Source organism: Oreochromis niloticus, linkage group LG12 (assembly GCF_001858045.2).
Source record: "Oreochromis niloticus isolate F11D_XX linkage group LG12, O_niloticus_UMD_NMBU, whole genome shotgun sequence".
In the NCBI taxonomy this organism is placed as follows: domain Eukaryota; kingdom Metazoa; phylum Chordata; class Actinopteri; order Cichliformes; family Cichlidae; genus Oreochromis; species Oreochromis niloticus.
This window is the reverse complement of record NC_031977.2, coordinates 37,905,137-38,024,307: the sequence shown is the minus strand read 5'-3', so window position 1 is coordinate 38,024,307 and position 119,171 is coordinate 37,905,137. Positions and strand designations below refer to the sequence as shown.

The window sequence follows — 119,171 nt, the reverse complement described above, 5'->3', positions numbered from 1 at the left end:
GCTGTGCCTGAGTGACCGAGCTCCGGGCCGAGAGGCCGAGGGCACCCCACCCCCGAAGTGGCCCGAGCGAGCCCCAGGCTCCAGGCCCCGATAAGCAGCCGCCAAGGAGTGAGCCGGTGGGTACCTGGGCGCCCATCCCCGGACACAAAGAACCACCAACGCACCGATGTCTGAGGGCGTCCGCCACCGGCAGGGGAAGTGGTGGGGGGAGATAGACCTCCAAACCTTGGATGGCCTGAGATGTCCCCAGAGAGGTGGCGTCTGATACCCAACCTGACATATAGACACAGACATACAGGCACACACAGATACAAACATCCATTCCCACCCTCATGCTCTCATAAGCAATTACTCAGCACTCACCCAGCGTGGAGACAGACATAAACAGACACTGTACACACAATCACACTCCCCAAGCGTACTCTAAGAACCGGGTCTAGGTACCCTTGCCCCTGGAGGGGGAAACAGCACCCAGACCCAGGTGGTGTTACCCTTTTCCCTGTGGTGGGGAGAAGCAGACCGCCCCGACTCCGCAGCAGCAGGGAGGCCCCACATTCCAGACCCCAGTCGGACGGCCAACTCCTCCTCCCAGCCCCCCCGCTCCAGCAGGCCGCAGAGAACGGGGGTGTGTGAAGACTCCAAACCTCCCTCCACCCGCTCATATGTAGTGTTGATGTATGTGTGTTCTAAGGTGCATTTAAAACCCAGGAGGGCATGGAGCTACCTGCCAGAGCAGCAGGTAAGCGTATAGCCCCTCCTGATAGCCCTCAATGTCTACGTGTATTTAAAATTGAGAGGTGGGCAACGACGCCAGGGGTGAGGTGTACCTGATGGTAATTTGGATTCTGTGTAGCGTGCCCACCCCCAAGATCCTATATGTATGTGTAATGAGAGTGTGAGTAATGTGAATGTCTAAGTTGTGGGATAAAATTGAGGCACAGGCAGCCAGAAGGGGACAGAGGGGGGGGGGGGGGGGGGGGGAATGCCTCCCCTGCACCCTGGTGACACACCCCTACCCCAAGGCCCTGCATGTGTGGGTGATTGTGGTGGAGCGGGAAGAGGGAGGCAGCTGGAGATGGGGAGGGAAGGAAGGGAGGGGCAAGTGACCCCTCCCTGGGGCCAGCTCCCCCGCTGACCCCAGTAGGCACCCCCATACTCTGCAACCCGCCAGGGAAAGGGGGGCCCAGGCCCATCTGGACCGGGGCCCAGTGCGGCAGCGCCGCCTGGCCCCACAGAGCCCGGGACAGTCCACCCGACCCCACCACAGAAAAAACTGCACCCATCCCATCATCCACTCATCTTCCAGACTACACAAGACAATAGACGCCCAGGCTGAGATCTTCCTCCACCTCTCCTGTATCTCCCCCTCCTGCAGAGAGAGTTCCTGAAGAGAGGAAAGCTCCTGCAAGATATGACAACCTCCCCCACCAGTTGAAGAGCCCCCCAGGTGACTGGATGCCCAGGCGGCACCCTGCGCCAGGACTGGGCCCCCATACACCCACCCGCCCACAACCCCGGCAACACACCAACCAGGACCCAAGCCCCTGAGGCCCCGCCAGGGCCCCAGCCCAGAGACGGAGCGGCCCTAGAACCTCACGCCCATCCCGGACCCACCCAGGGGCAGCCAGGCTACCAGGTCAGTAACCCACGTCCGTCAGCACAGACCCTCCCCTAGCCCCGCTGCACGCAGCCACGAGGAAACTAAGAGCCAACAGAGCCCCTAATTGGCCATGACCGCTACCCCGGGTTGAGCCCCCCAAGGACGATGCTCCTGGGGAACCCCCCGATGCCCTAAGCCTGTCCCTACCCCCACACCCATCACAACAGTGAAGGTGGGACCAAAGTATGACCCCCCACCCCCACTAGGTGATGGAGCTGATCAAAGGAGTCCAGAGCAATTGATCTGATGTGGTGGCAGAGGCTGTATCAAGACTAATGTAATCTAATAGATAATTTCTATATTGGTTAGAATTAAGATTATTTTTATTTTTCCAGTTCATGAGGACTGTTTTCTTGGCTATGCATAGGGCAGTGAAAACCATATGGGCTATATTCTTTTCCGGAGTGACATTATCTAAGCTGCCCAACAAACACACTAAAGGGGAAGTTGGAATGTTACATTTCAGACACTTTGATAAGTCTTCACATATCTCGCGCCAAAACTTCTGAACTGGTGGACAGAACCAAAGAGCGTGGATATAATTGTCCGGTGAATTGGTTTGGCAGTGTGAGCAGTTGTCGGTAGACGTAAAGCCCATCTTGAACATCCGATGACCTGTATAGTGCACTCTATGTAGTATTTTGTATTGAATTAATTGAAGACTGGGATTTCTAATTAGATGAAAGGTTTTTAAGCAAATCTGAGACCAGAAGTTTTGGTCTAAGTTAACTGATAAATCCGCTTCCCATTTTGCAATAGGAAGTGATATTGATTCATCTGTTTTAGAAAGCATTCTGTAAATTTTGGACAGTAATTTGGGGGTTTTAAGAGTAAGAAATTGAACCACACTTGGTGGTGTTTGTAGTTCAACCTGACCCGGTTTAAATCTCTTTTTTACTATGGATTTAATTTGTTGATATTCTAAAAATCTTTTCTTGTTGATCCCATATTGTGTAACTAGTCTGTCAAATGGAATAAATTCTGTTCCTTCTAGTATATGTTCTAAATATTTGATTCCTTTACTACTCCAATCTGAAAAGTTTATCATATTATTGTTTTGTAATATGTCAGGGTTGTTCCAGATAGGTGTACGTTTGCATGGGATTAATGAAGACTCTGTCAACTTCAGAAACTCCCACCATGCTGTCAGAGAAGAGCTGATGTTGATGCTTTTGAAGCATTCATATCGTTTGATGTTTGAGCTGATAAATGGTAGATCTGAAATCTCTAGATTATTGCAAAGTGCTTGTTCTACATCTAGCCAAGGTTCATCTAAGAGGGTATGTTTTTGCCATCCTGAGATAAACTGAAGCCTGTTGGCTAAGAAGTAGTGCTGAAAGTTAGGTAGTTCTAATCCTCCTTTATCCTTGGTCTTTTGTAGTGTTTTTAAGCTGATACGTGGGGGTTTATTTTTCCAAAGGAATTTGGACATACATGAATCTAGAGATCTGAACCAATCTTGCGGCGGTTTAGTTGGGATCATTGAGAATAAAGAATTTATTTTTGGTAAGACCATCATTTTTATAGCGGCAACCCTTCCCATGAGTGATATGGGTAGACATTTCCATCTAGCCAGATCACCTTCTACTTTCTTTAAAAGTGGGATATGGTTTAATTTAGTTAGACCTGCAAGCTTGGGAGAAACATTAATACCTAAATATTTTATATTTCCTGATTGCAGTGGAGTAGAAGAGGAATTATGGAAGGAGCAATTAATCAGAAGAACTGTAGATTTTGACCAGTTAATTGAGTAATCTGATATTCTTGCAAAAGAGTTTATCAGTTCAATCACCCCAGAGATATTGGTTTGTGAATTTTGGAGAAAGAGTAACACATCATCCGCATAAAGGCTGATTTTATGTTCCACGATCTTGCATTTTATGCCCTTAATTACTGTATTCTGTCTAATTGCTGCTGCTAGTGGTTCGATAAAAATTGCAAACAGTGAAGGGGAGAGTGGGCATCCCTGCCTGGTGCCCCTCAGGAGACAGAAGCTGGAGGATGTCTGGTCATTTGTTCTGACACAAGCTGTTGGGGAATTATATAGTATTTTTAACCAGTTGATGAAAGAAGATCCAAAACCAAATCTGTGTAAAGTTGCAAATAGAAATTTCCAGTTAACTCTGTCAAATGCTTTTTCTGCATCTAAAGAAAATATTGTAGTTTCAAGGTTTTTACTGTATGAGTAGTCTATCAAATTAAGTAATCTACGTGTATTTGTTGATGAGTGCCTACCTTTTATGAAACCAGTTTGGTCAGGATGAATTAAGAGGGGGGTTATTTTCTCTAATCTCTCTGAGAGAGCTTTGCAGATTATTTTAAGGTCTACATTTATAAGGGATATTGGACGATAGCTTGAGGGATATACAGGGTCTTTGCCTGGTTTTAGCAGGAGATTAATGTTTGCAGAGTTCATATTTGATGGAAGTCTGCCATTTTCTTTGATTTCCAACAACGTTCTGTAAAAAACTGGTGCTAGAATCGTCCAGAATTCTTTGTAGAATTCTGCAGGAAAGCCGTCTGGACCTGGAGCCTTATTATTGGGCACACTTATCAGGGCTTCCTGGAGTTCACCTGGTGTCAGTGGTGAATCCAGTGCCGTTGCTTGAGAGTCTAATAATTTTGGGAGAGTTATGTTGTCTAAAAACTGATCAGTTTCCTTTTTAGATGGGTTTATTTGTGGTGAATACAACATTTTATAGAAATCCCTGAAAATGTTGTTTATTTGTTTCGGTTCATATATTGTGTTCCCAGATGAATCTTGAACAGCACATATAGTTGTTTTTTATTTATTTATTTTTAGCTGGTTTGCTAGAAATTGACCGGATTTATTACTATGTTCATAATGTTCATCACGCTTGTATTCCTTATGTAACTATTTGATAGTGGGTGTGGGGAGCCATAGCCCCGCCCACCAGGACATGAAGGCAGGCATGGAGGAGATTCAGGCCGCAGACATCTACAGGCTCCCCAGAGCACGAGAGCCTAATGAGGACCACCGGAAGGACAGCCAGCTACGCCAGAGCGGACCGAACCCTGGGCCCAGAGACCCGAGGGCACTTTGGCTGTAATTAAATTTGCTATATAAATAAATAAACATGAACACCTTTACTGTGAAGGAGACAGGAAGCTTTTACTGTGAAGAGGTGTCTCCATATAAACAATAACTTCAGCTGTGTGTGTCAGTAACAGGCAGTTTGTTGGGTGGTGGAGGCCAGGAGAGAGGAGCCAGGTGGTGTCATCTGCTGGTTAAGAACTTGCTGTTCCACTAATTATCCAATCCAACCACTCAGCAGGAACTGGTCTGGGCTCTGATCTGAGCTGCTGTTAACTTGTGATTTCTGAGGCTGGTGACTCGGATGATTGTATCCTCAGCAGCAGAGGGGACTCTTGGTCTTCCTTTCCTGGGGCGTCCTCATGTGAGACAGTTTCCTCGTAGTGCTTGATGGTTTTTGCGACTGCACTTGGGGACACATTCAAAGTTTTAGCGGTTTTCCAGACTGACTGACCTTCAGTTCTTAAAGTAATGATGGGCTGTTGTTTCTCTTTACTTAGCTGATTGGTTCTTGTCATAATATGAATTCTAACAGTTGTCAAACACGGCTGTCAGCTGTGCACCAACCTGACTGCTGCAGAACACACCTGATGGACCCATTAAGAAAGTAAGAAACTCCACCAATGAACCCTGACAGACACACTGTGAGCTCACTGAGAGAGGCCGAGGGTTTGCAGCACTGTCAAAGTAAAGTGATCAGGCAGAGACTGAAGGACATCTTGGATTATTCAACCATGACAAACCTAAGTGGGCTGTACCAAGTGTGCCACGTCACGGGGGAGTTTGGCTTCTTGTTTTTTAGACCTTAGATGTTTAGCTCAGTTCTTTTACGTTCCACAGAACAAAAGAATCAATCGTGTCATCACCGTGAGCCTCTGCATGCAGCTTTTTAACACGTTGTACAGAAAGCTTTGTTTATGTCCTCCTGAAACTACAGCAGATAATACAGATGTTAAAGTTCGTCGTCTCTGTGATGAGCTCCTACAGTGATGATGGTTAGGCAGACCTCACGCTCATGCACTGTTTGGTTTGTGACAGATAAAAGTCTCCTGCAGAGACAAAGAGGACGAGCACACACAGGTGTAACGCAGCTGTTGCCATATTATTCACATCCATCGATCCAACAGGTGGACGTCTCCAACCGTGCGACGGACTTTCAGATTAAATGCTGATCAGAATAAATCTCAAGTTTTCAAAGTAAACCTTGCTGCTGACGAGAGCAGACGTTTTGCTAGCGCCTGGCTCCAGTACGGCTTTTTTTAAGGAAGTGATATCAGATCTTGGGCTGGACCAATCAAACGTAGTGTACTGTTCTTCAGCGACCTGTCTCATCATCACTCACAGAACTTCAGTATGAAGGTGGAGGAGTGGACAGTGTGCTGTAGCCTCCACGTGACCACGGCTGTTTGACCCGCAGAGCCACAGGACGTGCTGGACCTACCTGTGAAACACTGAGCCGGCTTTTTTAGGTCCCTTTCAGTTTGTGTCAGAAAGTCTCTGGTTATGAAAGTACATGCTGAACAGTGTCTGACATGACAGTGTCGTACTTCCTGTACAGACCTGCTGTACAGGAAGTACCAGTCAGGACTGCGAACGAGCAGCCGTGGATCACAGGTCACCTGACAGATGTGACGAGAGGAAAGACTTCAGAGAGCAGCACGACCTGCAGCAGGACAGCACACAGAAATGTGGTCGTGGTAATCAGACCTTCGCTTCAGGTCAGCAGGTTAACTTATTTTGTTGATTGTATTCATGTGAAACGTCCACAGACACAGAGACTAAAGGTGCAGAGACTTTGTTTGTCTGCTGAGGTCTGAGTGCAGACGAGCGCTGCGAGCCCTTCAAACCAGAAACCGCCCCCAGTCTGAAGTCTCCCTCCAATCACAACACGAGACGCGCCGATGAAAACGTTTATTCAGAGACATTAACAGCAGTGCTAGCTCACTGCTAATGCTAAAGTGTTCATGTGAACTCACCTCTGATATAAACTTTATATAAACTGTAGACACGAGTCATTGCAGAACAGAAGGTGTTACTGCGGCCACCTGCAGTGCTGCGTCATCACTTCCTGTCCAGCACAGAGCCACAGTGCTGTTCTCGAGGCTCAGACAGGAAGTGGGAGACGTCTACGGCCGCAGCAGGAGACCTTTGAGGTTCTTCTTCTTCTTCTCTGTGTTTATTCACCTGTCTGCATGTAATCACTGGTTATTATTCATCTGTGGCTCTGTCCCACAGCGGGTCTTTGTCCTGTCACCCCCCCTTCTCTGAGCCTGGCTCTGCTGCAGGTTTCTTCCTGTTTAAAGGGAGTTTTTCCTTCCCACTGTCACTAAGTGCTTGTTCCTTGGGGGTCGTCTGATTTTTGGGTTTTCTCTGTATTATTCTGGGGTCTGTACCTGACTGTATAAAGAGCCTGTTGTTGTGATTTGGTGCTGTCACTGAACTGGGGTGCTGCTGCTACAATCATGTGACCTAGAAACAAGAACTACTTCACTGTGATGAGACACACACTGCTGTGTTGTCAGTCTACACAAATGTACAAACGTACAGTTGTGTCTGTAATTTAAGTGTCACCGGCTAATAATTTCTAATCCTCTGAGGTTAACAGGAGGCCCTGCTGACCTTATTTAGAGTCAGGACATTAACTGCAGTCAGTATTGTGCACATAGCAGAGTTTTGGCAATGGGTGCTAACGTGCTAATGTCACTGGGTGCAGCTCGGTGCATGGCCACCTGTCTGACTGACGTGTACTGTCATCCCTGCTGGTGACTTTGAAACACTGAGGCCATGGATGACCTCTGTGACCCCGAGGTGCTTACATCAGGGCTGAAGGACGAAGAGACCCGCAGCCCGAGTCATCAGAGTAAAACCAGCTGCAGTGCACCATGGGTAGTTTGCTGGTTCAGGGTTTATGAGGAGCCATCACACTACACCCGTCCATGTGTGACGACTCCTAATCTATGAGCTTTTCCCTTCAATGTCACAGGCACTGATTAGCCCGGGTCAAAGGTGAGCTGTTTTAATGAAAGCCTGCAGTAGGGGTGGGTCCAGAGATTTTGACTATATCGCTCTACCGCGATAGCGCATGTTGATGGTGTCATTAAGCTGCGCCTGTTTCGGTCGAAAGCATTGCAGTGGCTGCAGCAACATCATCTGCAAATTATGCCGGCGACAGTACCAGCAAAGAGACGAAGCACTTTTGAAATATGGGAAAAGCCAAAAACTGCGCTTCCTCCACTTCTGTACCATTGATTCATTAATGCTGAATTCTCTCACAGCTGCTCTATTCCCATGTTGTTGCAGTATATTAATGTCTAACCTCGTGTTGTGGATGGATTATCTCAGTTGTTCTCCTGACTGAAGTTTGGTCCGTTTACAGCATCCTGCCATGCGATTGCATTTGTCCCTAACCATCGGGAACCCTCACGTTAACTTTTATCGAGTGGAAAAAAGTTAGCGTTCATCCTCCAGCTTCACTGTGCTAATGTGTTTATATTATGCTAACCGTAGCACATCATTATATACCAGCTAGCCCAACTTCAGTAACCCTACAAACGTCACTGCTGTTTAGTTTTCTGTCTTCATTTATGTTGGAAGTGATAGCAGAGCTGTACGTTTGAATGTTTCAGGAATCTCTCAGTCAGAACATGCTATATCATGTTTAGGTGGAAGCTAGCGAGCTAACTTCCTGCTAACTTCTAACTCCGTTAAATGTAATAAATCCTGTTTTCATGGATGCCTGGATGTTAAACTTGATAGTTACACCTGGTAAAGCAGCAACACTGATCATTTTATTACAGATGAAAGGATTTAGACAGATTTTAACTCTCAGTGATGCTGCAGTGATCATTTGACTTTGGGACCTGAAGAGGACGGAGTTTAGGACCCAGATTACTCCGCGAGGCTCCTGACTACGGTAGCCGCAATGCTCCAACAATCCATCAAGCAGTGCGGCTTCATAGCTTAGCAAAGTGCCATGTACCACATAAAATCAGTTCGAGGTCAGTAAGCACAACCAGAATTTATACATAAGGCGCGCTGTTGATTTTTGAGAAAATTAAAGGATTTCAAGTGCACCTTATAGTGTGTAAAATACGTTATACAGAAGAAAAGAATATATCACGATATATATCGTTACCGCACATGCTTCAAATTATACCGTGATATGGATTTTAGGCCATATCGTCCAGCCCTAGCCTGCAGCAGGTCGTGTGCCGTCGCGCCATGATCAGAGTGATGCGATATCGGTGCTCCGATCACGTTTCTCTTTCTAACATCATCACAGATCTGTGTCCATCTACAGAGACGAGGATGTAAACAGTCGGCCATGTTTGGTTTTCTCCGCGGAGCCGTTCACGCCCCACGATGACATTTATTAATCACACAGTTATGAAACAATAACCTGAAGCTACAGAGCGCCGTGTCACAGTCACACACACGTGAGAGTTCCCAGAGTTCAGTTCTGCGCCGTCAAACCTGTCAGCACACGGCTCTTTAAACTTCCTGTATCCAGATTACTTCCCATGCCGTAAGCTTCGCCAACGTGCTGCCGTTTGTCTTTAAACGTCTGCTGAGTGTCAGGAGGCCGCAGCTGCTCGCCGTGGCTCTTAAAGCTCCGCCTCCAGGCTCGCAGCTTCACCTGTCAGTCGCCGTGGCTGCTGTAGCTAGGCAACCAAGCACCTCCAGGCTGCAGCAGCTGCTGTCGACCTCCTGGAGGAGGCGCTGAGAGAGAAACGGATCAGATCAGATTTCTGAGTTTGTGGCGTCGGTACGATCAATAATCAATAATTTACACTGATCGATTATCTATCGCTACAACCAGCATGCAAACTCCGCCCCCTCCACATTAAACAGCAGCTTTTCAAGTTCATCTGAGAGACTCAGAGGGGAAACAGGAAGGGGCGTGGCCAGATGTTAAGCAAGAATAACACTTTCAAATTAAGAGCATGAAGGTTCAGTGTAAACACACCTGAGTGTGTGCGACACGTTTCTGCAAAATGTCCTCATAATTTTATCAAATCAGCTTCACAGGACAGCAAAAAGAGCACAGAACACGCTGACACTACTCCAGTACTCTGATTACTCTGAGGCCTTTAATGTAATCTAATAATAAATATGAATATGAATATGAATAAGAAAACATTACATATTACAATACTCATTCATGACAAATAAACAGAGGAGGCTACGACTCAGATTACAATCCTGAACTCACGAGGTCAAACTGGAGGATGATGACATCATGAAGCCTCATGCAACAGGTGACTCACCTGCATGTGTCCGTGTGAGGCGGCGTCCAGCAGCCGGAGGCAGGCGGCGCTTTCATCCATCAGCTGCCGTCTGAGCGAATCACAGAGCTCCGAGTCCGAGGAGACGTCAACCATCAGCCGCAGCAAGCAACGCAGCAACGCGTCGACACGACACGCCATCCTGACGAGGGGAAACGTGAGCACGTCAAACGGGACGGTCCAACGCCATCAGGACAGGAAGTAAGTAAAAGCTTCAAACTCGCAGCCGTGTGTGTGTGTGTGTCTGTGTGTGTGAGCGTGTCCGTTACCGTGGCCACGCTGCTCTGGTCGTCTTCTGCAGTGCCTCCAGCATCCTCAGCCGGGTCGCCTCCTCAGGTGGGTCTCTGACCTCCAGGTACCCGAGCACCACCCGCTCTAGCCGCCACAGGTGTCTGCACACAGCCACGCCCACCCTGCATACCCACGCACACACACGTGTGTATTCATATCCTTGTGGGGACATCTCATTGACATATGCTTTTCTTCGCCGCTTACAGTAACCATCAAACATGCCCAACCATAACCCGACTGTAACACTAAAACCACACTTTGCCTTCAGACTCGGGGGGATTCATGCTGCTGGAAAACATTCAAACTGTTCTGAGATCAGACTGTAGCAGCGGCGCCCCCTGCTGTGCAGGCAGAACAACAACGAGCTCTGAACCCAAAGTCTGATTATCTACAAATTCATAAAAGACTTTTCTGTTTTAATCACAGCTGAGTCATCAAAGCACGACTGAAAACATTTAATTAAAACTGAAAAAATTAATCATTATAGACGCTAAAAATTAAATACACGCATTTATCATTTCTCCATTATTTAACAAATAATTAAATGTATTATAAGTGGGTTTACTATTTATATGCAATTCTAAATGTATTTCTATAGTAACAGGTAAAAATACATTATCAATAAAATATACCACTTCACAGTAATTAATGTAACATGTAGCATCTTATATTAAATATGAAATTATAATTAAATATATTTAAAGTAAAATGAAACAAATTATTCATAATTTAATGTGATGAGCCATAAATAGTATAGATAAAAAATATACAAATAATTAAAAATTAAAATGTTTATAATTTGTCATTCATAATTAAATGTACAAAAATACAAATGATAATTTATTAAAAACATTTTAGACACAATCAATATAAACTTTAACACTTTAGTACAATATCGTAAACTATGATTTGTACTTATAATAAATAACAATAAATGTGATCATAATAATGAACAGATAATTAATATCAATAAAGATGTTGTTTTATGTGTCACATTTTCATCCAGATAAATTAAATCACTGATGCTTCCATAGTAACCAAAGGTCAAAGGTCAAACCCACCTGTCGATGTACGCCGGCAGAGCGGCAGCGTAGACGCGCCGTAGCACCACCTTGTTCTCCGCCTCCATGTGGGTCAGCATGAGACGCAGCACGTCGTCATGGCGACACGGCTTCCTGCGGGAGGACGTGGAAGCGGAGGGGGGCTTCTCCAGAACCACCAGCAGGTCCAAAAGGCAGGACAGGACCAGCTGGGTGGGAGGGGGCAGGGTCAATGACGTGTCCTCAGACAGAGACAGAGTGTGTGTGTGCGTGTGTGCGTGTGTGCGTGTGTGCGCGTGTGCTACCTGGATGATGGCGGCCTCCGTCCTGTACAGGTGTTTGAATAACGCCTCATAAAGAACCTCGGCTCTGTTGAACTGACGCAGCTCTGCAGGCGGCTAAAGACACACACACACACACGCGCGCGCGCACACACACACATCATCATCCAATGCCAGACACTACGCTGAGTGTGTGTGTGCGTGTTTTTACCGTGTTGAGCACAATATGGTGCAGACAGCGAACTCCCAGCATGCAGTTCTCCAGTCTGTGGTGGTCACTGAAGAGGAGGGAGGGGGGAAGGAGGCGAGACAGGTGAGGTGAGAGTCCTGGGCGGGTCACCTGCACCAAAACACCAACACACAGGTGAAGACAGAGCACCTGATGGGTCCATCAGCTCCAACCTCTGTCACAGAGGAACTACTTTCTGTCCACTGTCTCCATCCACCAGCCAAAAGACACACAGCGAGATGGGAGGGCCGTTTGCCTCCCGTCAGGTTTTATCCTGCTCAGCGATGCGGCTGGCGGATGGAGACAGTAGAAAGGAAATAGTTCCTACATGGAGGCTGGAGAAGGAGCAGGTGTGTACGAGAATGAAGCTCACTTCATAAAAGACACCGGCCTCACCGCAGTCCTACACTTCTGCCTTCACAGTCTCACCTGTTCGGACCATACCACCCTCACAGGTAAGCGGGGGACGATCAAAGCATAAACAACCAAAAATATCTTTAAACATGGGTTGAAGGGGGAGCCTGGCTCCTGCTGACCTCAGACAAACTTATCTCATTAAACATCTTCAAGTGGCATCGAGAACGTTCCCGAAAAGAGCAGAAAGGGGTCAAAGGTCAAACTGACCTGCAGAAGACTCCAGACAAACACCAGCTTCACGGCTTCACAGCACTGCCACGAGTCCCTGCTCACACACACACACACACACACTTAAATATTCAACAAACTTGTTTTTTTCTTATAATCACAGAAAAAAATAACACGCTAACCAATCACACAAACACAGTTTGAACCAGGTGGAGCTCAGAGCGCTGAACACGCATGTTTTAGAATTTCATGTGTCTGTGAGGACGTTTGTACAGAGCAGACATCCCTGCACTCTCTGTGGGGAGAAGGCCAAGGTCCTCACAATGTGGCTGTTCCATCAGGGACTGGTCCTCCTAAGTGATGGAAGGCAAGTGTACACACACACACACACACACACACACACACACACACACACACTCCCTCACTTGGTGAGCTGTGGCTGCAGGATGTCCAGGACTCCTCCCAGAATCCCTCTGCTCCCCTCCGTGTCCCCAGTCAGCAGGTGGGCGGAGTTTCTCCACCCTCCTGCACTCAGCAGCGCCTCCAGCAGGCCCCGTGCTGCTGCTCTGGAGGCGGAGCTAGTCCACACCTGATCCTGATGAACAAAAGCACACCGGAAATCAAACAGCTGTCAGTGAATGCATCACGGGGTCAGACAGGAAGTACCTGTGCTGCAAAGGTGCATGTTTGATGTTTGCAGACTCACCTGGAAATGTGTGACAGCAAACACGCAGGTGGGTGGAGCAACAGCAAGTAGCAGACTGGTTGTCTGTTCTCTGGCCTCGCCCCCTTTCCGCCAGTCACCAGAGCTGTTAGCAGAGCCGTGAGAGCGGCACACACCGCCGCCGCCTGTGTGGGGATGCTCTGATAGGCCGCAGCGCTCAGAGGGCTGCAGTCATCCTCCCAGAGCGGCAGAGCAGCACAGCCAATCAGAGCACTGATCAGAGAGACGTATGCTGCTTCAGGCTCCACCCACCCACTGTCCTGGCTGGCTGGAGAGAACAGCCAGTCAGATCCAGCGTACTGGAAAAGCTGCTTTATTTGAGCAATCAGAGAGTGGGATTTAGGACGGGAACCAATCAGCTTCTCCCGCAGCTGAGAAAGGAGTTCTGTGATTGGAGGAGGAGAGGAAGGGGACTGCTCCTCTGAGGAGGAGGAGGAGAGATGAAGGTCATGAAGTAAAGCGGAGAGCTCCATCCTGGACGAGAGAGAAAAGGAAAACGTCTCAATCTGTGACTCACCTCCAACATTCTTCACAAGCTTTTATTTTGAAGGGCTTCCCACATATTGACTATGTGCACGTTAGCATATGCTTCTTCCGGTGCGGAAACTCCTGTGGGGAGCTTTGTTTCAGGTGTCCTATTCGCGCCTTGTTTACGGTCCACAACAAGTTAAGCAAATGAATGAATCAAGCGGTGATTTACATTTCTATAGATGTCTTGGGCATTTACCCAATATACCTGTAAATGATGTTCATCGACTTGTTGATATTTTCCCCCGCACCTCAGAGCAAAAGAGAAAAGGGATTCAAATGTTATATTTCTCAGCTGTCCCTCGTTTATCGCAGGTGTTATGTTCTAAAAATAACCAGCGATGGGTGAAGTCAAATAGCCAATTTTATTTTTTGATGCGTGGACATCGTGAACATACAGTACTGCACTTCAGAGTCACACTGCTAGCGATCGATGCAGCGATTCTGTACTGTACAGGAGAGACGTCACGGAGGAGATCGTCTGCAGCGATCAGGACGCAGGACATAATGTGATGTAAAAAAAAAAAAAGCATGCAAACTTGCACTAAAAAATCTGCGAAACAGCGAGGTGAAAGGTGAACCGCGTTATAGCGAGGGACCACTGTAATTTTGAAGGTAAGTCACAACACACCCTTCGTAAATACTAATCTATAGAAACCCTTACCAGCAATCGTTCATTTTTTGTGTGGCTTTTTTTCACGGTTTGTTAACATGCTGTGTAGGTGTGTACTTGACTAGCTGATATCGACATAACGGGGGAAACATCTGGTTTGACTATTGTTCACCTGTAGTTTGAATGCTGAACATTTGCCTGTTTAAATCATAAGACCAGTCACTATACAGAGATGTGCTTCTGAATGTGGACGATGTGTCTTCTGATTCTGTAATGCAGTTCTGCTTGTGTTGAGTGATGTAAACAACTGATCGATCTAAACTCTTTAAACGTCAGAATTGATCATTAGATTTTTTGTGACACAACAGTGGTGAGTGTTCCCACCTTCTGCTCTTTGCAACTTAACGCGATCCTCCCGTTTTCGAGTTTTGGACATGATTTTGGAGTATATCTTTGCAGTAGCGATTGACTGCAAAGTAAAGCTACCGGAAATGTACAACCCCACATCCGGTCTCAAACCAGGAAGTTAGCATTTTCTCGTGCACAGGGTCAATTCTGATATCCTGTACTTCACTCCAATACCGCGTGCTTCCACCAGGGGCACTGTGACCTCTAAGCTGGGGTCAGGTGATCTGCAGCTGCTGTGAGGCCAGAGGTGACCAGATGGGATGAAGGTGGAGCTGGGGTGAACCCAAGCAGACACCTGTCAGTCAAAGAGGCCACGCCCCTAATTATGTTACCTTTAACCTAATCGATACCTCAGTCTTTAACACACTAGCCTCCGATCCTGTCTAATACCTGGGTTTGGTACGTCCAAAAGCAGGATCAAGATCTAACAGTAAACAACAACCTCACCTTACTACACCTGAGACAGGTGACCTGTAGGGCCGAGGCATTGTCTTTTACAGGTGTAGCATACCTGAGCTCCATCGCAGCTTTCAGACTGTTTTTTTTTTGTGTGTGTTTGTTTGTTTTGAAATCTGCCACGCTTTACGAGGAGGATGAAGCTCGTCTTTGAGCTCCTTGTTGGAGTCTTTCTGGCTCCTCTGTGTTTGCATTTCTTCTTCTGCTGTTTTATTGTGGCTCTGTGGCTCAGCAGCAGCAGCCATGTTTCTGTCCGTGATCAGCTGATGGAGACTAAAACTCTTCCTCAGATTTAATCACAAACATTAAAGACTGCTTCACTTGGCTCTATTTTTCTATTTTATTATCATATGCAGCGTTCGGCTGGAGTGCCTGTAGCTATGGTTACTGTACAGGTGAGGACACACCTGTCTCTGCTGGCTTTAACATCAGTCACGGGCAGAGCTTGCACCTGCACACGTCAGTAGAGCGGGAAACCCTGACCTGTGCGCGCGCTCACTGTAATCTGTACTCGTGCAGTAGAAGCACACCTGCTGCACCCCAGAAACCTGAGCGCGAGGCTCACCTGTACCAACACTCCCACTGAATAAGATCCCCGCGCGGACAGCCGTGACGTCTGTTAGCTGTGTAGTCTGAGCCAGCCTGATTAACAGATAATCTATTAATCGATGGTTTTTCGTTAAATGAGTGAAACTGACCTGAGAGCGGCTTCAGTCCTGCGCACAAGCTCATTCAAATTTACGTTAATTTTACAGGAAAGCAGCAGCGCGTGCACTGACACCCGCGGACTGTTTACGGGTACGGACGGTGTGCCTGCAATAGGCTTCCGGCTGGGAACAAGCTCCGCGTGAAAGGTTCCTGGCCCTGCTCTGTGCTTTAGTGCTGCAGGGGAGTTCGGTCCAACGGTGGAGCCGCATTCTCCGTGACCTTACAAACACGTCCACGTGTGTCACGTTAAATCTGACACCGACAACATGAACTCCGTGGGCTCTGCCTCCGTTTTCCCACAGGGGAAATCTCTGCATCAGCTGATCGACTGAAACGCTCTTCTTCAGAACAGGTTTCACTCCTGCGGACGTCCGAGTGGATCTGAGATTAAAGGTGAGGCGGGTGGAGGCGGGGTTTCCAGTGATGGCCAAATGAAGCTTTGTGAAGCTTGTGTTGAAAAACGGTTCATTACTCAAAGCTTTTCAACACAGTCCTCTCTGGTGACATCTGCTGGCCAAAAATACGAAGATCAGCTTGAATCTACAAAATAAAATGTACTGCTTCATTATGACTGAACACTACAGAGTGGGGTTCTGTCTGATATTGGGCTGCCGCTGTGTCCTGGGATCAGCAGCTTTCTGTTAAATGTGGTTTGCTGTGTGCTTTATTACAGTTTGGTGTTTGGTCTGCTGACGGAGCTGCACCTCAACCCCACCTGTGAGGAAGCCTGAGGATGAAGAGCTCAGAAGCACGAAGCAGCCAATCTGCACCTTTCTCTGATTTTTTTAAATAGATTTTTTCTGATTACTGTTTATTCCAGTACAGTTGGTGTGAAGCGCCCACGATTTCGTTGTACATGTACGATGACAATAAAGGGCTCTTCTATTCTATTCTATTGCTCAACTGGAGAGATGACAGCACCTACATCCACCACCACTGATTAAATACTTTGTTACTGTACTTAAGGAGCATCTTCACCTGAACACCAACAAGGGCGGGATGAGTGTGTGTGTGTGCTCGTGTGCCATGTTTACATATCTTTGTGGGGACCATCAGCCCTTATGGGGACAAAGTGCCGTCCCCATAAGTTTGAAAGCATCTTTGAGACTCAAAATGTGGTTTTAGTGTCAGGATTACAGTCAGGTTATGGTTAGGCATTCAGTTTTGATGGTTAGGGTACACGACTAGGGAAAGCATTATGTCAATTAGATGTCCTCAGTGAAACATGAAAACAAGTATAAGTGTTTGTTTGTTTGTTTATCAGACCCCAGAGGGCTTCTTTGACCTTTATTGACCTTGATTATTTATTACAATCTGAAGTGACAGAAACATTCAAACTCTGAACGAAGAAAGACTCCACCCCTCAGTGTGACATCACAGTGACATTCAGCTGCAGGCCCATAACTGCAGGTTCAGGGCGAAGTCCTCCAGGTGGTTAATGTAGTCCGTACACTCAGGAGAACTACAGTCTGTCGGCCACAGCTCCAACACGGCCTCCGAGTCCAGAGGGAGGCGATACCTGCAACACGAGCACACGAGCTCAGCCTCGGCCAATCGCGAAGAGCGACAGGTGACACAGAGAGACAGGGATACTGACTTGTAGTTGTTGTCGAGCGTGACCTCTGTCCCGCTGGCTCCCATCAGCAGGTACTGTCTGTTGTTCTGGATGTCCATGCCGCTGCAGGTCGCCTTCTTCACCAGATCCACCACGGTCCCAGACCTCACGCCCTCGAAATCTGCAGCAGGCGAGGAAAAACCACAGAAGAAGAAGATTTCACTTCACAGTGCAAAAGTGTTAAGATGTGCTTAACTATCCAAATGCTGCTCCATCACTCCCACCACGGTCAGCACAGTTTCATCAAAACCAGCCAGGCGCAGAGCCAATCGTGACGTTCGGGCTCTAACGCAGCCGTCTGACAGCTTTCAGAATCCCGTCAGCTCACCTTTATCTGTGTTCTTAATGACTTCATCTACGGTGGCTGTGTAGGTCATAAAGTCTCCTTCTGCTGCTGACTTCGTCACAGTCACCTTGTACGCTGCGGCAGAAACACAGACACAGTGTGAGCAGCTTCAAACAATCAGGCATGAACCCACCGCAGTGAGCTCAGGTCACTGAGCTCACTGCACTCAGACGGGAACATCGAATACAAACACGTGACTAAACTCAGAATTAAATCAAGAATTCAAAATCCTGCTCCTCACATACAAGGTCTTAAATAATCAGGCCCCATCTTATCTTAATGACCTTGTAGTACCATATCACCCTATTAGAGCACTTCGCTCTCGCACTGCAGGCTTACTTGCTGTCCCTAGAGTATTTAAAAGTAGAATGGGAGGCAGAGCCTTCAGTTTTCAGGCCCCTCTTCTGTGGAACCAGCTTCCAGTTTGGATTCAGGAGACAGACACTATCTCTACTTTTAAGATTAGGCTTCAAACTTTCCTTTTTGCTAAAGCATATAGTTAGGGCTGGACCAGGTGACCCTGAATCCTCCCTTAGTTATGCTGCAATAGACGTAGGCTGCCGGGGATTCCCATGATGCACTGGGTGTTTCTTCTTCACTCACTATGTGTTAATAGACCTCTCTGCATTGAATCATATCTGTTATTAATCTCTGTCTCTCTTCCACAGCATGTCTTTATCCTGTCTTCCTTCTCTCACCCCAACCAATCACAGCAGATGGCCCCGCCCCTCCCTGAGCCTGGTTCTGCCGGAGGTTTCTTCCTGTTAAAAGGGAGTTTTTCCTTCCCACTGTCGCCAAAGTGCTTGCTCATACCCACATAGCAGACAGGTCTGGCCCAAATCTGGTGTCAAGCCGGCACTGCTGGCTGACTGGTGTCATGGCAGAGTGTATGTCAACCAGATGTGGGCCAGGTCTGGCAATGAGGCACTATTTATGTTCCTATTTTCCTATTTTAGTCAGAAGACCCAAATGCCATGTTGCAATACTATACTGCTACGGTATCCAACGTTTCAAATGCACGTTTGACAGGTTTGTGAGTGTACACTTTATCCAAAACCTAGTGAGGATTTATTCAGGTTTACCACTGAGTGGCTGTAGGTCAGGAGTTAGGGCAGGTCACCTACTGATCAGAAGGTTAGTGGTTCGAGCCCTGGTTTCTCCAGTTTGCATGTCAAGTGTATAAATGTAGTGAGGAAGCACTCAGTTTAGAGAAAGTGTGTGAATGTGACATGTTGTGTAGAGCAGCGGTCCCCAACCTTTTTTGCGCCACGCACCGGTTTATGCCCGACAATATTTTCACGGACCGGCCTTTAAGGTGTCGCGGATAAATACAACAAAATAAAACCAGTACCGGTACCGAAAAAAAGAAGATTTATTCATAACACACGTGAAAAGACCCAGGAAAACCGAGTTAAGGATAAAAACGATAACAAAATAACGCTGAAAACCGATAAAAACCCTGAAAACCATACATTTCACACCTGAGCCTCAACTCTCGCGGCCCGGTACCAAACGACTCACGGACCGGTACCGGTCCGAGGCCCGGGGGTTGGGGACCGCTGGTGTAGAGCACTTTGAGTAATCTGGGAGAGTAAAAAAATGTAATATAAGAATCACTGTCTGAACAGAGCTTCATCATGTTACTTTTGCGCTATTATGTTCCAGCACATGTTGTTATTACATGACTTGATTAAGGTACACATTAGGCTGACATCTGGGTCCAGAGCTGAAACTGTTCTGGGCCAGCACAGGGCCAGCAGTGTGCCTGCAACTGGCCTTGTGCTGGCCCATGTGTGGGCCTCCTCTGGCAAACCAGATCTAGGCCACCAAAGGGCCGTCATTCTTTGCGGTATGTGGTCCATGTGTAAGCACATTGTGTCGGCCAGATCCGGGCCATACCAATTTTGCTATGTGGGCAGGGGGTCATATGATTGTTGGGTTTTCTCTGTATGTATTGTTGTAGGGTCTACCTTACAATATAAATCGCCTTGAGACGACTGTTGCTGTGATTTGGTGTTGTATAAATAAAGTTGAATTGAACTCTGAAGCTCCACCTACATGAGGCTCAGAGGCGGAGCTGGGGTGTAAACGTTGCATTTTGGTGCGGACGTCGCTCAGCTCACCGTATTTGATGTGGGGCTGACACGTCTCGTTGGTTCGTTTGTCCGCTGTGAGCGTCACGTCCACGTCTCCTCTGTAGGTGGCGCACGCCGCTGCACGACGACATGTGAACAAACACGTTACCAAAACCTCGCACAAGTGACAGAAACCTCAGCCAATCAGACAGCCAACTACCTGTCATGCACTGACACTGTTCGCCCAGACAGAGGCGCTGCAGCTTCTGCTGCTCGTAGGAGAACTGCTTTGTGCACAAACTGCCTGAAAGAGATTAGAAATAAGACTTTATTGTTATTATTCTTCATAGCAGGAAACAAACAGGGACATGATGAATCCAATAGTTCAGGAAAAACGAGAAGCTTTTCCTCACAGCGTCCCGTGTTTCCTTCTCAAGCTGTAAATAAGCGATGGGAACTTGAATGAACGTGTTTAGAGCTTAAATGGATGGAGCACTGAAATAACGACACGAAGCTCTGCTGCCTCAAGAGTTTAACTGAACACGAGACTCGAGCAGCTTTGCATGATTCTCAGTTCAAAATAATCCCTGTTTGTCTCATACTGTGACCTCAGTTCATCCTGTCTGAAACAAGCTCTTTTAACACCTCTCTTTAAGCCCCTCCCTCACTAAAAGCACACTTCCTTCTGATTGGCCAGCTTCTGGATGCCAACTGAGGGGCAGCACTCAGTGTCTAAATTTGACTTTTGTAGCAGACTAGTTATTTTTAGAGGTGTTTCTTATGAAGGGCTGTAACTGGCAGGAGGCAATAAAAACAGAACAGATACTTTTAATTTGAAAGGACTGAACTTCCATGTTTCCAAACGAGTGACGGGTTTCGGACTCTCACCTCTGTCCTGGGGCTCGCTGACACTGAGCAGGGACTTGGTGGCTCCGGTCACCTTAAACGTGGTCCTAATCCGAAAGCCCACGCACAGAAATATGTCTGAGGGAACCTGGGAGCCAGACAGGAAGTGACAACAACACGTGGAAGATTCAATTCAATTTTATTTATATAGCGCCAAATCACAACAACAATCGCCTCAAGGCCAGATTGTGTGTGTGTGTGTGTCTGTGTGTGTGTGTGTGTGTTTGTGTGTGTCTGTGTCTATGTGTGTGTCTGTGTGTGTCTGTGTCTATGTGTGTGTGTGTGTGTGTGTGTGTGTCTGTGTGTGTGTCTGTGTGTGTGTGTGTGTGTGTCTGTGTGTGTGTGTGTGTGTGTGTGTCTGTGTGTGTGTGTGTGGTTCCTCACAGAGTCCATCTGGATGACGATGGTGTGCCCCTGGAGCTCGTAGTGGGAGATGATTGGCTGACTCGGGTCCATCAGCTGTGGAACAGCAGTCACTGTGAACACGTTCAGACTCTCTGAGCATCATCAGGCTGATCATCAGAGCTCAGCTCACCTGCTTCAGGTCCTCCAGGTACGCGTCCACACCTGTGGGCAGCTGGATCTTCATCACGGTCAGACTGGACTCGGTGAACACCTCGTTAGGAGGAGGTTTATACCTGAAACACAGGTACATGTCCTCTATGCAACATTCAGTTACTAAACATTTTCCTGCCATCGTGCTTTGATGATGACGACGTGGAAAATTGGAGCGTCTGATTCGTCAGCCTGTCCTCATTAATGAAGCGTCTACATCACAGCTAACATTCTGCTGTTTCAGAGCAGCTAGCCAACCTGTGACAGCGTCAGACACACAGAGTGGACACTTGATCTTTAACATAAACTTACTGTTGCAGCACCAAAGTGACCTCAGACTGATTTTTAGTTTGAGTGTCCTTATTTTCCTCTGAGCTATTGATTCTGTCACTAGTTAGCTAACATAAACTACTCAAAGTCTGTTAACCACAACCAACCCGGCGACGTCACCCTCTGTAGTTACATGTCTGAGAGTCTTTAGAGCAGGGATCCATGCTGTGAGTTAGCCTTCATGCATGCAGCATTTCAGTGAGTGAGAAAGACGATCATACAGAGACTCAGTGCTCTTACTTTACACAGGCCACCAGGGTAGGAGTTCGTAATCTTGGATCTGAGGAGGAGAAAGAAGACATTTAATCTGGTGACAGGCAGCTGCTGCTGCAGGTAAACAGCTGGAGCACTGTCTCTATTCTTCTCTATTCAAACAGAAGAATAGAAAATAAATGAATAAACCTCTGCAGTGAGACAGGAAGTGTAAGATCAATGAACAGAATCAACTTTTTGGGATTTACTTACCTGGATGATTGAGCATGAAGACAAAGGAGGACGCGTGAAAGAGTTTAATGTTCAAAGTTTGGTTTAAAAGAGGAAAAGAGGAAAAACTCTTGGCTGTTGAGGGAGTCGCACTTTCTCCCTCTCCTTCTCCCTCATCTTTCCTCCTTGGCTTCTCATGTCTTTTATATAGTCTCACTTATTCTCTAACCCTAAGAGAATCTCACAGACTTGTTCTCTAAAAATATAAAGAAGAATTATGGATTTGATCAACTGGTCCCTTAATGGAATTGACACCCTCCTGGGCTGGGGAGAGCCTGATTGTCCTGCAGAGACGTTTGCTGCCGGATACTCGATGGTCGGTTGCGTCGTGTGTCTGGCGACACTCTTGATGGAGGACACTGAACAACATCTACCAATTCGGAACCACGATAACAGAGTTCTGGCTGACTTGAGTTGGCTCGGACCTGGCCTATCGAAGAACGAGAAGCGGCTACAGCTGTTCAAAATCCCACAAGGCTGGCCGACATGATAGACGATGGGCAAAGCTGTGAGTACTCAGACTGTGTTTTGAACGATATATGGATAAGATCTTGGAGAAGAACAACGGGAACTGAGAGACCTGGTGACCAGTGATGGACATTAGACCAACTGTAAAATTGGAAGCAGTTTGTTCGCACTAACCGAAACAACTACCATCTTCATCTCATGCGGCCCCCCCGGCACCAGCTGGATGCTCAAGGCAAAAGCTGACGGGAATAACAAAACTGTTTGTTGTCACTCTCTCCCTCCTCGTTCAAGGTCACCCACGTCGACCGAAGACTGTTGACTTTTGCTTAACTGGGTGAAAATAAATGGTAAATGGCCTGTATTTGTATAGCACTTTTCTAGTCCCTAAGGACCCCAAAGCGCTTTACATATCCAGTCATCCACCCATTCACACACACATTCACACACTGGTGATGGCAGCTACATTGTAGCCACAGCCACCCTGGGGCGCACTGACAGAGGCGAGGCTGCCGGACACTGGCGCCACCGGGCCCTCTGACCACCACCAGTAGGCAACGGGTGAAGTGTCTTGCCCAAGGACACAACGACCGAGACTGTCCAAGGACACTGTAGGAGCCATTTTTGGGTTAATACCTTATGTGGCCGCTAGAGGTCACCTTTTTCTGTTTTGTTCATGTAAAGGTATTTAAGGTAGACGCAAGTAATTGGCGTCAGGTGTGTCGTTAATTGTAAGAAGGCAAACAGTTTGTGACTGCTGCGCTGTTATGTTAAGTTGATATTGGAATAAAGACCAAAAAAGGACAAGATAAGCACTGCTGGAGTTATTGGACTGTTTAACTAATTCATACATACCAGTGACATCACGTCACCCCCGTTAACAACCACCTCAGTGGCTTCAAGCGTAGGCTTAGCCTCTACAGACACTTTCTCTCAGCTGAACACGGAGCACACACACACACGCACACACGCACACACACACACACACGCACACACACATACGCATGTACACTGACACAGACCTACACTCACCACCCCCACCCCCCCCCTCCAAACGCCTTTGAAGCTTATGTCTTCATGTAGTGAGATGTGCTGATTCCTGTGCTGAGGTGTTTTTTCTGTTCTCAAACTGATCTCCCTGTTGGAGCTCAGTCTGGGGGGAGGTCTTTTTTTCTCCTCGTCTTTCCTCGTGTTGTGCATTTTCCATTGTTGTTTGGATTCCGGGTCGCTGCTCGTGTGGGCGACTGGCAAGCTACCTAGCCTGACCTGTCTCCCCAATGTGATGTTTGTGTATTGTATGTACGGTCGGCAAGGTCAGTCTCTTAATTGCCCCTTGGGGATAAATAAAGTCTTCTGAATCTGAATCTGAAAACTGTTTGGTGTGAAATCTGTTTTTGGAGTTTGAAAGTATAAAACCAGTAAAAACAGCAGTTTTCTGAGTGGAGTCTGCTGTGGCTGTGATCTTTCACATACACCTGTACATCCAGGTGAGATACTCACTGGTTTCAGGCATGACCACCTCGATCGTGAGGTCAAAGTTACACGTGGCCTGTGCGGACTCCACGGTCTGATAGTACACCGTCTTCATCTGCAGACAGATCGGGGAACGTTAGAGTCGATTCTGCCCACATGGCTTCAGGTGAATTAAACCACACCCACCTTCACATTGGACACGCCGCGACCATAACCTGTGGACACGGTGATGTCATCATTCTTTGTTACCTGGGAAGGAAAACAAAAAGGTTACTGTTAACCAGGAGCTGCACCTGACCTCGCTGCACTGAACCGTTCTCACCTGGAAGGGCGAGGCCACGGGTCGACTCTGGCTCAGGTGGATTTGTCCCAGAATTCCTTTTGTTCTGTAGCGGATGCTGATGTCCTGACTGAGGGCGGCTCGAGAGACAACTCTGGTGTACTCCGTTAATGCCTCCAGAGTCAAGAAGGTGTCCTGAGGGAGGTCAAAGGTCAACAAGAAGTGCAAAAGAGGTTAACAGAGAGTGGTTTTAGGTGGCAGGCCGAGTTTGGGGCGTATTTACCTGCACAGAGTAGAAGCCTTCACCATAGTGCTGATCCTGGGTCAGCCAGGACAGGATGGGTTTCACATACGAGATCCTCCCCTTAAAAAACAACAACATTATTTTAAAATGAGAGTGGAACTACAGAAACACGCCCTCTACGGGCTGAGAGTAGAACTACAGAAACACGCCCTCTACAACCAGAGAGAACTACAGAAACACGCCCTCTACAACCAGAGAGGAGAACTACAGAAACATGCCCCCTACAGGCAGACAGGAGAGAACTACAGAAACACGCCCTCTACAGGCAGACAGGAGAGAACTACAGAAACACGCCCTCTACAGGCAGACAGGAGACCTACAGAAACACGCCCTCTACAGGCAGACAGGAGAACTACAGAAACACGCCCTCTACAGGCAGACAGGAGAGAACTACAGAAACACGCCCTCTACAGGCAGACAGGAGAGACCTACAGAATCACGCCCTCTACAGGCAGACAGGAGAACTACAGAAACACGCCCTCTACAGGCAGACAGGAGAGAACTACAGAAACACGCCCTCTACAGGCAGACAGGAGAGAACTACAGAAACACGCCCTCTACAGGCAGACAGGAGAGAACTACAGAAACACGCCCTCTACAACCAGAGAGGAGAAGTACAGAAACACGCCCTCTACAGGCAGACAGGAGAACTACAGAAACACGCCCTCTACAGGCAGACAGGAGACCTACAGAAACACGCCCTCTACAGGCAGACAGGAGAACTACAGAAACACGCCCTCTACAGGCAGACAGGAGAGAACTACAGAAACACGCCCTCTACAGGCAGACAGGAGAGAACTACAGAAACACGCCCTCTACAGGCAGACAGGAGAACTACAGAAACACGCCCTCTACAGGCAGACAGGAGAGAACTACACAAACACGCCCTCTACAGGCAGACAGGAGAGAACTACAGAAACACGCCCTCTACAACCAGAGAGGAGAAGTACAGAAACACGCCCTCTACAGGCAGACAGGAGAACTACAGAAACACGCCCTCTACAGGCAGACAGGAGAGAACTACAGAAACACGCCCTCTACAACCAGAGAGGAGAACTACAGAAACACGCCCCCTACAGGCAGACAGGAGAACTACAGAAACATGCCCTCTACAGGCAGACAGGAGAAGTACAGAAACACGCCCCCTACAGGCAGAGAGGGGAAGTACAGAAACACGCCCCCTACAGGGAGACAGGAGAACTACAGAAACATGCCCCCTACAGGCAGAGAAGGGAAGTACAGAAACACGCCCCCTACAGGCAGAGAGGCGATGTACAGAAACACGCCCCATACAGGGAGACAGAAGAACTACAGAAACACGCCCCCTACGGGCTGAGAGCAGAACTGCGGAAAAAGAGGAAAAACTAAAATATCAGCAGGACGTCACAGCACCTTAACCAGCATAGTCAGCAGGACGTACGCCGTCATCTCCACCGTCACACCGCTAGATTGGTCGGGCTTCGTCCAGTCAGATGTCACACTGGCCTCCTGCCAGTACCTGAGTACAGCAGGATTACCTGAACAAAAACACAAAAACACTTCCAAGTTTAATTTCCTGAATCTTAAGCCTCTATTCTACTGACACCTACTCAGCGCGACATTTTTAGGGGTTTTCATAAACTAGTAGTACCTGGTACTTTTTAGTACCTACTCGATCTGAAAATGTGATGTCAGCAGGCTCCATGCCACTGATTGGCCAGGCAGTGATGTCACTTGATGAGTCATGAGACCGAGAATACAACCCGAACTGTTTGAAACCCAGCAGAGTGAGAACCCTACTTACTGGACTCCACCCACACTGAGGTGGTACTCAACTTTAATGCAAAACAACCAAAACCCAGTAGAGTTGAGCTGGTGTTGGAAACGAGGCATTAGTGATGGATGGAGCATGAGCAGTGGATGTGATACACTTCAGTGACTGTTTTCTGCCTTTCTTCTTACTGATGTATTAATGCCATAAACTTTAAAATCCTGAAATTAATGTAAAGGAAAAGAAGCACACTGATTTTTGAATATTATCAGGCATCCTTTGAGTGGTTTATAACAAATCCATCAAACAGTCTAAGAAACAATCAAACAGTAACTCAAAAAACTGCCATTCAACTAACAGAGAGTCAATCACAAAGAAGGAAAAAAACACACAAACACCTTTTTGCCGTGCCAGCTTCTCCAGGCTGCTGATGAGCTGGAAGGATATCATGCTGTTGGGGTCATGAAGGGTCAGCGCATAGGTCGCCACTGCACGTACGTAAACACTCTTCACACTCAGGGCATGCTGGGAAATGTAGGCTACAGCAGAACTAATACTGTCCTCGTGGATCTGAAAGCAAGATGGTTTATGAGCAGCTTTTTCATTATTCATTTGTTTAGCGCTCAAGTTAGCTGATGTGTTGAGTGATGAGACGAGGAGGTGTGGTCTCACCTGAAGCTGCAGGATCGGGTCTCTAATCTTTGTTGCTTTGTGTAGAGCAATCAGTGTAAAGGATGTCAGATACACTGATTGGTCCACTGGATCTGTCCCCTCAGCCTGCAGCCAATCACAATACACAAAATTACACAAAGCTCTGTCTCACCACCTTTACCTTTATTAGTCCCACAAGGGGAAATTTCATGTTAAGGCTGCCGACCTATTGCACGCAATGGCGGCGCCATCTTACCCTCCGACCATACATACATTACACAGAAACATCACATGGGGAAGACAGAGAGGTATAACATGGAAAATGCACCACATGAGGAAAGATAAGGAGAAAAAAATAACTCCCCCCAGACTGAGCTCCAACAGGGAGATCAGTTTGAGAACAGAAAAAACAAAACACCTCTACACATAGCACATGAAAAAAATCTTAAGAAGCATTCAAGTGAGAACAGAAGAAGAAATGGAATAAGCGGAGGCAGAGACCAAGATTCTGTTGGATTTGTAGGGCGACTCCTCAGTGAAGGATCCATCCGGCTGCTGAGCCTTGAACATCAGCCAGGTCACAGACTCTGAGAGAGTCTGATGGTTCACGGACACCACGGGGTCCGCCGCAGCCAGAGCCCTCACCACCAGGGCCGTGATCCTGACAGACAGCACAGAGGGACAGAAGTACCATGGTGTCATTCTCAGTAGAGATGGACCGATCCGATATTACGTATCGGTATCGCTCCGATACTGACCTAAATTACTGGATCGGATATCGGAGGGAAATAAAAAATGTAATCCGATCCGAAGTATCACAAAGTCACCTCACAAAACGCGCAACTTGGCGCAACCCAGCTCGGCGCATCGGAGCACTATGTGTCACGTGATAGAGCGGCTGTTGTCTGCGAGACCTGTCGGCGGTCTGTTGCAGCATTTGGAGCCTCGCTACATGCTTCCTAACCGCAGCATTTCATCTCGGCAAAAACTATCCCAGAGAAGTAAAGCAAGTGTGTAAGTTCATCCCTGAATGTTTGCATAGTATTTCCACGTTAAGCTTAACAACTGATATATTGAGCCACAGCTGGACTGGCCATCGGAGTTCCATATTGAGGTGAAAAGGAAGCGATTTGTCCAGTACTTCAGCTAGAATGAAAAAATAGACACAAAGCTGGAGTGATTCTGTCTTTGCTGCGCAGTTGCGTCTACTTCTCTCATTCACTCCCCCTCCCTCTCCTGTTATTACTTCAAACATGAAACTGATTAATGATCAGCTGATCGGCTTTTCTGCCGCAAGTCCAGTCTTTCTTGTTTGTTTATCGCCCACTTTGCGCTAGAAAGAGCAGACCAGCGGATAAACAACAGCAGCACGTTTAAGTGTGAGCAGCTGTTGATAGAATTTATTTAATATTAATTTCTAGTATCAGCTGATGTTTGCTGGAGCCAAAGCTGTAAAGCTGCTGGTCATGATATCAGTTTGGTTATCTGGTGAGAGGGAAACATGAAGATGAAACCAGGAGATGTCCTTACTGAATCATCAGAGCTGAACAGGTGATGGAGAAACAGGTTTACCTTTTAGGTGACATGAATGAGTTGAAGGGAAGTTATGAACTGTTTCTGAGAGACAAATAACACCAGGATCCTTTTCTACGTAGCTGACAGCTGGTAACTGTGCAGGGGCGGGTCTAGCAAAGTTTTGCCAGGGGGGGCAGGTAGGGCATTAACAGGGAAAGGGGGGCACAAAGAAATATTTTTCTTTGTTATGTAATTTAGAAACTTTGAATAAATATCTGAATCTTACAATAAAAGTGCCCATCTGATTAAATGTATAGAAGTCCATTACTGTATATAGTAACTAATAAGTCTAATATACCCTAGTAAGCTATAGTACTTTTTCCGTTGGGAAGGTACCATCTGAGCAGTCTGCAATTCTGTTGAAGAAAGATGTTGAATCTATTTAATTATTGTAGAAAAATAATTGATTTCTGTGCATTTGTCTTACACTTGCATTAAATTAAAGTTGATTACATCGATTAAGGGCGGGGGGTGGTTCCCTAATATTTTTGCTGGGAGTTTGCAACCCTATTAGTTAGGTTGCTTAGTATTTCCACTAAGTACTCTTTAAAATACCAGAATAGGGAGGATGGAGCAGGTTTAAATTTATTAGATTGATCAGTGTTGCTGAACTATAAAATGTTTTGGGTGCAGTGTATTTTTTGCATACAGGTATAACAGAGTAGCTTCAGTCTCTTGTTTTTTAAAACTTGAGTATGAACTTATACAAAATGCAGCAAGATATTTATAAAAAACAGTTTTATTGACAAAATACGCTATATCGGATTCATATCGGTATCGGCAGATATCCAAATTTATGATATCGGTATCGGACATTAAAAAGTGGTATCGTGCCATCTCTAATTCTCAGGACCAACCAGCAGATGGCGCCAAAAGCACAAGGAGGAACCCGTGCAGATCCACACGCTCACGTTTGATAAAAGCCAGTCTGGGCTTTACTACAGCAAAACATCTCACCTGAATGTGTTCATGTGTTTCTTTTACTTTAGACGGAAGCTATGCTGTTAAATTCAAATACTCCATTACAAGTGTGATCCTGTCAGATGGCTGACCACCGTCTCATAAAACTACAGGTCCATTCTGTCTCACCTGCAGACAGGTGAGGAGGACACTGCTGCCGAGGCTTTGATGTTGACCTACCAGGTGCTGGGCTCTCTATTCCTCCACATGCTGTAGCTTGAGTCTCCAAGTCTGAATGAACTGATGCTGACGAGGCCTACACACACACACACACACACACACACACACACACACACACAAACACAAACACACACAGTAAATGAACTGTTAACCCTCTGTGCTACCATCGGGGCCTCTTCAGTGCCTCCTCACCCTCCCTGATCTTCCTCTTCATGTTAGCTGCGCTCTTCTGGATGTCTTCTCCCAGCACGTTCCAGCTGCCCGATGTTTCCAGGTACTGAAACAGCTGGATGAGGGGGAGGAGGCCACCAAGCTCCACCTCCGCTGATCCAACCGGCAGGTTGATGAGCTGCCGGAAGCCTTCGGGGTTGTGCGCCACTGACAGGACTTCCCCCAGCACCTCGCCTGGTACACAGAACAAACATGATTTTGTTTGACATGCAGCTCTGCAGCGAGAAATGCGTTCCACTTGTTACCATTGATCGTCAGCATCCTCTCCACATCCGTGTTGGGAACCATGTTGATCGGCACTTGGTTCTTCAGCTCCACTGTCCTCTTCTCTGAGCCTGCAGGGCCACAAACAGCCCGAGACAGACTGACATCAGCAAACACTTTAGGTGGAGCAGAGCTTCACAGAGCAGAGCCTACGCACCATACACTCCCTGTGGGTCGAGTCTTCCTCCAGAGCTCACCTCCCGCCTCACTCCTTCAGGCTGGAAACACACCCGAGGTTAGCATCATTTTACAGGCAGCGGTCTGGTTTCAGTCTTTAGGCTGGAAACGCTGTTAGCAGCAGGTTGGCGAGAGCGTGGCTCTGCTAATGTGATTATTAGCATCTGTGTTTCTGTTCACTTTCATACTCCTGAGACAGTCCAGTGTTACATTCATTTTAAATATCTGACCAATAATATGTCTTTAGCAGGTTATCCTGATCTTTGTGCAGGTACGTACCACCACTCGCAGCTTCTTCTCCACGATGTCTGCCCGTCTGTAGGGTGTTTTCAGGGTGAAGGTCAGGGTGTGCTCTCCAGGCTCCAGACCCAGTAGGGTGAAGGTCACTGGTTCCACCCCTTTTCCTGGTATGTTGTTCCATCTGCATGCTGTAGAGCGAAGCCCTTCCTGCCCAATCACAGGCTGAGACTTGAGCAGGCAGATCGCTGGGCCGACTGTCAGCGTTACGCAGAACTGAGGGTGAGTACGGACAGAACCAAGATTCTTCATCAGTGAAGCCACAGCTTACATGGATGCATGGCAGAGGATCATGGGATATGTGGTTGGGTGATGTGTGTTGTGTACCCTAACGCGGTCGAGCTGCTGGTTGTACACGGAGCCCTTCAGCTCCAGCTGCTCTCCTCTGACCACCTGATAGGGCAGCGGGATGTCCACGCTGAGTGGCAGACTGACCGACACCTGGACGGGATCTGCCACGCACATACCTGTCGGACAAACGGGAACCATCCGACTTTATTTATCCCTGCATACTGAGGGGCAGAAAACTGAAGAGCAAGGCAAAAAAGCTGTTACAGACGAGTAAATGAAAGAAACTCGCCGTTCTTGAACATGCCGACGGCCTTTATCTGCCACGTGGTGAGAGAGTCCGGCAGAGTCCTGCTGACCACCAGCCGCCCTGAACTAAAGACAGGAAATACAAGGACAGTCACAACAGTCCCTAAAGACAGGGAGGCGGATCTCTAACCAGCTGTGGCGCCTAGAGCATTAAGGCTGCCATCATTGTTGGGACCATGTAGAGACCATCGTTCACCTTTTCTGCCCAAAGACACAGCAGGTGGAACCAAAGATCTCAGATGTGGACTCATCAGACCAAAGCACAGATGGTCTGATGTCCACTCCTTGTGTTTCTTGGCCCAAACAAATCTCTTCTACTTGTTGCTTTTCCTTAGTCGTGGTTTCTCAGCAGCTGTTTGACCATAAAGGCCTGATTCACACAGTCTGCTCTGAACATGCACAGATGTGTCTGCTACTGGAGCTCTGTGTGGCATCTATCTGGGCTCTAATCTGAGCTGCTGCTACATAATCCCAGATGTCTTCAGTTTGTATCTACTATTTGGAAAGTAGTACAAATAAAGAAAGCCCATTAAATGAGAAGGTGTGTCCAAACTACTGACTGGCAGTGCAGATTCAATGCATTCAGTGCTGTCACCTGTAAGACGTCCTGGTTTGAATCCACTCTCTGTGTGGAGTCTGCATGTTCTCCTCATGCCTGCTTCCTCCCACACACATTAGATTTACTGGTAATTTAAAACTGACTGAAGGTGTGAGTGGTTGTTTCCCTCTCTATGTTAGCCATGAAACAGACCGCTGACCTGTCCAGGGTTTACCCTGCCTCTTGCTCTATAACAGCTGGGATAGGCTCCACCCCCTCTGTGACCCCGAGTTGGATAAGTGGAAAAAAAGGAATGGAGTTGTCTTAGAAGAATGTTTCCTGCTGAGCTGCATCACTTTGAAAGCTCAGATGGTCATCTCGGAAGCCCCACCTTTTAGTAGTACAGCCGTGTTTATGAGGCAGCCAATCAGAAGAGCATTAGTTTGAAGGGGGGTGGAGCTAAAACAGCTTGTTTCAGACAGGATGGACTGAGGGTTGCACTGAGGCCTAGTATCAGATAAATAAGCATTATTTCTAACTGTGAATCATGCAAAGCTGCTCTGGTAGAGAACAGAACTACGGAGCTGGGACTGAGCAGAGTAGGTCCACTTTAATCGATTTTCTTCCTGAGGTGTGTTTGATTTGTGTCACCTGATGCGCTGCACCTCCCACATCCAGCTCTCTGGAAAGTAGCTCCGCACCAGAGAAGGAGCGAGGTCAAAGTCTGCACCCATTTCTGTACACAAACAAGAGTGCAACACAGACTGACTTACACCTGCTCTGACATCATAATAAACTCTATAAACCAGTCAGAGAACAGCTGTCTGTATCAGCATACAGGAGCTGCTAACAGGTAATTCAGCTATGAAATAAATATGTGCTGAACAGGTGGAGCAGCAGTGGATTGTAATAGCACAGAAATGAGCTCCTGTTGTTACGTCGGTATCATCAGAGTGTGATGCTGTAAACAGAAAAGTCCACACTGACCATTACGTGCAATGACGCTGCCTTGGCCGAGGCTCCTCAGGAGATGCTCACAGCATTCTTGGTAGGCCTTTACGCAGGCTTCTCTTCCTCTCTCATGTTTGAAGACATTCCTGTTCTTGTGGACAAATACCTTAGCTTCTTCAAGGCAGGTTCTATACGTTGGAGCACGCTTCATCCCATTTTCACAGCACCAGTTGAAGTTACCATATCTTGCCGCTGGACAGACAGAAGGACACACTTTACTTTACATCGACCACTGATTTATCCCCCATCATTACAAACATGTCAGCAAAACACACAGGTGAAGGTGTGTGTGTGTTAAACTCATATCTATCTAATAGACTCCAATTTGTACATGTAAATGGAGAGTCCTCATCACACACTGAAGTTAATTATGGTGTTCCACAGGGTTCAGTGCTAGGACCAATTCTGTTTACTTAATACATGCTTCCCTTAGGCAGCATCATTAGATTAGCATAAATTTTCACTGCTATGCAGATGACACGCAGCTCTATCTATCCATGAAGCCAGGTAACACACACCAATTAGTTAAACTGCAGGAATGTCTTAAAGACATAAAGACCTGGATGGCCGCTAACTTTCTGCTTCTTAATTCAGATCAAACTGAGGTTATTGTACTCGGCCCTGAAAATCTTAGACTCTTAAATTCAATTCAGCTAAATTACACACACATATATGTAAATGGTGGTCACTGGGTGCTGCACAGTGGCTTTGTCTACTGATCAGGATAGGATGGGTTACATGAGCTACAGTGGCTTGCAAAAGTATTCGGCCCCCTTGAACTTTTCCACATTTTGTCACATTACAGCCACAAACATGAATCAATTTTATTGGAATTCCAGGTGAAAGACCAATACAAAGTGGTGTACACGTGAGAAGTGGAATGAAAATCATACATGATTCCAAACATTTTTTACAAATAAATAACTGCAAAGTGGGGTGTGCGTAATTATTCAGCCCCCTGAGTCAATACTTTGTAGAACCACCTTTTGCTGCAGTTACAGCTGCCAGTCTTTTAGGGTCTGTCTCTACCAGCTTTGCACATCTACAGACTGATTCTTGCCCATTCTTCTTTGCAAAACAGCTCCAGCTCAGTCAGATTAGATGGACAGCGTTTGTGAACAGCAGTTTTCAGATCTTGCCACAGATTCTGGATTGGATTTAGATCTGGACTTTGACTGGGCCATTCTAACACATGGATATGTTTTGTTTTAAACCGTTCCATTGTTGCCCTGGCTTTATGTTTAGGGTGGTTGTCCTGCTGGAAGGTGAACCTCCGCCCCAGTCTCAAGTCTTTTGCAGACTCCAAGAGGTTTTCTTCCAAGATTGCCCTGTATTTGGCTCCATCCATCTTCCCATCAACTCTGACCAGCTTCCCTGTCCCTGCTGAAGAGAAGCACCCCCAGAGCATGATGCTGCCACCACCATATCTGACAGTGGGGATGGTGTGTTCAGAGTGATGTGCAGTGTTAGTTTTCTGCCACACATAGCGTTTTGCATTTTGGTCTCATCTGACCAGAGCACCTTCTTCCACATGTTTGCTGTGTCCCCCACATGGCTTGTGGCAAACTGCAAACGGGACTTCTTATGGTTTTCTGTTAACAACGGCTTTCTTCTTGCCACTCTTCCATAAAGGCCAACTTTGTGCAGTGCACGACTAATAGTTGTCCTATGGACAGATTCCCCCACCTGAGCTGTAGATCTCTGCAGCTCGTCCAGAGTCACCATGGGCCTCTTGGCTGCATTTCTGATCAGCGCTCTCCTTGTTCAGCCTGTGAGTTTAGGTGGACGGCCTTGTCTTGGTAGGTTTACAGTTGTGCCATACTCCTTCCATTTCTGAATGATGGCTTGAACAGTGCTCCGTGGGATGTTCAAGGCTTGGGAAATCTTTTTGTAGCCTAAGCCTGCTTTAAATTTCTCAATAACTTTATCCCTGACCTGTCTGGTGTGTTCTTTGGACTTCATGGTGTTGTTGCTCCCAATATTCTCTTAGACAACCTCTGAGGCCGTCACAGGGCAGCTGTATTTGTACTGACATTAGATTACACACAGGTGCACTCTATTTAGTCATTAGCACTCATCAGGCAACGTCTATGGGCAACTGACTGCACTCAGACCAAAGGGGCTGAATAATTACGCCCACCCCACTTTGCAGTTATTTATTTGTAAAAAATGTTTGGAATCATGTATGATTTTCTTTCCACTTCTCACGTGTACACCACTTTGTATTGGTCTTTCACCTGGAATTCCAATAACATTGATTCATGTTTGTGGCTGTAATGTGACAAAATGTGGGAAAGTTCAAGGGGGCCAAATACTTTTGCAAGCCACTGTAAATGACAACATGGACACTTTAACCTCTTGAGAGCTACATGTAGGGTTCAGGATGTAGTTTAGGTTCATATATTTTGGGGGGGTGGGGGTGGGGGGTTGTTGACTTTTTGCCATTACAGTTCATCTGCTCTTTTGGTGCTGCAAAAGGTTGGTGCTGTGGCTGCAATGATGTGGATGCTGTACTGGTCCGTCGTGGTGAAGAGGGAGCTGAGTGTGAAAACAAGGCTCTCAATTTACTGGTCGATCTACGTCCCTACCCTCACCTATGGTCACGAGCTGTGGGTAGTGACAGAAAGAACAAGATCGCGGATACAAGCGGCGGAAATGAGCTTCCTCAGAACGGTTGCTCTCCCTTAGAGATAGGGTGAGAAGTTCAGCCATCCGGGAGGGGCTCAAAGTAGAGCCAGCTGAGGTGGTTCGGGCATCTGACAAGGATGCCCCCTGGGTGAGGTCCCGGGGCAGACCCAGGACACGCTGGAGAGATTATATCTCTCGGCAGGCCTGGGAACGCCTTGGTGTTCCCCCAGACAAGCTGGAGTTTGTGGCTGGGGAGAGGGAGGTCTGGGCTTCTTTCCTTAGGTTGCTGCCCCCACGACCCGGCCCCGGATAAGCGGAAGAAAATGGATGGATGGTTGGATGGATACGTCTGGACTAATCCTAGACGGGTCACTGGTCAGTTGTTGGATGTGAAGAAGTGAAATGTCAGAGATTTCTGCTTATCCTTGTCAGTGGGTGGAGCCTATCACAGCTAACGCACTGTGAGAGGCGGGGTCCACCCTGGACAGGTCGCCAGGCTGACGCAGGGCAGTCAAACTTTAATCAGACACAATGTTTGTCATGCATTCTCTGAGGAGTGTGATTATGCTTTGTGTTTGAGTCACACCAACCAACGTGATGCTCAAATGAGCAGACTGACGGGACAACATGGAACCGAAAGGAAACATGCTGCTGCAGTCTCACCTTTCTCTTTTTTCTCCTCTTCGGTCAGAGCTCGCTTTGCACGCACGACAGCTGTACACGCCTCATCTGAAACAACATAACCAAAGCACGAGTGAGCCGTGCAGCACTTTAACCACAGCGTCTCCCTTCACTCATTTACTGACTGACGTACTGCTGGTCGAGGGGGCCGTGTTGGCGTTGGTGATGAAGGTGAGGCCGGCCAGACGGAAAACATCTGCGCTGTCTTTACCGCCGCCTCCACCGCAGCCCAGGTCGCTCTGCTCGATGTGACGAAGAACCTGCGGGTCAAAGTTCATCCTGTCAGCTGTCAACACGTGGAAACTGAAATATCGTCCTTTAAAGTCAGGGCCATCAGTTTGTTGTTGTGTACGTTTTTAATAACAAACAAAAGCAAACTGCCTCGGATAAAACGGGATGATTTTGGCGTTACCATGGAAACGGGGTCTTGGTAGTTGGGTCGTAGGGTAAAGATGGCGGCGTCGACAGCAGACAGAGCCACCAGGCCATCCTGATTGGCCCTCACATCCAGCTGGAGTTGTTCCTTGGGCTTGTAGTACTGCTTACCCAGAGACATGTCAGTCTACCACACACACACACACACACACACGCACGCACGCACACAAAGGATATCAGTCACAGCGATATTCGATGTTCTGACCAGAAGCTTACAGGAAGTGCACAAACATACCCGACAACACTGACACAGAACCTTTTCTGGTGTTTAAGAAGTCCTAACTATCCATCAGTTTTCTCACGCTTATCCAAAGACAGCCATGATGACTTTGGATAAGCGGGTACTCCAGGCATCCTCCACTTTCCAGCTTCTCCTCTGGGATCACGATGTGCTCCAAGGCCAGATGAGATATACAAATTACCTCTCCAGACACCCTCCCTCCTGACCAGCGAGGTCACATTCCACATCCCAATAACCACATCTGTAATGCTGAGGGTCAACACACCTTCCACCCAACCTGTCCCTGTGGGTGGCGGTCCACAGAGACGGGGACATGGCAGCGCATTCCTGTTATTTCTTCCGGCTGTGCTCGGCCCTCTGAATTCAGCCCTGTCCACCAACCTCTACTCTGGGGTCCAGATTCAGGAGGGGGCCCTGGTTTTTCACTTCCAGTACGGTTATCCAGCACAGAGACTTCTGTTTCTCTCAGGTATTTTGAAGTATTAACTTCTCTAGTGATGAGAGGCTGTTCTGTCCTGGGCTCAGACACACAGAAGATGAAGGTGCGGGCAGGGTTTGAGCCACCGGACATCAACCATCAGCTAACAGCTAACACCACACTGATGTCCATGCTGTGTGGTCTCACAGCATGCAAACTGGTCTCAGGATTGCACCCAGGATTAGGCTTGCACTGGTCTATTAGCTTTAGGTCATCCTGAGGTTCGACTCTTGGATTACAGGTCCAGTTATGCTGAGCTTCGGCTCTTCTTGGGTTTTTGGTTCCTGTTAGATACAAAGATGGTAAAAGCCCTACCCCCATTTCACACCTGCAGCACCTCCCTGCCCACCTGAAACCTTGTGTCTCTCATGTTTCTGATGTTGTTTGTCATTGTTTCGTGGGTCGGTCTGATTCCAGGCGTGTTTACCTTCCTCGACGTCCGTTTGAACACATCATTACACCCGACTCTGGAGCAACAAACCATAGGCTGTTGTGTGTTGTTGTACCTGGAGCCCGCTGATGCATCTGTCTTCGACGTCCAGCCACACGGAGTCGGCCACCAGCTCGGACGTCCCCTCTCCGAACAGGATGTAGTAGACCAGCAGCCTGATGGACGGCACCATGGCGGGCGTCACCTGAAAGCTCAGGCTCTGTTTGCTGTCAGCGTTGGAGAGAAATTTCTGGCTGCCGAAATCCACCACCTTCCCTTTAGAGATCACCTGAGGGACCGCGGCACGATGTTGTGAGAAATAATACAAACAGGAAACGCAGAATCGTGTGGCAGCTTCTCCTCACCAGGTAGCTGATGGTTGTGATGGGAATGTAGGAGGGCGTGGCTGAGTACACGCTGAGACGTGCTGGTCGTCCCACCTGGAGGCCGGGGCCCATCAGCGGGGCGTCGATGTAGAGATAACGTTGGTTTGGCGAGTAATAAGCGACCGCTGTCAGAGTCAGACTGCTCTGACTGGCTGCTGGGAGGGTGGAGTCATCCGTCTGAAACTGTCAACAACAACAAGGGGAGATGTTAGCAACAAGTACACAACTAAACAATAAGTCCACACCATCATGACACGAAGTTAAAATTTAAAAGACAAATAAAGAACAACGAGTAAAGAAGCAGTCAGGCAGACAAGATGGAAAAAAGTAAACAACGAAATACAAACAAAATAAATAAACAGTAAACAAAAATAAGAAAACAAGGAAACAACACGTAAAAAACAAACTAAAGAAGCACACAGGAGACAGATCTGAGTAACACTTCCTGTCTTCTTTCTTTGGTCGTTGTCACACAGTCACATGATCACATGCTCACAAATCCAGCACGGCGAGTTTTACCTGTCCCTGAGACACACACATCTAAAGCACCTGCACCGCCCACCTTGAGAACAGCCCTGACTCCATCACCAGGTGTGTTGCAGATGAAGAAAGCGAGGCCGTTTGATTCGCTGGTGGAGCTGTCGCTGCAGGACATGGCCTCGGGGTCCCTCCCCTGTCTGAACAGCTGATTCTCCACCAGACTGACCTGAACACCTCTCACTGGCTTGTCCAGGTGATCCTTCACCTGCACCTGTAGAGACACAGTGAAACAGCAAAAATGGACAAACTGCTTTAAACTTGAGGAGTGTTTGCGAGATGTATTTGTGTTAGTTGCAGCTGTCTCAGAGAAGATTCATGGATGTAGGACATGTGCAGAGAAGGATGCTGGGATGGGAGGAGGTGGATGATCCTCTGTGGCCACTTCTAAAAGAAGAAGAAGCTGCAGCAACGTCTCTTCTTGAGTGCTAGTTATTCGAGTGTATAGACATTTCTGTTGCTGGTATCTTCAACATAATGAAAGATGTCATATGATCCTTCTGTGAAGTAGGTGCCATCGCAGCAATGTGTCTTTGCTATCATCTGTTTGTTAAATCTGATATAATTCACCATCTCCAGGTCAATATGCTTCCCAAAGACAACCAAGCGCAAAAGGTTAAAAATGTAACGTCCAGCAGAATCCAGGGGAAAAAGGGGACTGGAATTACAGGTTAGGACCAAAGTTCCCAGTGAAAGATGTGTTTGAAACTCATGTAAGGCTCATGTCTTGTGACAGAAAGAACGAGATCGCGAATACAAGCAGCGGAAATGAGCTTCCTCTGAAGGGTGGCTGGCCTCTCCCTTAGAGATAGGGTGAGGATTTCAGCCATCTGGGAGGGGCTCAGAGTACAGCTGCTGCTCCTCCATATCAAAAGGAGCCAGTTGAGGTGGTTTGGGCATCTGACAAGGATGCCTTCTGGGTGCCTCCTGGGTGAGGTGTTCTGAGCATGTCCCACCAGGAGAAGGCCCCGAGGACACACTGGAAAGATTATATCTCTTGGCTGGCCTGGGAACGCCTTGGTGTTCCCCCGGACAAGCTGGAGCAGGTGACTGGGGAGAGGGAGGCTTCTCTCCTTGGGCTGCTGCCCCTGTGACCCGGCCAGAAGAAGATGGATGGATGGATGGATGGATGGATGGATGGATGGATGGATGGATGGACGGACGGACGGATGGATGGATGGTTGGACGGATGGATGGATGGACGGTTGGACGGACGGACTGATGGATGGACAGACGGACGGACGGATGGATGGATGGATGGACGGACGGTTAGACTGATGGATGGATGGATGGATGGATGGATGGATGGATGGACGGTTGGACGGACAGACTGATGGATGGATGGATGGATGGATGGATGGATAATGGTAAGGCTCATGACTGTTCTTCAGTAAAGCTGCTTTCAGCTGCTCCTTTGCCACAGGAATCACTACAGCAGGTAGCTCCACCTGTTTGGTTCAGCAGAGGTTTCACAGTGGATGTCCTTCCTGACAGGGATCTGCATCTCTGGGAGGAATCACACCTAAGAAAATGTGTTCTTCCTGTTAAAAGGGAGTTTTTCCTTCCCACTGTCACCAAGCATTTACTCAAAGGGTCTCATCTGATTGTTGGGTTTTCTCTGTATTATTGTTGAGTCTTTACCTTACAGTATGAAGCACTGTTGTTACCATTTGGCACTATATGAATAAAACTGAATTAACCGTTTCACACATAGTGGTCACTACAGTGGACAGTTATTGAAAGGCCGTGTTCTTGTATTTGTGTCAGTGTTGATGGTATACTTGCACATAAACCACTACACTGGACACTAATGATGTCACTCCATACCTGCCACCCACTGACATGTATGTTGTCCACCTAAGTGGACATGTAAAAAACTCTGAAAAGTACATGTTTAAAAAAAATGAAGTTCAAAGATGAATAAAAATACTTAGGAAAAAAAATCCTGATTAAGGCTGTCATAATTCATGCATGAAAGGGTTAAACTGAAATGGATGAACAGGCGTGGGCAGCATCTGGGCAGCCAGACTGATGTGGTCATCGGTGCCCAGTGTTGGGAAGGTTACTTTTAAAATGTATTCCACTACAGAATACTGAATACATGCCCCAAAATGTATTCTGTAACGTATTCCGTTACGTTACTCAATGAGAGTAACGTATTCTGAATACTTTGGATTACTTAATATATTATCATGCTGTTTACAACTACGTGAATGTACTATTGCTGTGATTTATTACTGATACTGAAGGTCCGCGGCTCCGAACCGTAGTAAAGGGACCTCTGGCTAATACGTCGGTTCCGTGTCGGGCTGGTAGCTGAAAACTAGCTTTACTTTGTTGTCTGGGTCAACTTTGCTAGCGAGAGACAGAGAGAGGCGTTGAAAGGCTGCTCCAACGGAACTTATTTTTTCCGGAGGAAAACACGAACACAGTGTACAGTTGAGTCTTAATAGCGTACTTACAGCTGGGCTCGTCAGGCACTCTTCTTGGCTGCAGTGGTTATTATTATATTTACATGCTTCCAGCTCCCGTTTTTGCTCCGTGACAGCTCGGACTTTTCCTTTCTCTCCCTCCCTCGCTCACAGACACATAACGTGTATGGCAGTCCATTCTCCCTGCAGCACGGACTACACTGCCCATGATGCTACATTCTTTAGAGCCATGCCTGTAGCATTCTGCCTTTTAGCTTAGCACAACAACAACAACAAAAAAGCGCTCTCTCACCCAGGAAACACGCAGAGAGAGAGAGCGTCACCCTGTAACCATGGCAACCGCAACGCTGCCGCCTGGAACAACAGAACGTAGCTGTCAAACAAACCCAAACAGTCCTGACCCGCGAAAATTTGAAACAGGGAAGTACCGCCGTGTAATCCATTTATTTCAACAAAGTAACTGTATTCTGAATACCACCTTTTTAAACGGTAACTGTAACGGAATACAGTTACTCATATTTTGTATTCTAAATACGTAACGGCGGTACATGTATTCCGTTACTCCCCAACACTGTCGGTCTCTGACCCACAGTTTGGAATTATTGGATTCTTGTGTTTTTCTTCATTATTAGACGGCCCTCTGTGTCCTTTCATATATTGTTTAGTCTGTTCTGTGAGTTTCGTATCAATATTTTTAGTTGGGTCATTTTCTAACTAGTATTTTCAGAAACTGTTTGAGCTTTGGTGAAAAATGACTTTGACGCTGTGGTGCTGATGCCTGTCCACAGCCTGGGACACTATGGATGCTCACAAATGGAAGATAACCTCAGCATAGCAAAGAAGAAGAGGATTCAGAAAAAAGTAAGCGTAGTCAAAGACTTCCTGGTTCTGAAAACCCTGTGAAACGACTGCAGCTATCACTAATACTGCTCCCGCTCCCATTGGCTATAATGGGAAAGTATTTGTGGGATGTGAAGTGCTTCAAAAACACAGCGACTGTATTCGTGCGAGGACCACGACATGAAACTTGGTCTGAACACGGCATTGCACAATCCCTCAAAAAGGCTTCAAACTGAGCGACGGTCACCTGAACCACACGTTAAACATAAAGAGCTTCTATGACACACACCTGGATGTTATAAGGAAGTCCAGGTTTGAGGAAGGGGGGCGTGGACACCAGGCTCAGGCTGTAAGGTGATTTGACAAACTTCACAGCAGCAAACTCGGTCTCCTGAGTAATACCACCTGAGAGACAAAATCCGCCCCACAAAGTAAATATTTAAGTATTTTAAAGACTCGGGCTAAGAGCAGTGATCCATGCTCACCTGTGCTCTCTTCCACCAGTACAGCTATGTACAGGTACTTCCCCAGCAGGCTGTTGAGGTCTTTTGGTCCATTGTATTCAGACAGAACCTTCTGCATATTAACATTCACATCCACGTCACCCGCTGAGGACAACTGAAAGAGACACACACAGACACCGCTGTCAAAGAAACACAACAGATATCAGTTACATGATGAGAATCACCTGGAGGAGGATTGTCAATAACCTAACACCACTAGAATGACGTCGGCTTCTCTTTATGCAGGTAGCATCCTAGAAAAGGCCCAAAGTTAGAAGCACTGACCTCATCGACTGTCGGTGGGATTAAGTGGTTCAGGTGCAGATGCAGCAAACACAGAGTTTCTGTAGTCTTGGCCCCAAAACGCCAAAGTTCAAATCAACATTCTGAAATGTAAGATGATTCTTAAAAAACACCAGCACAGTGAAGCAGCTGGACAAAGAACCTGACTCTACGATCACGCCTTTTTAAGAGACCACATCGAGCATTTCCACCTCCACATGGAGATGAAGTTCGTTTGTTGTTTTTGCTTCAGTACCTGTTTGGAGACCTGTAAGATTTGTGACATCCTCCAGCATTCAGATCAAGTGAGTAGTGTGCGAGGTGAATACCACGGCAGGTCTCGCACACATCACACAGTTCTGAGTTAAAATGGACCGTCTGCAACTTCAAAACATCTGTTTTGGTTTTGGTTATTGGAAAACTTGCCTGATAAAAGAAATCCATAACAGTCTAAATATTGAAAAAACAACTATAAAAGTTACAAAAAGTCAAAGTAATACGTCAGTCATCCTGAAAAAGCTGAACATTCGGATATCTGGATGGTTTCTGTAGCATAAAACAGCTGGAGCACGAGTGAAATGGTTCGAATAACAATAATGTCAACATTAATCAGCATTAATAATAATAATAACAACTGTCCTTGTGTTTGTTCATGTCTCTTACACTTTCTCTGATGATAGAGTTTGGGATGATAACTGGAGGACTTTTCCCACTAACATAGCCGTAGCGCAGAAACACGTCACCATCAGCCACCGGAGGGCCGTGGAGATACCTGGGACAGGTAAAAATACCACTCGTGTGTAACTGGCAGCTTTAAATTATTTGAAAGTTTATAAATGGTGCTGAAATGTTTATTCACCTGGCTGAAACCTTGAAGTTGAAATTGGTGAATAAATTGTGACTGATGTAATTTGCTTCTGGTTCCACTTGGATGGAGAAACTGGGAAGAACTGATGCAGGGTGAAAGCTGTTAATGATGTGTGTTTTACCCTCGATCAGCACCAGCAGTTTGCCTCATGATATTATAATGTACCGTATTCTCTAACTTCAAAGTCGGTGGTTGCTGTTGTGGTGAAATCATTGGAGTAAGAAGCTTCAATGGACCAAATGCCCAACCTGGAATCACAGACATGACCTTAGATACACGACCATGCAGCTGTGCGTCGTTTGCTTTACACTCTTATTTCTTACTTTGGGTTGACGGGGATCTTAAAGGGGTTTTGCAGAGATGGGATTCCATTGTTCACATCGACCATCTCCACAATGTCCACTGTTGTATGGTCCGGGTCCTGGCGGGAGGGAGGGGGTAAGATATTATGGAACCCATCAGAACATATCACTGCCCCCTTCTGCTACTACACGGGACGACTTCCTGCTTACCTTAAATGTCAGGTAGACGCTGCGATTAGCCGGCCTCAGCTCCTGGTTCAAGGAGAACGCCCTCACTTTGACTGGGAACAGAAACACAGCTGTATGAGTGACGAGGGTGATGGTGTAACGGAGACCCTGAAAGAGGATCAGCTGAATTTTAAGGTTAATGAGAACTATCCGACTACAGAAACCATGACAAAGACAGCCTGAAAGATGAAATCCAGCTCTGAGCTGATGGAGACCTTAACAGGAACCCTTGGCAAGGACTGGCTGAGGAGATCTACCAAACTCTATGAATGCATATGAAGCTGTTGATCAATGACACCACACACCAATGCTTCTCATGGAAACTGAGCGGAGACAGAACTGGCTGACTCAGAGAGTGAGGGGGCGGAGTCTCCAGTGGACCTCCAGGTGTACGAACCCTCTCCCACATGCAGGTAGCTGTACTGTTACCTTCTTTGACTATGTCCACTAGTCCCAAAAGGATGATTCTGTTCATCTGGATGTTTTTAGTGGGAGAAACGTTTCATCATCATCAGGTGACCTCTTCAGTCTCAGCTGACTGCAGGTTTCAACCTTATAAACAGGACATTTGCATAATGACTGACACTAGTTCAGGGGTCAGCAACCTTTAACACCCAAAGAGCCACTTGGACCCGGTTTCCACGCAAAAGAAAACACTGGGAGCCGCAAATACTTTTTGAAATCTAAAATGAAGATAACACTGTATATATTGTTTTTTATGCTTTGTGCGAACATCTAAAGTAAGTAAAGTTTATTTATTAAGTGCTTTTCACAGACAGGCAGCCACAAAGCGCTGTACACAAATATTAAAATAAACAATACAATCAATAGACATTATACACAATGTAAAAGATCAAATGAAAATAATGTAAAGAATATAAAATACGTAGATCAACAAAAGGCTTGTTTGAACAGAAAAGTTTTTAACTGCTTTTTAGAATCAATCAATCAATCTTTATTTATAAAGCACTTTTCATACAAACTGTATCACAAAGTGCTTTACATGGTTAAAAGCAGCCCACCCCACCCTCCCACTCATTCCCCGCACTGTCATTAACAGAAGCGGTCATGATACACACATCCCCCCCCCCCCCCCACACACACACACACATACACACACACACACCTAAAGAGTAAAATTGGGCTGGGTACGCATTAGCCAAGTGAGGAAACACTATCACAGGGAGCCGTCTGCACCGGGAGCCGATCACAGACCGCAGCCTCCAGGCTGGGCACGCAGCAGGAGGGAGGCAAAGAAGCCCCCAGCCAGGCTGAGAGGACCCACAGAGCCCCAGCAGCCACGGTCGATCACAGCCCCGGTGCAGAGAGCCCCCTCCGAGGAAACACTGGAGATATGACCTAATAAGAATATAAACAGGATAAAAAGATAAAATAAATAAGAGTGGGATACAATATAAATATAAGTATAAACAGAGTAAGAAGATAAAAAATGAATAAGAATACAATCAATAGGTATTAGGTAAAACTAAATTAATAATATAAATAGAATAACAGGATAGAACTAGAAAGCGAAAATTTCAGAAGAAATTTTATGTGTGCCTATGCCGCTGCTAATCACTGTAGTTGCCATTCATACGGCTACAGACAGCAAAACTCAGAAGAGCAGCCATTCTCCACCATGAACTATGGTAAAAACAAACACCGCTCACGCTTCACAGATGACAGCTTACAGTTTTGTGTAAAGATGAAGTTACTTCGTACAGCGCCGATTTGCAGACGCTGTGCACACAGGTTCATGAGCAGAAGTCCCATTGTACCACGGCAGACCCGACAATGTTTGCATGAACACGCTTTGAAGCATTACATTATAGACCACTTTTCACACATGCATTCACTTTTTGTTTTTTGTTATTTCTACACAGTGTTCTGAATTATGAACAATGGTCTACAGCCAATCCTGTGTATTATTATACAAACTTTGGTTGTGAGATTCAGATAACTATTTAATAAAAGCTAAATATTTTATATGAGAGTAAGAAAGAAAAGTATATCTTTATGTCCACCTTTCTCTGTTAATGCCCTACCTGGCCCCCTGGCAAAAGCTTTGCTAGATCCGCTCCTGCACAGTTACCAGCTGTCAGCTACACAAAAAAAGGAGCTTGGTGTTTACAGGGAGTGCAGAATTATTAGGCAAATCAGTATTTTGTCCACATCATCCTCTTCATGCATGTTGTCTTACTCCAAGCTGTATAGGCTCGAAAGCCTACTACCAATTAAGCATATTAGGTGATGTGCATCTCTGTAATGAGAAGGGGTGTGGTCTAATGACATCAACACCCTATATCAGGTGTGCATAATTATTAGGCAACCTCCTTTCCTTTGGCAAAATGGGTCAAAAGAAGGACTTGACAGGCTCAGAAAAGTCAAAAATAGTGAGATATCTTGCAGAGGGATGCAGCAGTCTTAAAATTGCAAAGCTTCTGAAGCGTGATCATCGAACAATCAAGCGTTTCATTCAAAATAGTCAACAGGGTCGCAAGAAGCGTGTGGAAAAACCAAGGCGCAAAATAACTGCCCATGAACTGAGAAAAGTCAAGCGTGCAGCTGCCAAGATGCCACTTGCCACCAGTTTGGCCATATTTCAGAGCTGCAACATCACTGGAGTGCCCAAAAGCACAAGGTGTGCAATACTCAGAGACACGGCCAAGGTAAGAAAGGCTGAAAGACGACCACCACTGAACAAGACACACAAGCTGAAACGTCAAGACTGGGCCAAGAAATATCTCAAGACTGATTTTTCTAAGGTTTTATGGACTGATGAAATGAGAGTGAGTCTTGATGGGCCAGATGGATGGGCCCGTGGCTGGATTGGTAAAGGGCAGAGAGCTCCAGTCCCACTCAGACGCCAGCAAGGTGGAGGTGGAGTACTGGTTTGGGCTGGTATCATCAAAGATGAGCTTGTGGGGCCTTTTCGGGTTGAGGATGGAGTCAAGCTCAACTCCCAGTCCTACTGCCAGTTTCTGGAAGACACCTTCTTCAAGCAGTGGTACAGGAAGAAGTCTGCATCCTTCAAGAAAAACATGATTTTCATGCAGGACAATGCTCCATCACACGCGTCCAAGTACTCCACAGCGTGGCTGGCAAGAAAGGGTATAAAAGAAGAAAAACTAATGACATGGCCTCCTTGTTCACCTGATCTGAACCCCATTGAGAACCTGTGGTCCATCATCAAATGTGAGATTTACAAGGAGGGAAAACAGTACACCTCTCTGAACAGTGTCTGGGAGGCTGTGGTTGCTGCTGCACGCAATGTTGATGGTGAACAGATCAAAACACTGACAGAATCCATGGATGGCAGGCTTTTGAGCGTCCTTGCAAAGAAAGGTGGCTATATTGGTCGCTGATTTGTTTTTGTTTTGTTTTTGAATGTCAGAAATGTATATTTGTGAATGTGGAGATGTTATATTGGTTTCACTGGTAAAAATAATCATTGAAATGGGTATATATTTGTTTTTTGTTAAGTTGCCTAATAATTATGCACAGTAATAGTCACCTGCACACACAGATATCCCCCTAAAATAGCTAAAACTAAAAACTACTTCCAAAAACATTCAGCTTTGATATTAATGTGTTTTTTGGGTTCATTGAGAACATGGTTGTTGTTCAATAATAAAATTATTCCTCAAAAATACAACTTGCCTAATAATTCTGCACTCCCTGTATGAGAGTAAGAAAGAAAAGTATATCTTTGTGTCCACCTTTCTCTGTTAATGCCCTACCTGGCCCCCTGGCAAAAGCTTTGCTAGATCCGCCCCTGCACAGTTACCAGCTGTCAGCTACACAAAAAAATGAGCTTGGTGTTTGTCTCTCAGAAACAGTTCATAACTTCCCTTCAACTCATTCATGTCACCTAAGGGTAAACCTGTTTCTCCATCACCTGTTCAGCTCTGATGATTCAGTAAGGATATCTGGTTTGGAACAGCCGTTTTTACAGCTGTGGCTGCAGCAAACATCAGCTGATACTAGAAATTAAAAGCAAATGAATTCTAACAACAGCTGATCAAGCTTAAACGTGCTGCTGTTGTTTAGCGCGATAAACAAACAAGAGAGAAAAGCCGATCATTGATCAGTTTCATGACTGAAGTTTCAACAGGCGAGAGAATGACAGGGGAGGCTTCGTAGACAGAATAAATCGTAATATTTTCTCTGAATGTGTCACGATTCCGTTTGTACGGCAACTCTACGAACTAACCATTATGAATAAAATAAAGTCCAACGTCAGTAACTTAGCGCGCACACAGCTGTACATAAACTCCCGTCGTGCTAGCTAGCACGCAGTACGATTGTAAAAAGTCAGCACAACGAAAATAAACTACACCTAAACTCTGTTTATATCTGACCCAAATAGAGTGCAGTTCATAACTTCTTACCTGAAATTCAGTTCACCTCACGCTCCTGCCTTCGCTTTCCCTGATCCATGATTGACCACCGCGTTAGCAATCGCCTGCCCGGCCTCATATGTCTCGTTGGCGGCATGTCCTTTCTGTCACACACCGGTGGGTAGCTGCCCTCTGTTGTAGCTCCACCACCAAACAACTCAGTTATTTTTTCCACATCCAGCTGTAACTCCGATTCTATGCGAGCATTTGCGAGAGACCGGGGAGGTGAAAGGAGAGAGAGAGAGTCCCCTCGCTATCCATTTGCAGCCAAGTGCGGCAGCTAGCTAGGTAGCCGGCTAGCTGTCAGGCAGGACTGACGTAGTCAGAGCACTGTCGCTAAATATGGGATGTCTTGATAAAACTAGAAAGCGAAAATTTCAGAAGAAATTTTATGTGTGCCTATGCCGCTGCTAATCACTGTAGTTTGCCATTCATACAGCTACAGAGAGCAAAACTCAGAAGAGCAGCCATTCTCCACCATGAACTATGGTAAAAACAAACACCGCTCACGCTTCACAGATGACAGCTTACAGTTTTGTGTAAAGATGAAGTTACTTCGTACAGCGCCGATTTGCAGACGCTGTGCACACAGGTTCATGAGCAGAAGTCCCATTGTACCACGGCAGACCCGACAATTTTTGCATGAACACGCTTTGAAGCATTACATTATGGACCACTTTTCACACATGGTTGGTTTACCCACACAGCCGGCTGTGCATTCACTTTTTGTTTTTTGTTATTTTTACACAGTGTTCTGAATGATTAACAATGGTCTACAGCCAATCTTGTGTATTATTATACAAACTGTGGTTGTAAGATGCAGATAACTATTTAATAAAAGCTAAATATTTTATATGAGAGTAAGAAAGAAAAGTATATCTTTGTGTCCCCCTTTCCCTGTTAATGCCCTACCTGGCCCCCTGGCAAAAGCTTTGCTAGATCCGCCCCTGCACAGTTACCAGCTGTCAGCTACACAAAAACAGGAGCTTGGTGTATATTTGTCTGTCAGAAACAGTTCATAACTTCCCTTCAACTCATTCATGTCACCTAAAGGGTAAACCTGTTTCTCCATCACCAGTTCAGCTCTGATGATTCAGTAAGGACATCTCCTGGTTTGGACCAGCCGCTTCTACAGCTGTGCCCCAGCAAACATCAGCTGATACTAAGATAAGATAAGATAACCTTTATTAGTCCCACATGTGGGAAATTTGTTTTGTCACAGCAGGAAGTGGACAGTGCAAAAGTTATGAAGCAAAAATTAGAATAAAATAAAATAAGAATAAATACAGTACACAACTGTACAGAATAGAATAAAATAAATACTATATACAGTAGAATAAAATAGAATAAAATATACAATAAGATAAAAATAGAATACAAATGCTATATACAACTGAGTAAAAAATACAACGATGCCAGGAAGATTATTGCACTTAGTGTTATTGCACATGTGTGTGTTTGATCAGTTAAAGTCTTTGTTGTGGAGTCTGACAGCAGTGGGGAGGAAAGACCTGCGAAATCTCTCCATCCCACACCGTGGGTGCCGCAGTCTCCCACTGAAGGAGCTGCTAGAAATTAAAATCAAATGAATTCTAACAACAGCTGATCAAGCTTAAACGTGCTGCTGTTCTTTAGCGCGATAAACAAGAGCGAAAAGCCGATCGTTGATCAGTTTCATGAGTGAAGTTGCAACTGGCGAGAGAATGACAGGGGAGGCTTCGTAACGACAGAATAAATCGTAATGTTTTCTCTGAATGTGGGACGATTCCGTTTGTACGGCAACTCTGACGAACCAACCCTTATGAATATAATAAAGTTCAACATCAGTAACTTACTGCGCACACAGCTGTCGTGCTAGCTAGCATGCAGTACGATTGTAAAAGGTCAGCACAACGAAAATAAACTACACCTAAACTCTGTTTATATCTGACCCAAATAGAGTGCAGTTCATAACTTCTTACCTGAAATTCAGTTCACCCCTCAGCTCCTGCCTTCGCTTTCCCTGATCCACGATTGACCTCCAGGTTAGCAACCACCTTCGCTTTCCCTGATCCACGATTGACCTCCAGGTTAGCAACCACCGGTCGATCGGCGGTGGCCTGCCCACCTCCTATGTGTGGTTCGCGGCATGTCCTTTCTGTCACACACCGGTGGATAGCTGCCCTCTGTTGTAGCTCCGGCTAGCTCCACCACCAAACAACTCAGTTATTTTTTCCACATCGACCACCATCATCGGCCCATATAAGCGAAAAATGAGTCCAGCTAAAACACAGACTTGGCGAGCGATCGGGTGTTGCAACAAATTTAGCCGCGTCACTATAAGCCCAGCCTGGGTGCTTTGAGGGTCGCTAGCAGCGCTAGCTAGCTATGCTAGCGGCGCTATGCTAGCGGCGCTATGCTAGCCGGCTGGCTATCAGCAACACATAAGACAACTCTTGCTAATATGGGATGTCTTGATAAAACGAGCAGATATTTGAAGTTTACACACCTATATTCTCGCCTGAAAATGTCTTAAAAGTTTAGTTTGTGACCTAGAAACACGAATAAAAGACATAGAAAACGAAGTGGTGGCCGCCATTGTTTGACTCGGTAGAGGCCTCTGTAGAGGCGTGCTATGAATTGTGGGATATGGAGTTTTGGGCCAAGGATAGATCTTTTCGCCTGTACTACTCCGGGTATACCACTAGAGAGAGCCAAGACACCACAAATGAAGTCTGTTTCTATGGCGCCAAAAGTAGAATCTTTCTAAATTTGCACTAAAATATTAATATTTAAAAAACTATAAAAGTCATGAACACCAAAAGTCGTACCATAGTAGTCCAGCTCCAGCCGCACAAAATGATCTAACATATGTAACCCTATTGTCAAAACTGTTTGGCAGAGGAGCGCGGGAAAATTTTCACTAAAATATTAATATTTCAAAAACTATAATAGTCATAAACACCAAAAGTCATAGCACACCATTCCAGATCCAGCCGCACAAAATGAGGTAACATATATGAAGCTTGTCTGAAAACTGCGGGGCGAGATTCGCTGCAAAATTTCAGGCGGAAACTGAAGAATAATAATAATAAATCCGAGGAATAGTAATATGTGTGCCTCTTGGCATAGGCACACATAACAAGCAGATATTTGAAGTTTACACACCTACATTCTCGCCTGAAAATATCTTAAAAGCTTATTTTGTGACCTAGAAACACGAATAAAAGACATATAAAACGAAGTGGTGGCCGCCATTGTTCACTCTGTAGAGGCGTGCTATGAATTGTGGGATATGGAGTTTTCAACACAAGGATAAATCTTTTCGGCTGTACTACTCCCGGTATACCACTAGAGAGAGCCAAGACACCACAAATGAAGTCTGTTTCTATGGTGCCAAAAGCAGAATCTTTCTCAGGAGCCTAGAAATTGGCCTAAATTTGCACTAAAATCTAAATATTTCAAAAACTATAAAAGTTATAAACACCAAAAGTCACACCATACTAGCCCAGCTCCAGCCGCACAAAATGATGTAACATATGTACCCCTATTCTCAAAACTGTTTGGCAGAGGAGCGCGGGAAAATTTTCACTAAAATATTAATATTTAAAAAACTATAATATTCATAAACACCAAAAGTCATAGCACACCATTCCAGATCCAGCCGCACAAAATGAGGTAACATATATGAAGCTTGTCTAAAAACTGCGGGTCGAGATACACTGCAAAATTTCAGGCGGAAAAAGGAAAATAATAATAATAATAACTAGAAAGCGAAAATTTCAGAAGAAATTTTATGTGTGCCTATGCCGCTGCTAATCACTGTAGTTGCCATTCATACGGCTACAGAGAGCAAAACTCAGAAGAGCAGCCATTCTCCACCATGAACTATGGTAAAAACAAACACCGCTCACGCTTCACAGATGACAGCTTACAGTTTTGTGTAAAGATGAAGTTACTTCGTACAGTGCCGATTTGCAGACGCTGTGCACACAGGTTCATGAGCAGAAGTCCCATTGTACCACGGCAGACCCGACAATGTTTGCATGAACACGCTTTGAAGCATTACATTATGGACCACTTTTCACACATGCATTCACTTTTTGTTTTTTGTTATTTCTACACAGTGTTCTGAATGATGAACAATGGTCTACAGCCAATCTTGTGTATTATTATACAAACTTTGGTTGTAAGATTCAGATAACTATTTAATAAAAGCTAAATATTTTATATGAGAGTAAGAAAGAAAAGTATATCTTTATGTCCACCTTTCTCTGTTAATGCCCTACCTGGCCCCCTGGCAAAAGCTTTGCTAGATCCGCCCCTGCACAGTTACCAGCTGTCAGCTACACAAAAACAGGAGCTTGGTGTTTACAGGGAGTGCAGAATTATTAGGCAAATGAGTATTTTGTCCACATCATCCTCTTCATGCATGTTGTCTTACTCCAAGCTGTATAGGCTCGAAAGCCTACTACCAATTAAGCATATTAGGTGATGTGCATCTCTGTAATGAGAAGGGGTGTGGTCTAATGACATCAACACCCTATATCAGGTGTGCATAATTATTAGGCAACCTCCTTTCCTTTGGCAAAATGGGTCAAAAGAAGGACTTGACAGGCTCAGAAAAGTCAAAATAGTGAGATATCTTGCAGAGGGATGCAGCAGTCTTAAAATTGCAAAGCTTCTGAAGCGTGATCATCGAACAATCAAGCGTTTCATTCAAAATAGTCAACAGGGTCGCAAGAAGCGTGTGGAAAAACCAAGGCGCAAAATAACTGCCCATGAACTGAGAAAAGTCAAGCGTGCAGCTGCCAAGATGCCACTTGCCACCAGTTTGGCCATATTTCAGAGCTGCAACATCACTGGAGTGCCCAAAGCACAAGGTGTGCAATACTCAGAGACACGGCCAAGGTAAGAAAGGCTGAAAGACGACCACCACTGAACAAGACACACAAGCTGAAACGTCAAGACTGGGCCAAGAAATATCTCAAGACTGATTTTTCTAAGGTTTTATGGACTGATGAAATGAGAGTGAGTCTTGATGGGCCAGATGGATGGGCCCGTGGCTGGATTGGTAAAGGGCAGAGAGCTCCAGTCCCACTCAGATGCCAGCAAGGTGGAGGTGGAGTACTGGTTTGGGCTGGTATCATCAAAGATGAGCTTGTGGGGCCTTTTCGGGTTGAGGATGGAGTCAAGCTCAACTCACAGTGCTACTGCCAGTTTCTGGAAGACACCTTCTTCAAGCAGTGGTACAGGAAGAAGTCTGCATCCTTCAAGAAAAACATGATTTTCATGCAGGACAATGCTCCATCACACGCGTCCAAGTACTCCACAGCGTGGCTGGCAAGAAAGGGTATAAAAGAAGAAAAACTAATGACATGGCCTCCTTGTTCACCTGATCTGAACCCATTGAGAACCTGTGGTCCATCATCAAATGTGAGATTTACAAGGAGGGAAAACAATACACCTCTCTGAACAGTGTCTGGGAGGCTGTGGTTGCTGCTGCACGCAATGTTGATGGTGAACAGATCAAAACACTGACAGAATCCATGGATGGCAGGCTTTTGAGTGTCCTTGCAAAGAAAGGTGGCTATATTGGTCGCTGATTTGCTTTGGTTTTGTTTTGAATGTCAGAAATGTATATTTGTGAATGTGGAGATGTTATATTGGTTTCACTGGTAAAAATAAATAATTGAAATGGGTATATATTTGTTTTTTGTTAAGTTGCCTAATAATTATGCACAGTAATAGTCACCTGCACACACAGATATCCCCCTGTAAAATAGCTAAAACTAAAAACTACTTCCAAAAACTTTCAGCTTTGATATTAATGAGTTTTTTGGGTTCATTTAGAACATGGTTGTTGTTCAATAATAAAATTATTCCTCAAAAATACAACTTGCCTAATAATTCTGCACTCCCTGTATTTGTCTGTCAAAAATAGTTCATAACTTCCCTTCAACTTATTCATGTCACCTAAAGAGTAAACCTGTTTCTCCATCACCAGTTCAGCTCTGATGATTCAGTAAGGACATCTGCCGTTTTTACAGCTGTAGCTCCAGCAAACATCAGCTGATACCAGAAATTAAAAGCAAATGAATTCTAACAACAGCTGATCAAGCTTAAACGTGCTGCTGTTGTTTTGCGCGATAAACAAACAAGAGAGAAACGCCGATCATTGATCAGTTTCATGACTGAAGTTTCAACAGGCGAGAGAATGACAGGGGAGGCTGTCATAAAGTTCAACATGCGCACACAGCTGTATAGAAACTCCGTCGTGCTAGCTAGAACGCAGTACGAGTTATTGTAAGTGACTGAAAAAGTCAGCACAATGAAAATAAACTACACCTAAACTCGGTTTATATCTGACCGAAATAGAGTGCAGTTCATAACTTCTTACCTGAAATTCAGTTCACCTCACGCTCCTGCCTTCGCTTTCCCTGATCCATGATTGACCACCGCGTTAGCAATCGCCTGCCCGGCCTCGTATGTCTCGTTGGCGGCATGTCCTTTCTGTCACACACCGGTGGATAGCTGCCCTCTGTTGTAGCTCCACCACCAAACAACTCAGTTATTTTTTCCACATCGACCAGCATCATCGGCCCATATAAACGAAAAATAAGTCCAGCTAAGACACAGACCCTTGCCGAGCGATCGGGCGATTAAACAAATTTTAGCCACCTCACTATCAGCCAAGCCTGGGTGGTTTTTCACGAAGGGTCGCTAGCCGCGCTAGCTAGCTAAGCTAGCGGCGCTAGCTAGCTAGCCAGCCGGCTATCAGCAACACGTAAGAGAACTGTTGCTAAATAAACTACACCTAAACTCGGTTTATATCTGACCCAAATAGAGTGCAGGTCATAACTTCTTACCTGAAATTCAGTTCACCTCACGCTCCTGCCTTCGCTTTCCCTGATCCACGATTGACCTCCGCGTTAGCAAACACCGGTCGCCTGCCTCGTATGTCTCATTCGCGGCATATCCTTTCTGTCATACACCGGTGGATAGCTGCCCACTGTTGTAGCTCCGCGTTATAGCACCACCAAACAACTCAGTTATTTTTCCACATCCAGCTGTAACTCCGATTCTATGCGAGCATTTGCGAGAGACCGGGGAGGTGAAACGACAGAGAGAGTCCCTCGCTATCCATTTGCAGCCAAGTGCGGCAGCTAGCTAGGTAGCCGGCTAGCTGTCAGGCAGGACCGATGTAGTCAGAGCACTGTCGCTAAATATGGGATGTCTTGATAAAACAAGCAGATATTTGAAGTTTACACACCTACATTCTCGCCTGAAAATATCTTAAAAGCTTATTTTGTGACCTAGAAACACGAATAAAAGACATATAAAACGAAGTGGTGGCCGCCATTGTTCACTCTGTAGAGGCGTGCTATGAATTGTGGGATATGGAGTTTTCAACACAAGGATAAATCTTTTCGGCTGTACTACTCCCGGTATACCACTAGAGAGAGCCAAGACACCACAAATGAAGTCTGTTTATTTGGCGCCAAAAGATGAATTGGCCTAAATTTGCACTAAAATATTAATATTTAAAAAACTATAAAAGTTATAAACACCAAAAGTCATAACATAATAGTCCAGCTCCAGCCGCACAAAATGATCTAACATATGTAACCCTAATGTCAAAACTGTTTGGCAGAGGAGCGCGGGAAAATTTCACTAAAATATTAATATTTAAAAAACTATAAAATTCATAAACACCAAAAGTCATAGCACACCATTCCAGATCCGGCCGCACAAAATGAGGTAACATATATGAAGCTTGTCTCAAAACTGCGAGGCGAGATTCGCTGCAAAATTTCAGGCGGAAACTGGAGAATAATAATAATAATAAATCCGACGAATAGTAATATGTGTGCCTCTTTCCATAGGCACACATAATAACTAGAAAGCGAAAATTTCTGAAGAAATTTTATGTGTGCCTATGCCGCTGCTAATCTGTGTAGTTTGCCATTCTTACGGCTGCTTAGGGCAAAACTCAGAAGAGCAGCCATTCTCCACCATGAACTATGGTAAAAACAAACACCGCTCACACTTCACAGATGACAGCTTACAGTTTTGTGTAAAGATGAAGTTGCTTTGTACAGCCCGATTTGCAGTCGCTGTGCACACAGGTTCATGAGCAGAAGTCCCCATTGTAGCACGGCAGACCCGACAATGTTTGCATGAACACGCTTTGAAGCATTACGTTATGGACCACTTTTCACACATGGTTGGTGTACCCACACAACCGGCTGTAGCTTTTCAACTTACACACACCCAAAAAACAGCCGAGAGAGCACAGACAACGCCCGAGAGGCGTGATTGCAGATGCCGCTCAGGTGGGTCCACCTCCCCTGCAGCGGCACTGCAGACCAAGCCCCGCCACACACATCAAACACGTAAAATAAATATTTATGCACTTTCGCATTCACTTTTTGTCTTTTGTTATTTTTACACAGTGTTCTGAATGATGAGCAATGGTCTACAGCCAATCTTGTGTATTATTATACAAACTTTGGTTGTAAGATTCAGATAACTATTTAATAAAAGCTAAATATTTTATATGAGAGTAAGAAAGAAAAGTATATCTTTGTGTCCACCTTTCTCTGTTAATGGCCTACCTGGCCCCCTGGCAAAAGCTTTGCTAGATCCGGCCCTGCACAGTTACCAGCTGTCAGCTACACAAAAAAAGGAGCTTGCTGTTTACAGGGAGTGCAGAATTATTAGGCAAATGAGTATTTTGTCCACATCATCCTCTTCATGCATGTTGTCTTACTCCAAGCTGTATAGGCTCGAAAGCCTACTACCAATTAAGCATATTAGGTGATGTGCATCTCTGTAATGAGAAGGGGTGTGGTCTAATGACATCAACACCCTATATCAGGTGTGCATAATTATTAGGCAACTTCCTTTCCTTTGGCAAAATGGGTCAAAAGAAGGACTTGACAGGCTCAGAAAAGTCAAAAATAGTGAGATATCTTGCAGAGGGATGCAGCAGTCTTAAAATTGCAAAGCTTCTGAAGCGTGATCATCGAACAATCAAGCGTTTCATTCAAATAGTCAACAGGGTCGCAAGAAGCGTGTGGAAAAACCAAGGCGCAAAATAACTGCCCATGAACTGAGAAAAGTCAAGCGTGCAGCTGCCAAGATGCCACTTGCCACCAGTTTGGCCATATTTCAGAGCTGCAACATCATTGGAGTCCCCAAAAGCACAAGGTGTGCAATACTCAGAGACATGGCCAAGGTAAGAAAGGCTGAAAGACGACCACCACTGAACAAGACACACAAGCTGAAACGTCAAGACTGGGCCAAGAAATATCTCAAGACTGATTTTTCTAAGGTTTTATGGACTGATGAAATGAGAGTGAGTCTTGATGGGCCAGATGGATGGGCCCGTGGCTGGATTGGTAAAGGGCAGAGAGCTCCAGTCCCACTCAGACGCCAGCAAGGTGGAGGTGGAGTACTGGTTTGGGCTGGTATCATCAAAGATGAGCTTGTGGGCCTTTTCGGGTTGAGGATGGAGTCAAGCTCAACTCCCAGTCCTACTGCCAGTTTCTGGAAGACACCTTCTTCAAGCAGTGGTACAGGAAGAAGTCTGCATCCTTCAAGAAAAACATGATTTTCATGCAGGACAATGCTCCATCACACACGTCCAAGTACTCCACAGCGTGGCTGGCAAGAAAGGGTATAAAAGAAGAAAAACTAATGACATGGCCTCCTTGTTCACCTGATCTGAACCCCATTGAGAACCTGTGGTCCATCATCAAATGTGAGATTTACAAGGAGGGAAAACAGTACACCTCTCTGAACAGTGTCTGGGAGGCTGTGGTTGCTGCTGCACGCAATGTTGATGGTGAACAGATCAAAACACTGACAGGATCCATGGATGGCAGGCTTTTGAGTGTCCTTGCAAAGAAAGGTGGCTATATTGGTCGCTGATTTGTTTTGTTTTTGTTTTTGAATGTCAGAAATGTATATTTGTGAATGTGGAGATGTTATATTGGTTTCACTGGTGAAAATAAATAATTGAAATGGGTATATATTTGTTTTTTGTTAAGTTGCCTAATAATTATGCACAGTAATAGTCACCTGCACACACAGATATCCCCCTAAAATAGCTAAAACTAAAAACTACTTCCAAAAACTTTCAGCTTTGATATTAATGAGTTTTTTGGGTTCATTGAGAACATGGTTGTTGTTCAATAATAAAATTATTCCTCAAAAATACAACTTGCCTAATAATTCTGCACTCCCTGTATGAGAGTAAGAAAGAAAGGTATATCTTTGTGTCCACCTTTCTCTGTTAATGCCCTACCTGGCCCCCTGGCAAAAGCTTTGCTAGATCCGCCCCTGCACAGTTACCAGCTGTCAGCTACACAAAAAAATGAGCTTGGTGTTTGTCTCAGAAACAGTTCATAACTTCCCTTCAACTCATTCATGTCACCTAAGGGTAAACCTGTTTCTCCATCACCTGTTCAGCTCTGATGATTCAGTAAGGATATCTGGTTTGGAACAGCCGTTTTTACAGCTGTGGCTGCAGCAAACATCAGCTGATACTAGAAATTAAAAGCAAATGAATTCTAACAACAGCTGATCAAGCTTAAACGTGCTGCTGTTGTTTAGCGCGATAAACAAACAAGAGAGAAAAGCCGATCATTGATCAGTTTCATGACTGAAGTTTCAACAGGCGAGAGAATGACAGGGGAGGCTTCGTAACGACAGAATAAATCGTAATATTTTCTCTGAATGTGGCACGATTCCGTTTGTACGGCAACTCTACGAACGAACCCTTATGAATAAAATAAAGTCCAACGTCAGTAACTTAGCGCGCACACAGCTGTATATAAACTCCCGTCGCGCTAGCTAGCACGCAGTACGATTGTAAAAAGTCAGCACAACGAAAATAAACTACACCTAAACTCTGTTTATATCTGACCCAAATAGAGTGCAGTTCATAACTTCTTACCTGAAATTCAGTTCACCTCACGCTCCTGCCTTCGCTTTCCCTGATCCATGATTGACCACCGCGTTAGCAATCGCCTGCCCGGCCTCATATGTCTCGTTGGCGGCATGTCCTTTCTGTCACACACCGGTGGATAGCTGCCCTCTGTTGTAGCTCCACCACCAAACAACTCAGTTATTTTTTCCACATCGACCAGCATCATCGGCCCATATAAACGAAAAATAAGTCCAGCTAAGACACAGACCCTTGCCGAGCGATCGGGCGATTAAACAAATTTTAGCCACCTCACTATCAGCCAAGCCTGGGTGGTTTTTCACGAAGGGTCGCTAGCCGCGCTAGCTAGCTAAGCTAGCGGCGCTAGCTAGCTAGCCAGCCGGCTATCAGCAACACGTAAGAGAACTGTTGCTAAATAAACTACACCTAAACTCGGTTTATATCTGACCCAAATAGAGTGCAGGTCATAACTTCTTACCTGAAATTCAGTTCACCTCACGCTCCTGCCTTCGCTTTCCCTGATCCACGATTGACCTCCGCGTTAGCAAACACCGGACGATCGGCGGTAGCCTCACCGCCTTGTATGTCTCGTTCGCGGCATGTCCTTTCTGTCACACACCGGTGGATAGCTGCCCTCTGTTGTAGCTCCACCACCAAACAACTCAGTTATTTTTTCCACATCGACCAGCATCATCGGCCCATATAAACGAAAAATAAGTCCAGCTAAGACACAGACCCTTGCCGAGCGATCAGGCGATTAAACAAATTTTAGCCACCTCACTATCAGCCAAGCCTGGGTGGTTTTTCACGAAGGGGCGCTAGCTAGCTAAGCTAGCGGCGCTAGCTAGCTAGCCGGCTATCAGCAACACTTAAGAGAATTGTCGCTAATATGGGATGTCTTGATAAAACGAGCAGATATTTGAAGTTTACACACCTACATTCTCGCCTGAAAATATCTTAAAAGTGTATTTTGTGACCTAGAAACACGAATAAAAGACATATAAAACGAAGTGGTGTCCGCCATTGTTTAACTCGGCAGAGGGGTGCTATGAATTATGGGATATGGAGTTTTGTAACAAGCATACAGATTTTCAGCCGTACTACTCCCGGTATACCACTAGAGAGAGCCAACCCACCACAAATAAAGTCTGTTTCTATGGAAATTGGCCTAAATTTGCACTAAAATCTAAATATTTCAAAAACTATAAAAGTCATAAACACCAAAAGTGTATACCATACTAGTCCAGCTCCAGCCGCACAAAATGATCTAACATATGTAACCCTATTTTCAAAACTGTTTGGCAGAGAAGCGCGGGAAAATTTTCACTAAAATATTAATATTTAAAAAACTATAATAGTTATAAACACCAAAAGTCATAGCACACCATTCCTGATCCAGCCGCACAAAATGAGGTAACATATATGAAGCTTGTCTCAAAACTGCGGGGCGAGTTTCGCTGCAAAATTTCAGGCGGAAACTGAAGAATAATAATAATAATAATAAATCCGACGAATAGTAATATGTGTGCCTCTTGTCATAGGCACACATAATAATAAGAAGAATAATAAATCCGAGGAATAGTAATATGTGTGCCTCTTGGCATAGGCACACATAACTAGAAAGCGAAAATTTCAGAAGAAATTTTATGTGTGCCTATGCCGCTGCGAATCAGTGTAGTTTGACATTCATACGGCTACAGAGAGCAAAACTCAGAAGAGCAGCCATTCTCCACCGTGAACTATGGTAAAAACAAACACCGCTCGCGCCTCACAGATGACAGCTTACAGTTTTGGGTAAAGATGAAGTGACTTTGCACAGCCCCGATTTGCAGATGCTGTGCACACAGGTTCATGAGCAGAAGTCCCATTGTACCACGGCAGACCCGACAATGTTTGCATGAACACTCTTTGAAGCATTACGTTATGGACCACTTTTCACACATGCTTGGTGTACCCACACAGCCGGCTGTAGCTTTTCAACTGACAGCCCGACACACACCCAAAAAACAGCCGAAAGAGCACAGACTTTACGCCCGTGGGTCCACCTCCCCTGCAGCGGCACTGCAGACCACGCCCCGCCACACACATCAAACACGTAAAATAAATATTTATGCACTTTTGCATTTACTTTTTGTTTTTTGTTATTTTTACACAGTAAATGATTAACAATGGTCTACAGCCAATCTTGTGTATTATTATACAAACTTTGGTTGTAAGATGCAGATAACTATTTAATAAAAAGCTAAATATTTTATACGAGAGTAAGAAAGAAAAGTATATCTTTGTGTCCCCCTTTCCCTGTTAATGCCCTACCTGGCCCCCTGGCAAAAGCTTTGCTAGATCCGCCCCTGCACAGTTACCAGCTGTCAGCTACACAAAAAAGGAGCTTGGTCTTTGTCTCTCAGAAACAGTTCATAACTTCCCTTCAACTCATTCATGTCACCTAAAGTGTAAACCTGTTTCTCCATCACCAGTTCAGCTCTGATGATTCAGTAAGGACATCTCCTGGTTTGGACCAGCCGCAAAATTAAAATCAAATGAATTCTAACAACAGCTGATCAAGCTTAAACGTGCTGCTGTTGTTTAGCGCGATAAACAAGAGCGAAAAGCCGATCGTTGATCAGTTTCACGATTGAAGTTGCAACAGGCCAGAGAATGACAGGGGAGGCTTCATAACGACAGAATAAATTGTAATATTTTCTCTGAATGTGGGACGATTCCGTTTGTACGGCAACTCTACGGACTAACCGTTATGAATAAAATAAAGTTCAACGTCAGTAACTTAGCGCGCACACAGCTCTATAGAAACTCCTGTGCAATTCATAACTTCTTACCTGAAATTCAGTTCACCTCACGCTCCTGCCTTAGGTTTGCCTGATCCACGATCTACCACCGGTCGATCGGCGGTCCCCTCGCCACCTCCTATGTCTCGTTCCCGCATGTTTTTCTGACACACACCGGTAGATAGCTGCTCTCTGTTGTAGCTGCGCGTTAGCCAAGACCAAACAACTCAGTTATTATTTCCACATCGACCAGCATCATCGGCCCATATAAACGAAAAATAAGTCCACCTAAGACAGTCTGTTGGCGAGCGAACAGGTGATGGTCAGCAGTCTCACTGAAGGCAAGCCCGGGTGCTCGAAGGGTCGCTAGCCACGCTAGCTAGTTAGCCGGCAACATCGTCAGATATAATATGGGATGTTTTGACAAAACGAGCAGATATTTGAAGTTTACACACCTACATTCTCGCCTGAAAATATCTTAAAAGTTCATTTTGTGACCTAGAAACACGAATAAAAGACGTTTAAAACGAAGAGGTGTCCGCCATTGTTGAACTCGGCAGAGGCGTGCTATGCATTATGGGATATTGAGTTTAAAAACAAGCATACAGATTTCGGCCGTACTACTCCCGGTATACCACTAGAGAGAGCCAACCCACCACAAATAAAGTCTGTTTCTATGGAAATTGGCCTAAATTTGCACTAAAATCTAAATATTTCAAAAACTATAAAAGTCATGAACACCAAAAGTGTATACCATACTAGTCCAGCTCCAGCCGCACAAAATGATCTAACATATGTAACCCTATTGTCAAAACTGTTAGGCAGAGAGGCGCGGGAAAATTTTCACTAAAATATTAATATTTAAAAAACTATAATAGTTATAAACACCAAAAGTCATAGCACACCATTCCTGATCCAGCCGCACAAAATGAGGTAACATATATGAAGCTTGTCTCAAAACTGCGGGGCGAGATTCGCTGCAAAATTTCAGGCGGAAACTGGAGAATAATAATAATAATAACTAGAAAGCGAAAATTTCAGAAGAAATTTTATGTGTGCCTATGCCGCTGCTAATCACTGTAGTTTGCCATTCATACGGCTACAGAGAGCAAAACTCAGAAGAGCAGCCATTCTCCACCATGAACTATGGTAAAAACAAACACCGCTCACGCTTCACAGATGACAGCTTACAGTTTTGTGTAAAGATGAAGTTACTTTGTACAGCGCCGATTTGCAGACGCTGTGCACACAGGTTCATGAGCAGAAGTCCCATTGTACCACGGCAGACCCGACAATGTTTGCATGAACACACTTTGAAGCATTACATTATAGACCACTTTTCACACATGCATTCACTTTTTGTTTTTTGTTATTTTTACACAGTGTTCTGAATTATGAACAATGGTCTACAGCCAATCCTGTGTATTATTATACAAACTTTGGTTGTGAGATTCAGATAACTATTTAATAAAAGCTAAATATTTTATATGAGAGTAAGAAAGAAAAGTATATCTTTGTGTCCACCTTTCTCTGTTAATGCCCTAGCTCCCCCCCCCCCCAAAGCTTTGCTAGATCCGCCCCTGCACAGTTACCAGCTGTCAGCTACACAAAAAAGGAGCTTGGTCTTTGTCTCTCAGAAACAACTCATAACTTCCCTTCAACTCATTCATGTCACCTAAAGTGTAAACCTGTTTCTCCATCACCAGTTCAGCTCTGATGATTCAGTAAGGACATCTCCTGATTTCATCTTCATGCTCCAGCAAACATCAGCTGATACTAGAAATTAAAATCAAAAGAATTCTAACAACAGCTGATCAAGCTTAAACGTGCTGCTGTTGTTTAGCGCGATAAATAAGAGCGAACAGCCGATCATTGATCAGTTTCATGATTGACGTTTCAACACGCGAGAGAATGACAGGGGAGGCTTCGTAACGACAGAATAAATCATAATGTTTTCTCTGAATGTGGGACGATTCCGTTTTTACAGCACGGCAACTCTATGAACTAACCCTAATGAATAAAATAAAGTCCAACGTCAGTAACTTAGTGCGCACACAGCTGTATATAAACTCCCGTGGCAGTACGATTGTAAAAGGTCAACGAAAATAAATTACACCTAAACTCGGTTTATATCTGACCCAAATAGAGAGCGACCGGGTGCTGACACGAGTTTCACCCGCCTCAATATAAGCCAAGCCTGGGTGCTTTTTCACGAAGGGTTGCTAGCGGCGCGAGCTAACTATGCTAGCGGCGCTAGCTAGCTAGCCGGCTATCAGCAACACATAAGAGAACTGCTGCTAAGTAAACTACACCTAAACTCGGTTTATATCTGACCCAAATAGAGAGCGACCGGGTGCTGACACGAGTTTCACCCGCCTCAATATAAGCCAAGCCTGGGTGCTTTTCACGAAGGGTTGCTAGCGGCGCGAGCTAACTATGCTAGCGGCGCTAGCTAGCTAGCCGGCTATCAGCAACACATAAGAGAACTGCTGCTAAATAAACTACACCTAAACTCGGTTTATATCTGACCCAAATAGAGTGCAGTTCATAACTTCTTACCTGAAATTCAGTTCACCTCACGCTCCTGCCTTCGCTTTCCCTGATCCATGATTGACCACCGCGTTAGCAATCGCCTGCCCGGCCTCATATGTCTCGTTGGCGGCATGTCCTTTCTGTCACACACCGGTGGGTAGCTGCCCTCTGTTGTAGCTCCACCACCAAACAACTCAGTTATTTTTTCCACATCCAGCTGTAACTCCGATTCTATGCGAGCATTTGCGAGAGACCAGGGAGGTGAAACGACAGAGAGAGTCCCCTCGCTATCCATTTGCAGCCAAGTGCGGCAGCTAGCTAGGTAGCCGGCTAGCTGTCAGGCAGGACCAACGTAGTCAGAGCACTGTCGCTAAATATGGGATGTCTTGATAAAACAAGCAGATATTTGAAGTTTACACACCTACATTCTCGCCTGAAAATATCTTAAAAGCTTATTTTGTGACCTAGAAACACGAATAAAAGACATATAAAACGAAGTGGTGGCCGCCATTGTTCACTCTGTAGAGGCGTGCTATGAATTGTGGGATATTGAGTTTTCCACCAAGCATTACCGTAACTTTTGAATGATTTGCGCAACCTTAAAAATTCCAATGGCTCCTGAAAGCAGCGACGCTGTGCGCACCGTTGAAATTGTCATCATTACGGTAATCCAAATAAGGGTAGACAGGCTGTACCACTCCCGGCATACCACTAGAGAGAGCCAACACACCACAAATGAAGTCTGTTTATTTGGCGCCAAAAGATGAATTGGCCTAAATTTGCACTAAAATATTAATATTTAAAAAACTATAAAAGTCATGAACACCAAAAGTCATGACATAATAGTCCAGCTCCAGCCGCACAAAATGATCTAACATATGTAACCCTAATGTCAAAGCTGTTCGGCAGAGGAGCGCGGGAAAATTTTCACTAAAATATTAATATTTAAAAAACTATAAAATTCACAAACACCAAAAGTCATAGCACACCATTCCAGATCCGGCCGCACAAAATGAGGTAACATATATGAAGCTTGTCTCAAAACTGCGGGGCGAGATTCGCTGCAAAATTTCAGGCGGAAACTGGAGAATAATAATAATAATAAATCCGACGAATAGTAATATGTGTGCCTCTTTCCATAGGCACACATAATAATAATAATAAATCCGACGAATAGTAATATGTGTGCCTCTTTCCATAGGCACACATAATAATAATAATAATAATAATAAATCCGACGAATAGTAATATGTGTGCCTCTTGTCATAGGCACACATAATAATAATAATAATAAATCCGACGAATAGTAATATGTGTGCCTCTTGTCATAGGCACACATAATAAATCCGACGAATAGTAATATGTGTGCCTCTTGGCATAGGCACACATAATAATAATAATAAATCCGAGGAATAGTAATATGTGTGCCTCTTGGCATAGGCACACATAATAATAATAATAATAAATCCGACGAATAGTAATATGTGTGCCTCTTGTCATAGGCACACATAATAATAATAATAAATCCGAGGAATAGTAATATGTGTGCCTCTTGGCATAGGCACACATAATAATAATAATAATAAATCCGACGAATAGTAATATGTGTGCCTCTTGTCATAGGCACACATAATAATAATAAATCCGACGAATAGTAATATGTGTGCCTCTTGTCATAGGCACACATAATAATAATAATAAATCCGAGGAATAGTAATATGTGTGCCTCTTGGCATAGGCACACATAATAATAATAATAAATCCGAGGAATAGTAATATGTGTGCCTCTTGTCATAGGCACACATAATAATAATAATAAATCCGAGGAATAGTAATATGTGTGCCTCTTGGCATAGGCACACATAATAATAATAATAAATCCGACGAATAGTAATATGTGTGCCTCTTGTCATAGGCACACATAATAATAATAATAATAAGAATAATAAATCCGAGGAATAGTAATATGTGTGCCTCTTGGCATAGGCACACATAATAATAATAATAAGAATAATAAATCCGACGAATAGTAATATGTGTGCCTCTTGGCATAGGCACACATAATAAATAAGCATAAAATAAATAAACGTTAGGTAAAAGCTAAATTAAAAAGGTGGGTCTTGAGCCTGTTTTTAAAAACATGAACGTTCTCTGTGGCCCTGAGCTCCTCCGGCAGGCTGTTCCACAGTCGAGGACCATACCACTGAAAAGCTGCCTCTCCGTGAGTATGTGTCCTGACTTTAGGGACAATCACAAGGCCAGTACCAGAGGACCTCAGGGTCCGCGAGGGTTCGTATGGTAAAAGCAGATCTGAAAGATAAGAAGGCCCAAGACCATTAAGACATTTAAAAACCAATAAAAGAACTTTAAAATCGATCCTGAAACACACGGGGAGCCAATGCAGCGATTGTAAAACCGGTGTAATGTGGGCCCGCCCTCTGGTCTTCATCAGCACACGAGCCACAGAGTTTTGTAAAAGTTGTAAAGATGAAATATTCTTTTTGGGGAGACCAGAGAGCAGAGCATTACAATAATCAATGCGACTGGTAATAAAAGCATGCATCAACATCTCCGTGTTGGCCCGAGAGAGAATAGGGCGGACTCTGGCTATATTTTTTAGATGATAAAATCCAATTTTGGTTACATGTTTAATATGTGGGATAAAACCAAGCTCAGAGTCAAGAATAACACCCAGGTTTTTCACTTGTAGTGAAGGGCATAGTGAAAATGCCTGTAATTTAGACAGGAGTTTCTCTCTCTGAGCCTCAGGACCGATGATTAAAACTTGAGTTTTGTCCTGGTTAAAAAGTTTTCTGCCATCCAAGATTTTATATCTAGAATACAGTTAAAAAGGGCATCCATTGGTCTGGTGTCATCAGGAGACACGGAGATGTACAGCTGAGCGTCATCAGCGTAACTGTGGAAGTTCACTCCATGCCTCCTGATGACACCACCAAGAGGGAGCATATACAAATTAAAAAGTACAGGGCCTAAAACCGACCCTTGGGGCACACCACATGTCATTTTATGGATCTTAGAGGAGCATGTATCCATACTCACCATAAAAGTTCTGTCTGAGAGATAGGAAGTGAACCAGTTGTGTACAGCACCAGAGAGGCCCACCATGTGTTTCAGTCTGTTTAAAAGTATAGCGTGGTCTACTGTATCAAAGGCTGCGCTTAGATCCAGTAGCACCAGGACTGAGAGCTTTTGGGAGTCCCAGTTACATCTAATATCATTTAAAACCTTTAGGAGAGCGGTCTCTGTGCTGTGGTTCACCCGAAATCCAGACTGAAATATCTCCAGGATCTGTTTATCATTCAGAAAATCATTAATCTGAATAAAAACAAGTTTTTCTAAAATTTTACTTAAAAATGGTAAGTTGGATTCAGGTCTGTAGTTATTAAAATCATTACAATCCAAATTGCTCTTCTTCAGAAGGGGCCTCACCACCGCCGAAAAGAATCCACAGAGCAAAAAATCCATGAAGTGCTACAGAGAAAATTACATTTTATTTATGTAATTAACACATTTTGAACTCTTAAAGAAATATAACAAAAGGAAAGACACCCAGCTGAACTAAAATGATCCATGTAGCAAACAAAAACTGTTGTGAGCCGCCACCCTTATATTTGGGCTTTTGGAGCCTTGACCTGACTTTTAAAAAGTAATTGGAAAAAAGCTCTATGCTGCTAAAAAAAAAAATAAAAATAAATATTTGCAAAATTCTGCCTAAATATCTATTTTACCTTGTTAATGTGTGTGGCGGGGCGTGGTCTGCAGTGCTGCTGCATGGGAGTCGGACGCACCTGAGCGGCACCCGCAATCGCGCCTCGCCGCCTTAAAGTCTGTGCTCTCTCTGCTGTTGTGTTGTCGGGCTGTGAGCTGCAAAGCTACAGCCGGCTGTATGTGTACAGCAACCGTGTGTGAAAAGTGGTCAATAAAGAGATGCTGAAAAGCGCGTTCATGCAAACATCGTCGGGTCTGCCGTGATGTGTTTACAATGAGACTTCTGGTCCCGAACCTCTGCGCACAGCGTCTGCAAATCGGGGCTTTCATCTTTACGCAGGACTGTAAGCTGTCATCTGTGAGGCGGGAGCGGTGTTTGTTTTTAACATAGTTCACGGTGGAGAACAGCTGCTGACATAATGTGGATCCGAAGATCCATAATCGGCCTATCTGGGGTTGAAAGTCTCGATAAATGCACGGCGTTTCGGCGGGTACACCGGCTTCCGCGAGTGTGATGCTTATTGTGAGCGATGAAAAAAAATTATAAGATATAATTTTATTTTTATATTTCAAAATCACAATAATCTTCCAATTTAGAACTACAAGTTAAAAAAAAAGAACTAAACACAAATAAAATGCACTTCAGCGAAATACTTCTATTTTCCCAAACCACCCGGAGCCGCAGTATAAGGACTAAAGAGCCGCGGGTTGCCGACCCCTGACCTAGTAGCACTGAACGAACGATGGGCTGTGAGGTCAGTTTATGATCATGTACCATTCACAGAGAGTTGGGGAATGGCTCCAATCACAGCATTGTAAGATGGTGACAGATGTACCCTTAGGCCCCCTCCTCGATTCAGAGATGGTCTTTCCCTTTTCACGTAAATGGCCTCCTTGACTCCGCCCTCAAACCAGCGTTCCTCCCTGTCCAGGATGTGTACATCCTCATCATTGAAAGAGTGTCCACTGGCCTGTAGGTGTAAATAGACTGCAGAGTCCTGGCGTGACGAGGTAGCTCTTCTGTGTTGTGCCATCCACTTCGCTAGAGGTTGTTTGGTTTCCCCGATGTATAAATCCTGGCAATCCTCCTGGCACTTAACAGCGTACACTATGTTACTCTGTTTGTGTCGGGGGACCCGATCCTTGGGGTGGACCAGGTTTTGGCGCAGCGTGTTTTGGGGTTTAAAAGCCACAGAGACCCGGTGTTTAGAAAAAATGCGTCTCAACTGCTCCGATACTCCTGACACATACGGGATCACTACAGGTTTTACCTTAGGCAGCGGTTGTCCTTCTCTCCTGGATCGGCTGGAGCTTTCTTTAGGAGCCTTCCCAGCTTTGACAAAAGTCCAGCTGGGATAACCACATTTACTCAGGGCCTTCTTGATGTGCTGTTCTTCTGCCTCCCTGGCTGCTGTGTCAGTGGGGATGGTGTTCGCTCTGTGTTGTAGCGTCCTGATGACACCCAGTTTGTGCTCCGGTGGATGATGAGAGTCAAACCTTAGATACTGATCCGTATGCGTAGGTTTACGGTACACGTCAGCTTTTAGATGTCCCCCATTACTGATGGAAATCTCACAGTCTAAGAAGGCTAACCTGCCACTTTTCATATCCTCCCTGCTGAATTTGATGTGTTTGGTATTTACTTACCTGGATGATTGAGCGTGTCCAATAGTTTGTTGTGTTTGTGTACAGATCATGTTGAAAGTGAATTTAAATATATTTTATTATGTTTTATATTATATTTAAATATATTTTTTCAGCACCTTAAAATCTGACAGATGATTTTTAGATGCTACCCAAAGACCCCAACAGCACACAGACTCTGGAGGGAGCAGTCCCCGACTGGACCTCCAGGTATATGAACTCTTTTACACATTGGGCATTGAACTGTAATTTGCTATGATACAGGTACAGTGATACAGTGGTTAACATGCAGCTGGAATTCAGATTGAAGTTATGTCTCTGTTCTCTTAAACAGACATCTCCAAATCAGCAGCTGATGGTTCCAGTCCAGCCACGCCTGAAGCTCCCAAAATTAAGAAGGACATTTTAGAAACATCACCTTAGATGGTACGTCCCTCCATCATAAAAACATTTAAGTGGTGTATCTGTGTCTTTGTATTCCTGATGATACCGACAATGAGCTCATAATGCTGCTGATCACACACAGCACTAACACAGCTGTCTGTAAAATCTGCTTCTTTCTTCTTTAATCTGGACGAATAAGGAAAAAAGTTCAACACACCGAGTACTATTTGATCTTTTTCACCTTCACCTGGTTCATTATTATCAGGATGTCCTGAAAACTCCCTGAAAAGCCTTCAGTTAATCCAAAATGCTGCAGCAAGAGTCCTGACAGGGACTAGAAAGAGAGAGCAGATTTCTCCTGTTTTGGCTTCCCTTCATTGGCTTCCTGTTAAATCCAGAATTCAAAATCCTGCTCCTCACATACAAGGTCTTAAATAATCAGGCCCCATCTTATCTTAATGACCTTGTAGTACCATATCACCCTATTAGAGCACTTCGCTCTCACACTGCAGGCCTACTTGTTGTTCCTAGAGTATTTAAAAGTAGAATGGGAGGCAGAGCAGCATGTCTGTATCCTGTCTTCCTTCTCTCACCCCAACCGGTCGCAGCAGATGGCCCCGCCCCTCCGGGTGAAGTTTTTCCTTCTCACTGTCGCCAAAGTGCTTGCTCATAGGCAGTGTTGGGTAAGTTACTTTAAATTAGTAACTTAGTTACATTACTAGTTACTTCTCTAAAAAAGTAACTCAGTTACTTCAAGTTACTCGTTACTTTCAGAGTAACTAGTTACTCGGGAAAGTAACTTTGGTTTTACTCAGAATTCTCTTGTTAATGTGTTGCTTCTGTAACTGGATACCCAGCCAGACTGCCAGTCTTCTAGCTTGCTTACTTGCCACAAGTGCACTGTGCCACCTACCAATAGAAAGGAAAAAATAATGTGCACATTTCCACGAGAGAAATCCCACGCCTGGACCGTCGTTGACCACCGCCATGATTCAAGCCTGCTTTTTACGTCCAACACAAAAACTGCAGTCGTGGTGCTTTTGATTGTACTCAGAACTCGGAAATTCTGCCTTCTGAATAGGAAGATGTAGGTAACACCAGACTGCAGATGAGCTGCATACAGGGCTGGACTGGGACAAAAAAATCGTCCCGGGCATTTTGACTAGAGACCGGCCCACCATTATAGGAAAAATCATAAAGCCTTTGAATGAAAACAAACACTGTTGTGACAGTGATGTACACTGTTCTGATGGTATATATGTATCAATCTATCATTCGTTTGTTGTAAGACTCAGATAATTATTTTTTTAAAAGCGAGACATTTTAAATGAGAATAATAAAGAAAACTATTTCCTTGTGCCCCCCTTTCCCTGTTAATGCCCTACCTGGCCCCCTGGCATAACTTTGCTAGACCCGCCCCTGCACAGTTACCAGCTGTCAGCTACTTAGAAAAGGATCCTGGTGTTATTTGTCTCTCAGAAACAGTTCATAACTTCCCTTCAACTCATTCATGTCACCTAAAAGGTAAACCTGTTTCTCCATCACCTGTTCAGCTCTGATGATTCAGTAAGGACATCTCCTGGTTTCATCTGCATGTTTCCCTCTCACCAGATAACCAAACCGATATCATGACCAGCAGCTTTACAGCTGTGGCTCCAGCAAACATCAGCTGATACTAGAAATTAATATTAAATAAATTCTAACAACAGCTGATCAAGCTTAAACGTGCTGCTGTTGTTTAACGCGACATCCGCTGGTTTCCTCTTTCTGGCGCAAAGTGGGCGATAAACAAACAAGAGAGAAAAGCTGATCAGCTGATCATTGATCAGTTTCGTGATTGAAGTAGAAACGGGAGAGAATGAGAGAAGAAGAGGCAGCTGTGCAGCTTCAGCTTTGTGTCTTTTTCATTGTAGCTGAATTACGGGACAAACTGTGTTCCTTTTCACCTCAGTACGAAACGCGTAATATTTTCTCTGAATACCAGACGATTCTGTTTTTTAGGGGACGGTTGGCAACTCTAATAATTAACCGTATGAACAAAATAAAGTTCAACATCAGTAACATAGCACCCACCCAGCTGTATAGAAACTCCGTCATGCTAGCTAGCACGCAGTACGAAAATGTCAGCATACCGAAAATAAACTCCACCTAAACTTGGTTTATATCTGACTCAGATAGACTGCAGGTCATAACTTCTTACCTGAAGTTCAGTTCACCTGAAGCTCGGACCGGCGGCCGCTTCGGGTCTCTCCTCTTGCCTCCCTTTTCCTTCATCCACCTGCTGGCTTCCACCACTTGCTAATGTTATTGAATCTGTGGAAGCTCCGTGATATCCACCACACGAAGTAACGAGTAACGAGCCTATCTAAATCCCAGTAACGAGTAACGCGTTCCTGGTTTTGGCATAATAACTAGTTACCGTGCTCGTTACCACAATAATAACGTCGTTACTGTAACGCGTTACTTAATAACGCGTTAGTCCCAACACTGCTCATAGGGGGTCATATGATTGTTGGGTTTTTCTCTGTATGTATCATTGTAGGGTCTACCTTACAGTATAAAGCGCCTTGAGGTGACTGCTGTTGTGATTTGGAGCTGTATAATTTGCGATTTGTGTTCCAGTTCTGAAGCTCTCGTGCCCATCGTTGGTACTTTCAGGGCTGAACACGGGTCAGCACGGGTACCGTGATTGGTCTGCGGCTATATAGTCCCTTATGCAACAAACTGCGATGATCTTTGTACCGTGGCGCCTTTCTATGAGAAACACCATGAACTTCTTCTGCAGTTTGAGCAGCCTCAACAGGCCACACCCTCTATCCTCAGACCCCCAAACCAGTCTGCCTTCATGACTACACGACGACCACCTGACTAGCTGAGTGTAAAGATGGATTATAAAACACAAGATTAATGAGGAGAAGGCTGGAGTCTGAACTGGGACAAACTTCTCTCACCACTCTGACGCGGCGTGTACAGCGGTTTGTCGGTTTGGATGAACAGGAAGCCATTGGTGCGACTGATGGGCACAGACTGGTGCTGATTGATCACGTCTGACTGCACATGGAGAATCACATGAGTCGCACTCTTGTCCAGCTGGTTTGGGTACAGCTGTAAAAAAGGAAGTGACATCATAAGTATTTCAGATGCCTTCACGTAAACTGCAGGTGTTAGCCTGCTGGTGTCTTGTCTCACCCGGACTTTGGCGTCAGCCTGGTGGTTATTTTGTGCATTGAGGGTCACGACCTCCCGAGCCAGAACCCGGTGATTCGGAGCCATCGACGTCTTCAGGAACACGTAGACGGTGACTTCACCTGTAAAACCAAACAGCTGCACCACCACGGTCTCCACGGCGTCCAGGCGGAGCGATAGAGGCGCCGTTATCAGATACCTGAGAGAGGAGACGTTTTATTTATGTTGTTATTAGTTTGTCATGTTCATCTAGAGCGGCTTACACTGTTGATACTTGCACATATCACCACCACATACAGTCTGTGAACGTTTGTCCAGACTCGTATCAAATTTAAATTTAAGGAATTACATTTTTAAAAAGCATATTTAAGCTCAGTGAATATTCTGCTGTTATTTCAATGAGTCAGAAACAACTCAAAGCTAGCGCTCCATGGTCTAAGCAGCTCGGAAAGAAAAGCGTTGGGACTTCTTTAAGTTTCCTTGAAGACATTTAATCCGAGAAGCTTCTTCAGTTCTAGGGTCACATGGTGGAGAGTCCCAGATTTAAGCCCTGTGGGAGTGTCCCCACCAAGAGGGTCAATGGACCCCCTAATGATCCTCTACCTAATCATATGAGCCAAGGTGTAAAAACGGGTGTAGCTCACAATCAGCCAGGGTTTCGGGTGAACTCATTGTGAAACCTGGCCCCGCCCTATCATGTGACTAACTGAGGTCAGAAGGCCCAGGATGTGAGTGGGCGTTAAGGCGTCTGGATTATAGGTGGCAGACAGTTGGTGTCATAAGCCCCGCCTCTGTTCAAAGATGGCCGTTCACAGTGGACATAGATGCTTCTTTCACTCCTCTTTCAAACCATCTGTCTTCTCTTTAGAAGATGGAGACCTCCATAATCACTCCTTGGCTCCTGTGATTATGTAGAGGATAGTCTAATCTGGGACTCTCCACCATTTAACCTTAGAGCTGAAGAAGCTTCTCGGGTGAAACATCTTCAACAAACTTAAAGACGTCCAGACGCTTTTCTTTCCGAGCTCCTTGGACTACGATGACCTGGATGACTGAGAACCTTCACAGACTAACACTTCATGCAAGCTACGAGCTGTTTCCCCCCCACACACATCCCCACAAGTTCAATGCTCTCAATGTCCAGGAAGTTCCCAAAGAGTTCAAAGGTGTCTTCAAAGGGTGAAATAAACCTTTAGTAGTTTTTTCCACCTTCTTATTTCGGGGTCTTAAAAGTCAACTGGATGTAATTTTGGTTTATTTCAGCCTGCTGTAAAATCAGAGCTCGGTGTGAAGATTTCAGTTTTATCACGTGGTGCCAACTCACAACAGCGCTTTATATTGAAAGACTCTGCAAACTTTGTTGCAGCTGCAAATTTAAAATGCTGGTTGCAAAAAGAGCCCCGACTGCTCTGCACCTGTACTGAAACGTGACCCTTGAGCAGGGGGGTGTTTGGGTTGGTTAACGCTCTCCTGGAGGTGTATGACTCACCCGGTCAAATGTGATTGGTCAACAAAAGCTTCTTGCACAAAAACCTTGTCCCTGTTTATAGAGGTTATTGATTCTGTGGCTGTTCACCTCCTAACATCCACAGGTTTCCACCAACCTGTTTGGAATAGGATCACATTTATACGGAATTTTCACCTGTTTGGAAATCTGGAAGGTCAAAATGGATCTATGAGATTTGGTTTGAGAGGTAAAATCATCTAGTTTGGAAAGCTGGGCGTGTTTAGCATGTGGGGAAATTCAACCTAACCTTAACCCTCACGTATCCACTGGTGACCTGGTGGACGGTAAACAGGACTAACGAGGACCACGCTGACTCTCTGCCGGCCTGAACGAGGAAATGCAGGACGCTACAAGCTTCTTTGTGCTTGGGCGTCAAATAAGTTGTTCTGACCTTTTGTTTCTTCTGCACACCCTGCAGCTGAACATGAACACAGCTGTTTAAGCCCAAACAGCTGCAGCAGTAAATATGAGGCTGCAGGGTAATAAAACATTCATTAACAAGTAAAAAAGTTCAAACAGACTTACGAGCTGGACTGAGCCTCCGACCTCCAGCAGAGAAGCCACACACACACGAGGAGGACACACACCTTCATCCTGAAGGTGAGTAAGAAACACACTGAGCTCTGCAGAGAACTGAGCGACACAGCTGGATTTGATTAGTTATTCATTTACTCGGCTATTGGCAAACAGCTGGGGGTCGTCAGTGAAACACAACCAAGGTGGAAGCTCCTCTGTTTGTTTGTATGCAGAGCTGAGTGTGTGTAACAAAGGTGAGTTTACTCAGCAGGGGTTTTTGGGTCTTACCTAACACTGGTGACTCTCAGGTTATCAGAACGCAGGCATTCACCTGTCTGCTGCCGGCTGGTCTCCTCCAGAAAACACGATCAAAGGTCATTTTGGAGAATTTTAATAAAACAGACCAACTGAGTGAGGTGTTGTTAGCGTCCACTAGAGGGCGCTGTCTTCAAAGCAACCAGAGCAAACAGCGTCTGAAGGCTGAGACTGTGCTGTGAGACCAGATCTGGGTCTCCTGGTGGTTCGAGGCCTTTCTGTCTCTGAGGAGCATCTGCACCACCAGGTGCTGCACCACCATCAGAATCCATCTAAACCAGGAGAAACACTGACCCTCGATGAACATCTTCTACAGTCCTACTTTTTGTACCTGGTTTGGGTTGCGGGTCCCTCACAGACTGTCGCTGTCCCAGGTTTGTGTTTGCGAGGAACTGTTAGTTATTTCTGGAATGAAGTTTGAGATGTTGTGTATTGTTTCTCTGCTCTGCTCGTATCTGTCTCTCCCTCAGCTCAGTCATGTCTGGGCCTCGTCTCATGTGCACTGAGTTCAGTTTGCTTCCATTATGACTGTTTGCTCCAGCCGGGCTACGGTTAGGCTGCGTTTGGGTCCTCGCTCCACACGTCACTAAACACAGTGATGTGTTTGCTGACCTCACAGTCCACTGTTGTCAGTGCTGCTAGTTTCAGTCAGTGTCCTGTTTATAAGGTTGAAACCTGCAGTCAGCTGAGACTGAAGAAGTCACCTGATGATGATGAAACGTTTCTCCCACTGAAACGTCCAGATGAACACAGACACGTCCTGACTCCAGTACATGCCCACCAGCTAAACTATGCTGCACAGGGAACTGGTCCTTCCTCCGGCTCCTCCTATCCCAGCATCCTCCTGTGTCACACCAACACTCAGCCTGTCCTCCTTCACAAACACTAGTCTCCACCCACTCCACCCTGTCTGCACTGTCATCTTCACCTCTATTTGGACCTCAGGTATTTAAACTCCTCCACCTTTCTACGTCTGTTTCTTGCATGTTCACCACCAGCTCTCCACCTGCTCCCCACTCTCACTACAGTGTCGTCTGCAAACATCAGAGTCCACAGAGACTCCTGTCTGACCTCATCTGTCAGCCTGTCCTTCACTGCAAACAACAACCTGCTCAGAGCTGATGTAATCCCACCTTCAACCCATTTTAAGGGTTTTGATAAAACACAACAGCAGTTTCATTAAAGACAACAAAAAAATTATTTTAAGGAAATTCAAACACAAAATCTCTAGCAGTGAAAAGAGGAAATAATCAAAAACCATCAGTGTAACTGACCACTTTGTAATTGTCAGTAAACAAACTTCATGCAGTGTCTGACCTTTTCCTTGTTAAAACAGCCCTCTGTGTCGGCCTCCAACCTTCCCTTCATCTCAAACGTTCTTGAAAGAGCTGTAGCTCAGGAGGTCAATCAGGTCATCTACTTATCGGACGTTGGTGGTTCGATCCGGCTGCTCCAGTCTTGGGCAAGACACGAAATTCCCAGTTGATGCCATTTTGTGTGTGTGTGTGTGTGTGTCGCCAAGTGCTTCCTCACTGGAGGTTATCAGATTGTTGGGTTTTTGGGTTTTCTCTGTATTATTGCAGAGTCTTTACCTTAGCTTAGCTTACAGTTGTCCTGAGGCGACTGTTGGGTGAAGATGAGATACAGTAACACTTTATTAAGAGTATATAGGCTCAAATACAGTGTCCCTTTTAGAAGTCAACATACTTCATTACCAATACATGTGCCATATATGACCTTCTACATATACATATACAGAGATAAAGTGACAATAGAATTATGTTCTGGGCATAAAGCACATCTCATGTTTATATTCACATTCTTATCTTTGACAGTACGATGCTAATTTACACAGCAGCAAAAAAAGTCTGACAGCTAGCTGTCAGTTAACAGGCTCAGTCAGTTATTTGTGTCTGTTGTCATCATTCTGAGCATCATATACACAAATCAGGCCTCAGGCCTCAAAATCGTGCAGAGATAAAATTACAGTTTTCTTTTTTTTCTACTAAACATATCTGTTAGCCTGTTTAAGCCTGCTAATTAGTTAGCATCAAAGCGAAAACATTATCAGCATTAATGATGAAAAAACAGTAAAACATGCTAAATTTCAGACTCCTTTAATAATTGTTGAACTTCTTCAGAGGGATTTAATGACTTTTTAGCAGACTGATTTGTTGGTCAGTAATGTGTTTGTAGCTAACATGTTAGCATGCAGCTAATGCTGCACCAAATGTCAAAGCACAAACAAAACAAAACAAATATATTCATTAGCCCGCTAATTTGTCTTGGCAAGCTAATACATTTGTATGAAACTACCTGTCACTACCACGGTATGTTAGGCTACCATTTAAGCTAAAAATGTTTAAAACTAAAACTTTTAGAGTGAAAGTAAAATGATACTCTACATTTTAAATTTTCATTTGAGCTTTTTTTAATTAAATACATAACGTGTAAGCTAAAGTGCTAGCATGGTGGCTACTGCTGCATAACAAGGCTAAAGTGTCAATAAAGTTGCTCTGATAATAGATGAATGTAGTCACAAAGAGTTATTTTATAATCAACTCAACATGGTACAAACTAACAGATTAGTACAGAATTAGTATTCAGGCACAACATGCAGTCCTGTGAAAAACTGAGTCCACCCCACGCTTCAGCGGTAAGTAAAACCAGCATTCATTCATGCACAGCTCTCTGAGGTCTGGACTTTGACTGGACCACTGCAGCAGATCCATTCTTGTCTTTTCCAGCCGCTCTGCTGCAGGTTTCCTGCTGTGCTTGTAATCATTGTCCTATTGACAAGCCGGTTTGGTCCAAGCTTTAGCTGTGAGACAGACGGCCTCACATGTGAATACTTTGGCATACAGAGGAGTTCATGGTCCATTCAGCGAGCCACAGTACTGACATTTGTTACGATGTGTTGGTTTGGTTTGGAAACCTAAACTGAGAAGAGGCTTTCTCTAGTAACCCTTCCTTCCAAACAAAGGGTGGACTTAGGTTTTCACAGACTGTGTTGTTGTTCATCAGATTTAAATCATTTTGAAATCAGCTAAGCAGCAGATATGTTGTTTACTTTCTTTTCACTGTGACCACACCTGGACAAACTGACCAGGTGGGCTGTCTACCAGAAACTCAGTGTTGTCCTCTGAAGAAGTCTGAGTGCTGAAAGACTTGGAGGCTGTAGCATCTTCTTCTTGTTTTCACACACATGCCATCCTTTAACAGAGAAGCTGGAGCATGCAGACCAAAGCACGGCACACGTAAGCTCACAGACACAGATTCAAACGTACGTGAAGGACCGAACACGACTCGTCATGCAACAGGAGCATGCATCTTCATGAAGCAGCACGTTCAGAACAAACTGTCCCAGTGGGTGGGGTACGGGGGCGGAGGGTCATATGTCGGATAAAACTCGTTTCCATGCACGTAACAGCGCCCCCCCACAGGAAGTGCCCCGGGTTGGGTGATGGAGCTGCTGGATGTTTGGAGGTCATTTGTTTGTTGCCAGAGGTGAGTTTAATGACGGAGCTTTGCCTTTTCTTATTGTTGCTGTTTCTGCAGAAGACGATGGCGCCCTCTGGTGGTTGGTTGGAAACATCTCTCTGTGATTGGTTGATGAGACGTGAGCAGGTTCCTGTCCTATTTCCAGCCTGAAACGTGTCCGTATGCACGTCAGTTATTTCAGCTCGTCTCCTCTCGCCGTCGCCCCATCACAGCACCATGGTGGGTATGTGGTGAACCAGCGACGCTGGGTGAGGCACGGCGGTCAGCTGGGGAGGGTGAGGAGGAGGCGGTGAGTGCGTAGAGTGCACCCCGCCTCCTCCTCCTCCCACCACCACTACACCTCCTCCTGGGGCGGCGCTGTCCCCCGTGGGGCGGTGCCTGGCGCTCTTCTGGTGCGCTCGCAAACCAGCCAGCTGCGAGTACGCCGACTGGCAGACATGGCACTTGTAAGGGCGCTCTCCGGTGTGCAGTCGGACGTGGTTCCTCAGCGTGGACGACTGGCTGAAGCGACGGTTGCAGAAGCGGCAGACGAACGGCTTGTCCAGGGTGTGGATGCGCATGTGTGAGCGAAGGTTGCTGCGAGAGTTGAAGCCGCGGTGGCAGATAACACATCGCATGCGCCCCAGACTGGTAGAAGAGGTGGAGGTCGTGGAGGTGGAGCCTTCACAGGTGTGGAAATCATCTGCAGAGAAGAAGAAGAGCTTCAGACTGAACTCTGGGACCACCCTCTCACCTGTGGAGAGGAACCTTTCAATTCAATTCAACTTTATTTAAACAGCACCAAATCACAACAGTCGCCTCAGAGCCGTTTATGTTGTAAGGTTCTGCTGGAGGGAGTGTTTCCTTCCCACTGTCACTGTCAAGCTTCTGCCCCAACAGCACCTCTCTGATAATAATAATAATAATAACATGAAATATGTATGGAACTATATAAATATACATACATATATACATATACATATATATATATATATATGTATACATATGTATACATATATATATATATATATATATATATATATATATGTATACATATGTATATATCTTATTTATATTTCCTATAATAATGATTATTAGTTCTATGAATAGCAATCCAACAATAATATAGTTGAACATATATGCATTTAATTTTTAATTTTATTTTATTATTATTATTACTACAACTTTTAAATGTGTACACTTTTATACTAATGTGTACTTTAACTGCAGTATTACAATGATGTACTTATATTATACATTACAATACACACACACACACACACACACACATACTTTTAATAAAACCAAATATAAAATATACATTTACTTTTTAAATGATTGTTATTCCAAACTGGTTAAAGATAAATTAAATCTACATTGTTTTTCACACACATTCATAATAATAGTAATTTTTATTTTCCAAAATAATATTTTATATCTAGCAGAACTTCATGTGTAATAATAATAACAATAATAATGATAATGATAATAATGATAACAGTGTGATGGATTAAGGCCCTTTCAATGACTCCAACACAGATTTAATAAAATATCAATGAAACAATATTTTTGCTGCTGTTTTCAGGGTTTTTGCTGGATGTTTGGCTAACTGAGCAGATTTATGAATGACCTCACTGATCAATAATCAATAATGATTACCGCTCTTGGTCTTCTTGCTCTGTTCGTCCTCTCCTCCAGGAATTCCAGGAATTCCCAGGAATGTGTTGTGAGAGTTTCCGTACCAGACGAGCAGCTCCTGGTCGGGAGGGATGGTCTGAGGAGGGAAGAGAAAAGAGGAAGAACAATAAATACTTGAATCAGCGTTTACTTTATCGTAGCAACATTACTGCGTTTCATTATCACAGTATTATTGTTTTATTGTAAAAATTTGATTCTTTCTTTCAAACTTGTCATAAATTCTGAAACATTTTCAGAATTTCTGTTTTTCTTTTTCTCAGTTCAAATCCGTTTAAATTTCAGCTGCATGTGTTTAACCTTCGAGCATCCAGAGCCGCCGGAGTGGAGGGTTACGCTCAGACAGCTGGAGGAGCCGGGTCGAAGAACGGCACCTGAAATCAGGCCAAGCTTCATCGCTCAAGGATTTATTTTAGAGAACAGATGACGGCAGCACGCTGACGCTTCCCGTGTTTCCTTCACGTGGATCTGGAGGGTGGAATGACCACCACCCTCCTGTGCCAGCGGCTGACCTCCTCTTCAGTTTAACGATCAAACAAACTTGAGTGAAGCCTTTAAAACATTTGTTCATGGACAAAAAACCCATTTTACTCTGATAATGATGTAAAATTATTCTTAGTCTGAACATTAATGTGAACACTGCGTAACAACACTCTCAGTCACACTTCGTTCATCGTCTTTCGTCTCATTTTGACAAATGAATGTGAGACTTTTTAAAAACAGATCAGATGCTCAGGCGGCGCTCTCGTGTGTCGGTTTGGACAAATCTGAAGGCGAGGCGTCTCTCATTAAACTTGTCAGAATATCCACGAACAGATAATAAAACTTCATTTTCATTCTGCAATATTTGAGTTTTTCCTTATTTCTCTTCTTCACGTTGATCAGTAATGAAAGTTATTCATCGACTTTGCTCTGTGTTGCTTCTGTAACACGTCTGCAGGCATTTCTCATCTTCTCTATGTGACGTTACTGCAGAATCACAATCTCAGTACTGAACTAAATATAACAGACAGCTCTAATTATAAATGTCCCAGTATGTTACACAAATTAAACATATGCGGTTGACACTGAGCTTTTCAGACTGTGTTATTTCCTCTGCAGAGGATTTGCAGGTATTCAGGGTGAAATAATTGCAGTGTGGTTGTAGATATCCACAGCCAGGAATGATTGCATGAATGAATCTAGTGCATGTTTGTCGTGTTAATCTTTGCAGATTTTAATATTTCAGAGAACGTGTGACAGTGACAATAACTGTCTTTGTGAAGGTTATCAGCCGGGCAGCTTTCATGGTCCATTGTCACCTGAAGTAACAAAGTATTTTTACTGTGAGACTTTGGTACTTTAACTGCAGTAAGTCAAACCTTTTTATCCTGCCAGCAGAGGGCGCCACAGACCTGAGCCCAGTTTACCTCCGACTGCAGCAGAGGATGAAGGCTGATGACTTTAATGAAGTCAGCGCTCATATGGACATTAGAGGGAACCACATGGAACAATCAAGTGAGCCAGAGAGGTCGTGGTCAGGTAAGGTACACCTGTATTTGTGGTTGCCTCGTGAACACCAGGTGTTCCCAGTCGGAGCCTCTCAGGTGTGAGCGGGGAGTTTCCAGGTAAACGTTGGTGGTTGGTATCCGGGTCGATTCCACTGCTGGTTTGACTGTTTTGGTTGTTGCTGTGCTGCTTCGGTGACCTTTGTGTGCACGTTTATGGTGTAAGTTAAGAGGCGTGTAGAGTCTGTAGAGGTGTACAGTGATGTTAGGTTTCTTCACTTAAACATGGACGTCTTCCTTTATTTATTCCTTTGTTGTTCCAGCAGGCGGTTTGATAAAGGTAAAGATAAATACTTCTGAGCAGACATTAGGAGGAAAAGATCCCTGACCCATCAAGAACCTCAGCCTCCAAACCACCAACATCTCACCGTGAATGCAGGTGTACATTTACCTGGGTCACATGATGTCACACTGCAGGTGGAAGCAATGATACCTGAGAAGTTAGAAAATGACAGAGTTTCACTAACCTCCACCGCCTTGTAGAAGATGCTGCTGCCGATCTGGACCACCTCGAGGTTCTGCTCCTGCTCGTTCCTCGCACACTTGATGTACGTCATCCAGCTCCTCTGGTCCTCCTGACTCGCATCGATAAAATACCTGACTGTGCCGTCCTCATTAAACACCTGAGGAGGAAGACAGGAAGAAGAAAGTAAACACCATTTCCAGCTAAAGTCATTAGTTTAGTGTTCTCACTAGGTGGTTATTTCAAAGACCTCATACACAGATAATAACCAAGCTTTTTGACATGCTAACCAGTGGAAATATGGCGGTACTGCATATGAGGATCAGTTAACAGTTAGTTATCATCATGCTAATCTGTTGGTTCAGTTATTTTGATTGCAAGCTAAGAATCAGCATATAAGTTTGTAAGTTAGATTAGCCATGTAACTTGTTGCAAGTAGTTGGATCGTTAATAGTAAAGCATGTTGTTGATAAACCAATTAGCTGGCTAGGTAACAATTAACTTGTTAGTTAGGTGTGAGCTAGCTAGTATGCTAAAATCAAGTCCCTAAACTTCTTAGTTAACCGGCAAACTTTAATACTGAGGTTTGTCTGTAAAGGTACAGCCAGCAGCTAGTTAACACTGGAAATAAGCCAGAAGACTTGATGGTTAGCATTGAGTTAGCCTTCAGGTATTTATTTAGCAAGTATGTTAGCATTCAGCTAGCCACTTGTTCGCTGTGAGTTTTAAAAGTTGACTGGCTGTAGAGTTAGCGGGAAGCTTGTTACTAGTAGGTGACTAATTAAGTAGAGTGTTAAAATTGAATGAGTTAGTGTGATAGCTGATAGTAAGTCGGCAGATTTCTCAGTTAAAGGGAGAAAAGACTCGGACCCAGAATTAAGCCTTGAGGAACTCCACATGGGGGCAACACTGAACCTAAAACCTTCCTCTAACAAAGACTGTTTTTTTTTTTTTATTTACTTACTTATTTTTAAGGAGCACAAACAGCTGCTTTGCAGTAGAGGATAAAGAAGGGTTATTTTTCATTATGAATCATACAAAGCTGCTCTAAAAAAAATCCAAGAAAAAAGAAAGACACCAAAACATGAGAGCTGGAACAGAGCAGTCTGTCCGTGAATGTCGCCTCACCTCCCACATCAGGTTGTTGTTCTTGTACAGGTCGATGTGTTCAGGTGAGACCAGGCGTCCGGTGAAAGGACCCATCTCTGTCCCCGCTTTGATCCAGGTTTTAGAGAAAATGCCCAGACCTTCTCCTGGGACCACAGAAAACAGTAAAGAGAGGGTGTGAGTAGGTCTTTACAGAGAGACCAGCAAACCCGCAGAGGTTTACAGGTCAGCTTACCTGGGACTGAGCTCTGAGCGATGATCACCTCACTGGGTAAAACCAGACTGGACAGCTTCTGCACCTCTGGACACAAACACAGCGTGCAGATATTCATGTCAACATGTGTCACTCCTGCTTCTACAACTGGAATTCAAAAATGAAAATAGAAATGACAGAGCTGCTTCGAACTTTTTAAACACATTTTAAACTGCGTCGGAAACGCTCGGAGCGCATTTTTCTGCCGGTTTATGGATGAAAAAGTCCCCGAAAGATGAATAAGTGATGGAAGCAGCAGGAAATGTTCCCGAGAACACGTCTACAATCAGTAAAATCCCCGGGACATTATACCGGAGAGCAGAAGGAGCGCGCGGGGAGAGAAAAGCGGGAGTAACGGCGTGAAGATGAAAGCTGAGGCCGCTGTCACGGGAAAACGCGACACGTCCGTCGGAGAGTTGACCCGGAGCATCCACCCGAAGCCCGGCCGCTCCTCCTAAATTATCCCCAACGAACTTCACCCAGAACGGAAACGAATTTCACAATAAAATCACATTAAAATGAAAAAGAAGTGAGCGCGCGACAGCGAGAAACGGGCCGCGGCTCGCGCTTTGAGAGATCACGGACGTGATTACCGATCAGCAGCATCAGTCAGCAGCTGTTTGTTCATTAACAAATCATCCAAAGAATTTGATCAAATCTGATCAGTTATTGATGAGGATAATTAGCAACAAACAAACAAGAATCAATATTTTAAATTCATATTTAAACAGTTTGACAGATTTATTTTAAATACGAGTTTAAAGGTTAAATTAAATCTTTTTTCTGTTTCATTAAAGATTTTTATCTTTTTCGTTTTAGGCTCCAAAATTAAAATTTAGGCGACACTTGTGTAAATATTTACAAATATTTGTAAATATAGAGAATAAATAAAAAGGGTAAAAATTAAAAAAACACAAATCAAACTGTGGAAAACCGACGGATTAAAATGTGATTTAAAAAGAGGAAGAAATGTGATCAATTATTATTGTTGTTGTTATTATTAATAACAGTATTATAGTAGTATAAGTATTATAATATTTTGTGTGTTTGTTTTTTTGTTTTTTGTGTTGTGTGATGTGTGGACATACAGCTAATTAATTTGCCATTGGGGACAATAAAGTTACCACTGACATTTATTATTATTATTATTATTATTATTATTATTATTATTATTATTGTTATTATTGTTATTATGCTTGTTGTCACTGACCTCCGGAGAAGGACTGCGCGAGCACCTCGGCGGTGAACGCGGTCTTGGGGCTCGCGCTCGGGGCGGTGCGGTCCTCGTGCTGCAGGTGATGCTGGTGCGGGTGGTGCTGCTGCTCGCCCAGCACGTGCCTCCAGCGGCCGTACAGGAAGCTGTGCAGGATGTCCGAGGTGATGATGTCCGCGAGGGACAGCGGAGGCTTGAAGCCCGGCTTCAGGCCCAGAGAGGAGCCGGGGAGCACGGAGCCCATGGCGGGGAGAGCCGAGAGGAGAGCCGGGGTCAGGGAGGAGTCCTCCCACTGAACAAAGTTTATAAAAAACACCCAGAACAGAGTCAAAAAGTCCTGTTTAACACCGACCGAGGAGCGAGGAGGAGACAGGAGCAGAGGAGAGGAGAGGAGAGGAGAGAGGAGCAGCTTGTGTGTCTCAGTCAGAGGTGAAGTTAAAATCCTGAGAGGAGCAGGAGCAAAGCGGGCGCGGGCCGTGTGGGGGGGTCTTTATATGGAGCTCCATCACCTCCTTCTCCTCCTCTAACAGAGGGAGGGGGGAATCCTGCACGCGCTGTTATTGGCTCCGTTTACAGCTCGGCTCGTGACACCGACACTCCACCGGGACTTAATGACAACAGCCCCCCCACCACCACCCCCGCCTCTCCCCGGGAGGGAGGAGCGGCGCAGGGCCTATACTGGGCCGGGGCCCCGCGGAGGTCCAAGCCCACAGCCGGGAGAGGTGTGATCAGGGCAGGTGTTCACGCATGCATAGGTCAGCTTCCTGCGTGTTTCAGAGCTCACCTGCTCCGGCCTGAAGGCAGGGTTGGTAGTTTGATTTCAGCCCGCAGGTCAGGCTCATGGGCAGGCTCTCAAACAGCTGATCATTAAAAACAAAAACAGGAAATATTTCAGCGTTCCCAACCACGTCACAAAACTGGGCGGAGACTAAAAAGGATTAAAAAAATCAAATCCATCAATCAAATATGAGAAAAATGATCCTAAAATCAGACTGAGACCCGCCCACAGCTCAGAAACTGTTACTGATGATAAACTGATGATTGATACATTGTTATCATTTTAATCAAGCTGACACAATAAATGCAGATGAATGTAAAATGTGTCATGTTTGTGTTTGACATTCAATCAAACACAAACATGATTTTTTCTGTTTAACAGGTTTGAAAATGAAGCGCAGGAATGTGTGTGTGTGTGTGTGTGTGTGTGTGTGTGTGTGTGTGTTTGGGGGGGCTGAGTGACAGAGCAGAAAAACTGATTAGAGGACAACAGCTACTTTCTTCATCACCTCCTCCTCCTCCCGCTGTCTCTCAACAGGATTATGATTCTCTCGCTCACTCTGATCTGTATTTATGAGCTTTTAAACATTTATTGTCCTCACACACACATACACACACACACACACACACACACACACAGCGTCATGAAGTGTGTATGTGTCTGATGTTAATATTTGTGCTTATTTGAATGTAAATATAAAGTCTGGCATCAATCTGCTCCGGGACTCCTCCGGCGGCCTCGGCCCCGGCTCTCTCACGCCGCGCGCTCCCGGAGCAGAGCAGGGCTTTGCTGACGGGGACGCGCATGTATTGAAACGGACACGCTTTAATGAGCTTCTCCGACAAAAAGGCCCGTGAGCGTGCCCGGTGTTCTCGCGCCTTTATCCCGCTCTTCACGGCCAATCAGGATCCACTTTAGGCGGGAAGTCAGGGGCGGGGGGCGGCAGGTGACTGGCACGCGTGAAGACAAGAGGGGGAGGCGGGGAGGAGGTGAAAGGAGAGGTGAGGAGGAGGTGGTGGGAACGCGCACAAATGGCGCACTGATATTGTTCCGCTAACGTGATTAAGCAGCGCTGCGGCCTCATTAGTATTCATGCGGCGCGCAGACGGAGCCGCAAATAATCCGCGTTTAAAAGCGCGTTAATGAGCTCAGCTGCGCGAGACACCCCCCTCCCCCAGCCTCTTCATCACCACCATCATCATCCTCCTCTGCTGTCAGAGGTCAGTCGTGATCATTTTTCTGACCTGTTAAATTCAGTTTTCAGGAGACGAACCTGAGCCCTGCTGCGTGAGACTGTAAATAAAAGATGGAGTTAACCGTGATCTTCCGAGGCTGTTGTCTCCGCCCTCCTCTCACAGATGACCACACAGAACCACCCCAATCGGAGGTCGGTCCAAGTTCGGCTCAACGTGTCAGCGTGTTTCAGTGTTCCACACGTGGCGCTGCTCAGGTTCTGGTTCAGGTTTGTTGTAAGTTAGAAAGTGTAACTTGAGCTCTGTCAGGTGTGTTCAGGTTGTAATAGAGTACATCTGCTGCACACTTACGTTTCTAAGACGAACCGATGCTTAGAAATGTTTCTGCTCCGCGTGGTCATGTGACCCGGGGTGCTGAGGCAGAGCGTCTCCTCGATCCTTATTTCTTCACCGTTTTCGAGGTTTCAAGACAAATTTTAACACATTTCATTCTTCTGGCCTCACGCTCCTTCAACCTGGTTTTAAGAAGAGGTCAAAGTTCAGCAGAGCGCTGCGAGCACAATTCAAACATGAGTCAAGTCAAGTCAAGTCATCTTTATTTATATAGCACATTTAAAAGACATCAAGTGTCGGCCAAAGTGCTGAACAGAGGGATAATATAATAAAAGAATTAAAATAGAAAGAAAACATTTTAAAAAAGAATTGTAAGACATGTAAGAGTATATAGCACATAATGTACATGCAAATATGCACATACATATACAAAAACTGTACGCATTCACACACAAGCACACATATGTGAACAGAACGTATATACACATACGACACCATCCAATAAGATAAGAGACCAAATAGACAGAATAAAAAAGGATATCAAGGAGATCCGAAAGCCTTGGAAAATAAGTAGGTTTTGAGATTCGATTTAAAGACTTCCAAGGATGAAGAGAGTTTTATGAAGGGGGGAAGACTATTCCAGAGTCTCGGGGCGGCAATGGAGAAAGCCCTGTCACCTCTAGATTTGAGCTGGGAGCGTGGAACTGATAAAACCACCTGACTGGAGGAGCGCAGAGATCGAGTGGGTAAGTGCAGGCTAAGAAGATCTGAAATGTGACCTGGAGCCAAACCATGGAGAGCTTTAAAAACAAATAGTAAAACCTTAAAATCGATTCTATGTTTAACTGGTAGCCAATGTAGAGATGCGAGTACTGGAGTAATGTTCTCTCTCTTTCTGGTACCCGTCAGGAGCCTTGCAGCTGCATTTTGAACAAGTTGCAGGCGTGACAGGCTTGAGTGACAAATGCCTAAATAGAGAGAGTTACAATAGTCAAGACGTGACGATATGAAAGCATGGATAACAGTTTCCAGGTCTTTAGATGACAGGATATTTTTGAGTTTAGAAATGCTCCTGAGTTGGAAAAAAACTGCCACGAACAACTGAATTTATTTGCTTGTCCAGCTTGAGAGTGGAATCAAAAATGAAACCAAGATTTTTTACATGGGGATGTACATTAGCTGATAATGGGCCCAAATTGTTTCTTATCAGACTAATAGAGTCCTGCTTACCGAAGATTATAATATCGGTTTTGTCATGATTTAGTTTGAGAAGGTTCAGAGAGATCCAGCAATGTATGTCGCTAAGACACTCTGAGACTTTCTGCAGTGTACTATCAGCACCTGGTTTTAGAGAGAGGTAGAACTGTGTATCGTCTGCATAAGAGTGATAGGAGATCTGGTGTTTCTGAAAAATGGAGCCTAATGGGAGCATGTATAAGGAGAATAAGACCGGGCCCAGAATAGAGCCCTGAGGTATTCCACAAGTGAGTCTAGCTGGGGAAGAGTATTTGTTAACCAGCATCACAGAATATGTTCTGCTCTCTAAGTAAGAGGCAAACCATTTTAGAGCAGAGCCTTGAATGCCGACACATGTCTGACCGAGGTTCAGTGCAGTGCAGAACAACGCCTCCGAGTGCTGCGGACACGCTGTGGAACAACCAGGTGAGCATCTGTGTGACGTCACTCACATCAGGTGCACATCTGGTCTGCAGCTGTTCAGTAACAGAGGACAATGACATCGCTCACTGTGTATCCAGTCTGTGACATCACTCATATGTATGTTCTCATTATTATTATTATTCTATGTTATCATCACTGAAGTTACAGTTTAACTTTGGTGCCAACGACAGTAAATGTCAGTCTGTCATCCAGCTGTTTGGGCTGATGTGTGTGCAGGGAGGGGTGGGGGGGTACAGACATGGAGGTACGTGTTAAAGACAAGTCATGCTTCCTTTGGAAGGATGTTCACCTGCTCACATCAAAGCTTTTTCCTTCATTTCAAACTCAAAAGATGAAGCAGCAACTGCAGGAGCGTCCACAAACTTGTGGTCTGGACTGTCCTCCGGAGCAAACAAAGCCTGGATGATGAACGAGGCGTCACGCTGCTCTGTAACCTCGGCTCTTTGCCTTAGGAAGGGTTAATATTCATTGTAATGTTCTGTCATATCAGCGGGACAAACATCGACCGCAGGACTGAAACCACACGAGTGCAGGCTTTTAGAGCAGCGCATTAATGAACACTGAGTCACGCGTCCACATACTTCTGCCCCCTGCAGCGAGGCTGACAGACAGATTATTGCCCTGCTGGTCTCCGAGCTTCGGGGAAAAGGTTTGGACTGAATCCAGATCACCATTACTTTAATGTTTAATCAGGCCCGCCACAGACTCAGGGTTCATCTGTACTTACCGAGCTGCTTCCTGTACTTTACGACCGCCGACACTCTCCTCTGCACCGCAGCACACACTCACACCGGTCCAGCTGTCTCTGTAAGGACCCGCAGCGATATAATGCGACATCAGGACTGTGGCGCCGACCCTGAGCTGGATTCTACCGTGAGCGCGAAACATGTTCAAATACTTAGTCGGCCCTGTGCAGGTGTCTGAGGACGGGACAAAAACCTTCCATAAAATCATCAAGCGATAAGGAAACGTCCTCATTCTTCAATAAGTTAACAGAGAATTGATAGCTGCCAGTTTCATACTGAATAATTACTGAAGTGCTGCACTCAGTGACTGCAGGGTCCCCTGAGGACGCTAATGACACCACGGTCCCCACAAAGGCAGATATACGAGTACACCTACACTGGCAGTAATAACAGAGCTCTCACTTCCTTTCCCTCCATCTTCATCACTTTAAACATTTCTCACTCTGTTCAGCGCAGTGGGAACAAACGCCTGTCGGTCAGCTTCAGGTTTACAAAAATAACACCGTCTCGTCACGGTCATCGTGAAACAGACGCCATCTCTGAAACTTGTTGCTCCTGTAGGAGGCCGTGTTGGGGCGGGGCTTTAACTCTGCTCAGGTGCCCGGCGCCTCGAGCTGCAGACCTGATGGATCGCCGTTATTGATCCCCGGAGATCTGCAGGCGTGTGATTACAGTAATGCCCTAATGATGGATGACATCAGGCCGTCACTCAGACCATCTGTCTGCGCTCCGGGAACATGAATAAATGATAACTCCCACTTTTCATGTCAGAGGAGCTGCTGTGTATTTTTGAGGACCAACTCCACACCAACTAATGTTAATTCAGAATCTAACAGATGAACAGAAAAATGTCTGAAGTCGGAGCTGCAGCTTTGACCCAAGATGTCCCAGCTTTCCTCAGATGGCTTCAAGAATCTTCCCGGGTCTTCACAAACATCCGGCTGAAACTTTAAATGTTGCAGGTTCTGAAGGTACACCTCTGTGACAAACATGCTTTAACTTGAAGTTTAAAATCCACCTGAAAGATTTGGAAGAACCTGTGAAAACCTGGTGCGGTTGGCTGAGGCACAGACCACAGAGGGAGCGCTTTATATTCTCTGAACTGGCTCCACAACGGTTCTCACTTTCAAATGTGAAGACTCGGGGCAATTCTGATTGGATGATTCCAGCACAGGAACAAGTTTTAAGGTCAGTAAGAGTAAACCTTAAATCAGTTTCCTGATAGCAGACACATCGGTGCCACGTTTGGCATTTATGGCTCAGATATGGCAAACGTGGTGTCGTTCAGAGTTCAGCCTAGCGTGGGTCAGAGGAAGCTGTTTCTATGGAAACGATGAGTTTGGTTGTGTTGATGCACGCTCAGTCAACCAGGTAAGGAAATCCCAAAGGTTGATTCTGTTCATCTGGATGTTTTCAGTGGGAGAATCGTTTCATCATCAGCAGGTGACTCCTTCAGTGTCAGCTGACTGCAGGTTTCAACCTTATAAACAGGACATTTGCACAATGACTGACACCAGCAGCTCTGACTAACAATGTGCTGGGAGGTCAGTTTATCATCATTAATATGCAAATTCTTATGACCACTGATCAATGTCCATGAGAACCATTCACACAGAGCTGGGGAGCAGCTGCAGCATTGTTCATCAGTGCTGCATGTTTCAGTCATTGTGCAGATGTTCTGTTTGTAAGGCTGAACCCTGCAGTCAGCTGAGACTGAAGAAAACGTCCAGATGAACAGAAACAAGTTTTTTGGATGGTTTGCTGCTTGTTTACAGGCTGCTGTGGGAACCAGTCAATAAGTCTCTCTCAGCACTGCTGTTTGAGTTGGATCCACATTTAAGGGAACTGATGAAATGATTGGATCACCAAAGGTCTTAGCTCAATGCTTCCTACACCGTGACGGTTAGCGTAACTGTAACCGCGACTTCAGAAACATTAAAAACAAAGATCTGCAAACAACTTTAGAGTCACGACACTTGGAAAAAGACATTTAAGAACTTCGAAAGTTTGCATGGTTTGGAAGCTTTTGAGGACATCTGGGCAGGACTTTTCTGGAGCAGCGGCCGTCCACGCAGTCCACCATGCAGCTCTGAGACCGCAGCTCGTCCACGTCGACCCCATCTGAAGAGGCTGAACCTAAAATAACACCAAACACAAACTGTGACGGGGCGGTTTCTGTTTCAGACCTGCTCCAGAACTAAAGCACTGGGTTTGCATCAGAAGTGTCAGAACTCAATAAAGGGAAGCTCGTCAAATGTCACTGCTGAGCGGGTTTATGTAGAGATGGAACAAAGGAGACTTCATGAGAGGAGATGAACAGGTTTGTCACGTAGCTGCAGCTCTCAGCAGCCGGCTGTTTGATGTGAACGCAGGTCACAAAGACAGAGACACAGAGTCAGAAAGAATGAGCCCGTTTATTAACCCTCATGTTAATCATCATCATTGTCCTCGACCTCGGCCACCGACAGTCTCGTGGCTCGGGTTCATACACAACTCTATCTGTCAATAGAATCTAATAGAAAAATCTGCAGGTTACAGTTAGGACGTCTGTCCATTAGAAAAACAACAGAAACCATAAAACCAAAAGCTCCCCGTCCCCCCTTCAGGACCGGGATCGGGACTGGGAAGTTCTAGGCCAGAGCGGAGCGAGCGTCGTGTCCGGTTCAGATCCTGAGACGTTGCGAGAACCGGACACCAGGCTGGTGTCCGCTCCGCCGTTAACAACTCCGGGGGTTTTACCCCTTCACTATAGCTCCCCACGCCTCGGAGCGGCCACAACAACGAGCTGCGGGACTTCAACACGCCTGCGATGACAACACTCAGCTCGTCTGGTCCAATTACAGGCGTGTTGAAGGTGGCGGCGTCCAGACGGGAACAGGCGAGGAGAGGAGAGAGAGACAGTTAGCCTAGCAGTCTTGAGAATATAACACATATTCAGCTTCGGTTAGACACGACACGTGAATTAAACAATATCATCTTTAACAAAGTACATTTTAACTGGAGAGCACCCGCCAGAGTGGAAATTTACACAAACCATATCATCACATCGACAAAATGAATATTCATAACAGATTTAAATAGACCCCTGAACAGGAGAACTCATTATTATCGTCATTATTATCATCTTCAGCATCATCATCATCACACATACACGAAGCAGAAGCACTGATTCAACAACAACCAGATCTCCCTCGACAAGACAAACCTCTCTGTGGTCCGACACGCACAACGTTCAGAGAACTGCTCTGCCAACACGCACACAGCGCCGAGCCGACGCACAAATCTGAGCCAAAGCGCACAGTTTCATTAAACGCTCAGCTAACAAACAAAACTTATAACGGCACACGGCGCTAGCATACATACGCTAACACGCACTCAAAGTTTAGCTAAACATTCAGCTAACACACGGATTAAATTCTTACCACTTGCTTAGCTGATAATGTTCAACTAACAAGGTTTTGCTAGGAGGCAAAAGTGATGTGCTAACGCTAAGTGTAGCACATGTACAGATGAGCACGTTTTTAAAAGTATCAATGAATGTGAATTTATGCACAAAACAATTTTATTGCTAACTGCATGCTAACGCTAAAGAAACTAATCAGTAGATTCAAAGTCCGGCTGCGTGTGAAAAACAAACAAACAAACAAAAAAAAAAACACATTTACAATCTGTGCAAGTATAAAACAGCAACAAAACAATTGTACATTTATTTTGAAGTGTAAACCAGCCCTAATATAAACAGAACATACAGCTAATGTACAGCAGCCGGCTAGTTTGTTTGGCTAACGGACATTAAAGTCGTATTCACCGAGTCATTCGTTCATGCTAGTCATGCAGTTGAATGAGACAGATGGATATTCAGCCTAGAAACGCTGTTTTTGGCCTTTTGCTAACACATCAGGTCACACCATTTAGCATTAACAGTGTCAGAGCTCATGCTTCCACGTTCAGACATTATACTGTACAGCTCTACTTTTGTAATATACTGGTTATACAGGTTACATGTTATTGGTCGTTATTTACAGTCTGTGCAACACGTCACGAGCGCAGAGTAACACCAAGTTCCCAAACAGTCACTCCTGCTACGTTCCCCACAGCTATACGTAATGTTAGTCATTAGCCACACAACGTGACGACTGCTGGAACCTGTGAAAGGGATTTTCTGTTCCCTGTATGGCTTTTAGTTAGACTGCCCGACATGTCAGGGAACTTGAAATAAGCTTAGCGCTTCCTGCGATGGAAACGAGGCTTAGAGGTTAGCTTAACCATAAAGCACCAAGGGAACAAAAATGGGAACATATAACCTTGGAACAAAAACGCCTGAGAACTTAGGAACCTGGAAACTGGGAAGCAACTTTGGGAACACGGGACCTTGGGCATAAATGAGCTTGGGAACAATTTTGGGAAAGTGGTTTTGTAGACCTACCCGACACCTGGTTAACACACAACAGACAAGCATCTTGTTCAGTTAGCACACTCATTCAGCTAGCCTCTGTAATGCGCGCATAGACAAAAAACAAAACAACAACCCCGCAGCAGCTAACGTAGCGCTTGGACAGCATTTCCATTTACTTACATTCAGCTAACAGGCACCACTTAGCTAACGAAGCACAGCTAACAGAAACATTCACACGCTGAGGTAACACACACGTTTGTTTAGCTAACACGGAATCGATAACTTCATTGATCAGCTCCTGAAATTGCCTCTAAAAACAAATCAGAAAATAGAAATGCAGACCAACAACAACAATAATAAAGTTCACTCAAAGAAAACGGTCATCTCCACAGTCTCGGTCATAAAAGCGGAGGCGGGAAAACGTGGCGGTGACTGGAGGTTAAATCGTGTGAGAATACAAAGCGTTAGACCACAGAGAGATCTGGCTTTAGACAACGCAATACAAATCGCTATTTATTCATCGTTACATCATAAAAACCTAAAGAAATCACTATAAAGATACAAGAATAAGAGCTATGGTCAAACCAAAAGAAAACAATAATGCATCATTGCACCTCCAAGTTGGCGACTGAACAGGTAAAATTAGGAGAAACAGACCCAGCGAGCAGATTTAGTACAAAAACTTTACATTTCCATCCGATGTCATTAAAACGGTTTGATGCCAAAATAAAAAACAAACTGAGTCAACACACAGCCTGACGCATGCTTTAAAACATTATCATAACCAAAATGATAATAATAATATTAATATCTGATTTTCATACTCAAGACTGCTAAGCCTATTACCGTTTTCTTATTGGAAAATAAAACTAGACAAAATATAGATTATACTGGATTTCGTTTTGTTCAAAGCCACACGGATACATCTTGAAATTCAAGTTTGATAAAAAATAAAAACAAAGAAAAACCAGGTCTACACCGCGGGGAGACCGGAGGCTAGTCCAAAAACATCTGCCTGACAAAATATCGACTTTGTAAGGTTAAAAAACAGAAAGAAAGAGTTCGTGATTTTTCAGTTAATCCTTAGTTTTTCTCTACAAAAGGAGGAGGAAGCGGCAGAGCGTTGCTAGGAAACCCCGATTCGGACGCCATCGACGACCATCCGAGGCCTTCGCCGGTGAGGGAGGAGCCTCTAGTGATCCTGAGGAGACAGGAAGTGACAGTGACATTTAGCCGCCGTGATAAATGGGAGGCGGAGAGCGCTGTGAAGCAGAAGCTGCCTGTGTTACCTGTATCTGGGCGGGGTTCCACAGGTAGGGCTGCTGCTGCTGTCTGTAGTATTCTGCTAATGCTGCAGTGTAGTCTGGCACCGAACTCTGCTGAGACGACTGAGCTGCGCACACACACGCACACACACACGCACACATTACTTCAAAGCCTCTCGAGCCCACCTGTCCACCTCTTGCCTCGGCATTGGTGTGTCAGCTGCCAGAGACGCCCTCATGTGGACAAGAGGGCGGAGCTTTCTAAAACTCTTTCACTTTAACGTAGTGTGATGTTGTTCATCGCCCAAATCAGCTGTTCTTAAATGTAATGAGGCCAAACTTGACCTTCACACTACAAATGTTACTGAGCAGGAGCAGCTCAGGTAAAAACAGGACCTGGCTGTCAGCTGCCTGCTGCCCCGCACACACCTGTGCACGCCTACCTTTGTGTTTTAGCTCAAGCTTGTAACGCACACCTGACAGCCGCTCAGAGAGAAACGCAGAGAAGTGACTTTCCTTTCTGAGCTCGAGGAACAGCCTGAAGCTTCAGCAGGTGTTGGGGAGTAACAGAGTACATGTACAGCTGTTACGTATTTAAAAGACAAAATATGAGTAACTGTATTCTGTTACAGTTACTGTTTAAAAAGGTGATACAAAACACGCATTAAGAGGCTCTAATGCCTGCGTCTCAGTCTCACGGCCCATGTCACCTTTACTTGCGGCCCGCATAATGACCTGAAGAACCATTTGTAAAAATTATTATTCAAAAAATGATTTAATATGAAGGCAATAGGCTGAGTGTTACAGGCACAGCCCTAAAGAATGTAGCCTGATGGGCAGTGTAGCCCAGTTGTAAGTAAGCTATTAAGACTCGACTGTACACTGTGTTCGTGTTTTCCTCCGGAAAAAATAAGTTCCGTTGGAGCAGCCTTTCAACGCCTCTCTCTGTCTCTCGCTAGCAAAGTTGACCCAGACAACAAAGTAAAGCTAGTTTTCGGCTACGAGCCCGACATGAGCCCGACGTATTAGCCAGAGGTCCCTTTACTACGGTTCGGAGCTCGGACCTGTTTTATATACGTGCGGAATAGTTTTCTATACGAGATCGCTGCATAAAGTGCAGCTTTACCTAATGTCCACCTACTGTTACTCATTTATATTAAGATTTAAACATCTAGTTGGTGTTGGTATGGCGAGTAACCTTCAGTAATAGTAATAAATCACACAGCAATAGTAAAAAAAAACATGATAATATATTAAGTAATCCAAAGTATTCAGAATACGTTACAAAATACATTTTGGGGCATGTAATCTGTAGTGGAATACATTTTAAAAGTAACCTTCCCAACACTGAGCTTCACATACTCAGCGACACACATCTTACTCTGTTTCTTGTAGTAGTCCTCCCAGGCCTTACTGTAGTCTGTCATCAAGCTCTGAGGCTGGTTCTGCTGACCTGGACACACACACAAACACACGTGCACACACACACACACACACACACACACACACAAACACACGTGCACACACACACACACACACAAACACACGTGCACACACACACACACAAACACAGCCAATGTCACTGCTTTGAGCTCAGATACATAAACATTACACATTCATATATGAAACATGTGTCTGTCACAGCTCTGTGTGTGTGTTGACTTGCCTAACTTCTTATAGTACTGCTCCCATGCTTTAGAGTAGTCCATCTGTCCTGTCTGAGCCATACTGTGACCTACACACACACACACACACACACACACACACACACACAGGGACACACACACACACACACACACACACACACACAGAGTCTTAGCTTCTAGACTAAACAAAGGCAGTGTGTGTGCCCCTGTGTGTGTGCGTGTGTGTGTGTGTGTGTCCCTGTCTGTGTGTGTGTGTGTGTGTGTGTGTGTGTGTCCCTGTGTGTGTGTGTGTGTGTCCCTGTGTGTGTGTGTGTGTGTGTGTCCCTGTGTGTGTGTGTCCCTGTGTGTTACCTGGGTCTTGCTGTCCTGGGTTCTGCCAGCTGGTCTGGTAGGTGTTTCCCCAGACACCGGTCAGGAAGGTCTGCCCACTCCCACAGCTGCATAAAAACATGTGTTTAACACACAGCTGGCTGAATTAAGGACACACACACACACACACACACACGCACACACACACACACACGCACACACACGCACGCACACACACGCACACACACACACGCGCACACACACACACACACGCGCGTCCATCATCATCAGCACTGACACACCATCGTCTCAGCCTCGTGCGTCTCAGCACGAGGCCGTTAGACAAAGGAACGCGACAGAATCCAGAGGACGGTTAATGAATCAGCTGACGTGGCGGAGCGCCCACAGCCACGCCCACAGCTGCCTCAGACTCACTCGGGAGCTCACACGGGCCTACGGCGCTGCCGTGGTCGTGCTGGAGGCGGAAACATCACGCGTGTGTGGACCATGAAGGTTTTCATCAAGACCACAGGAAAACGGGTCGCGCTCATAGCTCTCGAACTTCTCCACGAACCGTTATCACACAGCGCCATCACAGAGCACGCCCACAGCAAACATGGCCTCTGCCCTCACACACCCCGAGTCAGAGCGTGGAACTGTTCATTTAAAGAATGTCACGTCATTAGGGTTTCCATGGTTACCTGAAACTACCTTTTAGGTACCACGTTTACCTGCAGTGAAGTTAGCAATGCCTTCAAACAGTCAGCCAATCAGAGCGCAGCTTGCTATCGTTACAACAGGATGTTCAGACTCAGAGCAGGGGCGGGGAAGTCCAGGCCTGAGGAGGTCCTATAAATCAGCTGTGATGGATCATCATCTCAAACCTGCAGGACTCTGGCCCTGAGGCCTGGACTTCCCCACCCTGCTGTAGAAGAACACCAAAGCAGCCCCGCCCACTCATGGACCGGACTCGCTCCGTGGGTGCAGCGTCCTTCCTGCGGATCATGGAGGTATGTGCTGTGTGACGGCGGCGTGCGCTAAGATCTGAAGACTCTTACTTCTGGTGTGCAGCGGGACCCTGGGTGAAGGGGCTGAAGCCGAACCCTCCGTTACTCATGATACCCGAACCCTGTGGGAGGAGACACAGGCGCAGGTCAGCGCTCGTTCTTCGAGCTCAAACTCTACAGAGGTGCGCTCGTTTTACGTACCCCGATCTTGTCATCTATTAGCTGGCGAGCCAGGTCCATCTGCTGGGCGGTGCCTCTGATGGTAAAGACCCGGGTGTTGGGGTCAGTGGAGGGTGGAGGGTTCCTCTGCAGCTCCACGTGAGCTCCAGACTGCTGGTTAATGCTCTTGATGGTTTCTCCACCTGCACACACAAACAGCAGGTGTCATTCACACAGCTGATCAATATGAGCGCCGGGGGCGGCCCCGGCGTCAGCAGGACTGTACAGAGGTTGTGATTCATTCAGCAGGCCTCAGCGGTGCCACTGCTGGGAAAACGAGACAAAGCTCAGGTAGGAAACCATCCGACAGACGCTCAGAGTAGAACCTGTTGTTCGTTGCTGACGTGCAGAAACAGACGTGCTTCATTCATCGATGGGATTTTAATGTGTTTACACTCAAAGAAAAATCCTGATGCAGGATGCTGCATGGAATCATGGGATGACCTCGATGGCTGGGTTAGCTCAGCGCTCTTGAACATGTCGGTCTATGTGACTTTAAATAAGTTGAAAACCTCGACTTTAACTTTAAACCTGACTTATAAACAAATCGAGGATTTTATCTGATTTGCTTAATTGTGGGAAAATTATTAAATTAAATTTAAATTTGTGTAATGAGCCGCGGGGCCTGGGGGGCTTCACAGGTACAGCTGGTCCCAGCAGGACAGGAAACATTAACCTGCTGGCAGAGCTGCTGTTAGTCTGAAGCCTACAATAATACAAAGAACCCCAACAATCATATGACCCCCTATGAGCACTTTGGTGACAGTGGGAGGGAAAAACTCCCTTTGAACAGGAAGAAATCTCCGGCAGGCTCAGCGAGGGGCGGGGCAAACCTCCATACTGAACCTCATTTCCATGAACACAGTGGAGCCTGTTAGATCTGATCAGCTCTGAGTCTGACCCCGAGTATAACCCTGACAATTAGAGGTTAAAGGTCACCTCTGAAGTTGTTTCATTCTTGGATTCTGTTTGAGCAGTTTTGCATTAATAATCCATCATCTGACACTGGGCTCACTTCATCCTTCACCTCTCTGATTGGCTGCTCCTCACAACCAGCAGGTTTGAACAGCGGGGTTCATCTTCACTTTTCTCTCTGTTACAGCTCACGTTCATCCTCTGACTGAGTCATCGACTCTGAGCACGAATAATTCATCAGAGGAAACGAGCATGAGGTCCTCTATAGTGGTGCAAAGTAAGAGAGTGTTCCTGTCTAGCTATCTTTGTGAGGACCAAAATCTGCATTCTACTATACTTGTGAGAACCAGCAGTCACTTGTGAGGACACACAACCTGGTCCTCACATTTTTGAAGGCATTTAAAGGCATTTTTGAGGCTCAAAACGTGGTTTTAGTGTCAGGGTTACAATTAGGTTATGGTTAGGTTTAGGGTAAGGGTTAGGCATTCATTTTTAATGGTTAGGGTTAGGGTAAGGGGCTAGGGAAACCATTATGTCAATGAGGGTCCTCACTAAGATAGCTGAGCGGGGTTGTGTGTGTGTGTGCGCAAACAGGCCATATGGTGTCTAAATACGCTGTACTTGACATTTTCTTCTTTGTGGCTTTTAATTTGGAGGCTGCTGCTCGACCCTCTTGACCTCCAACTCTCTCTCTCTCTCTCTCACACACACACACACACACACACACACACACACACACACACACACACACTGAGTGGTTGATGGGCTGTAAGAGGTTTTTAAATAGAGTGAATGAGGCTGCTCTGCCTGTTGTTGGTACTGTGGGGTTAAAATGTGTCTCACAGCACAAACACATGCTCCGGACTAAAACACTAAAATAAGACGCACAGTGACAGGATCCTTATCATGTTACTCATCCAATCCACGTCGAGCAGTTTCTGCTGAAATGAGCTAACTCAGCCTCGTTCACGTGGATTAAAGTGAAACTTCACCAGATTACTGTGATCTTTAGATTGTGTTTAAAAATGAGACAAGCTCTATTTTTATTCTGTTCAGGGAAAAAACAACCATATTCAGTCTGAGTTCACAGCACGTTCCATAAATCACCATAACCAACTGCTGCATCACACTCACTGCATTTAATCATCTATCCCACGAGTTTGCTAGCTACAAAAATAATAATAATAATTTTTATGATTAACATGTGTAACGTACACATAGTGAAAAATGATTTACTCGGACTTACACATGGGCATGTTTCAAACCTTGAACAGACAACATTAAAATCCAAGCATATTCAAGGTTTTCAGGCACCTGTTTGAACCCTGACCCTTTGCATTAATGTAAAGCAGTGTGAATGTTTTCCTCACCTTCAGTTTTCTAACCAGACCAACCAGACTCAGTTTCCTACCTTTGCCAATGACCAAGCCACATTTGTCAGCAGGGATGGTGTATGTCACTTCCTGTACGGGGCCAGGAGAGCCCATAGTCCAATCACCACGACCTCTGACCCGCCCGCCCCGGAGGGCTGAACCAAAACCATCACGTTCCTGTGAAAACACCAACATGTAAAAGGACCCATGAAGGAGAACATGAACAAAGGTCCCCACTCAAAAGAAAAACCAACGTGCGTGTGTTTACCTGTGCTGTTTGGATGAGTTCGTTGATGAGGTGGACAGCATGCTGACAGCGGTCTGGCTGACCCATCACCATGGCGACGCGCTCTAGACTGATGCCATCATCTAAAAGGTCAGAGGTCAAATCCTCAGCAGTGTGAACAGAAAGTCTGTTGCTTATCTGTTTCTTCACTTGTGTAAACAAGCACTGTAATAAAATGATGAACTCACACTGACCAGTTTAACTGTGGGTTAAACTGGTGTAAACACAAAATCAGACTAACCAGCCTCTCTCTGCTGGATAATGTTAGCTAGCTTACCTGCAAAGAAAAACGTCGCCTCCGAGGATTAAATGGAGACAAAGTTAAAGAGCAAGCTAACGGTTCCAAGCTAGCTGCTAAGGTAGCCATCAAGTAGTCAGCTAGTAAGCTAATGCTAGTCAGAAGAAAGGCAGTGTGTCAAGTCAATCTGAGCGTTTGTTCCTCCAAAAGCAGCCGGACAAACTAACAGCTTTAAATATGACTGACAGATGAAACCAGGATGACGTTCACAATAACATCACTGAAGATGATGAAGCAGGAAAGTGCAGAGAAGCAGCTGAAGCGTCCACATGATGGTGGAAGCGGCTCACTGGTGTTCATGGATGATGTGACGATAGGAGCTGCAGAATGAAGCGGACTTGCAGAGCTCACATTTAGAAAGATTCAGCGGGTAATGAGCCAAAGCATGACACACCTGCTTTAAACTGGATCCGGACCCCTGCATCGTTCTGGATCTTCTTGATCATTTCTCCATTTCTGCCAATCACAATGCCGACAGCAAACCTGGGAACGGGAACCTGAGGACAGACGGAGAGATCAGCACGGCGTCCAAACACAACCATCCCAGGTACACTTGTTTGCCTAAGTCATACATCCAGGCTGGTTCCTCCCAGTCGGGCGCCGAAGTCACTGCGTCCCGATCTGAAGTCTCCGTCCTTCTCCCGGATCACCTCCAACACCAGCTCCCTCGCTGCCTGCAGGAGGAAACGGCCCGGGATTAGGCCCCGTCTCAGAGGATGGAACTAAAAAGCATCGAAATATTTACCAACTTTCTGCTTGACCTCAAGTCTCTAATTCGATCAGTAACCTTTTCTCATTGAAAGCCAAAATCTTTTAAGGATCATCTAAACCAAACCAGCCCAGGACGTCAGAGGAACCCGTGACAGATCCAACAAATCAGAGCCCTGAATCTGCTCGTAGGTTTCACTGATCCTGTTACAGGATGTCCTCAAACTTTGTGGATTCAGCAGTAAAACTTTCAATTCAATTCAATTCAATTTTATTTATATAGCGCCAAATCACAACAAAAGTCGCCTCAAGGCGCTTTATATTGTACAGTCACTAAACACTCTGCAACAAATCTGTAGTGAAAAAGATCAGATCAGGATGTTTTTTAGATGATTGTAACTGGTGAGTTTTCCTGTATTAATAAGCTGCAGATAGTCACATGGTCTCATTTCATTAGGAAGCAGCTGCTGTGATTGGCTCTAGGTGTCCTCAGCTCGTCCTTTGACAGCGAGCTGAAAACGTCCACAGCTCCTGCTTCACTGATGCTCAATAATAAATCCCCAGTCTGCGTCACAGTTATCGTCCTGCAGAACGATCACTCCTGGGTTACCTGCACTTTGTACGGGTCTCCGGAGATGCGCAGGGGTTTGTCGGCCCCCGTTGGCATCGGGCCGTCCTGGATCATCATCATCTTCACTCCAGCTCGCTCCTGAAAACCAGAGCCGTTAACATCACTAACATTTCCTTCTATTTGAAACCCTGTTATTCAATCAGCACCTCAGTCCTGACCTACAAACGTTCCTGCTTCACCATCGTCACTAGTGCTGGGCGATATGGAAAAAATATTTATCACGATATGAATTATTTTATATCACGATAACAATATATATCACGATATACCACCTGACCTGTGGTCATCTGGAACGTATGCAGTCTGTAAACAGCAAGTGGAGAGGGTGCAGTCTTTGTTTTGAGTTACCGTAAAGCATGTCGCAAATCCAGGTGCACGTACAGCAGCACCATGTCGCAAAACCACAAGACGGAGTTTCTTTGCGAAAAATATCATTTTTTATACTTTATTTTCTCTTGCATAAAGTTAAGAGTATGTATAGTGAGAAGACAACACTAATATATTTGCCACAGGCTATTTAACCCTTTAAGACCTACCATAGCACCAAGTCCGCCAGAGCTTATCTTTACATTTTACATGCTGTGGAGCCATTTGTGGGAGCATTTCAAGTTGCTATACATCAATACAACCATTATAACCCAAATTTTAATAATATGTATGCATTAAGTCCATAGTAACTACATAAATTGCAAAAAAGTGCAATAAACTACAAAAAAATTGAAAATCGTTTTTGTTTTTTACATATATTTCTAGTTAGAGAAATTTAAGAGGCTCAAAACTGTAAATACAAAAAGTTGCACAAAATAGTTTCCAACCACGAGAAATTTATTTTGAGTGTCTTCATAGTTTTATTTTTGAGATACACTAATTTTTATATACTACAGGAAAAATGAAAATAAATAAATGCAAATTTGCAAAAACACAGCATGTGCATCAAAATAAACTATTTCCAACAGTGTAATTTGACTTCTAAGCATCCCAGAAACGATACAGAAAAGCATAAAGTCAAACATGACTTTTAAAAACACCAACATAGGCTTTGAAGCTAAAAAACTACATTTTCCGCGAAAATGACATCACTTCCGGTTTCGGACAGGTAATGGCGGACATGCATAGTTCGCGCCGACTTATATTCCAACGTAGGAAGTGTTATGAACAGCCGATCGGATCGGCAAAGCGTGCTTCTGGAATATTATGCTTTTGTTGCTGGAAGTGCTTTTTATGCAATTTTTGCAAAGCTATATGTGGAAGGAAACCGTGACCTCGGGCAAGCTAATGGAATAAGATGTAAGTACAACTCCTACAGTTTCATATGCAAAAAAAAATTATTGCGCTAGCTTACGTGGTTCCAGTTCTACAGGGTTAAAAAATAGTTACGCAAAACAGAGCGTGCCTGCTCCGACCGGTTGTAAAGGGTTAATGATATATTTTATGTAGTAATTTATAAAATTAGGGTTAGAAACGATAGAAGACAAATGGCACGATAGACACTTTTCTATCGTCCACACGATATATATTGTCATATCGCCCAGCACTAATCGTCACGATTTGTTCTATGAAAGGAAAACACCTGATTTCATGACGAACGCTCTAAACATGACGCATGTACTCCACCAGCCTGCACAGATAACTCTCCTCAGCAGGGTTACGAAAGTGAAAACTTGTTCTATAAAATAACTACAAAGAAAAAAAATTGTATTTGCATCATTAAATTATTATAATTATGTAAAAGAAACACTAAACATGTTTATCTAAAGTTCAAAGACTTGGAAACATTGTTACTACAAAGTCTGAACGAATTTAAGAAAAAAAAGAAAGAAGAAGAACTCGAGTAAGATCAAAGAAGCTGTCTGCAGAGCCAACAGTGAGCGTAACGATGTCAGCTGTCATATACATTTCACCTCTCGCAGTGACATCACTTCCTCTGGGACTCATAAACTAATCTGCTTCTTGTTCTCTTGAGCGAGAGCCTCCCCGTTGATCTGAACCTCTGGCGTGAATCTACCTGCAGCTGTTTGATGGTGTCTCCTCCTCGGCCAATCACCAGCCCCACCTTGCTGGCCGGGATCAGCATTTCCTGCACCGAGGCCCCGCCCTCTCCATCGCCATGGAAACCCGGACCGTTTCTGCAGCGGTCCACGATCTGGGCCAGCAGCCGCTTCGCCTGCCTAAAAACAGCCAGACGTGACAGAGTTTAGCGGGAGCGTCGCTTCACCTGCGGCTCCGACAGCTCCACCTTCACTAACTCACTCGATGCTCTCCGGAGTCCCCGTCAGAGAACACGGCCGCTCCATCAGACCCCCGCCTTCTGCAGAAACACGCACGTGTTAGGTAAGTTGTCAGGCCGTTCAATTCAAAGGGAGCACTGAACTCACCGGGAGCGATCTGGATCTTACAGCCCGACTCCAACTGGATCCTGGTGATCTGTTCTCCTCCTCTGCCAATAACTGAGGTGGAGGAGGACAGACACATTCAGAGGAACATCCACCTGCTGCTTCTGTACACGCAATAAGTAAAGGACTGTGACTCCAGGTCAAACACACTGACGTCAGCCTGCTTCCTCTGAGGTAACGTGAAGAAAAATGAGACCTTGGCTCAGCTGATCTGCCCGAGGCTGCTTCTGAGGCCGGACAGGGCGCCTCGGACACACATTCTGGTTCTGACATTAATGTCTGACTTATGGGACAAGCTTCCAGCCAAACCAGAACCGTCGCAGTTCTGAGTCAAAGGAAAGGTTCAGTAAAAACGCTGAGACAGCAGGTTACCATCAGACTGGAAGCCCATTGGCTGAGGAGAGGATTTAGTCTCTGTGGGAAAGGTTTCGAAGCAAATACCATCACTGTTTACCTGCACATAGCCACAGGCTGCTCAGATTTGATTGGTCGCTACAAATGAGACTACAGACAAACACCGGGAATCCTGCAGACCACAGTACAGGGGAACAGCTACAGGTTCTCACGCATGTTCTAGATAAAGGTTCAAGAGCCCAGCATAAGGTCAGAGGTCATACTCACTGAAGCCCACCATCCTGTCGGGGACCTTGTAATCCTCTGTGATTACCCTGCAATACACACACATCGGCATCCTGGTCACGCATGGCTGTGTGTGTGTGTGTGTATGTCAATAAGTGATTATGCTGATGCAGACTGCAGGAGGACAGATCTATAACACTGGTCCACCTCCATGACCTCACACATGTTGATTTGCAAACAAGAATATGAAGCTGCACACGCATCATTACACACCACTGAGAGTGTGTGTGTGTGTGTGTGTGTGTGTGTGTGTGTGTGTGTGTGTGTGTGTGTGTGTCTGTGAGAGTGATCAATACGAGCTGTGGGTCGTACCTTTGATGCCCCATGGCTGCTAGCTGGTTACCTACTGGGAGACAGAGACAGAGATTAGACGTCAGGCTGATGCGACGGCGCCGATCATCAGAGCGAACAGCGAGAATCAAACTGGCATCACGTGTGCGGTAAACACGGGGAACACGGGCGGAGCACAGACACACGCCTGTCCGGCTTTAAAGGAGCTTTCTCCCGCCGTCGTTTATTAGACAAAATAAAAGCACGTCACTGCAGCTTCAGTCGGGCCGGAGTTACAGCAGGTTTCCCTTCTTACATCCACAGACGGCCTGTAAAGTGTTTTCATAAGAACTCGACGAATGCTCGAACGTCACGGCCGTCCTGTCACTGATCAGTCTGACAGGTGGAGCGCGGGTGTATGAGCCTCTTACCTCCATCCTCTCCTGGTCGTTTCTGGCCCGGGTAGTACAGCGAGGGCTCGACACTTCCTGAGGAGCTGTTGAGGTGAGACATCCCTTCTCCGCCCAGCTTGCCGACCATCTGTGAACATGGCAGAAACAGCTGTAACACCTGGATCTGTTCACAGCAGCTCAGCAGGAGGGAGGCCAAAAACTAACAGTGATAATAGGATTAGAACGATAAAGTTTTTACAGTACACAGGTCCAAAACCACAGGTCAGGACCAGGACCAGAATAGAATAATCCTTTAATTAATAATCCTAAAAATGTGGGTGTAACAGCAGCAAGAAGGACACATATACAAACAAACAGTACACAAGACACAGAACAGAAACATACACAATTTTTACATATTTACATCAAGGAATGGTTACCAAAAACAGTACTGTACCGTTATTACATTAAATAAAATTAAATAAGAGGCAAACCCAGGTTATAGTCTGAATCGGTTGATAAAATGGTGCAAGTTACAGCACAGATGTAAACCTCTATGTTTGTTGGAAGCAGTTCTGATTGTACAGTCTGACAGCTGCGGGGAGGAAGGACCTGCGGAAACGTTCCTTCATGCATCGAGGATGCAGCAGGACTAGGTCCAAAACTGGTCCCAGGTCAGCAGAAATTCCAACAGCACCGCTGCTTTACAGCAGACATGTTTTCATATGCAGCCTGTTTCCAGAGGCCGACACAGCTCAGCCTCACACTCCTCTTCCTCCCTCACTTCCTAAACTAGGAGGCTTCCTAATAAGGCGCCCAGCTTGGCTGCAGACGCGCTCGACTCCTCTGACTGGGCTCAGATATTTCTAACAGAGCTGCAGCTCATTAAAGTTTAACCACATTTGGGTGGAAGAACAAAGATTTGGTGGAGCCGTTTTAAAGGTGTGAGCCTTAAACGTCACAGCTGTACCTGTGAGACTAAACCTTCCTCATCGCCTCCATCATCTTCTTCAAGGTGTTTGTAGAGTCCTGCATCAGATGTTCTTCTACGACAAACACCCAGAAAATGTTCATCAAACTATAAAGAAGGCCACAAAGAACCAGGAAATGAAATCCAGACTTCAGCTGCCATTTAGGGGGAGGAGCTAAAGCTGTTTGTTTCAGAGGACGAACTGAAGGTACGCAGACACCATTAAAATGTCTCACACACACACACACACACACACACACACACACACACAGAGGAAACCTTGAGTGTTTTCCTGATAAAGACTTGTGGAAAAATCCGCTGCTCAGTAAAAATAGTCCAGTGGGGGGAGTCAGTCTGCTGCACCTGCTCACACCTGTTCACAGTGCTCCACAGCCTCACAGTATTACCTGTAACAGGTGAGCTGCAGACAGCTAGTAAAGAAAAACTGTTGAAACTCTCTCAGCTGAAACGTGCAAACTTTAAACGAAGGTTTCTGACCCGGCACCTGACGGAGGCGTCGTCCTCTTCCTCCTCAGCTCAAGGCTCATCTCCTGAACTGTGGTCAGGGCTCTAACACTGAACGTGCTCATTTACTCTTGATAATGCTGCACTTACTTATTGTCAGGAGATTAGACGTGTGACCCTCCCATCTCTGGTCAACTGACACCTAACCGGCTAAACAACAACTGCTAACATTACGCTAACATCATGCCAGCTAATGTCGGGCTCGAGTGTCCTAAAAAAAAAACAAAAAAAAAAACTGAGGCTAAAAGCAGCTAACGGCAGCTAACTGAGGCTAACAGCAGCTAATGGGGGCTAACAGCAGGTAAGAGCAGCTAACTGAGGCTAACAGCAGCTAATGGCAACTAACTGGGGCTAATAGAAGCTAACGGCAGCTAACTGAGGCTAACAGCAGCTAGCGGGGCTAACAGCGGCTAGCTGAAGCTAACTGAGGCTAACAGCAGCAAACAACCACTAACTCAGGCTAACAGCAGCTAGCAGGGCTAACAGCGGCTAGCTGAAGCTAACTGAGGCTAACAGAAGCTAACAGAAGCTACCCGAGGCTAAAAAAAAAAAACAAAAACAAAAAAAAAGGCTAGAAACCGCGCTTACTAAAACTTTTTTGTTAGTATCAGTGTCATTGGACAGAAGTGAGCTCGTATCAGACTCCTTTCACACAGTGTTATAGCCTCCAGAGTAAACACACCTGGACAGTCGAGGCACACAGCAGGCTGACAGCCTACACTCACTAGAGATCAACAGCAGCTAGATTTGTTTGTCCTTCAGCAGCCACCATTGCGAGGATTCTGCCCTTAAACTTGGAGGAGAAAGAAAACAGAACTTAAATAACTGCAATCTACTGACATTAGTGGTGAGATTTCCACACTCAGGACAGGCTCCCCCACTGCCTCTCCTGAGCTCAAACACTCATTCTGCTCCACATTATTCTCCAAATGGTCCCAGTTCTGCTCATGAACCATTTTTCACCTGCTGCAGGTTCTGGTGTGAAGAACAGAACCAAGGTTACCATCACACCTGGAGTGCGGCACAAAGGAGGAGAAGCCTCCAACAACAGGAGGAGAAGCTGCTAATGACAACAAGGACTGTCGTGACTTACCCGTAAGGACCGGGGACAACTGGTTAACAACAACTGACCTTTCAAAAGAGCTTGCTGAATGCTCTCAGGATGACGACAGCAACAAGTTTACTCATTGAGAGAAAACACGAGAGCAGCCACGAGTCCAACAGCCGAAAAACCGAGAGCGAGCTAAACGCTGACCGCACAAACATCAAGTCACAAACCTCAAAATCCAGTCACGTTTTAAATGTCTCACACATCTGTTGCACATCTGACACACACACACGTTGTGAGTTAGCACAACATAGCTAAAATCACCAGTGCTGGCAGCAGCAAGTTACCAACTTGCAGCAAGCCGGTGTCTCAAACCCAGCTCGCTGTCCTAACACATTTCCAGAGCATGATTTGATTGGTCAGCAGCAGCACTTGCACTCCAAAAGAAGACAGTTCAGTATGGTAACACTGTGACATCACTTCCTACGTAGTAAATGAGAGGTGAAGCGTGCGATTCCTGACCGTCTGCTGGAGGTGTTACAGTTTCTTTAGTGGAGGTTCACTTGGTGTAAACCATCATCAGAGGGACAGGGCGGGGCTAAACTTCGACCAGCCCAGAAAAAAATTCTAACCGCCATCAAATCAGCGAGCTGGCTGATGGAAGACGCCAAATACACTGCGACACCAACCGGAAATGTAGAACGTTCGCCTTCAAAGTAAAAGTCCTCCTTTATCACTAAAAAAAACAGCACAGCTTTTACTTTGAAGGCGAGCGTTCCACATTTCCGGTTGGTGTCGCATGTTTCACTTCGCTTTGTGAGAGTTTGCAGACAGGTCGGCGTCTTCCATGTAAACTACAGTCCATCGAATCAACGTGCTAGTAACCAAAGCAATCGCACCAAGGTTTTTGGTAAAGCATCGTTTCGTGACCAACTCTACCCGATGACAAGCAGCAATCACTCAACATTTTTCCTCGGCAACTGGTGGTTGCCAGGAAGTCGCCGAGCACTCTGTACACGTTGGACTGCGCCTGGTTAGTCTGCATCGCCCACCGAGCGTCGCCTCAGGCCAGGTGTTAGCGGGCAGTGACGGATGTTTTTACCCAGTGTGACAGTTGATAAAATGACACATTCATGAGTGTGGCTGAGAGTTAAAGGAGCTTTAGAGACAACACACACTAACAGGAAGTAAAACAAACGATCCACCTTCCTGCAGACTGCTTGCACCTCACACCTGAGGTCACCGCAGTGACACCTGGAGGAACACACCTGCGGCACTGGCTTGTTTCTGGTCCAATAAAACAGACCCATTAACAGGGAAACTATTGCCAGACAGACTCGCCGTGACTTTGCGAGCTCTCAGGGCTTCAGGTGAAAGTTACCGGTGCCTGGAGGAGTTTTTCAGTCAGTCCTGGGGGAGCAGGCTGTGATTGGCTGGGGTGGCAGTCAGAGGTCAGGGTGCCAATTTAAAGGGCACACTCACCTGTCTGTTTACCTGAGGCTGACTCTTAGGTGTGGTGCACGCAGGCAGAAGTGCAGAGTGAGGTGCATGCAGACACAGGAGGGTGAACCTGTCTGTCTATAGGCGCAGACACACCTCCTGCCTGTATATGGCTCTCAGGCTGTTGCGTAACGCCAGCCTACTTTCTAACCAACTTACAGTAAACAGCAGCCTGGGGGAGGGGGCCCGGCTCCCCGATTAACCGCTGGGACTCGGTACAGACACCCCCGGCCTGCGGGAGACCCTCGACGGGGGCAGAAGGCGCAGTAACCCCGGTGACCCGCGTCCTTTCTGCCCCTCGCAGCCCAACAGGTTGCCCGCTGGCGGAGTGACACGTGTGGCCAAACTTCTGTCCCGCTCCCCCCACCCTCGTCTCCCTCCGCGGTCCCAGCGCGCTCCCCTCCGGGTGACAGCTCGGCAAACTCCCCCAAACTCTCTCCGGGAGCGTGTCAGCCCCGGAAAAGTTTACACAAGCGGCCACAAGTCCAACTCCGAGCTGCTTCCAGCTAGTTAGCATGCTGCGGAGTGTGTGTGTGTGTGTGTGTGTGGTACAAGTTCGAGTAGCAGCAGCAAAACACGGAGAATTCCGATAAAAGTGCTTTGGCTCGATCTAAACGGCCCGATTCGGTCCGGGACGGGTGTGGGCTGAGCCCGGGTGGAGTTGTTACCTGCCGGGCGCGCTGCAAAACATCGGCCAGGCCCTCTGACTTCAGCCCCGGCTGGTTCATCGAGGCCTGTCCCTGCACCAGCTCCGCCATCATAGCGCCACTAGCAAGCCGTTAGCTGTTAGCTGTTAGCCGGATTAGCTCGCGCTGTTAGCTGCGCTGAAGAAAGAGGCGAGAGGTGTCACTCCGAGAGAAAAACTAGACCCCGGAGCTGCACTGCGCTCGTATGAAACTGATGAAACTCTACTGAAAGTGCATCGAGAAAAGCCCGCGTGGCTACATGGACACAATAAAAAGCTGGTTTTAAAACCAATTCTACCAAATAATACAACTTTAGCAAAGATATCAACACAAATGATGCGCAAGCTCTCACAAAATAACACAAACCGTTAAACAACAATAACAAGGAAGCTCAGCATGACCAAAAAGATTCAGACCTTTATCATCATAAAGAATCCTGATCTTAATGCTCACTGGACATATATCAGAGCTTTGACTGAAATAACATCACAAACCAACTCAGAGACTCACAAAGACCCGTGAAAACCTACAGATGACCCAAAAAAGGCCACAAAGAGTTTGTGTGAAAGGTTTTCAGTCAATAAAAATGTTTTTTAAGAGTTCTCACTGTTGTCTGATATTTATCAGTGATCAATAACACTGATCGGTTTTTAATGTGTTTGTTCAGCGCTGCACTTCCTGCTGCTCTCGGTGAACACGTGCTCCGTAGCCGTTTCCGGTCTATTTAAAATCTGAGCGGAGCGTCGCCGTCATAGACGATCTCTGCTCGGCTGCTCAGCTGTTGCCACTTCGCTGCTCTGTTTCCGCTTCCGCGTTGAGTCACGTGTCAGAGCCAGCTCCACAGGTGGAGAGCGGAGTGAAGTTTAAGCTGCAGCAGAAGAAGGAGGAGGAGGAGGAGGAGGATCTATCAGAGACAGAGGTTTTCTGTGTGTGTGCAAACAGACCTCTGACCTTTGACCTCTGGTTAAACTGTTCCACTGCACATAAAGACTCAACTTGACTTCAACATGTAGTCCACAGCAATAAGGATAAGAAGTAATCAGATTACTCAACTCGTAATATACACATGTTTTGCTCTTTAATGTCACAGCAGCGAGGCGTTTAAGGACCAATCTGATTTATGCTTTCTGCCCTCAGTCCCCGCCTCCTGTCAGAGGGTCTGAGGCAATAGGGGCGGGGTTGATGTTGATGAAGCGCCTGTATGATGGTTAGTGCCGCCACCCTGTGACCACCTGATGACCCCAGGCCACGTTTATTAGAAACGTCTGTGAGAGAAGCTGTTTATGCACAGTTCATGCAGGGGTTTAGTGAGAGTGAGAGACAGAAGGTCAGAAATGTCCTTAACTGTCCCTCATCGGGGGAGTTCAGGTGTTCCAGCAGCAAAGTGACAGGTAGAAGGAGCGTGCAGGTTTGCAACATAATGAAAAATAGCTTGTGTGGATCAGGTCGGGTCTGGAGACAGTGTGACCTGGATCCACAGGAGGAGAAGAGCTCCTCCAGAAACACAAGTCCACACATCACGTTTAACACGGAGGCTCAGTGTGACCTGCAGTGACCTCACACACACTGACACACTTGCACTGTTCATATGAGGTGATTTATGAGGACCCAGTTGGTGTCCCCATAATCCATCCGTCCCTCCATCCATCCATCCGAGACTTCCTGCCTCTTCAGTTTCTGTGTGTCCTGTTTGGGGGGACAGCAGGTCCTCAGAAGTTAAATCCTTCATTCACTTAAAGGCTGTGCAGTGTCCTGTGAAATCACAGAGTCTGTGTAAATTTTATTATGTGTGTGTGTGTGTGTGTGTGTGTGTGTGTGTGTGTGGGAGTGTATGTGTGTGTGTGTGTGTGTGTGGGAGTGTATCTGTGTGTATGTGTGTGTGTGTGTATGTGTGTGTGTGTGTGTGTGTGTGTATGTGTGTGTGTGTGTGTGTGTGTGTGTGTGTGTGTGTGTGTGAGTGTGTGTGGGAGTGTATCTGTGTGTATGTGTGTGTGTGTGTATGTGTGTGTGTGTGTGTGTGTGTGTATGTGTGTGTGTGTGTGTGTGTGTGTGTGTGTGTGTGTGTGTGTGTGTGTGTGTGTGTGTGTGTGTGTGTGTGTGTGAGTGTGTGTGTGTATGTGTGTGTGTGTGTAATGTGTGTGTGTGGAGCTCTGCAGAGTGGAAAATGATGGCTTCTGAAGAGGTTATTGCTGAACATCAACAGGAAACACTAACAGCCTTAAGTGGCATTAAGACCCGCTACAGTGTGTGGGAGTGTATATGTGTGTGTGTGTGTGTGTGTTCCTGTCTAGCTATCTTTGTGAGGACCGAAATCTGCATTCTACTATACTTGTGAGAACCAGCAGTCATTTGTGAGGACACACAACCCGGTCCTCACTTTTTTGAAGGCATTTAAAGGCATTTTTGAGGCTCAAAATGTGGTTTTACTGTCAGGGTTACAATTAGGTTATGGTTAGGGGCTAGGGCAGGGGTCAGCAACCTTTAACACCCAAAGAGCCACTTGGACCCGGTTTCCACGCAAAAGAAAACACTGGGAGCCGCAAATACTTTTTGAAATCTAAAATGAAGATAACACTGTATATATTGTTTTTTACCTTTGTGCTTTGTGTGAACAACTAAAGTAAGTAAAGTTTATTTATTAAGTGCTTTTCACAGACAGGCAGTCACAAAGCGCTGTACACAAATATTAAAATAAACAATACAATCAATAGACATTATACACAATGTAAAAGATCAAATGTAAATAATGTAAAGAATATAAAATACGTAGATCAACAAAAGGCTTGTTTGAACAGAAAAGTTTTTAACTGCTTTTTAAAAGAATCCACAGAGAAACTAAGGTGTGCTGCTTATGAAATCCATGAAGTGCTACAGAGAAAATTACATTTTATTTATGTAATTAACACATTTTGAACTCTTAAAGAAATATAACAAAAGGAAAGACACCCAGCTGAACTAAAATGATCCATGTAGCAAACAAAAACTGTTGTGAGCCGCCTCCCTTATATCGCCTTTGGGCTGTTGGAGCCTTGACCTGACTTTTAAAAAGTAATTGGAAAAAAAGCACTATGCTGCTAAAAAAAAAAGATATTTGCAAAATTCTGCCTAAATATGTATTTTACCTGGTTAATGTGTGTGGCGGGGTGTGGTCTGCAGTGCCGCTGCATGGGAGTCGGACGCACCTGAGCGGCACCCGCAATCGCGCCTCGCTGCCTTAAAGTCTGTGCTCTCTCTGCTGTTGTGTTGTCGGGCTGTGAGCTGCAAAGCTACAGCCGGCTGTATGTGTACAGCAACCGTGTGTGAAAAGTGGTCAATAAAGAGATGCTGAAAAGCGTGTTCATGCAAACATCGTCGGGTCTGCCGTGATGTGTTTACAATGAGACTTCTGGTCCCGAACCTCTGCGCACAGCGTCTGCAAATCGGGGCTTTCATCTTTACGCAGGACTGTAAGCTGTCATCTGTGAGGCGGGAGCGGTGTTTGTTTTTAACATAGTTCACGGTGGAGAACAGCTGCCGACATAATGTGGATCCAAAGATCCATAATCGGCCTACCTGGGGTTGAAAGTCTCGATAAATGCACGGCGTTTCGGCGGGTACACCGGCTTCCGCGAGTGTGACGCTTATTTTGAGCGATGAAGAAAAATAATAAGATATCATTTTATTTTTATATTTCAAAATCACAATAATCTTCCAATTTAGAACTACAAGTCAAAAAAAAGAACTAAACACAAATAAAATGCACTTCAGCTAAATACTTCTTCTATTTTCCCAAACCACCCGGAGCCGCAAAATAAGGACTAAAGAGCCGCGGGTTGCCGACCCCTGACCTAGGGAAACCATTATGTCAATGAGGGTCCTCACTAAGATAGCTGAACGAGGTTGTGTGTGTGTGTGTGTGTATTTTGTTTTGTGTTATTTAATGTGGTCCAGTGCGTGAAGGTTGATGGATGAATCAAGTATTGTGATTTCATGTGGAGCACTCCGCGGACACGCGTGGAGTCGCTCGATCTGCTTCTGATTTTTCTGGATCGTTTGTCGTGCACGAGGTTAAAAATAAAAAGCTCGTGCAGCAGCTGGTTTGAGCTTTCCTCTATTTAAAGCTCAGGGCTGATGTCAACATCACAGCGCGCTGGTTAATCACGATCCACGCACCAGGGCGATAAAGAACTCGGATTATTTACCGCCATGAAAACGTCACAGCAGCTCGTGTTTAAGGAGCTTAGTTTCCAAAAAGTGCAAATATTAAAGTGTGTTTTCAAAGTGTCCATGTCTGCAGGAGGCGCACGGCTGCACCCGCTGCTCCTACCTGGCATTTTGAATTCAGTTCAATTCAATTCAATTTTATTTACACAGCGCCAAATCACAACAGAAGTCGCCTCAAGGCGCTTTATATTGTACAGTAGATCGCACAATAATAAATACAGAGAAAAACCCAACAATCATATGACCCCCTATGAGCAAGCACTTTGGTGACAGTGGGAAGGAAAAACTCCCTTTTAACAGGAAGAAACCTCCGGCAGAACCAGGCTGAGGGAGGGGCGGGGCCATCTGCTGTGATTGGTTGGGGTTAGTAAGCCTGCAGTGTGAGAGCGAAGTGCTCTAATAGGGTGATATGGTACTACAAGGTCATTAAGATAAGATGGGGCCTGATTATTTAAGACCTTGTATGTGAGGAGCAGGATTTTGAATTCAATTCTGGATTTAACAGGAAGCCAATGAAGGGAAGCCAAAACAGGAGAAATCTGCTCTCTCTTTCTAGTCCCTGTCAGGACTCTTGCTGCAGCATTTTGGATTAACTGAAGGCTTTTCAGGGAGTTTTTAGGACATCCTGATAATAAAGAATTACAGTAGTCCAGCCTGGAAGTAATAAATGCATGAACTAGTTTTTCAGCATCAATCTGAGACAGGATTGAAAGCTCGCTCCTTGCATTTGTTGCTGTTTGCGCACACGAGTCATCACCTCACCGTCATTTCTACAAATGCTTCATCAGCGGCACCACCTGGTTTCGGTCCGTGCTAAATAAAAGCATCATCTGTGTCTGTGAGAGATGGAAACAGCCTTTCAGTCAGCATTCATAAATCAAAGATCTGTATCGTTATTATACGAAACAACTTGCGTTTGGCTGCGCCTCGGATAAAATAGCACTAAATAAATCAGCAGAAAGAATGAAAATGGGAAGTAATTCGAGATAAAACGGACTTATCAACAGATGATTTCAGTTTGGCCACGAACGCACTGGGGTCTGTTGGGTGTTTTCTGTGCCGTGTCTGCAGTCAGCCGTGGCGTGTGGTGGAAACTGGGAGCGTGCTGGTGTAAAACAACCGGCCTCATCCTCGGCTGGCATCAGGAGAGCTCCAGGCTGAGAGCGAAGGCTGTGAAACTCCAAATCCTTTATTAAATACACCGAGAGAGCATTATTATTATTATTATTATTATTATTATTATTATTATTATTATTATTATTGCGTCACAGCAAAGCAGCAGCGCTGATGGAGGAGCGGCACTTTGAGCGGATACTTGAGGATTTTTACGAAGCAGCAGCTCCTGACTGAGTCTTTCTCCTGAAGGTGTGTGTGTGATCCCAGCGGGGGGCGGAGACACGGGCGGGGTGGGGGGTGAGTATTGGAGTGAAATGGTGCGTGAAGTGAAGGTTTCTGCTCTAATCATGTGGATAATTCCTGTTTTTCTTCTTTTCTCGATATTGAACCGCCCGAGGTCCCCGCAGCGGCGACGGTCCCGCTCTCATGCGTGACATCTGCGAACACGCCGACCTCAGCGGGACGACCTCGGCGGAGACTCTGTTGATTGGCTGAGGTCGGAGGGCACCGTGGGCCTGAGGCCGGGACACTTCCACAGGTCAGCGCGCGGCACGGCTGACGTCACGTTTCTCGTGTTCCACGACGGAGGAAAGAGGTGTGAAAGGACTTTGGTCTCAACAGGTGTGGAGTGTGCAGGCCTCCCTCTGCACGTGTTTCTGGGCGGAAGGATAAATGAAAAAGAAAAACGGTAAATAAAAATAAGCATGAATATTTAAAGACAACAAGTTAAACCTGTTTCTGCTCTGCGACGTCAGACAGACTCAGTGACCGTGGAGAAACGTGACTCGATGTTTTCATTGTGTCACCTCACGAAGAAAGAAATGATCTGGAGGTGATGATGTGACAAAGTCTCAATCATAAATGAAATCATGTTGCAACATTTTTGCTGATTAAATGAATTCCGTCAGGGACCGTTTTCAGAATAAAAGCTGAAAAAACGTCATTTGCTTTGGTTAAACATTATTATTTTATATTTTACAACGGATTTCAACATTTTTAATATTTCAACACATTTTAATAAATGACAGTTTTAACCCGATTATAAACAAATATGTTGATTAACTAAAATAAATAAACCAGTTAAAGAAAAACAGGAAAATGTAAAATAAAAACAATCCCACGTGTACAGAATAAATCATGTTTGTTTATAAATAATCGATATTCATATGTATCATGTTGATATTTGTAAATGTAAAAATATCACATTTAATCCTGCACCTGTGACAGACGCCCACGTTTGAACTGTGGACGTGGTTTAGATGTCCAGAGCTGGACACGATGTGTCGTTCACGTCGTTGCCGTGTTTAGTGCGCAGGCTGAACGAATGATCATGGCCCGTTTGTATCTACAGGTAAAACCATAAAGTATGATTTCATACATGTAGAAACATGGCGAGATTTTTACTCCCTTCTGTGTTTGTGGGGAACAGATCAAAAATCGTTTTTGACATTTTTACTTATTTACTGACTCAATGACGAAGTGAAAGTCACAAAAAAGCCGTAAAAAAAACGCGGTTGCTTTAATATGTTTCCATAAAATCTGACTGTTCCCTTTTGCAGAATCCAACATGTTCATGTAAAAATGTAGATGTCGGTTTCCTCAGTCTTGCGTGACCTTCTTCCGCAGCGCCTCGGTCCCTGCTGGATTTAACAGCGGTTTTTACTGCAGTTTCTCTCTCATAACTTTCATCAGGTTTTAATTTTTAAAGTATTTAGAAAATTTTGAAATCCATTTTGCTCTTTTAAATTCATAAAACGTGATT

General features: G+C 45.3%; 4 protein-coding genes and 2 long non-coding RNA genes across 8 annotated transcripts; 2 read left to right on the top strand and 4 right to left on the bottom strand.

Moving 5' to 3' along the window:
- Positions 1 to 9,042: 9,042 nt before the first annotated feature.
- Positions 9,043 to 13,623, bottom strand: tti2 (TELO2 interacting protein 2). The gene is made up of 10 exons (XM_025912012.1): positions 13,407 to 13,623; positions 13,133 to 13,320; positions 12,852 to 13,021; positions 12,466 to 12,523; positions 11,824 to 11,952; positions 11,637 to 11,729; positions 11,353 to 11,540; positions 10,270 to 10,413; positions 9,983 to 10,142; positions 9,043 to 9,434 (listed from the first exon to the last, which is right to left on the bottom strand). Exons 1-10 carry the CDS (start codon positions 13,621 to 13,623, stop codon positions 9,348 to 9,350), a joined length of 1,434 nt encoding a protein of 477 aa, XP_025767797.1. The 3' UTR covers positions 9,043 to 9,347.
- A 942-nt stretch (positions 13,624 to 14,565) lies between these two features.
- LOC102076131 (uncharacterized) lies at positions 14,566 to 17,344 on the top strand. The gene is made up of 2 exons (XR_267207.3): positions 14,566 to 16,256; positions 16,537 to 17,344. It is a non-coding gene; the product is annotated as an uncharacterized LOC102076131 (long non-coding RNA).
- Positions 17,112 to 75,975, bottom strand: c5 (complement component 5). The gene is made up of 42 exons (XM_019346953.2): positions 75,821 to 75,975; positions 73,792 to 73,987; positions 73,554 to 73,707; positions 44,180 to 44,250; positions 43,991 to 44,088; positions 43,833 to 43,915; positions 43,659 to 43,749; positions 43,463 to 43,571; positions 42,500 to 42,632; positions 42,304 to 42,419; positions 38,768 to 38,956; positions 38,185 to 38,388; positions 37,896 to 38,108; positions 36,648 to 36,797; positions 36,369 to 36,495; positions 36,218 to 36,283; positions 32,903 to 33,118; positions 32,567 to 32,651; positions 31,361 to 31,443; positions 31,108 to 31,247; positions 30,763 to 30,996; positions 30,464 to 30,524; positions 30,288 to 30,377; positions 30,004 to 30,216; positions 29,812 to 29,887; positions 27,598 to 27,757; positions 27,118 to 27,222; positions 26,844 to 27,015; positions 26,088 to 26,212; positions 24,675 to 24,755; positions 24,434 to 24,586; positions 24,298 to 24,360; positions 24,139 to 24,226; positions 21,931 to 21,970; positions 21,341 to 21,443; positions 21,190 to 21,264; positions 20,788 to 20,893; positions 20,120 to 20,203; positions 19,948 to 20,037; positions 17,807 to 17,899; positions 17,461 to 17,599; positions 17,112 to 17,382 (listed from the first exon to the last, which is right to left on the bottom strand). The coding sequence occupies exons 1-42, from the start codon at positions 75,886 to 75,888 to the stop codon at positions 17,250 to 17,252; spliced, it is 5,076 nt and encodes a 1,691-aa protein (XP_019202498.1). The 5' UTR covers positions 75,889 to 75,975; the 3' UTR covers positions 17,112 to 17,249.
- Positions 73,995 to 82,145, top strand: LOC112848324 (uncharacterized). Its single transcript, XR_003222414.1, has 2 exons — positions 73,995 to 75,895; positions 81,305 to 82,145. It is a non-coding gene; the product is annotated as an uncharacterized LOC112848324 (long non-coding RNA).
- LOC100704017 (PR domain zinc finger protein 12) lies at positions 79,708 to 86,490 on the bottom strand. Its single transcript, XM_019346954.2, has 6 exons — positions 85,882 to 86,490; positions 84,654 to 84,719; positions 84,440 to 84,564; positions 83,316 to 83,471; positions 81,266 to 81,380; positions 79,708 to 80,309 (listed from the first exon to the last, which is right to left on the bottom strand). Exons 1-6 carry the CDS (start codon positions 86,126 to 86,128, stop codon positions 79,834 to 79,836), a joined length of 1,185 nt encoding a protein of 394 aa, XP_019202499.1. The 5' UTR covers positions 86,129 to 86,490; the 3' UTR covers positions 79,708 to 79,833.
- A 6,519-nt stretch (positions 86,491 to 93,009) lies between these two features.
- LOC100704289 (far upstream element-binding protein 3) lies at positions 93,010 to 112,230 on the bottom strand. Of its 3 annotated transcripts, none has more exons than XM_019346959.2 (19): positions 112,073 to 112,230; positions 107,401 to 107,509; positions 107,012 to 107,045; positions 106,682 to 106,728; positions 106,043 to 106,114; positions 105,918 to 105,975; positions 105,673 to 105,835; positions 103,647 to 103,745; positions 102,901 to 103,002; positions 102,723 to 102,825; positions 102,013 to 102,113; positions 101,783 to 101,921; positions 99,439 to 99,599; positions 99,289 to 99,359; positions 98,273 to 98,358; positions 97,942 to 98,010; positions 97,657 to 97,728; positions 96,300 to 96,403; positions 93,010 to 96,211 (listed from the first exon to the last, which is right to left on the bottom strand). In XM_019346959.2, exons 1-19 carry the CDS (start codon positions 112,163 to 112,165, stop codon positions 96,203 to 96,205), a joined length of 1,692 nt encoding a protein of 563 aa, XP_019202504.1. In that variant the 5' UTR covers positions 112,166 to 112,230; the 3' UTR covers positions 93,010 to 96,202. The 3 variants fall into 3 exon arrangements, with proteins under 3 accessions (XP_019202504.1, XP_019202505.1, XP_013119727.1); XM_019346960.2 differs by having other exon boundaries at positions 107,012 to 107,042; XM_013264273.3 differs by lacking the exon at positions 97,942 to 98,010.
- Between the last annotated feature and the right edge of the window lie 6,941 nt (positions 112,231 to 119,171).

What these genes read in the sequence shown, in the direction of transcription:
- tti2 (XM_025912012.1), bottom strand. Translation starts at nt 13,623, where the DNA reads ATGGAGCTCTCCGCTTTACTTCATGACCTTCATCTCTCCTCCTCCTCC. An exon ending in TTGTCTGGAGTCTTCTGCAG is followed by an intron (nt 11,953 to 12,465) that starts GTCAGTTTGACC and finishes GTTTTGGTGCAG; the next exon opens with GTGACCCGCCCAGGACTCTC. An exon ending in ACCATATTGTGCTCAACACG is followed by an intron (nt 11,730 to 11,823) that starts GTAAAAACACGC and finishes GTGTGTCTTTAG; the next exon opens with CCGCCTGCAGAGCTGCGTCA.
- c5 (XM_019346953.2), bottom strand. Translation starts at nt 75,888, where the DNA reads ATGAAGGTGTGTGTCCTCCTCGTGTGTGTGTGGCTTCTCTGCTGGAGG. An exon ending in TCACAACCATCAGCTACCTG is followed by an intron (nt 38,109 to 38,184) that starts GTGAGGAGAAGC and finishes GCGGTCCCTCAG; the next exon opens with GTGATCTCTAAAGGGAAGGT. An exon ending in CACGGCCCCCTCGACCAGCA is followed by an intron (nt 36,284 to 36,368) that starts GTACGTCAGTCA and finishes ATGTTGTTTCAG; the next exon opens with ATGAGGCGTGTACAGCTGTC.
- LOC100704017 (XM_019346954.2), bottom strand. Translation starts at nt 86,128, where the DNA reads ATGGGCTCCGTGCTCCCCGGCTCCTCTCTGGGCCTGAAGCCGGGCTTC. An exon ending in CGCTCAGAGCTCAGTCCCAG is followed by an intron (nt 84,565 to 84,653) that starts GTAAGCTGACCT and finishes CTGTGGTCCCAG; the next exon opens with GAGAAGGTCTGGGCATTTTC. An exon ending in TCTTCTACAAGGCGGTGGAG is followed by an intron (nt 81,381 to 83,315) that starts GTTAGTGAAACT and finishes TTCCCTCCTCAG; the next exon opens with ACCATCCCTCCCGACCAGGA.
- LOC100704289 (XM_019346959.2), bottom strand. Translation starts at nt 112,165, where the DNA reads ATGATGGCGGAGCTGGTGCAGGGACAGGCCTCGATGAACCAGCCGGGG. An exon ending in CCCAGGACAGCAAGACCCAG is followed by an intron (nt 98,011 to 98,272) that starts GTAACACACAGG and finishes GTGTGTGTGTAG; the next exon opens with GTCACAGTATGGCTCAGACA. An exon ending in GGACTACTACAAGAAACAGA is followed by an intron (nt 96,404 to 97,656) that starts GTAAGATGTGTG and finishes GTGTGTGCGCAG; the next exon opens with CTCAGTCGTCTCAGCAGAGT.